General features: G+C 44.2%; 1 protein-coding gene and 1 pseudogene across 9 annotated transcripts; both read right to left on the bottom strand.

The window, feature by feature from the left end:
• Positions 1–24,825: 24,825 nt before the first annotated feature.
• On the bottom strand, positions 24,826–109,621 carry DDHD1 (DDHD domain containing 1). Of its 9 annotated transcripts, XM_051822194.2 has the most exons (15): positions 108,676–109,621; positions 76,943–77,116; positions 76,332–76,352; positions 70,018–70,119; positions 67,746–67,874; positions 66,927–67,074; positions 55,811–55,917; positions 51,255–51,361; positions 47,043–47,305; positions 44,506–44,581; positions 39,463–39,612; positions 36,777–37,029; positions 35,631–35,822; positions 32,732–32,815; positions 24,826–27,468 (listed from the first exon to the last, which is right to left on the bottom strand). In XM_051822194.2, the coding sequence occupies exons 1-15, from the start codon at positions 109,478–109,480 to the stop codon at positions 27,287–27,289; spliced, it is 2,793 nt and encodes a 930-aa protein (XP_051678154.2). In that variant the 5' UTR covers positions 109,481–109,621; the 3' UTR covers positions 24,826–27,286. The 9 variants fall into 9 exon arrangements, with proteins under 9 accessions (XP_051678154.2, XP_051678155.2, XP_008267888.2 ...); XM_051822195.2 differs by lacking the exon at positions 32,732–32,815; XM_008269666.4 differs by lacking the exon at positions 70,018–70,119.
• Positions 59,408–60,095, bottom strand: LOC103351291 (trafficking protein particle complex subunit 2-like; annotated as a pseudogene).
• Positions 109,622–144,179: the final 34,558 nt, after the last annotated feature.

Genomic DNA, 144,179 nt, shown 5'->3' with positions numbered 1-144,179 from the left:
CGCCCTAACTCTGCCCACTCGTGTGCTGATTCACGCACTATCCCATGATGCACTTGAGTCTGTCACCTGAAGACACCATGACAAACGCGTATAGCGGGCTCCATGTGGAGATGACATTAAAACCTCCCCGGAGGACAACATGGGCACTGAACCCCTTGCAAACTCATGGCCACAATAGCCAGGACTGGGCCAGACTGAAGCCAGGAGCCAGGAGCCTCCTCCAGGTCTCCCATATGGGTGCAGGGGCCCAAGAACCCGAGTCATCCTCTGCTGCCCTCCCAAGTGTAAGAGCAGGGAGCTGGATTGGAAGTGGAACAGCCAGGACTTGAACCCGTGCCCATGTGGGATATGGAGTTGCAGGTGGCAGCCCAACCTGGTATTCCACAGCACTGGACACAGTATCCCTACTTTTAATTTGTATCTCACATGTGGGCAAGAACCTGGAATCTGACAGCCAGGAGCCATATTCCCACAATAGCACCAGAATGGAATGGAATGATCAGACACCCAGCTGAGTCAGAGACTCAGAGAACTGGTTGTTGATGTAGAAAACACCCCTAGTCTATCATCTAGTTTGACTTCCACAGTTTCCTGCACAAAAAAATGCAAACTCAGACTGGGAATACTACCGATGCACATATAGGCACCTCCTCCATTGACAAGGGTCTGTAATGACTTATAAATTATTAAACTTTTTTGTTATTATTTGAAAAGCAGACACATATACATGCATGGAGAGAGAGTGAGAGTGAGCGAGCTAGCTCTCATTGGCCAGTTCACTCCCCCAAATGCTGCAGCTCCTCAGCCAGCCCAAGCTGGGAGCCAGGAGCTTAAGCCAGGACCCCCGGAGGGTGGCAGGGGCCTAACTACTTGAGCCACTACCTGCTGCTCCCAGGCCATGCACTGGCAGGAATCTGGGCTGGAAGTGGAACCAGGACTCAGACTCCGGCACTCTGAATTAGGACGCGGGCATCCCAAGAAGGGCTTTAACTGCTAGGCAAACACTCGCCCCTGCTGCTGATTTGGACCTGAAGGCACTTGAGAAAGAGGAGATGCAGAACAGGTTCTCTGACCCCTCCCCCATCTATCTAAAAACAGGCCATAGGACAGCCCTGAGGTGGAGCCTGCCTTGCACCAGGAAGGGAAGAATATATTTACCACCAGAGACCTGGACTCAACAGTGAAATGTGCCTGTGCAAGCCCAGAGCCACCCTGCCCTCCACCACGCTGACCCTCACCCCACGGACCTCCGAGTCGCTTCCGCACAGTGCACCGCCTCAGCCCAGAGCCTTTTGTCATTTTTCAAATTCGTCATTTCTTTGTCTGAAATGTGTAAAAAGCTTTCTTAGTTCTCTTGTGAAGGCTCCCGGGCATACGGAACAATCTGATAAACCGGTACGCTCTTCTGCTGTCGAGTCAATTCTTAGGCCCCCGCTGGAGACCCTAAGCGGGGAGAGGAGAGCCCCTCTGTCCGACAGCGCTGGCTCGCAGGGCAGTTTATCTTAGTAAGATGGTTCAGTTCACGCGGAGCATCTGTTATCTCAGCCTTCAATGTCTCCTTGCCACTGGGAACCCCTAGCCTAGACCTGCCCACCCAGAGACACAGACTAGTGGGTCTATGGCTGGAGGCCTCTCCAGTTTTGTGAGACTGAAGATGTCATTTCTATAAACACCGGTCTCACAGCCCATGGCAACCAAGGTTGCATCTTTTGCACTTGTTTTAGGGGTGCCTCTTGCATGTGTGATGGATATCCGTTCTAAGCCTGGAAGTTTGCCCGCTGGTTTTTCCATAGAAAACTTTCTGGTTGGAAAAATAACACCCTGGGAGATGTGACTCACCAACGACCAATGATGGATGCTTGGAATGGGACAAGCTACGATATGTGACAAAGTTTCAGAAAATTCTCATCCAAAACAGATGTCCTCTTGGTGCCAGTGCGAAGATCAACTTGAAAAGGACTCAGAGAATTTAACATCGAGCCTTAGGGACTCCTTGAACAAGGTTAAAACACAGTAGTCAGACTTGGGACACAAGTCAAAATCCACGCCCGTTACAGATCCTCCTTCTCCACCCCTCCCCCTGTCCTTGTCCCTGACCTTCCAGAAGATCTATTCAATCTCTAGGCTTCAACTCCACTCCCCCAAATCAGCCCCATCTCTGTAGCAAAGTCCTGTGCCTCCCAAACCTCCTCCAACTTCCTCAGAAACTCAGACTCCCAGCTCCCTGCTCTAACTTCCGCTCCCCTGCAAGAGGTACAGAGAGCTCCAGGCCTCAGGTACGGGGGCGGGGCTTGGGTGCCGGCTGGCAGCCAGGGACCGAGTCAGGCCCGGGGCCCCAGGAACAACAGCCAGGCTCGCTCTGCTCTCGGCCTTACGACTGGCCCTTCTTTCTGGGCTCTGTCACCAGCTCCACGCTCTCCCGGGCAGTGCCCCCTGGATCCTCCCCTGGGTCCCCACTTCCAGGAACGCCTGTCCCCTGGGCAGCAGCAGATCTTTCCCAAGCCCTTTGGTCCCCACTTTCAGAAGATCCTAGCAGACAGAGAGGTGCTCAGCGGCACCAGCCTGTGCCCAGAGCATCATTTCTATTCGAAGACCCTACAAGCCCCTGACGGCCTCCGAGGCTGTTTTTCAGGTTTGCAGTCACCTTCCAGGGACAGCCACCCAGCACAGGTCCAGAGCCTGCTGCAAGGCCCACGCCTGGGCAGAGGGGTCAGCAAGTACCCAGAGGTCCCCCTTGGCTTCATGGTAACGCTTACATCTCTGCCCCAACACACAACCTGTGATGGAGCCTCTTTCCGAACTGCACCTGCGCGAACTTGTACCCACCCCTGCATGTGCTGTGTAGAACCTCCCTGCTCACTTTCATCTTGCCCTAACATACAACACTCCCATTCCCCCTGCTCACGGGCTCGGCGAGGCTCTGGCAATTGTTCCCCGTGGTCTCCTGCCTTGCTGTACATCAGTTCCTTCGCCTGACAGCTTCCGGTGCCCTGGTTAGGACTTGCCAGGAAGTAGGTCTACAGTTTCGGGTGGGTCACACTGGAGACCTGCACTGGCTCCCAAGGTGTGGTCTTCCCACCCATGAGTGCACTGTCGTGATGGGGCCAGGTGGCTCCTGGGGGTGCTGGGGGCTTGCTGCCCTGAAGTATGGCGCGGTGGCAAGCTGAGCGGGGAAAGCAGCCAGCACAGGAAGTGGCTCTCTGTGAAGTTCCCGGATCTGACCAAGGGGAGTTCTCCCAGAAGGAGTGCAGCCGCCCTGAGCTCCTCTCCATCATCGCATCCAACGGAGGAGAACGAGTGCCCGCCTATGTCACTGAGCCTTCCGCCCCCTCTGAGGACTGCCAGCCCAGAGATATTTGCACAGCAAGACAGACCCTGTTCCCTGTGTTCCCTGTGCAGCTCTCCTCACGCTCCTAGGGCCTAGACCCCGCCCCACCAAGAGATCCCAGGCCCCTATTTTTTTCTGTCACCAACTCCTTCCAGAAACCTCAAGCCTTGACTCTAAAGGCTATTTTCAGCTTCAACCACTTAGCCCTTCTTTGAGACTCATTTTTTTTTTTAAAAGATATACTTATTTAGTTGAAAGGGAGAGGGAGATGAGAGAGAGAGAGAGAGAGAGAGACTCATTCCAACTGCTGGTTCTCCCCAAATAGCTACAATGGCCAGGACTGGGCCAGGCTGAAGCCAGGAACCTTGAACACCATCCAGGTCTCCCACATGGGTAGCAGGGGCCCAGGTACGCGAGCCATCCTCTGCCGCCCTCCCTGGGGCACTGGCGGGGGGAGTCGGATCAGAAGCAAGGCAGCTGGCACTGGAATCAGTGCTGCAGGGTGAGGGGCCAGTGTTGCGGGTGACAGCTTCCCCCGCGATGCCACCACGCCAGCCTGGGAGTCTCAGGTTTTGAGGGGCTCCTGGGCACGCCCCTCTAAATAACTTTGTTGGCCTCTTTTTCCTATTTATCTATTCCCGGCTTCTTTCTTTCTGCAGCCTTAACTGTTGAACTTTCCCAGACCAGAGGGAAGATTCTTTTGGCCCTGTGTGGGAAAATATGCCCCCCTGCAACAGGTGGCCAGAATTCCTAGACTCTCCTGCAAATGACCAGGAAACAGCTCAGCTAGAGGCCAATCCACAGAGCTGGATGGGGCAATAACACAGGCCTTTGCCCTACAATGAATTCGCCCAAGGTTGAGTCAGAAAAAGAGAGCATCCTGCGCCTTGAACTTCTACCTTCAGGAGGATGCTGCACACAAACCTTTCAGAGGCACCCTGCGTTCAACCTTGACGCCCTGCGACACGGAACTTGCTTCGTTCCTGCCCTGCGACATGGAACTTGCTTCGTTCCTGCCCCGGCTGGACATCTCCCTGAGATGGAGAGGCAACTCCAGGATCGTGTGGCTGGCTCATGAGTCAGGGTTGCAGCACATTTCTAGAAGCAGCCGTGAAGTTCTCTGCCAATAACTTGCAGAGAGTAAGAGGAAAAAGGACTGAAAGCCAATAGCCCTCGCCTAGCAAATCGAGTCTTCATAGGACCAAAGGCAAGACGCTAAGAGGCAATCAAATCCCCCCACTTATCTCACCCACTACGGAGCCTGCCCTGCGTGCCTCCATGTGTTTGCAGATGTAAAATATCCAGGACACTGGAGAAGAGCTGTCTTGTACTTAAGCTTAAAAAGCAGTCCCCCTAGCCCCGACAGCCTCTCCCCAGCCCCGGCAATACCCCGTTCACGGATGGCATCGGCTGATCCTCTGTTGTGGCTCAGATCCCAACACTGCACTTGAAGTAGAAGACGCGGACTGAATTTCTTAACTGAGCCTGGTACAACTTTCTGTATCATCCGCTTGGCGGATTTGTCCCCACCTGTCACCTCTGGTTCTATTCAAGTTCTCAGGCTCTCTGGGCAACAGAGCTCCCCGCCTTGTCTCTCAGGCCACCCCAGTACCCCTAGTCCTCCTGTCATCCTTCACAGCTTTCTCGCTTCTGACCACTCCCCAGCAAATCCTGCCCACAGAGACTTCCCTGTGACTTTAATGCCAGCAACCTTTGTGACGAGACAGCCCTTTGTTCACAATGTATGTATGTATCACCCGCATGTATCACCGGGAAAAGGAACAAACCTTGTCCACCAGGAGCCTGGGAGCCTCTGCTCCAAAGCGGCCCAGTGGGGAACTGAACATATGATAAACTCTCTCTCCCAGCAGGCTGTCCTTGCCTTTACTTCATCCTACAACCTCCCCCACCCTGCCAGGAAGGAAGAGAGAGTGGGTTCAGATCGGCACCAAATCTGATTTGCACCAGGTATCAGAGCTATGAACCCCGTGGTATCTCAGGCATCCCTAATCCAGCAACAGTTCCTGCGGACGGCCTGGTTTTCAGGAACTGACCTCAACGCAGCTGTCTTTCTGCTTTCAATTCCCTTGAGCTGCCGTGTCTCTCTGCAGTCACACTACGAGGGAGGCTATTTCCCCGGACTCACCTCCCACACCTCAGGGATATCGCCAGTGCCCCTTGGGTTTGGGCCGAGTCCTCAGAGCCAGCTTGGACCCTGCAGCCTCCCCCGGAGCTCCGTTCTCCCTCGTGCCGATGACTCTCACTTCCTAACCAAAACCACAAGTGCTCTTAGAGACGCCTTTGTTTACCTAAATAGGCACCAGCTGAAGAGAGCCGCCCTTTTCTAAATCTACAGGGATACAAACACCTGTTACCTGTTTGGGACAAGTGCTATCTCAGGGCGTTCAGAGGCTCTCCCAAAATGTCTTGTGTCAATTTGACTGATCTCTCTCCCTAAAACGAAAACAACTACATCAGTTGCTAGGGGCAGCTGGTTGTTGTCACAAATGGATTCCTCATTTTGCAGACTTTGCTATACTTCTATGTGGCCTCCTCCCAAGTCCCATCTCGGAGGCCCTCAGGGCCATGAACCTCTTCTTTTCTCCTTTCTTTTCTTTTTTAAGGTCTATTTATTTATTTGACAGGCAAAGTTACAGAAAGAGAGAGAGACAGAGAGAGAGAGGCCTTCTATCGCTGGTTCACTCCCAAAATGGCCACAACTGTAGGAGCTGTGCTGATCTAAAGCCAGGAACCAGGAGCCAGGAGCTTCTTCCAGGCCTCCCATGTGGGTGCAGGGGCCCAAGCATGTGAGCCATCTTCCACTGCTCTCCAGGCCATAAGCAGGGAACTGGATGGGAAGTGGAGCAGCTGGAACTCGAACTGGCACCCATAGGGGATGTTGGTGTTGCAGAGAGAGGCTTAACCTACTATGCCACAGCGCCAACCCCATGATCTTCTTTTAAAGCCTTAAAATTAGCATTGTCCACACCCCTTTGTGGGGAGCAACTCGGACTAGACTAAGTTACTGGAATTAAGACTTATTCTATGCATCTGCTTTCCCACAATATGGCGCTGGGAGAGGAGAAAACAGCTTCTACGCAGCTGCCTCCAGTTCAACCAATAAACTGTAGGACCTGCTCCTGATTGGAGGAGAGCAGCGTACTCGGCGTGTGGGCAGCCGAGTTAGGATTGGCGGAGGAGGACTATAAAGGAGGAGAGAGACGGCATGCACCAGGAACATCTACGAGGAACATCTAAGGGGAACACCTGTGCAGCCCCCGAGAGAGCCGGCCGGCGGTGTGCCGCTCCCCTGCGGAAGTGGGGAAAGTGGCCAGGGGGAACCGCCCTTCCACGGAGGTGGAAGGGATGGCAGCCAACCCGGGAAGAACCAGCAGCAAACCCGGGGAGGGCCGAGCAGACGAAAGAACAGCACAGGGTCCTGTGTCGTTCCTCCACGAAGAGGGGGAGCGACATAATGGTGCCGTGACTTGGATATGAAGCCTAGGCAGGGTTTAGTGTTGCTCCTCCATGAAGAGGGGGAGCGACATAATGGTGCCGTGACTCGGATAGGAAACTTGTGTCGTTCCTCCACGAAGAGGGGGAGCGACATAATGGTGCCGTGACTCGGATAGGAAGCTTAGGAGGGAAGAAACGGGAAGAAGTGGAAAAATATCGGAGAGAGAGACTAGCAAACAGCCTAGGGGAAAGCCGGACGAAAAAGGTGCCGGAAGAAGCTATTGAAAGCCTAGGCATAGACTCGGATACGGACTACGGGGGGAAGCTGGGAGAAATCTCTAAGGTCGAAAGCGAAAGTGAAAGCTAGAACAAACAGACTTGGATACGGACTGTGGGGAGAAGCCAGGAGAAATGAGGGAGGAATATTGTTGGAAGAAAACTTAGGGAATCATACCGGATAGAGAAAAATGTTAGGGAAATTGAAGCCACGAGTGCAGGCCGAGGCGGAGATGAAAGCTACTTTGGGATTCTCAAGTTAGCCCGGGAATAAGGGGCGAAAAGTTAAAACCAGAAGCGGAAACGTAAGCCAGGATGGAATCCGTCTGATTAGCCCGGGGAGCAAAGGACGGGAAGCCAAATCGTGGGGCAGAGACGTGAGCTGGGTTGAATTTGCCAGGTTAGCCCGGGGAACTTAGATTGAATGCTAGTGGCGGAGACGTAAGCTACGCTGTGTGACTCGCGGAGGCTGCCGCGCGCAGAGAGAGCATGCGGGGCACAAGTAGATAGGGAACGCTGGGCTAGTGCGAGACCGCGGAGCGCGCGAAGCCAAGCCGCGCAAAGCTGGGAAGCCGCGCAGATGGGAGAAGCGCGGGCTGAAGCGGCTCAGAGCCGGGAAGCCGCCGCGGGGCGGGTGCTGAGAAGCAGCCTCGGGGCGGGCGCCGGGAAGCCGCAGGGATAAGAGAAACAGAAGTTTAGAAGTAAAATGAGAGAAATAGGAATGCTGGTAGATAGAAGTAAAATAGGAGAAATAGGAATGCCCGGAGATAGAGAAATAGAGAAAGGCCTCCCCACAACACAGCAATGAGAGAGCTTGGATTCGGTCTGCCTGATTAGGAAGGCGGTGAGCACCTGCGGGCGGCTAGCAGCTTATGCGCCGCAGGTCACCGAAGACAGGCACGAATTAACATCAATAAGGCCTCCCCACAATACCGCAATGAGAAGGCTTGGATTCAGTCTGCCTGATTAGTAAGGCGGTAAGCACCAGTAGGCAGCTCGACCAGAGTATGAGCTGCAGGTCACCGAAGATAGGCACGAGTCAACACCAATAAGCCTCCCCACAATATGGCAATGAGAAGGCTTGGGTTCGGTTTGCCTGATAGGGCTTGTAAGCCCCTGCAGGCAGAGCACAGCATGCGCTGCAGGGCACCAAACACAGGCACGCATCAGCGCCTAAAAACCTCCTCACAACATGGCGAAGAGAGGACCCGGATTCGGTTTGCCTGATTGATAGGACTTGTAAGAACCTGTGGGCAACTCTAGCAAGTAGAGCAGAGTGTGTGCCGCGGGGCACCGAAGACAGGTGCGTATCAACGCCAAAAAATAAAAAGAAAGGGGGATCTGTGGGGAGCAACTCGGACTAGACTAAGTTACTGGAATTAAGACTTATTCAATGCATCTGCTTTCCCACAATATGGCGCTGGGAGAGGAGAAAACAGCTTCTACGCAGCTGCCTCCAGTTCAACCAATAAACTGTAGGACCTACTCCTGATTGGAGGAGAGCAGCGTACTCGGCGTGTGGGCAGCCGAGTTAGGATTGGCGGAAGAGGACTATAAAGGAGGAGAGAGACGGCATGCACCAGGAACATCTACGAGGAACATCTAAGGGGAACACCTGTGCAGCCCCCGAGAGAGCCGGCCGGCGGTGTGCCACTCCCCTGCAGAAGTGGGGAAAGTGGCCAGGGGGAACCGCCCTTCCACGGAGGTGGAAGGGACGGCAGCCAACCTGGGAAGAACCAGCAGCAAACCCGGGGAGGGCCGAGCAGACGAAAGAACAGCGCAGGGTCCTGTGTCGTTCCTCCACGAAGAGGGGGAGCGACATAATGGTGCCGTGACTTGGATATGAAGCCTAGGCAGGGTTTAGTGTTGCTCCTCCATGAAGAGGGGGAGCGACACCCCTTGCTCTCGGTCTACCTAATTTTGACAAAACCTTTTCATCCCTATTGCTTAAATATGAATAATGGGATTACTGCGGGGCTGCCAGACGGCCTTCCTCATCTGTTCTGTCCTGCAGCATCTTTCTCATGTCAGTTGTGCCCTGTGGTGGCAGGCATGTACCATGTCTGTGTGTAGTGGCCACAGCTGCCACCTAACTGACAGAGGAGGATTCTTAACACTAGATTCCTCCTTTCACCTCTGCGTTCCCCACACTGGGTGTGTTCCGCACACGTCCATGACACAGCACCTCTCCACTCGGTGCCGGTTCATCTGTGAACACAGCCTACCGACCGATCCCACCGCCGTCTTACCTCCCGGTGACACCTGCTACCTCTGCTACCTCTGCTACCTCTCTCTGATGATGGGGGTGCGCGCTGCGTTCCATGTGTTTGCCCTGTGACAACAGCACTGGCTTCAAAGCTGTGACAATGACCTCCAGAGACCCCTTTAGACAATCCAGGCTTTCTTCTGCTTGGGATGGCTCCTGGAGATGGAATTCCCAGGGAAACAGAATCCCTGGGTTATCTGCCCACAGGAAGCATTTGAGGCCCAAGCTGCTGAACTTGGAGCTCTTCCTGGAGCCTGCACCCTGGTGGGAAGAAGTTTCACTATTTACACGGATTCCTGATATACCTTTGGAGTCTGCCTTGCTACTGGCGCAATCTGGGCATCTCAGATCCCTAACTTCCGCTGGTACTCCCATTGCCAGTGAGCATACAACTACTACCTTATTACAAGCCCATCCCCTCCCTACTCCAATTGCTATCGTTCATTGGTCAGCCTGTACTAAGGAGGTTCAGACCACATATTTAGGGAACAATAGGGCTGACAAGGCTGCTAAACACACAGACAAAACTAGACCCCTCTCTATCCTTTCTTCCACCAGATTGATAAGCCTGCCTGCTGTGGTTTGCGCGTGGCTTGTTGCTGAAGGCTTCTTGTGTTGGAGGTTTAGTCCCTAGGGTGGCGGTGTTGCATTGGGACCCATCGGAGGGAGAGCCTTGATGGAAGGTGGGCGGGTCACTGGAGCATCACCCTCAGAGAAGAGAGAGGCTGGGTTGTTCTCAGTGCCTGGTGGGAGTGGGGGAGAGTCTCCCAGAGGGGGATGGTACTCTGGACCCCAGTCCCACAGTGGGAGGGCTCCTAGCTGCTTTTGCAACCACATCTGCAGACAAGTGACGATTCACTGGTCTGTCCATCCAACTGCTTGCTGTTTGTTCACTGTGAACAGAAGAGACTGGGGCAAACCTGTGAGCTTGGCATGGAGTGAACCTGCTACAGGAAAGGAGGGTGAACCTGCTACAGCAAAGGCCATTCCAAGGAGTGACAGAGGGCGTAAGTCAGCGCACACATTCTCAAAAAGTCTACGTTGCATTATTTTAGGATGTAACGAGTCATAAAAGCTCTTTTAATGTATCTGCTACTATTGTGGATTATTAAAACATTATCGAATTGGCAAAAAAGGCCATTAGGTTCCCATCCACAATATCTTCTCTCTACTTAACTGTAGCTAGTTTCTGATGTACAATCAAGAACCTTGACAAGTACCTTTCTGAGTTGTGGACACAAAAATCATTTAGGAGCCCTGGATGCTTGGCAAGCCATGTGAGAGACGTCGGAATCTCAGTGCCCTCGATGTAGCAGGTGTCAGTGAGGGGACACGGTGGCCAGGGGCCTACAAAGCAGGACCAACGCGGAAGCGGCCTATTCTTCCTTCCGCTCTTCTCTAACGGCAAGGAGAGTCTACTCTCCTGTTCAAAGTGTCTCATTTTAAAGCAAACGGGGACAGACTGAAGTGTGACCTGGGAGGCGCAGAGTCTCTGAATGAGGAGCTGGAGGAATTTAACTCGGACAAGCTGCAGGAAAGACCGCCTAAGAATCTTTTGTGACCACTGAGATAATTTTATAAAAATATAATAGAACACACACGGATGTAAGATGTCCTTCAAAGCAAAACATTATCTCACATACGAATACGGAACTCTGTGTGCACATCATAAAAAGTGAGAGAAAGAGGGGGGTGAGACCTTCCAGATGGGACTAGCAGATGAACAAGCGCTATGTGGGCTCCGATTCCCAATCCCAGTAGAAAGAGATTAACGGGGCCACTTCTGGACTCAGCCAGACTAACACACACTGTCCCCCGGAGCCCCTGACGCTTGGGGTGCATTTTGCTCCCTATCAGTGTTCACAACATGAACTACCAGGCTCTCCCAGGAGACCCTGCGCGCCCCAGCTACTCCATCAGAGAAGAAACACAAAGTCTAAATGGGCTGCAACAGCCCAACAGTCTACCACTGTGTGCTATCATTTCCTTACTCCCACTGTGACTTCAGCGTGAGTTCAAGGCTGTTAAAAGAAACACTTTGGCTTCCGATTTCTCATGGGTTCACATGAATGGTAAACCAAGATCTCTGTTCCTTCCTTGCAACTTCATAATAAAGGCACTTCTATCAACAGTGTAGCCTTGGAGGATGACACATTGTTACTGGGAATGAACTTGAAAGTAAGAAACAATCAACCTAGATAGACCCATAGATTACTTGCACAGGTTCCACCCTGCCACCCACCAGCTTCAGTGTGGAAATTGGAACACAGGGTAAAAACTGAAAAAATCGAGGCTATTTTTCCCCTCTGGAGGAACAAGCATCTCTGAAGGTAATGAACCCTTTTGCTGGCGCACTTGAAACTGGTGCTCCAGCACCTGGATCCACTGGCACCCAGAACTCAGAGAAGCAGTGGGGAAACCGAAGCCTCCCACTGCTAACCTGCTTGGCGGAGCGCAGAGGACCAAGGCTCCTCCTTGGGAAACCTGATCTCCAGAGTCCGGGTGGCAGTCACACAAGGGCTCCATTCAGGCGAGCGAGCGCTGGGACAAGTACTGCCTGCTGGAAGGGTCTCTCTGACCACTGAGCTTGCATATCAATCAGCTTAACTTTTGTTCCTCGCTGTTGCAGTGATGGCAAATGATCTGGGTTCAGCCAGCCTCATTGCTCCCTGTCCTGTCTGTGACACTTCTCTGCAGTCTGGATGAGGCTTAGAAGAACCGTCTACAGAGAGCAGGAAGGGAGGTGGACAGAGGGAGGGAGGGAAGGAGGGACTGCTGACTGACTTGAATGAGAAGGAATGAAGGACAGGCACTTGGCCCAGAGGTTAAGCTGCGTTAGGACACTGTGTCTGATACTGGGTTTGATACCTGGTTCTGGGTTCTGTCTTCTGACTCCAGTTTATGGCTAATGCAGACCCTGGGAGGCAACGCTGATGGCTCAAGTGGTTGAATTCCTGCCACCTATGTGGGAGACTTGAATTGAGTTCCTGGTTCCCACTTTCTGCACTGGCCCACCCGTTCATTAGGGATATTTGGGAGGTGGGGGCAAAAAACAAAACAAAACAAACAAACAAAAAACCCACAAAAACCAAAACCAGAAAAGGAATGGAACTAAACTAACTGACCTAAATATCAAAACTTCTTCCAAATAAGGAATACTTGCTAGATATCTAAACAATTAAGTTAATAAATAAAGTAACTTTTTGGCAGGGAGAGAAGTGGGGGTGTATTTTTCCTTGATACTGAAATTACAGCTTGAACCATTGTAGAATAATTTATTAGGAGTCAAGGGAACAGAGGAGGACCAGCTTAAACAAAGTCAACAAAAAGGACATTAAAAAAACTATTATTATACAAGGTTGTTGTTTGGGAAAAATGAACTGTTACCAATTCTAAAATCAAAGAGTACAAAACAGTTAAATTTATAATTATACTTATAAAGAGAAAGAAAAATAATTAAGGACTTCATTCAACTTCTCAAAAAAATTTAATTTTTTGTTTTTAAAAAAATTCTTAAGAAGGCTGGTGCTGTGGTATAGTGGGTAAAGCCACCATCTGCAGTGCCAGCATTTCATATGGGTGCTGGTTCGAGTCCTGGCTGCTCCACTTCCGATCCAGCTCCTTGCTATGACCTGGGAAAGCAGTAGATGGCCCAAGTCCTTGGGCTCCTGCACCCACCTGGGAGACCTGGAAGAGGCTCCTGGCCTTGGATTGGTAGAGCTCCGGCCGTTGCAGTCATTTGGGGAATGAAACAGCAGATGGACGACCTTTCTCTCTCTCTCTCTCTCTCTCTCTCTCTCTCTCTCTCTCTCTCTGCCTCTCCCTCTGTGACTCTGCCTTTCAAATAAAAATAATAAATCTTTAAAAAAATTCTTCAATGGGTGATAGAAAAGGTCTATTAATTTTTATTTAAACAGTTTCTACACTACTACATCAGGCATTAACTGAAATTATTGCCCCTAATACGCAAAAGCAAGAAATACACAAAGATAAAAATAGGAATTAGAAAAAGAGGGACCAGCGCTGTGGTGCAGTGGGTTAACTGCCCCTTGTGATGCTGGCTTCCCATGGTGAGGTGTCAGAGTGGCTGCTCTGCTTCTGACCCAGTTCCCTTCCAAAGCGCTTCGGAAGGCAACAGATGACGGTCCAAGTGCTTGGACCCCTGCCACCTACATGGGAGTCCCAGATGGAATTCCTAGTTCCTGGCTTTGGCCTGGCCCAGCCCTGGCTGTTGTGGCTATTTGGGAAGTCAACCAGTGGATGGAATCTCTGTCTCTCTGCCTTTCAAATAAAGAAATATACACACCATCTTTAACAAAGAATGGTAGTAGTCATAAATAAAGCCAAATCCAGAGCTCCCTAGTTCTTGGAATAGGAGAGGGGGGACAACTCCACAGGAGAAACTCATGCCACTTTTAAAAAAATATTTATTTGAAAGTTCAAGTTACAGAGAGGCAGAGGCAGAGAAAGAGAGAGAGAGTGAGTGTCTTCCATCTGGTGGTTCATTCCCCAAATGGCCACAATAAGCAGAGCTGGGCTGATACAAAGCCAGGAACCAGGAGCTTCTACCAGGTCTCCCAACTTGATTCAGGAGCCCAAGCACTTGGGCCATCTTCCACTGCTTTCCCAGGCCACAGCAGAGAGCTAGATCGGAAGAGGAGCAGCTGGGACTCAAACTGGTGCCTATATGGGATGCCAGCACTGCAGGCGGGGACTTTACCTACTACACCACAGCACTGGCCCCTCATATCACCTTTACAAAGAGAAATTTATATCCTGCTTTTAGGCAAAAATGATTAAATGAGTAACAATCTTTTAAAAAAAATAAGTTGAATCTGCCTAGTTTACTCTATATACCAGAAAAAAATTTGACATAGATCAACAAAAATTTAAATGTAAGCAAACTCATGAAAATACTAGAGCTGGGGGTGGTTAGCCTATGTGTTAAGACACAGGAAGCCTGTGCCCCACATCAGAGCACCTGCGTTTCACTCCTGGCTCCATTTTCCTGCTGATGCAGACCCCGAGAGGCAGTGGTGATGGATCAAGTAATTGGGTTCCTGCCACCCACATGAGAGACCTGGATTGAGCCCTCGCTGTTGTGGGCATGTGGGCAGTGAACAGCAGATGAGAGTTCTTTCTCTGGTCTATCTCACTGCCTCTCAGATAAGTAAATGAAATTAAAAGTCCTGGACAAAAACATGGGAAGTGAGTATATATCCAGGAAGTTCTTTAGAGGAAGCAGATATTCAAAGAACTCTTAGGAGAAATTAGAGATATTAAGAAGCCTAATTTCCTGGCCTACTGTTGGAGATTGGGGTAGCTTAACCCTCTGCAAAGTTACTCTTAGCGCAAGGAGTGGGTCATGCCGAACACCTCACTCACTCCTGGTAAGCAGTGCACCTCTTTAATGTTGTTGATATACAGAGGGGTCGCTTTGTACTGTCCACGGTGCAGGTCTCGTGTGCAGGAAGGTAGAACCCAGATGGCTTCTACATTATCTTCTTCTTTGACATTCAAAGGAAACTAGTTAGAATTCTGTGTCCCTCCCCAGGGACATCTGGATAATTGATGCATTTTACTGTCACTCCAGCATGCAGAGAATTCAATTTATTTTTACCCATACAGTCTAAAAACTCAACACTCGACATTCTGTACACACTAGGGTGCATTTGGGTCTTCACCTAACCATATAGCTTGAAGGTTGTTTCTTTTCTGTTATATACAGGACTTTGATTAAAAAAAAAAAACACTAAGTTGTACATCATTGCACTTTATGTAGATAAAGTCATTTACTTCATTCATCTCCATCAATGGGCACTTACACTGCTTTTAATCTTTTGCTGTCACCAAGGGTTCTGCAATGAGTTCCATTATGTGGAGGTCATTTGGCATGGGTCATGGGTGGGATATCTGTACGAGAATTGCTGGGTTCCCGGGTAGATGTTGGGCACATATTGCCAAATTGCCTTCCACAAAGGCTGTACCTGTTCAGGTTTTCGTAAGTTTGGGGGTCACCTTTTCCTCACATTCCTGCCAGCAGAGAATGTTATTAAGTCTTTGAACTTTGTCAGTCTTATGGGTGAAAGTGGACTTTTACTGTACTTTATAGATTTTTCTTATGCGATGACTTCTAAAGTTATTTTTCATATATTAAATGGACTATGCATTTAATATATTTCTGGACTTTGTAGTGCATTCCACTGGTCTCTTTGTCTCTTCATATGCTATTACTATAGTGATTTTTTTTTTAATCACATGAGCACTATACTCTTACTCTGTGGCAGGGCTAACTTCCCTCTTGGTTTTTATTTCTCCCATAGGAATTAACTGAACATTCTTAATTTCTATAGGAATTTGAGAAACAGCTTGCTGTTTTTTTAAAAAATCCATTGCATTCTAAAATTTGTCACTCAAGAAATACTTTGTTTTTTCACATATGGATGTTATAAGATTTGAGTAGTAAAAAGTAACAATATTTTCTATAATCTTTATTAACTCTGGCTTTTTGCTCTGCTTTCTTGGAAATCTCCTTATTTGACCTTTCAATTCTTCTACTAAATTCTTCGGTTGCTAACAGCTTCTTAATTTCCAAAAGGTATCGTTATGTTCTTGAATGTTCCTATTTTATATCATTCTGTTCTTGCTTTCTGAATATATCTCTTCTTGGTTTCTTGAGGCTATTGGTGAAGTTTTTAATATATTCTTTATTTACAGGTTTTTATTTACTGTAGTTGCTTCTGCCACCTGCTTATTTTGTTGTCTCTAGAGTTCTTGGCTATCCATGTTTAAGACAAAAAAAAATTGACTTGTCTGTGTAGGCAGTGGGAGGAATTGTCAGCTGACCACATATTCAAGATCTAACTGGGCAGTTTGAAGCCCTCCAACCTCATAACCTGCAGGTCTTCCATCGTGCGTTCATCAGATGCCTTAAGAAAGACTTTCAAACTTTCTCCTGGAGTCTTTGATGGTCCGAGTCAGGTTGCCTCTCTTCCTTCCTATCCTCCCAATGTCACAGACATGGTGACGTCACCCGTCAGGCCTTTAGGAATGCCTCAATGTCGTGCCCTGGAAATGCGTGCAGAGCCTCGTCCACCAGCTTTTCCGTGGGCTCTGCAGACACCGAGCACACACCGCCCACTCGTTGTAGGCGTAGACGCAGCCTCTGCCTCCATTCCGCACGTGGGTGCCCGCTGGGCACCAGAGGCAGAGGCATTTTTTTGCAGTTACATCACATTAATAGATCATTTAGAGAAACAATTACTCACTTGTTAAAGCTTATCACTGAAGCCTTACCATTTCTCTTCCATATCTTTTGAATCATATCTTCCTTGAGCATTTAACAAGGATGCCTTAATTAAAATATTACTTATGAATTCTTCACAGCAACCTTGGCAAACAGGCAGGTCAGACAGGAGACAGGCAATTAGCCCAAGATTAGATTCAATAGAAAGGCCAAGTCAAGTTTCACGTCTATCATTTGGCAATGCCTTATCAGATCTATGCAAATTAAAAACCCACTTTCACGCCAAGGGTTAAGTTTTCCCATGCACAAAGCTAGCCATATGAGAGAACAATCCCGCAGTGTATTTCTTGTGTGGGGATCTGTGGCCAGGCACTGTGGATTGCATTCCAATCATGAAGCAACAATCTCAGAAGAATTTTGAAACCAGAGTTGGCTTGACCGTCGTACAATGACACCCAGGATCTTGGCCCATTTCCCAGGTTTTCCCATTTTGGTTTTGTAGCAAGTTTAGTCATGCCTGGGAATTTGCTGAATATGGACCTTGGATCCGTGACTTCCAATTGGGAATCAGTGGCTTCTGTCTGACCAAAGGTTTGCGGATCAAGATTTACAGACCTACTGCAGTTGTAAAGAGTTCTCTATAGGAATCCTTGGCACAGGGGTGCAGCCAGGAAGAGGGGCTGTGGACTACAGAAGGCAATGACCTTGAGAGAGTGCTCCTTTATGAACACTGGAGCTGCATGTGGAGAATCTTCCAGACTTTTAATAAAGATCTATCGGATTTAAAGCTATTTTTAATGCCTCCCCTTGACAAATGGCAGCTCATGAAGGGTCAGCCAAAACTTGATAAATTGGGTGTCTTCCTACCATCATTCTAGTGAATATGGACAAACTGAGAGGGCCCAATCAGTGGCTGAATTATTTAGGGCACAAGCACGTGTTGACATACAGCTGAGTATTTTTGGATTCCATTTCCCAAACAAATATCGTATTCATCATTGTAGTCAACACTTCTCTCCTCAGTGCCTGGTGTAATTAACAGCTCACTTATTTAGAATATTCCTTAAAGGGCCTAATAGTGGGATGATACACGTAGCCAGGCCATATTCTGAGTTTTTTGCTGCCATAAAAATCAGAACGTTCGTTAGCTCCTCCTGCCCCAACAGAAAGACCACTGTGTTCCGAGCTAGAATGTGATGCAAGAATCCCACCAGCGTGCCGCTCAATGAATGCCGAGCTTGTTCGGTGACGGCCAGAAAGTAGGACAAAGGCTAAAAGCAGAGACCTGGGGGCAAGTTTGAAGCCATGAACTGAGAGGCAAATGCATGTTGAAACAGGCAATGATCGAGGCAGAGACCAGGTTGTAAAATTTGACGAGGAAAAGGAGAAAGAGGAGCTGGTGAGGCAGATAGCTGTTCCAGTCAGTGACCTCAGTGGGTTTGCTGGGCGCGGAGGTTGCCAAACATATGAAATTCGACCTCCCAGAACACAGCACAGAGCTGGCGAGACCGTGCTGGATAACAAGCGCCTTTGACTCCCACCGTAATGGCAACACCTTAGGCTGTAGACACGAAACCATTTATACACGGGGAATGAACGACAGGCGAGGCAAAGTGGGCATAAGATGAAATTGTTTCCCTAAACGAAGCAAACGGCACGTCAGGTTGGGAGCAGCATTTCCAAGTGTAGGAAAGAGACACAACACAAGTTTCATGCTTCCCTACATGCTGAATGCCTCAAACAACATGCGTGAGGAATATTTGACCCAAACAACACTGTGCTCCTGAGTCTTGAACTCTGAGTATTATTTAATGCTGTGGTTCTGCTCTTCTTCCAATCCAGCTCTCTGCTGTGGCCTGGGAAAGCAGTGGAAGATGGCCCAAGCGCTTCCACCCCTGTGGAAGACCTGGAAGAAGCTCCTGGTTCCGGGCTTAAGATCAGCTCGGCTCCAGCTGCTGTGCCATTTGGGGAGTGAGCCAATGGATGAAAGATGTTTCTGTCTCTCCCTCTAATTCTGCCTCTCAAATAAATAAAAAGAATCTAAAATAAAGATATGCCGTGGTTAGAGGATTCAGAAAATCTCACGTGAATGGAAATCCGAATCTGATGAACCTCTCGCTGAAATGTAAAACAGGATTTAAGCTAACGGGAACTCCAGTTGATTTGGATGACAATTTTTTATTAAAGATTTATGGACTTAGAGATGTATGGACAGTTGAGGATCCGAGTGCGCCTTTGTTATGTTTCAACAAAGTTCATGGAAAATGGAATTCAAAGATGTTTGTGTTGGTGCAAAAATTTTTGAAGTCCATGTATTTAGGGGTCTTTGAAAAGTTCATGGGAAAACGCTTATTATGCAAACAACACTCAACGGGAGGCGGCCGAAACACCAGCCACTCTGCACAGGGCCCCAAGGCAGGCCAAGAGGATGTGATCAATTCGGTTTCTCTCCCGTGTGAACTACATTGCTTTCCAGCCCACTGGCGAGCACGGTGGCTATTTTTACCAGCAATCCAGACCACAGCAAGGGAAAGGCTAGAATTTTGCTGGCGTCGTCATTTTCATACAGATTTCCACGTGGAGTCTGGCTGGATTGAAGGCCCATGGGGAGGCTGTCCCCGCAGGGGAGACTGGGAGAGGCAGCAGAGCACAGGGGTAAGCAGGGGCCCAGCTCAGCCCCACCATCATGGCGTGGCTGTGTGTCTGGCCTGCCTGGCTCAGCTTTCTGAGCCTTGGTGAACAGCGCTGGGCAACAGCTATTTCCCTTGCAGGGGTATCGGGAACACGGAGCGAGGGAGTCGATCTGAAGCTCCTGCAACAGAGCCACGGAGACAGCAGCCCTTCGGTGAAGTTTAACAGAGCTCTTCGCATTCAGCAAGCTGCTAAGGTGCCAGCCCTATGGATACGGCTGTATCCTGACGTCTTTGTAGCTGACGGAGAGACGGGGAGAAGGTGAGTTGTCTGACACAAGTGTCAGGAGCAGACTTTTACAATCACAGGTGTAGAGGGGCCAAGAGTCCACGCTTTGCTGCAGCAAAAATTAGTGTTCTCCAACTTAGCACTACCAGAGGGGCCCAGTGCCTCTCCCTGCCCAAGTCTTTCCCCGCCCCATGCTGTGGTACCCTCTCTCTTCAGTGTGGCATGCAGTCAGCCAGGAGTTGTGTGAGGAGTGACCCTGGGAGGGAACTGGATATGGGTAGAAGCTGGTGTTTCCCAGCTTCCAAAAGAGCTGTGTTCCTAAAGTTAAAATTTTAGTTTAAACTTGGGACAAAGCACAACTAACTGGTGTGTGCTTTAAAAAAGCAAACTCACTCACCAACCTGCAGTGGTCACCGACGCCCCAGTTGCCTCCCGTGCTTCCATTCCCTTCTATAGGGTCCCAGCTGCAGAGGCTGAACCGGCAGCAACGAGTACCTGGCATTCAGAGACGAGGCTGCAGCTGGAAAGCTCCCCCCCTTCTCTTAATTGCCAACAGAGATTACTGATTTCAGAACAAGTAAGAGTTCTACAAGCAGGGGTGAGGAGGTGGGGGGAAACACATCCCAGGCCGAGGGGAGACCTAGTACAAAGGCAGAGACGGGCGCCCACGCACTGTAAGTTGAAGGATCCCACAGGGCAAGAGGGGCGTTTGGGCCTCTGTAGGAGATCACCTGCAAGATACTAAGGGGCACAGGTGAGGACCATCTGTAATGAGAAACACCGTCTAAGGCATTTTGCTTTGGCACAGGTTAACGCAACCACCAGTCTTCTATCGCGCACTGCAGCTCTGCCTTCAAGCTCTTCCCAGCAGACCTCCCACTCCTGTCCAAGACTGTCGGCTTTGCCTTCTTTGGTTGTGGAAAAAGCAAGGTCCCTGTCATCTGATTCTCTTGGGTCCAGGCAGGGTCTGCCTTTCCTTCTCCCAACTCAGCCAATCCCACGAATTTTGATCACAGAATTTCCCTGCTAGAATGCAAACTCCAGGAAGCAAGGAATTTTTGTTTTTCTAGAAAGTTCCTGGCGAGGCTGGCGCTGTGGCATAGTGAGTAAAGCCACCACTTGCCGTGTTGGCATCTCATATGGGCGCCAGTTTGAGTCCCGGCTGCTCCATTGCCGATCCAGCTCCCTGCTAATGTACCTGGGAAAGCAGCGAAGGATGGCCCACAGGTTTGGTTCCCTGCCACCCACGTGGGGGACCTGGATGAAGACCTTGGCTTCTGGCTTTTACCTGGCTCAGCCCTAGTGTTTGCTCCCATCTGGGGGTGAACCAGCAGATGAAGATCTTTAACTCTGCCTTTCAAATAAATAAATAAATGTTTAAAAAAAAAACATGCCTTAGAGCCTCACCATGGCTCACACGGAGAGAACCATGGCCCAAGGACCCCCACAAAGAAAAAGCACTTCCACCCAGGGGTTGAAAAGGCTTCAGGGAGGCCCCTAACTACAGGGCGTGGGCGGGGCTACAAGTAAAATGCGGTCATTTCTAGTCAAATGGTATGGGGCTTGCTGGTGGAAGACGAGGCACGAGTCAGGCAGGCAGTGCGTGGGCAGCCTGGAATGACAGCTGGCGCCTGGGGCTGGGGCCGATGACCATGGGGAGCAGGCCCATGGGGCCCTGCCCCCTTGTCCAGCACGCTGTCTCTGCGGTTCCTTTCTTGGGACGCCCGTGCTGCCAGGCCATGGTGACCACACAACGACCTCTCTCCTTCCCTGTTACCCCTCCTCTCTGACGGCCCACACACACTGTCCCATCTCAGTTCTGGATGTGGTCCCTTCATCCTGGCCACTTCCTTCCCAACCCAAGGTCAATGCCACCTCAGGGAATTCCTTCTGTCCAGCACTGAAACTCCTGGACTGTTAAAACATCTGGTATCTCAAATGCCACGTTTTAGTCATTCTGGTGCAAATGGGAAGGTGAGTGCAAACGGAGGGGCACTGGTCCCAGTCTCCATGGTTACCTCCCAAACCCTGCACTGAGGAGTCCTGAAATTATACTGAAATTACTCACTATCCTTCCTGGGACAGGGTTTGGTGGCCATGGCTTCTTACAGATTTTAGTGTCATATAGCCTTCCTAGGGTTTTTGGGAGGGTTACTGTAAACTGTAGGATCAGAATTCCCTAGAATGTGTAGAACAACTTGGTTTTGGGGATTGTGCACTCGGTGGCAAAAGAATAAACGAATTCAGCCAGAGACACGGTGTCATCCAGGAAAACACGTCTCCCGCTCACTGCTTTAAGTGATTAAAGGTGCACGCACCAGTGCCAGCTGAGAAAAAGCAGAACTGGACAATGCTAGAATCAAAGTTTTACGTTTTCTGCCATCCGAGCTGACCACTGCAGAGATAAGACAAACAATGCACACTCCAGGGAAACAGAATGCCTTCACCCCTGACAATGAGAAAAAGGCCAAGTTCCAGGGGCCGTCCCTGCAGTCAGCCACAACATTCAGCAGTGTCAGGGGGTGAGCACAGAGGGCCTGCTAGTGGAAGGCAAGCGCCGAGGGTCTCAGGAGAGTCCGAGGGCTCACGGCGTCTGGGGAACGCGTCTGCGAGCAAGAGGCAGCCGTCTCCCTGGACTCTTGGGCAGTTTGGGTTCTGACAGCCTTAGAACCAGACAACGGCTACACTTTCTAATACAGAGGTCACAGGGAGTCAGTGAAATAGTTTTAGACATAAGCAGAGTGGGCATGGTCAAGGAGAGGGAGTGATGCGTGAATTCTTCCTGAAGAAAATATCAAAGGTCAAGTGTTAACACACAACCTCCTGGTCTTGTGGGTTCAGCCAACTGTGAACCAAAAATATTTGGAAAAAAAACTGCTGAATCTGTGAAGACTTTTCCATCATCATTCCCAAACACTGCAGTGTAACTACTCCTCACCTAGCATTTACAGTGTGCTAGGTATTACAATCCAAAGAGGATTCAAAGCACAGGTTATACGCAAATACCACACCATTTAACAAACATGAGGGACGCAGCCTCTGTGGATTCTGGTGCCCTTAGGGGGCGGGGTGCCTGGAACCAATTCCCATGGATGATGAAGGACAACCATCCTGTTTCTCATCTTACTCCAACACAAGACCAGACGTAATCTTCCCAAAGAGTACTTCCCGACATATCCTGACAACTGTGGGTGGGGAGGAAGCAAGCTGTCCCTTGCTACACATAAGTGAAAAACCATAAGGTAGCAGACAATACTAAGCACACACACGCCCATGTTCAAACACAAAGGCCAAGGGAAAGTTCACGCCAGCAATCTGCTAAGGACTATTTTTGGGGGAAACACGGGCACACACACATGCACATATGTGTGCACACGCACACACATGCAAAAACGCTTCTAGTCTACAAAAAGTATGGTACTTAAATTTCTATGCATTAACTGATGATGGCAAAATTGTGGAAACAGCCCACTTGTCATGAGTGGATCAAAGGACAACAATAGACACCACGCAAGGGAACATTACACACTATTCAACAGCGTGCAACCTGTGTCCTGACAAAGTCTGCATCTGTCACCATATGGAAAACGAATAAAATCCTTCCTGGGTATTTGCTTCCCCCTTATTTTTGCTTTTCATTGGTTTGCGCCTGGTAGGATGCTCTTGCAGGAGGGGCTGGGAGACCAACGGGGGCGGTGAGTCTTTACACACTGTCAATAGCTTGCTGCAAGGCGAGTGTGAGCGCGCGCAAGGTGTGAGGGTGAGGGTGAGGGACAACAAGCAAGAGAGGCAGCTTCTCGGCCGGCGCCGTGGCTCACTAGGCTAATCCTCCACCTAGCGGCGCCGGCACACCGGGTTCTAGTCCCGGTCGGGGCGCCGGATTCTGTCCCGGTTGCCCCTCTTCCAGGCCAGCCCTCTGCTGTGGCCAGGGAGTGCAGTGGAGGACGGCCCAGGTGCTTGGGCCCTGCACCCCATGGGAGACCAGGAAAAGCACCTGGCTCCTGGCTCCTGCCATCGGATCAGCGCGGTGCGCCGGCCGCAGCGCGCTGGCCGCGGCAGCCATTGGAGGGTGAACCAACGGCAAAGGAAGACCTTTCTCTCTGTCTCTCTCTCTCACTGTCCACTCTGCCTGTCAAAAAAAAAAAAAAAAAAAAAAAAAAAGAGAGGCAGCTTCTGCCCTTTAGGGGGCGGGTGCTAACCATGACTCTGTCACTGGCTGGCCGTGTCCTCACAGGGGGTGGGAGCAGTCGCTTGTGGAATGACACTCTGTAAAGCGAAGGCATTAAATGTGACCTAAGCGTATTTCAGACTCGATGGTGACAGGTTAAGTTCCACAACTGACAGTTCTTTTCCTGGGAGACTCTGCCACCTCCGTTCCCAGTCACCGTGTCATTCTGCATCCAATCAGCAGCTCCTTGTGACCTTTGTTGCTTTTTAAATGCTTACGTAAAACTAAAACAGGATCAGACTAGAGGACCTCTAACATCCGTAGACATCCTGAGATCTTAGGGCTTTTGAAAATGGTCATCAGCAATTCCTAAAGACCAAAATGGGCCGTGCAGAGCCCAGGCTGCCCCCGCACGGCACTCAGTTATGAGAGCAGATGTCTGAGGCGAGACTGGAGCTGCAGATTCAGCGGGGCACCACCAGAGCGCAGGGCCCAGACGCAGCAGCAGGTCATGGGTAAGAGACAGAAAACTTGAGGCAGCCACAGGAGGCAGCCACCTGACCTGGTCTGGTGAAACTCTCGTCGTCTTCCAGCGAATGATCACTGCCTTCTCTTTGCAGCGCTTCTTTAGCACCACTTCCACAACACGACGACTAACAGGAAGTTTCAGACACACACCTAAGGTGAGTTTAACCTCGGGTCATATTCTGCCGCCACACTTACCTCTCTTCCTTCCATCGACTCTCTGGGGGTGCAGAGCTGGGGCTCGCATGCTTCAGGTCCCACCAAGGAAACACAGAGGCTGACGCCTGTTTACAGGTCTCTGCCCGAGGCCCTCAGCATATTTCAACAAGCTAACAGGCACGGTTTAATACAAAGAAGTAGAATGCAGGATTCCTAAGCCTAGCTTCATTTGTAAAGGAGCAGTTACTGGAAAACTCAATATATCCTGCAATTATGTTCTATAATACAGTAACACTGGGGTTATAATATAAGCAAAATCACTGCTGAAAATAAAGTTATAAATTGTCAAAGAGCCCTAGCAAGGCAATTTTAAAGGAAAAAAAAAGCAAGATTCAATCTAAAATATTCTTAACTCCTTATTCTAACCTTAGTTGAATGACCTGATTAGTATTTAACAGAATCATCATACCATGTACACAAAATAGAGAATAAAATTTTAATGGTATCAAAAACAGAACTTTTTTGGGCCAATTTAGTACTTGCTGGAATAGAGTTGCAAAATGTTACTCAGTAACTGACTTAGCTTCTAAATCAAGCCAGAATTACACATATTCTGTATATTCCTTGAGTATATACAAGAACATCTCATGATAACATGCAGAGACATGGAAACAAGAATACCACAAAACCCCAAATCGTCATCTCCACTGATGAAATACTGAATGGAAAAGAGAATACCTCTCCAGGAGTCTGGAACATCTACTTTGAAAAGGGGGTTTTGGATGTTGCTCTTTCCAAAAATTCAAATAAACTCCATGTGTTTAAATTTGATTTTTTTCAGTATGAACAAAGGAAGAAGACATTCCAATGGGTATAGGAACACATAAAAAAAAAAAAAAAAGGTACCGAACTCAAAGCTCTGACAGTTTTCACTCTTCTCGGGTGGAAAGGGTCCTTTACGTTCCAGTGGAAAAGAATGAATCCCGTGAGGCTTCAGCATCTGTGTCTGATACCACCGCCAGCAACCAACACTCAGGACCTTTTAAAGAGTCGTGACAGGAGTTTAATTTTCCTGAGAACCAAATTAGAGCTACAAAACAACGGGCTACGAAAATGACCTGAGTTCATAGGAATCTCAAAGTCTGAGAAAGATTGCTTCAGCTTTGCTCACCAAAGGCCTTTTATAGCAAACGTCTCCTCGTGACTCATGCACACGCTCATGGAGCCTTGGGATTATCTTTTTTTTAACACTAAGAAGTGGTTTCTGTTGTGCAAATGCAATGGGAGGCCCAAAGAGCTGACAGTACTGATGGGGCTGGGGAAAGCCTACGTGCGCCCGGGCCACGGCTTATCTTACAGGGAAAGGAGTGGGTGAGGCGCACAGCTGACAATGCGGCCCCGCTCTGACAGGGGTCACCTGGGAGCCAAGACGTTCCCTGCAAGGTAGGTAAGGGCAGCACCTTTCGGGGAACCCAGAGGGTGTCACAGAAGCAATCCTCTCCAGAGGGTGAGAGCCTCAGAGAACACAGATGGGAACACGTCGGCTTGTCGGCCGCTTCTTCCAAACAGAAACTGCGACGTGCTATTACTGCCTGCCAATCACTAAGGGGGTCACACACGAACTATTAGTCACCGCATAGCGTGTCAAAGAACACAACCTGGCCTCAGCCTGAGCACACGTGGACTTGCCCTGTGAGCGAATGCAAGGCACTTGGAGGGTCTGGGTGCCTTGGTGTGCTAGCGTGGACTACAAGAATCCACTCACTCACCTCGAGGAGCCACCACACAGAACTGAGTGCACACCTCTTAAAGGCTCTGAGCTCCTCAGATGAAAAGCACTGTGCAAGCCTTTGAGGAAAACCCTGCTGGCGCCCAGAGTCCTGAGGTGCTGTGCCTTGTGCCTGTTTTCTTAAACACATCAAAAATAAAATGTTACTGGCACTCCGATCTTTCGTACGTGCTGAATGTTTGGCACACGGATGTTTAGAATTTGAAATAGTGTCACAGTCTCTACTCCAAAAGGATTTATTAATTTTCTAACAAAGTTAATGAGATGTACCCAATATGGAGTACTCTGTGTCAAGTTGAGAAACGCTTTAGCATCCTCTGAGGTACATGTGAAAAACTAATATTTAAAGGAAAGGTAATTGAACTAGTATTATTTATGTGAAACTACAACTTTTTAATGGAAAAAAAATCCTGAAAGTATGCCACAGTGCCTATATATTCATCTGAAGAGTACAAGGATGGAGTTCTGAGAAGAAAGGATCTTAAACATTATAGAAAATAAATGTGGCTCTTAATTTATGCTCAAAGGAAACATTAAAAAATGTAATGTTTCATATATTTAAATCAAGCAGTTAGTCAGAGGTAATAAATTATAAATACAGTAGTTCAAATATTGTTTCTTTTTAAGTATTAGTCTTCTTTAAACAAGTTAAATTGAAAACATTTTAAATCTGTTATTTTTTTTTTAAGGAATTGTGGAAATGCAAGCTTTCATAGAAATCTAAACAATGATACCACTTGTAATCTTTACATAGAATACACTAGACCTTGGCCATTTTAGATTTCTAGCAGATTTTGGTTAGGACATTAGATTCAATCCATCAATATGCCTTCGTGTTTGGGCAAAGTCAGATTGTGATTTGTGACGTTCACATGCAGTTGACCCAAGCTTTCTTCTTTTCCAGGTTTTGTGTGATCACTCTGCAGGAGGTTCTGTCAGATTCATAATCGAAATGATGCAAACTATAAATAACTTCTTCAGGACGGGAAACATTTTTTTAAAAAAATAAAATAAAGTGCTTTTAAACTCAAATATTTCTTGCCCCTAAATAAAACTGAAACAACTCAGTCCTGAAATCTCCTTATCTTGACACATACCAGTTGAACAGAAAAAAAAAAAAAATCAGTTTTGGGCCATGAATGTCCTTCAAGAGTTCAGATTGGATCTAAACTGGGTTTTGCATCATTGTCGTGCTCATGTTTGTACATGAAGGTTAAGAGAAAGAGAGCGACATCCAGGGATGACCAGTAGGCAGTATGCGACGTGACAGCTGACCAGTAGCGGCTCTCGACGAGGCCTTCTCGGAGCTCAAAATCAATCCTGTGATCCAACTCCACTAGAAAGAAAAGAAGTTAACCAATGAGTAAAGATTACAATGAGATAAGTTCTATACACTTATTAGAGTTGAGAGTAATAATTTAGCTAATAGATGATTCTGTAACTGCCTTGCCTTGCCTTTCCTTTCCTTTTCTTTTTTTTTTTTTTTTAAGAAACTCTCCACTGTGATTTTATGGAAAAACATTCAAAGGAGCCTCCTCTGCACAGCATTCTGCATGTTCAAGCCAATATGGGACAGAAAAATTCACTTGTATCACTGAATATTTTTGGAGCAAAACAAACAAAAAAACCAAAAAAACCCCCAAAAAACCAAACTGGGCTCAAGTCTTGGCATGACCATTTCTCTTTGTGGCTAGTCTGTTAAATAAGGAAAATGCCTCCCCTGAAGAATTAGGGGCAGGCTTGCATGCAACAGTGCCCATGGGAGCAGAGCAGACCCCTCGATGGCTCCTTACAGAGGAAAGCCCTGTTTGTCACAGGGTTCTGTGGGGGAACATGCTCATTTTTACAGTCCTAGAACGCCTTCTTCCACACTAAGCTCAATTCCTTATGGGCAGCTACCACATACCTAGTCCAGTGAGCACAGTCTAGCATGCCTGGAATGCCCAAGTTCGCATTCAACGTTTGCTCAACAAAAGAACCCACGGAGGGGCTGGAGACCTAACCTGGGAGAGTGGTAGGGATTCCTGGAGGGAAGGACTTTGTTCCAACAGTGCTTTCTTCACCAATTCAGTTAACTCTACGGTCTTCTGTAAAATGCTCAGAAAGTTCCTACGATATATGTATGAGAAAAATCACCTAAAAAATCAAGGCTGAGGCAGGGGTGGGGAATGTCCAGGCTGCGGGGAGTACAAAGCCTGTGAAATCATTCGATCTGGCTGTGCCAAGCCAACTGGTGGCGGGACTTGAAATTCAATACATCCACAGCAGGCTCATGTTTAAGTTGGTAATTTTGAGAGGCCTGTGAATGATGTTCCAAATATCCAAATGGCCTCTGGCAGAAGAAAGGTTCCCTAATTCTGCTGTAAGTGAATTTTAATGGACTAACAAATCCTTAGAGAGGAGCACTTAGAAAAATGGCACTTTGATCTTCAGGAGCTCCTTTAACACGGTCAGTGGTCCACACAGCATTCTGAAGGAGCCTCTCCCACAAACTAAATAAGGGCACCCCGCTCACCACCCATCAGACACCGAGAGTCTGCTCTGCTGAGAGCACCAAAGGGTGTGAAACGTAAAAGCCGACAAGAACTAACAAGGCTGGGGCAGGGGCGGCTTTTGCTGTACACTAGGGATCTGGTGATCACACATGGGAATCTTGTGACTCTGGGGGTGGCACTTTTTTTTTTTTTTTTTATTTTGATAGGCAGAGTGGACAGTGAGAGAGAGAGACAGAGAGAAAGGTCTTCCTTTTGCTGTTGGTTCACCCTCCAATGGCCGCCACAGCCTGCGCACCGCGCTGATCCAATGGCAGGAGCCAGGTACTTATCCTGGTCTCCCATGGGGTGCAGGGCCCAAGGACTTGGGCCATCCTCCACTGCACTCCCTGGCCATAGCAGAGAGCTGGCCTGGAAGAGGGGCAACCAGGACAGAATCCGGCGCCCCGAGCAGGACTAGAACCCGGTGTGCCAGTGCCGCAAGGCGGAGGATTAGCTTAGTGAGCCGCGGCGCCGGGGCGCAAGTATTTTTATTCACTTATGCTTTCCTGACAAGGAATGGTCGTTGATCCACCACACGCCTTTAGAGGCAGTTTATACACTTAGGAGTCTGAATACTAATGAGGCTGTAAAATGCTTGTAAAGTACATTAGACTTTTTATCAAGTCTTACAGTTGCAATTTTTCTCATTTAGGTTATAATAAACTAATCCACAGTGAGACAGAAGCAGCCAAAAATCCTATGTAGACCTGCAGGTGGAAACACCCTCATCTTTTATCTTTTGTACTTCACAGGGCATTTGTGTCAGATCTGCAAGTTCATCCTGGCACATGGATGGGAAGATGAAAATAGAAGAGGAAACTGGAATTCCCAAGCTTGATGAAGAAGTCAAATGAGACATTAGTCACAAAGGAAAGCGAGGGAAGCAGAAGGGCTAGGAAACGCGTCTATTGATATTGGTGAGGACCGTCAAGTGATATTCTAAGGACTCACTTCCCAGTGCCACTGCATAGCGTCTTCCTAGGCCAACAGAGTTAGACAGTGAGACAGACAGACAGACAGACAGGTCTTCCTTCTTCACCCCCCAAATGGCCGGTATGACCGGCGCTGCACTGATCTGAAGCCAGGAGCCAGGTGTTTCCTCTTGGTCTCCCATGCGGGTGCAGAGGCCCCAGCACTTGGGCCATCCTCCACTGCCTTCCAGGGCCACAGCAGAGAGCTGGACTGGAAGAGGAGCAACCGGGACTAGAATCCACGCCCATATGGGATGCCGGTGCCGCAGGCGGAGGATTAGCCAAGTGAGCCACGATGCCGGCCCCCTGAAATTTTTCTTTTTTAAGGTTTATTTTTATTTGAAAGGTACAGTTACAGAGAAAGAGAGCGGGAAAGACGAGAGGTCTTCTACCCACTGGTGTACTCCCCAAATGGCTAACAGTTGGGGCTGTGCCTCGCCAAAGCCAGGAGCTTCCTCCAGGTCTCCCACATGAGTGCAGGGGCCCAAGGACTTGGACCATCTTCCACTGCTTTCCCAGGTGATAGCAGAGAGCTGGGTCAGACACGGAGCAGCCGGGTCTCGAACTTGTGCTCGTTTGGAATGCTGGCAGGCAGAGGCTTAACCTTCTATGCCACAGCACCGATCCAGAAACATTATGTTTATAGAGTTCTTGTTGGCAACTATACAGTTCACATGCTTAAGTGTTAGACATGCAGGGATATTTATAATTTGTGAATTGCTGTAATTGCAATTATATTTAACAATAGCCTCCAACTATCCTTTACTCTAAAAAGGATAAGGTGTTGGCACATGGCACAGCTGGTTAAGCCACTGTGTACAGTGCCGGAATCCCTTACTGGAGTGCCAGTTTGAGTCCTGGCTGTTTGTGCTTCTATTCCAGTCCTAAGCTGGTGTGCCTGGGAAAGTGGCAGAAGATGGCTCAGGTACTGGGTTCCTGCCAGCTATGTGTGAGACCCAGATGAAGTTCCTCACTCCTTGCTTTGGTCTGGCCCACATCTGGCTGTTTTGGCCATTTGGGGAGTGAACCATTGGATGGAAGATCTCTGTCTTTCAAATAAACAAATCTTCCTTTTTTTTCTTTTTTTTTTTTAATAACAAAACCACTGAATTCCATTTTATGATCAATTATCATGTGAAAAAAATTTTTCCAAAATTTATTCTGAAATACGCTCCAGTTCTCAACATCTGACAATACAAAGAGCTCCATGAAATGGCCAGATCTGCTGGAATGTGTATTCAGAACTACTCCCTCTCCCCCATCCTGTTTTTCTCAGGGGAACTAACTTAGAGCTCTCCACGTGGCACGCATTTTACACCTCGCAGTTTGGCTCGTGGAGCTGCTCCTCCCTGCGTGTCCAGACACCGGCTCTCCCACAAAGCCTTCTACGGCGCCTCCAGGTGGGAGCAATTTCTCATTCCGCAGAGCAGGGGCCCGAGGCCTTGCACCTGCACCTCCACGTGTGGCTCATCCGTGCTACCACATCCTACACTGATTTACGCAGCCCTCTGCCTTCCCTGCCAGGATGGAAGCCTCTGCAAGAGTTTCCATTCCAGCTCTCAGCATCTTTATGGGCAGAACTATGGCGCGCGTCATCCTGGTATCTTGGCTCATGGTAAACATTTATAAATATCTGCCGAATGAAGACAGAAGCCACACAAATACCCCCAGCAAATCTGCTGTACTTATGAGGAACGGTTTAATTGCATAGGTGAATTGGGTTGGCGCTAAGATTATCAGGGCCACTTGATTGCTGGACAAATGTGTGAGTGATTAATTTTCCTTCCCTAAACTCAAAATGGAAAAAGCTTAAATCAAGTTATTTTTTATAGAAGTGACTGCTATTCCCTTGCGGAAGTTGACTGTAGAACTGATCGGCTGTTACATGGGCAGAGTCCAGAGAGAGTACTTATATTAAGACCATTTTGTGGGGAGAATTCATGGAATTAGATCAACATCAACTGATGCTATGAAGCCAAAAGCCAGCTCGTTAAATAAAAAAACATGGTTTTAGAACATAAATCAAGTAATACAAGAAAATTTTTGAAAACTGAAAATATATAAACCAGCAACAAAAATATAAATTTAAGTGTGGTTAAAATAGCCAAAGGAGGGGGGAACACCACGCTTTTTACCAAAGACAGAATCCACAAATCCAGTATTTTTTTTAAAAAGACAAGAAAAGCTGTGAATGAGAAGTTAGTCATAAAAATAACTTAAAAATGCTAAGATTAATTCTTAGTAATACATTTAGAATATGCTGAAAATTGGGGCCAGCACTGTGGTATAGAGGGTAAAGCCGCCACCTACAGTGCCAGCATCCCGTATGGGTGCCAGTTTAAGACCCGGCTGCTCCACTTCTGATCCAGCTCTCTGCTATGACCTGGGAAAGCAGTGGAAGATGGCCCAAGTCCTTGGGTCCCTGCACCTATGTTGGAGACCAGAAGAAACTCCTGGCTTCTGGCTTTGGATCGGCTCAGGTTTGGCCACTGCGGTCATTTGGGGAGTGAACCAGTGGATGGAAGATCTCTCTTTCTCTCTCTGCCTCTACCTGTCTGTAACTCTGCCTTTCAAATAAGTAAATAATTAAAAAAAAATGCTGAAAATGAAGAGAATGACAACATCACTTGCATTCAGTAATACTATTTTCAAAGTGAATCTGCCCCCTAAATTACATGGCATGGCTACGCTGAGCTAGGTTTTGGCTAAGGCACAGGTGTCTTCAGTAACGGTGAATGATCAAGCTCTCTGCACCATGAACTTCCTTGTATCAAAGGGATTACATGAAAACAAGAGTGATCCTCTCTGAAATCTGTGAAGGAGGAAAATGGCCCTGATGCTTTTCTCCCCTCTCTGAAAGGGTCCTACTTTGAAGGCGGGTACAGGAATATTTTAGCATATTAAGTAGCTAAGCAACACTTAGGTTTCAGGAACACTGTAATCTAAGACTGGAAAATACACATAAAATAGTCTGCAGTGGTGATACTGAAGCTGATCTCATCAAAGAACCAATGCAACGTTTCAATGAGCAGAAGAAGGCTAAGTAAACCATTTTCATGGTGTTCTGAGTGGCTATTCCTGACATATACCATACCGAGGGTATTATCTTTATTCTGCATTACATTTTCCGGAAAAAGAAGTTGTGGGAGATAAAAGAACGATTCTTGAAGTCTGAAATCTGTGGAAAGAAAACACGATATGCTGTAAAGGGTTGGCTCATGGTGAGAAACGGCCTTCAATGAGTGACACAGCGGCCGAAAGAACACTATTTCCAATTAAGCTGATTCAGCCCAGCACACACAAAGAAACACACATTGGTTTCTGCCACGAGCTCTTCCACGGGAAATGGAAGCATAGTTAACTTTGAAATATAACATATGCTTTGTTAACACCCAAATATCCCTCAAATTTATAGCTCATTTAGGTTGTAACCAATAGGCAAAACAGTGCTCAAAGAAAGCTTTTTTTTTCTTTTCATTAATGTTACAAACACAGGAGGACACAGAAATGAAACAGGAAATCCCTGAAAAGAAGTCTAGCTGTTTCAAAAGAAACGGAGTATAGCTCTGCGAGGTGCTTCAGATGTCTGAACAGACAACACCTGCTCTGGAAAGAAACTCGGACTGCTCATGAACTCAAAGGCCATGTCCATCTCATCTCAGCAAGATTCAAAGACACAGCTTCAACGTGCAGGCTGACCCAAGAACAGAGGCAATCAATGTGAGTAGGAAGAAGAAAGACAGCCAGGATGACCTCAGCACAATGACCAAATTCCAGAAGATTGCAGGAGGGAAAGTTTGAATAATCTGCAAGATATAGCCAAGACAGCAATTATAAGAAACTTGTCTAAGTCAGGATTACACAGAAGAGCATATTACTTAGCAAGTTAAAGAATCTGTATGGCAAGTCCTGGGGATTTGATTTAAAAGGAAGAAATCTATTTGAGCAGTAGTACAATTTTAGTCGTTAGTATTTATATCTAGAGATGAGTATATGTAACTAAGGCTAACAAGGAACTCAGATTTGGTTGAGCATATATTGACAAGGAATCTACCATTAGGACTAGAAAGAATTTATATGCAAGAATGACAGAATATGTATGCATTTTGTTAAAACCACCAAAACATCCTGCTGTGATACAACTAAGCACTGCGGTCCACTGACCTCTGTGAGGTTTCTCTGGATAGCCGCCTCCCCTCAGACTCTAGGGGCATGTTCTCACCACTCCTTTTCTGGGGCTCATCTCCTATTCTGATCCTCTTGCTCCCTCACTCATCCTAATGTTTCCTAGTATCACTTCATTACAAAGAACTCTGCTTTTTACCTGTCATCCTACAAAATTCTGTGAACTTAATTTTTCTCTGATTTTATAGTTTTGACATTGACATGTCACAAATTTTTGTATTTTCACAATTTCACGTTTGATACTAAGTAATAGAGAAAAGTTAGTGGTAGTACAGGAGGTCTTACAGAAAAACTAAAATATACATTTAACATGAATACCAAAGTCTAAAAAGAATTCTCCGGGCAATGTTCAAAAGACATGTAATTATAAAATTTTCAGTACAAGAGTGTGGCAGACTAAATTACATTAAAAGTGCTATTGACCCAAACAGGAATGTCCAACTCCAGAGGTAATTCACCCTGGAATGGGGGGCGGGTACTGTGGAGGTCTTGAGCACTGCACTTACTTGCACTCACCTTCCTACCTCCTAGGAGAGCACGTTTTAAGGATGACAACGGGCGCTGGTCATTTTAAAATTCAGGGCAGCAGACACAGAGAACCATGCGAGGTATAATGGCAATGAAACTTTACATTTTTTTAGAGAAAGAAAGCAAAGTTCTCTTTTTGCAGTAGCTAGTTTCAGAATCTATACTTCCTTATAGACATTAATGGAAAAGTAAGACATCACTTATTTTTCTAACTCTTTTGTAAAATAAAATAATGTCTAAATGTGGATCTCTGGAAGTATATATTAAGCATCTTAGTGTTTCACAACTATTCAACTTTTACCCCTTTTATGTTCACTGAGAAAACTTAAAGCTCCACTCTAATGCTAAGGCCAACATAACCATTCATTTTTCATTCACTCATTTCTTGAATACTGCCTTCACACTCGACAGCCGTGATGGGGCTGGAACCCACATAGTGACTTCAGTACAAAGGCTAAGCTCTGACAGTCCTATAATTAGATTGGATGAAGGGAACTATGGAATTAGCAACAGAATGGTTTTGGCACAGCAGTCTTAAAAAAGTCTCAAGACCAGACACAGCGTAGATCTGAAGCAGTTACAGGAATCTTAAAAAAGTCAGAGAAGATCACACGAACAGAGATCTACTTTATAAGAAACAGGGGACACTTACTCCAGAGCCTTGTTTCACGCTTGGTATTCAAGACTCTGGTGTCACAAGGCCCTGATATTAGTGTTCTGAATATTAACTTCTCAGTGCAGAAAATAAAGCTGTATTTACCTGGACACCATTCTTAAAAATGTAAAAAAACATGCTTTTTCTTTAAAAGGTGATTTAGATTTGATTTAGACCTCAGAGTTGATGGCTAGTGTTTTTTTTTGGACAGGCAGAGTTAGACAGAGAGAGAGAGAGAGAGAGAGAGAGAGAGAGAAAGGTCTTCCTTTTCTGTTGGTTCACTCCCAAATGGCCACTACGGCTGGCACGCTGCGCCGACCCGAAGCCAGGAGCCAGGTGCTTCCTCCTGGTCTCCCATGCGGGTGCAGAGCCCAAGCACTTAGGCCATCTTCTACTGCCTTCCCGGGCCACAGCAGAGAGCTGGACTGGAAGAGGAGCAACCGGGACAGAATCCAGTGCCCCGACCGGGACTAGAACCCAGAGTGCCGGCGCCTGCAGGCACTGCAGGCAGAGGATTAGCCTAGTGAGCCGCGGCGCCGGCCTATGGCTAGTGTTAAAATTTTAAACATTTCTGCTCAACTCAAGTTGTAAAAAGACACAATATAAACTTAAGGAAAAAACTAACATGCAGAATCCAGAAAGCCAGAGCTGCTCTGTGGCAGGGTCTGTGTTGCCACAGTGGTTGTAGATGGTGAGGCAGCTGACTTCTTCTCGTCTTCTACGGAGTCCTTTGAGGTCTCGGAGGCTTGCGATGTAGATGAACGTCCAAATCTTGAGAAGAGCATTCCGCCAAGTCCCTTTCCAATGCTAGCAGCCCCTGTATTCCACACAACAGGCCAGTCATTGTGTTGGCACACCACACACCACACTGAAGAGCACCACCCACCATTACAGCCAGCTGGCAGAGGGACCAGGCCCTGGTCATGTTTTTCCAGGGTGGGAATCTAAGAAAACTATAATTCATACTGTAGGTTTCTAAATAAAAATGGTAAAATTTGTGAAAACTTCATGAGTATAGCTTATAGGAATACACAACAAAGGGAAACAAAATTCCATTTCACTCATGAGATCAGTCATTGCCCATTGAACCATGCCATTGACATGGGTATATTTATTATTATGGGTATGCTTACTACTGAAATGAAGTGGTTATGTTATAAAAGGCTACCAATAAACTGAGTATGACAAAGTGAAGTATCAAGTAAGCACAGTAGATAAAGCTTCTGTAGAGTGCCATCTTGTGGCATTTCATATTAAAGCAATTTGTAACAGCAACAAATTCAACTGGCATAAAATTGGGTTTCAGGACTAAAGCAAACACTGGGCAAACGCTGTAGCTCATTCAAAGGGAAATTAAATATACATGCTTCCCCCGAGAAGCTTGCACTCTGAGAGACTTCTAGACCAGATCAGAGAACACGACGGTGCACACCCAGAGAGGGGGAAGCACAGCGTCAACCCCCACGCGATCTGCTCAGCTCTCCCCGTAAGCGCCAGGTCCGAGAGGAAAGCGACTGGGAACTTAGAAGGATGCTTTTCTGGTCCACCCAACTATCTCATAGGCTGAAACTACAGGATCCGATAAGATCAGAGTGCTGTAGAGGCTACAGTCCTCAAATACGAACAGTGAGAGTAGTGGTTAATACAGACATGGGGATTATGTAAGTGTTGCAAGTTTTGTAACACAGTGATTATTTCTAGGTCCCCCAGATTGAATGTCTGCATAAAAAATGATTATATTCACAGATAAGGAATATTTGTAATAAGTTACCTAATATGCTTGCTTTGCCTATGTTCGTTATAGATTCTCCATAGTGTCGGCGGGACAAGACTGGTGAGGTCACAGGGCTTGGGATGGCAGAAATGCCTTCAGTCTCTGAAACTGAGGTAGATTCTTTGGCTGGGTTGAGAAAGCTTGGCTTCATGTGCTCGTAAGGTAGAGGGTTTGAAGTATTGTACCAGTGGATCTGGACAGGTGAAATGTTGCTGTAGTGTTTTAGTATTAATGGTTCTAATCGATAAGCCTTTATTAAAAAAATTTGAAGAAACACAACAGTAAACAAGAATGCTTGAATTTTAGTAAACGGTTCTTATTCTACTGTATGATAAATAGACCCTAAGGAATTAAAAAATACAATGAATCAATGAATATTTCAAACATGTATTTCTGCTTGTTCAGTGTTAATATGTGGTTGGTCTAATCCCAAATCCCAAATCAGCAATGAGACTATGACAAAAAAAAAAAAAAAAAAAAGAGAGAGAGAAAAACAAGAGGAGTTAATTTAGGCTAATAGTGTCCATTAACCAGTTTTGCATAGAAATGGAGTAATTCTTACTATGTTTTCATATCATCTAATAATTAGATTAATGTTAGTCTCAACAAAATACCGGATGGTAATCTGGAACACCAGTAAGTAAGTATTTTAAGTATTCTAGGAGTTCTTCTTAAACTATTTCTAATAGGTTTTCAAGCAGATTAATGTAACAGCACAACTTCAGTGCCACCTAAGATCGTTCACCTAGTGTGAGGCACGGAGGATACAGAAACAAGGCCACGTTGCATCAGAATCCCCCAAGTCCATACTCTGGCCTCTGTCACTTACTAAGTGCATAATGCCTGTAGGACACAAGGTTTCAGGGCCTCGGCTCCCTGAGCTGTAGGAAGGAGGTAACCCTTCCTCCCTTACAGGGATATGAAGAATAATGTTTGTGAAAACCGTGTAGCACAGTTTTGACATACATTATTTAAAGAAAATCCTAGAGGCAGGTGTGTGGTGTAGCTGTTTAGATGCTGCTTGGGTTGCCTGCATTGACTGGAGGCTGTGGGTCAAGTCCTGCCTCTGCTCCTGATTCCGACTTCCTAATGTGAAACCTGGGAGGCAGCAGGTGACGGCTCAAGTACTTGGATTCTTGCAGCCCGCACAGGAGACCAGGATTGAATTCCTAGCTCCTGGCTTCCGTCTGGCCCAGCATAGGCTGTTGGGCCATCTGGGAAGTGAATCAGAAGATGGGAGACTTCTGTCTTCTAATTTTTTTTTAAAAAGTCACAGAAAAACAATAAAATGAATAAAAATGTACATCTTTATAATATTACAAAGTTTCATGTATACAAAGAATAGGGTTCAGAGTTCATTTATAAACTCAAGTTTGCTTGCAAGTTAGAAGAGAATGAGTAAAATGAATGTACATTAATGAAATGCTTTGAGTGTTTTCATACATATTTTACTTAACCCTACAACTCTATGAAGCAAAATACTACTTTCTACATCACAGAGTTTCAGAAGTAACTTGGTCAAGATTGCTTATTCTGTATTTGAATTTAACAGCATACTGCCAGTTCAGTTTATTTCTTAAATAAGGAAGATTTCCAAGAATTCTAGTGATGAGTCAATGTTGTATTTGCTTGCTAGTACTAAAGATCTTTTAAAAGACTTTATACAATTATGAAAACCTATCTTACAGAGACGAATGCTGTCTAACGTAGCTTGTATTAATATCTGTCATACCTCACTTTGTTCCCAAAAGGATTTAAGGAAGCATTTTTCTTGTCTAAAAATCTTTCTTAGCATTACACTGTTCACCTGGATGCAAGATCCCTGGAGTGCTTACGCAAAAAATTAAATAAAGCAATCCTTGCAGCACAAGCCTAATAGAGAATGGAAACAAGCCAAACTTTTTTTTTTTTAAACAATTCTACTGTGCTAAAATAAATGCTTTACCTTTTCATGTTTAATATTTAGCATTTGAATATTTTCACTTTAAGAGGTTTTAACAAACACATTTCATTACTGCAGTATGCTTTAGAGAAAAGTACTAAAAGCAGGATTTTAAAGATCTATGCTGCTAGGTTAATGGACAATTGGTTAAGAAGCCCAGTAGACTACTCTCTGTGTTGCATTAATTGTCTAGAAGTAATATTTTATATTATGTTCTTATATTACAAGTATAACATAGACAGATTTTCTCCCAACGTATTTTGTTTTTTAAAAAAGACTTATTTTACTTATTTTGAAAGGCAGAGTACCAGACAGAGTAAAGAGACAGACAGACACAGATATCTTCAATCTGCTGGTTTACCCCCAAAATGGCTGTAACAGCCAGGGGCTAAGTCAGGAGTCAGGAATTCATCTGGGTCTCCCATGTGGGTGGCAGAAACTCAAGTACTTGAACCACCATCTGCTGCCTCCCAGGTGTATTAGCAAGGAGCTGGATCAGAAGCAGAGCAGCATGGGTTTGAACCAGCATTTTGATTTGAGAAGCAGGTGTCACAGGTGGCAGCTTAATCTGCCATACCACAATGCTGGCCCATGGTATTTTATTTTGTGAGTGTTTTAAATATACAAACTTCACAGACATAATCAGATAAAAGAACTCTTTTCATGGTACCTTGCAAGGTTTCTCATATATTCCTTTAGGAACAATTGATTGAGGTAAATAAAGTCTCCATTGCAACTCACCACTGGATCTGTAGGATGAAAGATATTTAGTAACCGGTTACAAATCTCTCTAGGCAGAATATGGTCTTGACTTCCAGTGTTTCCTGGGCGGATGCCACGCAATGCCAAAAAAACTGCTAGTGGGGATCCCATGCAGAAGAAATTCTCAACCTAAAATGATGAAGTTAAAAATGGTTAAGTGTTATTGTTTTAAATTTTTAAACAGAATTACTTCAAATAACCTTAAAATACCAGTTATTTATTTGAAAGGCAGAGACAGAGACAAAAGATCTTCCTTCTACTGGTTCTTTGTCTGAATGCCTGCAGCAGCCAGGGCTAGGCCAGGCCAAAGCCAGGAGGCTGAGATTCAGTCTGGGACTCCCAGCCCTTGAGCCATCACCTGCTACTTCCCTGGCTGCGCATTAGCAGGAAACTGGATTGGAAGCACAGTAACTGGGCTTTGAACCAGGCACTTCGACAAGGCGTGTGGGCATCCCAAGCGGCGTCTGAATTGCTATGCCAATGCCTTCCTGAGTTGTTATTTTTCAATGGGATTTGGCCATAACTTATTAGATGATAAAATATAAACAACATCAACTTCAAGTGTGTTTGTCTTTTTTAAATGAGCTTTGTCAAGATGTTATCTGAATCACTTGGTAACTATATGCCTACTGTGAATTGTTTTAGAGATAAAAGACTAAGTTCCAGGAGAACATGAGTATCTTCACATTTAATGAAAGTTGAAAATGAAAAGAGAAAGAAGGGGGAAGGAAGTCATTTCCTTGCCTAAGGGATCCTGAACACTAATCAAAGATTTATATAACCATTTGTCCGTGTGAAGTGACAGCCTAGCTGCTGTGATGGACAGTGCGGGCCAGCAGGGACACTAAGGGAGAGCGTCCATGCACAGTTTACCACCCTGTGGGGCAGACAGAATAAAGCAAGTGCACAACAAAGAGAAAGACAGTGACGGAAGGAATAATCCGTTCCGGCTCTGAGGCGATTCCAGAGGGGACAGCATTCACCCAGAAAAGAAGAAAAGCATTTCCACAGCTGAGGCTGGGGCCGCGGGCTGGGAAGGAGGGCATTCCAGGCTGACTGCACCGTGTACACTGATGTACACACAGGAAAGACTACGGCAGGTTTCTGACAACAGAAAGAGTCTGAGATGGCGGAAAACCTGGGTGTGGGGAAAATGCAGCTAGGAATAGTGATATTCAGAATCTTAAGGTTTTGAATAAGAAAGTTACACTTAAATGAATCAAGAGACAATTCACAAGATTTCGGTCTGGCTGACTGGTCCATTAGCTGTCATAAGAAACTCTATGTAGGGCCGGTGCCGCGGCTCACTAGGCTAATCCTCCGCCTTGCAGCACCGGCACACCGGGTTCTAGTCCCGGTCGGGGCACCGGATTCTGTCCTGGTTGCCCCTCTTCCAGGCCAGCTCTCTGCTGTGGCCCGGGAGTGCAGTGGAGGATGGCCCAAGTCCTTGGGCCCTGCACCCCATGGGAGACCAGGAGAAGTACCTGGCTCCTGCCATCGGATCGGCGCGGTGCGCTGGTTGCAGCGTGCCAGCTGCGGCGGCCATTGGAGGGTGAACCAACGGCAAAGGAAGACCTTTCTCTCTCTCTCTCTCTCACTGTCCACTCCTGCCTGTCAAAAAAATAAAAATAAAAATAAAAATAAAAAATAAAAAAAAGAAACTATGTAAATCCTGTTTTGTTCATAGTAAGATTGAAGTATCTGTAACATGTAGGGGAAAATTTAGGGTATGAGACAGAAATGTCATCATCCAAATGTATGTGTTGTCATCATGGAAGTGACACACAGAACCAAAAGAATGAGTAAGCTTGCCTAACAGGTGTATGGAATGACAGGAGGGCTTCATATAAAACCCGGAGGAATGGCTGCACTTAATCAGCAAGTGGAGGAGGCAGGGCTACGAGAGGGAGCATGGAGAGAGAAAAAGAACCTGGATAACGTGCTGTCATAGAAGCTGAGGGAGGAGAGGGCTCCAGAGAAAATAGGGCGGCCAACAGACTGTGCACAGAATTTAACAACTTTCTCGTCTAGATCCATCCTGCCTCACTTGTCCCGTTCTGGTGAGTGGGATCCAAACTCACCCTTCTCTTTTACCCCCGACATCAGAAAGTCACTGTTTAACAGAGTCTGACACTTCACCTCATCACCTGTTACTTGGACTGTATTCTAACACCATCCTCGCATCCAATTTTATAGACTTTTACCACTGTCCCACCAAACTCTAGAAAGTTTCTTTTTTCTCAAAATAAAAAAAATATGTATTTTGAAATAGTACCTCTATGTTAAAGGTTTGAGAAAAGCACATTTTTAAAGGATTGTGTGACTTCAACATGCTTGATGGCTGAAGACTATTAAATTATGATGAAAACACTGAGGAAAGCAGAAAGGTTAGAAATGGGGGAAAGTTATGCAAATTCTTTCTGCTTGATTAAAGTGTGCACACACACACACACACTCCTAGTAAAATGCTTTATGTACTGATCAGGCACTTTGTTAATATTTGCTAAATTATTTTATTCTTGGAATAAACTTTATCCATGATGAGATTACAGCTTGACAGAAAAAAACCACAAAGGACTTAATAGTTGTCCAGTAAGAGTGATGCCTGCTTTAGTGATATTTATATCTAACTATTTTAAAGGTGAAACAGAGCTTGAGACATCTAGTTTAACCCTGTCATTCAGATGTGTAAATAAACAGGTGAATTCAGAAACATTAAATGATTTGGTTCATGTTACATAACAAGTTGCTGGCAAAGCCTCATGATCAGAATAAAAGTTTCCTATTCCCCTATTCTCCATACCAATGTTTGTCAATATACTTTTTTTTTTTTTTTTTTTTTGAGAGAGAGAGAAACAAAGGGAGAAGAGGAGAGGGAAAGAGAGAGACATACACAAATTTTCCTTCTGTTGGACCATTCTCTAAATAATGAAAACAGCCAGGGCAGGGCCAGGCCAAAGCCAGGAGCCTGGAACTCAATCTGGGTCTCCCACATAGGTGGCAGGCACCCAAGAAGTTGAGCTGTCAGCGGCTGCCTCTCAGGGTGTGCATGAGCTGGAACTGGGAGCACAGTGTGGATCTGAGTTCAGCCACTTCAGTACCAGATGTGGGCATCTTAATGGCTAGGCTAATGCCCACCACTAACACCTGCAGTCTGACAGTAAATCCATCTCCTGGTCAACAAGCACGAAGACTTCCACTCCCTTTAGAACCTTGGATTCCTAGGTATTAAACCCTGCATTCCTAAGCTTTAATTTAACAGTTCTATCAGGTATTCCTTTCTAAATTTCAGATGTTTACGTTTTTTTCTGAACAATTAAATGACAATTAACCCACCTATTAGATTATATGACTATGCATCAGAAGGCTACCTACTCATATTGTGTAAGTTCTAGTAATGAGATACTGAATTTCAAGACCCTTAATATACTTAGCGTATAACACTCAAGTCTCCAGTAGCAAATCCATAACAGAAAATAAAACTTTTTTTTTCTACCATATCAATTCTATAAATTTAGCATTGATTATACATAATAATGATGGTAGAGAGGATGCCAAGAACTATACTCCATTCGGCATCTTAAAATCTGTGGTAAATTCTTATGATGAAACAAACACATTTCAAGAAGGTGTAATAAAGTAGACTAGACAGGAGCATGCACTCAACAGGAAGTGAGTGCAGGGAACCTGGGGCATCCCCCACTTCCTGCTGAGAAGTCCCCTGGCTGGTCCTTTCCAGTCGCGGACACCGCGCTGCCCTCCTATGGCTTCCTGAACTCCAGCTCTGCTGCCAGCTGGTCCAGCTGGCACTCAAAACCCCTGACAGGCTTCCCATCGCCCATTTCCAACTATTCCTGCTCTCCCTCAGCCCCCCTGCCCCAAGTCCTGTGTATTTCAGCCGAATGGCTTTGCTCATCCTGCTCAAGACTAGCCCTGTCCACCTCCTGGGCTCTGCCACACACTTTCCATGGATTGAAATGGCAGCTCTCCAGCCCTGAGATCATCACTGATATTCTTCAACTTCTTTTTTCTCAGCACTGACAAAACACTTGATCACTAGGGTTTGTTAACTCCCAGCACTAAATATCTGTCTCTGTTTTTCTTCCTTGGTGCTTTCGGAGGCCCCATGAAGTTACTGTCCCTTCAGACCTGTGTTTATGCTGTTCTTTGACATGGAAAAGGATTTCTCCTTTCTGTCACTCAATGGCATCTAATTGACTAAGACCAGGTATGAATGTCCTTCCTTTGTAAACCTGTACAGACAAAATTACAGTCTCCCTCTTCTGTGAAGACGCCACTCTGCATGCTGCTAGTGGCATCAGCAGTCTGTGCATTAATATCCCCAGGGCTGGGGAACTGTCTTGTCCATTTTTTTTTCCCCTTGAAAAACCTAGAAACCAGCCATGCCTAACACACAATATATGTAATTAATATTCATTTAAAAGAACAATAATTAAACTTGAATTTGTCGCTCCCCGTCTTCGTGGGGGAACGACACAGGACCCTGCGCTGTTCTTTCGTCTGCTCGGCCCTCCCCGGGTTTGCTGCTGGTTCTTCCCGGGTTGGCTACTGTCCCTTCCACCTCCGTGGAAGGGCGGTTCCCCCTGGCCGCTTTCCCCACTTCCGCAGGGGAGCGGCACACCGCCGGCCGGCTCTCTCGGGGGCTGCACAGGTGTTCCCCTTAGATGTTCCCCTTAGATGTTCCCGGTGCATGCCGTCTCTCTCCTCCTTTATAGTCCTCCTCCACCAATCCCAACTCGGCTGCCCACACGCCGAGTACGCTGCTCTCCAATCAGGAGCAAGTCCTACAGTTTATTGGTTGAACTGGAGGCAGCTGTGCGGAAGCTGTTTACTTCTCTCCCAGCGCCATATTGTGGGAGAGCAGATGCATAGAGTAAGTCTTAATTCCAGTAACTCAGTCCAGTCCGGGCTGCTCCCCACAGAATTGAATTCTAAAGACATGCTTCAAATGATATTTAAAAAAACAGATAAATAACAGAAAGCTGATCCCTCCTTCCTTACCTTAAATCTTAAGGCAGGTGTTTGTGATACAGATGATGCCTTCAGTCCATGTAGCCGTTCTTCTATTTCCCTCAGCCTAGGAAGTGGTAGGAGATTACACACACACATCTTTATACATTTATATACACACACCTTTGTAGTTTGTATATACACACTTACTTATAGTTCCACAAATTAGACATTTACTAAAGTATAAAAAAAGCACACGATGACCCATTATGAATCCCTCACTCACTCCCTACCGGCAGTATTAATCAAATGTACCCGCCATTCCACAGGATGTCTGTAAAAACTTATAAAGCAATTTAAAAATCATCTGCACCCCTCACAAGTTCTGCTGTTAACAGCTTTTACTAACAAAAAAAAAAATCATTTATTTGAGAAGCAAAGAGAGCTCCCATCCGCTGGATTAATTCTGAAAGCTGGGAGCTGGGAACTTGAGGTCTCCTACGTGGGTTGGGAAAATCCTTGCAGCAGGAATCAAATCACTTGAGCCATCACTACTGCCTCACAGGGTCTGTGATAGCAGGAAGCTGGAGTCAGGAGCCGGGGATAGGAGTGGATCTCAGGCACTGGGAGGTGGAGCACAGGCTTATTAACTAAATGCCTACTTCTCTGTAAACAGCTTCTTTAAAAGAAAAAAAAAATCCCTTAGTAAAACGTGAAGCATATACCTTAAACATATATACAAACACAACAAATGCTTAATACAGTCTTGTCTGCTTTCTTTTCTTCTTAAAAATGTTTTTCTCTTTTCCATATTTAATAATGAATCATTGGGGCAGGCGCTGTGGTGTAGCAGGTAAAGCTGCTGCCTGCATTGCCGTGCCAGTTCGAGTCCCGGCTGCACCACTTCTGATCCTGCTCTCTGCGTGGCCTGGGAAAACAGTGGAGGATGGCCCAAGTCCTTGGGCCCCTGCACCCACATAGGAGACCCGGAGGAGGCTCCTAGCTCCTGGCTTTGGATCAGCACAGCTCTGGCTGTTGTGGCCTACTGGGGAGTGAACCAGCAGATGGAAGACCTCTCTCTCTGCCTCTCCTTCTCTCTCTGTATTATTCTGACTTTCAAAGAAATAAATAAATCTATTAAAAATGAATCATTTTATTGTTTCCTGATCAATTTTGACTTTTATAACAACTGTGTAACCATCCATCATACAAGGAACCAGTTTAACCCTTCTCTGTTGATGGACATTTGGGTTATTTCATATATTTCTCCTTACCATGTTCCATGTCTACTTACATCTAATAAACAATGGAAATAATTTTTTTTAATGCTACCATTCACTTTCTAAGAGTGTTTCTAAAAAAAAGTTTTACTGGGACATAGTGGGTAAATCCGTTGCTTGTAGCACCAGCATTCCATATGGGTGCCAGCTTGCATTCCGGCTGTTCCTCTTCCGATCTAGCTGTCTGCCATGGCCTGGGAAAGCAGAGGAAGATAGCCCAAGTACTGGGGCCCCTGCACCCACGTGGGAGACCCAGAGGAAGCTCCTGTTCCTGGCTTCAGATTGGCCCAACTTTGGCCATTACAGCCATTTGGGGAGTCAATGAGCAGATGGAAGATCTCTCTCTCTCCCTCGTTCTTTGCCCCCTACCCCTATAACTCTGCCTATCAAATAAATAAATAGATATATAAATATTAAAGAGCTGCTCTTAAAAACAAAGTTTTACTGGACTTACATGTGCTGCTCTACAGCTTACCAAACATGACATTTTTCCTTTAAAACTGTCAATTATCTTGATACTATATTTATTTATCTAGCCTATGGTTACTTAAGATTGTAAATGAAGTCCCTATATAACTTCTACAAGACTAAAACAAAACCAAGACTTCCTAATATTTAGTCAATTACTTTGGCTGTTTTTATATAACACAGTTATACTATCAAAAATAATGATTTTTTTCAGTGTTCTATCAGAACTGAGCAGATTAATTTATGTCATTAAAGGTCAAAGATAGGGCATGTTACAACTACAGATGAAGATGGGAATGTAGCAAAGAATTAAAAGATAGATTAGGAGGGTAAAAAATTATCAAATAATTATAAAAACTATTATTAAAATCTATGTTTATATTTGTGAACATACATATTTAAAATATGTTAAAGCTATGTGTTAAGAAAAACAAAGAGTTTTAAAATTATTTTCAGAAGAATAAAAGTAATAAAGAAGAGAACCACATCTAAAGATCAGTAAAGTAAAAACGATTACAAACTGGCAAGCATTTTCAATAAGGATTCTATGTAGTGACTCAGTTTGGAATAAGAGTTAGATTTCATTCCTAACAAATTGTGAAGAAAAGGTAAAGGAAAAAAAGGAGGATAACAAAGCGATTTATTTTATGTTTTAGGAAAACTCACATAATTAGCATGAAAATTAAGTCTCTAGCTTGATTGGGCATGTAATTTACTAATCTTCCTATCCTAAACAATGTGCTTTTTAGCATGAAAAGCTTTAAGGTTTTCATCTCCTCAGAGTTCCAGTCATTCAATTCCAAACACTTTAAACTCTTGGAGATGGTCAGGATATTTTACCGTCGTTTTGTTATGTACAGTTCATCAAGAAGATTTCTCTCTTCATAGCTCATCCATCGCTCATCAGGCAGCTCTTCTTCCTTCTGCAGCAACTGTTCATAAAGCCGAACTGGATTCCAGCCAGTCATTATATCGTAAGTGATTACACAGCCCAAGGAATGTGACACTATTGAGACTTTACCCCCTTTTTCTTCAAAGTCTGGATTCCGAGAACAGAAAAGGGAATATAATCGATTCAGCTCTTGCTGAAGGCCTTTAACTAGCTGTTTGAAATGAGAAAATATTATCATATTAGAGTTATCCTGAGTGCTGTAACTTTATTTCTATACTCAGATATATTAAGAAAGAAAAATGTTTATTATTTATCAAATATACCTACTTTATACCAAGATAAACTGAGATGTTTTAAAACCTTGTGCAAATGAAGTAAGGTATATATATGTATATACATATATATATATATATATTCTAGTTCATATCACTAAAAAATATAGGTTGGTATACCCACATGGATATTTCATATCCTTAAACCATGTAAATGAGCTAGCAATTTCACAGATTAAAAAATTTATATTCAGATTCCAGTAAGATTTCCAAAGATCCCTGGAAATTTCTTCATTACAACTTACTCATATACAATTCTAAATATTTGTACACAATGGCTTTCAGTCATAGTAAATTTTAGAAAAATATTATGAGTTCATGATAATATGTGTACTGTTATATATTATTACGCATTTAGATAGAGTAATGTAATGAAATTGCATAATGGGAGAAAAAGCCAATATTGATCTGACATTTCAAAATTGCCATTAAGTTAGTGACAAAGGTATGAATAAGCTGATTTCCATGGCTGTAAAGCAGGGATTCTTTTAAGTTCAGAGGTTGATAATGTGACTGGTATTAGTAACTTTTCTCTGTAAAACTGCCTTTTTTAACATCAAGCCTTGAGAAATACTTCTAAAATATGCCACAAAGTTCTCCTGCTGTCCAAGTCCATAGTGGGCCCTCAGTTTTTAAGGAAATCCTGTCTCTTTTCCTACTTTGCTTACTCTATTTATAAATTTCCTGCTTGATACTCCATTTCTCATATTAGTACTTCTATTTTTTTCTTCTTTTTTTTTTAACAGATGTATTTTATTTATTTGAAAGGCAGAGTAAAAGAAAGAGAGACAGAGAGATAGCATGCTCCATCTGCTGATTCAGTCCTCAAATAACCACAGTGGCTGGGGCTGGGCCAGGAGCTTCCTCCAGGTCTCCCACATTGGTGGCAGGGGCTCACAGACTTGGCCCATCCTCCGCTGCTTTCCCAGGTGCATTAGCAGGGAGCTGGATTGGAAGAGGAACAGCCGGGACTCAAACCAGCACCCACATGGGATGCCGGTGTCACAGGAGGTGGCTTAACCTGATGCACCATGACACTGGCCCCTCAGTTTGGTACTTTTTAACATGCCAGAGCTACTCTGTCAGGCAAGTATTGCCTTCTCTGTTGCTTCCACTTTCAATTTTGGTAACTTGACAACAACTAGCCTCCATTAACTTGTCTTGAGCATTCTTTGCCTGCTGACAACCTGAAAGCAGTTTGAGCACTTTGTGACTGGGCTGGGTTAGTCAGCAGAACACAGATTATGGGGTGATGTTCTTTCTGTGGGCACCTCAGGGCTCTATGCAGTAACACCGGGGTCTAGTTCACGTCCACGGCTGAGGAAAGAGTCATCCAGGAAAAGAGGAAGATAAGATGAGCTGTAGCGTGAGGAAGGACGAGAAGCCCCCTCTCCTTCAGGGAGGGAAATCAAGGTTACACTTCACCTGTTCAACTATTTCCCTCAGCACATGAAAAAAAAAAAAATCCGACGCTCTAGGGTGAGGCTTCTCCAACCTAGAGCACACACAGCAGAACCCCCTTCGGGGCACATGAAGCAGACTGCTGGGCCCCAGAACTTCTGAGGTGGGGCCTGGGATGTGCATTTCTCTAAGTTCCCAGGAGAGGAGGATGCTGCTGGCCCGCAGAAGGTACTTTGGTAACTACTGATTTAGCGACAAATGCACATCAATGCACATTTTAGAAATGTGAGCTCACACTGATAACCCCCTGCCTTCCTCGGGTTCTTTTTTGCCTGTATTTCTGACAAGCACTCAAAGTGATAGCTCAGTAATGTTTGGGAAACACCGCTAAAGATCACTGATGAATCTCAGTCACATGCGTGACTTCTGTAAAATCATCTAGGTCAAAAGACGAACCGAAAGCGCTGGCTGTTCTCTTTCCATCTCCTTTAGCCAGCCATCAGTTCTCTGCCTACTGCATACTTGTTTCAAGCAGTTCCATTCTGAGGATAATTATCTCTGCAGATCCGAGAGCAAAGCAGAAAGCGATGGCTTCCTCAGTCATTGTTAGCCAATGGTCGGAGCTCTGACCTGAAACTCTGCTCTTGGTAGTTTGTCTTGCTATTAATGTCACTTTCAAAAAAGCCCTTCCTATTACTCTTAGGGACATGGCTCAGCACAAGTTAGCCTAGAACGTATCAGGATATCCTCTCAGAGGTATGGGTGTAGGTATGACGGTACTTCCAACAGTTCATGGAGAAAGGGATTAAAAGTACGCGCTCCTCTCTTTCTCTGCACATGGATCTGCTGCCAGCCATCCTCGTCCCAGTTTTCTCCCTCCCTGGCTTACTGGCAGTATTGCGGTTGAGTTTTCTAGCCTTTAGGACATATCTACAATGCCCACTGTACAGTGTACAGAACTGGGAAGTATTCCACTTCACCAAGCAGGCTGTCCTTGCTGGTTAGAATCAGGCTCTCTCTGTAGCTGCTCTTAGAAGGCAAGGGAAGAAGGCACTGAGGCTGGTGCTCACCTCCAGCACGGGTGGCTATTTCATGCCTCCCCAGATTCTGTGACCAGCATGAACCCAGCAGGTACTTCCTCCATGTGGATGTGCCAGGGCCTGGCTTCTGCTCCCTTCATATTCCTGATCTCAGGCTGTCTTCCACTTAGAGGCTAACACAAACCCACGCAGGTGCACCGTTCCTCTACATCCAGTGCTACTTCACTTTTCTTGTCCACTCAATTTATAGAACCAGGGTGTAGAACAGAACCCGTTTTTCCCTGTTTCCCTTCTTCAAATCAAAGGCTATAATTGAAAAGGAAAAACAACAAATGCTGGTGAGGATGCAGAGACAGGGGAACTATTACCATTACTGGTGAGAATGCAGTTACTCAGCCATTCTGGACAACAGTATGGCAGTCCCTCAGAAAACTAAGACTAGAACTGTCTGATGTTCCTGTTATTGCACTACTGGGTAAATACCCAAATAAAATAAAACCAGCTTATCAAAGCGATTCCTGCACACACTGTACTACTTACAATACTCAAAGTATGGAACAACTGAGGTGTCCACTGACTGATGAATAAAATGTAATAACTGTACATGGTGGAATATTATTCAGTTGTAAAAAAGAAGCAATCCTAAGAATAAACTCTATAATAAGGTATGGTGATGATAATGACTAACATTTATTACATATTTTTAAAAAGAGCTAGAAGTTGTGGTATAGCAGGTTAAACTACTGCCTGCAATGCCAGCATTCCAATACTAGCAACAGCTCAAGTCCTGGCTCCACTTCTAATATAGCTCATTGCAAACGCTCCTGGGAAAGCAGTGGATGATGGCTCAACTGCTTGGGCCCCTGCCACCCACATGGGAGACGCTGATACACTTTTGAGCTCTTGGCTTTGGCCTTGCCCAGCTCTGGCCATTGCGACCATGTGGGAAGTGAAACAACAGGTGGAAGATAAGTCTGTCTCTCCCCTCTGTAACTCTGCATTTCAAATAATAAATCTTAAAACGATAATAAAAGAGCTAGGAGAGAGGAGTCTTAAAGTTCCTAACACAAAGAAGCAATCATGTTTAAGGAAGTAGAAATGCTAGATACCCTGATTTGATCATTATACAATGATTGCATATATATATAATTATCACACTATCCCATAAATCTGCATCAATCAGTTGAAATAAATAAATACTACCAGTTATTGCCTTTGTCAGATCTAAGTCATTTTATTAGCTTATACAAATGAAAATGTGTCAAAGGTGCTTGATAGAATTTGACAAATTAACTTTACAAGTTAAAAATTTTATTAAAAGTCCTAATGCTTAGTTTGAAAATGATCAGCTGCACTACTAAGGACACAAGATCATCACGGCACTTACTTCATCTCTATAAAGCGGGCTGGTGTAATACATTATGTCCATGGCACTGCTGTTCAGCATGTCCCTCAACCCTCGTACTTTGTCAGGGGTAATGGAATCAACAGTGTCTATAAAAAGAACAAAATTAAACTTACAGAATATCCTTCTAAATTACAGAACAAAAATTATACCACATAAAATAAGCCAAAACTAATTTTGGCTGTAGCAGACCTTTCCTTCCTGCAAAATACTGTAAGAAAAGTTAGTAAAAAAATAAAACATAGAATGAAGGCCATTATCAATAAAACCTGGCTTTGGCATGGCATTCAGGGGTCCCTGACCAAAAACACGCCATCTATTCTGGAATAAGGGTCAAAAGACACAATCCCAACTCTGACTTCCTTTTCAGTTTTCTTTTCATCTTGTTTCTTCTTTTGAGCTGTGCACACTGGGCCTTGCGATATCCATGTGGATGCCTGGAGTCACTGGTGCACATGGTGAGTTTTCTTAGTGTGTGTATCATAGGAGTGTTACTGCAGTGTCACAGGGCAGGCACCCATACACTTAACTTTACAAAGTGATATCAACTCCTCTTCCAAAGTGTTGTATTTATTTATATTCCCATCAGTAGTTAATGTGAATCCTCACTGCTACCAATCACCAACATATGGTTTTATTACTTTCTTAAATTTCTGCCTGATAGTTGAACATGATATTTCACTGTAGTTTTCATTTGCATGTCTTGTGATATACATTTCGTGTGTGTGTGTCCTTTCCCATTAAAGTTTCCTGCTCTTTATTCTGGATGTCAAACCTGTGGAAGTTATATCTGTTGCTGTTTCAACATCTTTTCCCAGTTTGTGGCTTCTTTTGTTCTTGATGGTCTATACAGTCAACTGACAAAGAAGCTCTTCACTTTAATTATCCCTGTTACTTTATAGCTATATTTTTTTTAAAAAAAGATTTATTTATTTGAAATTAAGAGTTACAAGGAGAGAGAGGGAGAGACAGAGAGATCTCCCATCTGCTGGTGTACTCCTCAAATGACTGTGGCTACCAGGGTCTGGCTAAGCTGAAGCCAAGAGCTAAGAGCTTCAGCTGGATCTCCCACGTGAGTGAATGGCAGGACCCAACAGTTGGGCCATCTTGGGCTGCTTTTCCAAGCTGGATTGGATGTGGAGCATCTGAGACATGAACCGGTACCCATATGGGATGCAGGTGCCGAGGGCAGCAGCTTACCCGCTATGCCACATCAACCCCATATAGTTGTATTTTTGTGTTAAGAATTCTTTGCTTGTAATGAGATCATAAAAATATTCTTGTATTTTTTTCCTAAAATTTTTGAACTTGACTTTCATATAGCATGTCTTTGATACATGTAGAAGCAGATAGCATTTTTCACCAACCACTATTTACAGAATAGGCCATCCTGTCACCAATGAGAAGTTACATCAAGCTGTGACATATCAGGTTTCCAAATTAAGCACAAATTTGTTTAGGGTCTTTAATCTGGTATACAATTCCATTTGTTCATCCTTGTGCCAACATTAAACTGCCTTAACTGCAGAAGTTAAGTAATAGGTGTGGCTATCTGGAAGAACATGTCTCCCACCCTTGAATCACTTGTTCTGTGTCTTGGCTACTTTAGGTGATTTGCTTTTCTATAACTTTAGAATTAACTCGTCAAGTTTCATTAAAAATCTATGGAGATTTTGATTGGAATGTATAAATCAATTTGGAAGCATCAATATCCAAAATGTTAAATCATTCAATCTATGAAAACTATCTTTTAAGTTAAATTTACTTTCTTAATAGTTTTACTCTAAATATAAAAAAATCTTATTAGATTTATTGGAATCTTAGTTTTGATGCCAATTCTGTTACCTGTTAGTATACAGAAATGCTATTATTTTAATATACAAATCTTCTATTTCATAAATAATAAATTTTCTGTATATTCTTTAAGTAAATAATCATATGACTTGCAAATCTAAATAGATGTTTTTGATTCTTTATAACTATTATTTCTTTTTCTAATTACACTACTAAGACTTTAAGTAGAATGGTTAAGTTGACACCTGTGACACTGGCATCCCCTACTGGAGTGACAATTCAAGTCAACACTGCTCTCCTTCCAATCCAGCTCCCTGCTCAAGTGCCTGGGAATTTAGGACCCAAGTACTTGTGTCCCTGCCACTCACGCTGGAGACCTGGATGGAGTCCGTGGCTCTTGGGTTCAGCCTAGTCCGGCCCTGGCTCTTGCAGTCATTTGGGGGGTAAACCAGTAGCTGAAGATCTGAATCTCTCTCTCTCTCTCTGTCACTCTGCCTTTGGAATAAATTTAAAACAAAATCTAGGCCGGTGCCGCGGCTCACTAGGCTAATCCCCCGCCTAGCGGCACCGGCACACCGGGTTCTAGTCCCGGTTGGGGAGCCGGATTCTGTCCCGGTTGCCCCTCTTCCAGGCCAGCTCTCTGCTGTGGCCAGGGAGTGCAGTGGAGGATGGCCCAAGTGCTTGGGCCCTGCACCCCATGGGAGACCAGGATAAGTACCTGGCTCCTGCCATTGGAGGGTGAACCAACGGCAAAAGGAGGACCTTTCTCTCTGTCTCTCTGTCTACTCTGCCTGTCAAAAAAAAAAAAAAAAAAAAAAAAATCTATCTTAAGAGTAGAAATCTTTAATTTGCTCCTGATTTAAAGGAAATGTTTTCTGGTTTTTACTACCAATGAGCACTACTGCTATTTGCTATAGGCAGACATCCTTTCATTATTTTAAAGTTTAAACACAGCAGTGCCCCACCATGACAGGACTTGGCACTGTTCCAGCACATCTAGCCCCTTTGAATGAAGCCCTCTTCTCCTCCCTTAAGACCTGGCAACTACTAATCTGTTCTTTGTCTCTGTGGTTTTGCCTTTTCCAGAATGTCACATAAATGGAAATGTAAGTTATGTAACCTTTCAAGACGGTCTTCTTTCACTCACTATAATGCCCCTGAAACTACCATAATAGTTTAAGCCTAACAGAAATCATAAAGTCAGAGTTTTACTAAATGTTAATAATAATGTTGATATTCCTAGGCATCCTGAAATTTATTTGTATAAACAGGGAAAGCCCAAAGGACAGTGCTATTATTACACCAGAACTTTACGCATGCACTGTTGCTACTGAAATCTTTCTTGTCCTTAGCATCCTTGAGGACTCTCTACAACTTCTGACCCATTTTAGTTTGATGAACTGTAACTGACATTCCCCAATGACCAGGAGACAGGGTCACAGACCTGGAAGAATCTTTCGGGCATCACTCAGGGAGGCAGCTCTGTCACCATTCAGGCCTAGAGTCTGTCTGCCTCTCTTAGTTAAATTCACCTTTTACAGAGTTCCAGTTTCCTTATCAGTAAAATGAAATAGGTATTTCAAGGAGTTTTGGGAAAATGAGGTGAGATTCTCTGGGTAAAGGGCAGAGCAGAGTGTCAGGTATGTGGTTAAGGGCTCCACGCATGGCACTGGTTTTACAACTCTCATTTTCCAGGTTATACAAATAATCATCCTGAACATTCTACCTTATTTTTTTTTTTTTTAAAGATTTTATTTATTTGAAAGACAGAGCTACAGAGAGAGGTAAAGCCAGAGAGAGAGAGGGAGGCACGCAGGGAGGCGGGGGGGGGGAGGGAGAGAGAGAGAGGGAGAGAGGGGAGGAGGAAGAGAAACAGGGGGAGGGAGAGAGAGGTCTTTCATCCGCTAGTTCACTCCCCAGATGACCACAATGGTCAGAGCTGAGCTGATCCGAAGCTAGGAGCCAGGAACTTCTTCTAGGACTCCCATATGGGTGTAGGGGCCCAAGCACTTGGGTCATTTATTGCTTGCCCAGGCCATAACAGAGAGCTGGACCGGAAGTGGAGCAGCCAGGACTTGAACTAGTGCCCAAATGGGATCCTGGCACTGCAGGCTGGGACTTTAACCCACCGTGCCACAATGCTGGCCCCTACCTTATGGTTTTAATATTCAGTGTATACAACTTTGTGCAAAGAAAGATACCTATTTTGGCTAATAGCTCTTTAAGGAAAGGAACTAAAATGATTTTGACAAGTATATTGCACAAATTCTATGCAAGAGTCTAATTCACCAGCTCAGGGAATGCATGGACAACAACAAAAGAAAATAAAAACCCTGAAATTTTATTTTCCAAATATAGGGGATGAAAGCTACTAAGGAGAAAACGGAAGCTAATATGGAACTGTGGACAACTAATGTTTTTAATGCACTAGCAAATGACTTTAAAGTAAAAAGGTTTAGAAAACATTTTGTTCCTTCCACATACACCTCACTCCCCTCCAGTGAGGACATGCATGGAAATGGTGCCACCTGTGAAGTCTACATCGTGGTCTAAATGATATGTCAGTAACTGTTTTAACAATAAATGGATTTTATTTTCTTAAATAATCTAGAACAAAGAGTAAGTATACCTCACAACAATTAAATTGAAAACACTTTGTCCCCAGGGAGCACAAGTGTTTTTCTACATTTACTTCGGTTGTTTGCCAATGACTATGTATCATTCAATTTTTAAACAAAATATACCTCCATCAAGAGTAAGTTTTGACCGCCACTCAACAGGCAGAAATTCCACATGTGTTGCATGATTGGAAAAATGCCTTTCTTCTATTTTTCTTGCAGCCTCTCTCATCCTATCAAAAAACCACAAAACAGAAAAAACAGAAAACAAAATAACAAAACTTTGAGTAACTTCACATATATATTTATATGGTCTAAAACATCTTTAATCACAATATTTCCATCTGTTCATAACTTTATCCAATTATATTTCAATTAGTGCCACACTAAGCAAGTTTGCAATACAAGGACACCTTCATCACAAAATTATTTTTTTCTCGATTTGCTGCCTATAATAATTTCAAATATTCTAGGCTTTCATATTATATTCTAAATAATTATAAGTAACCAGTTTTAGTACACAGAATAGTATCACTGTCATCACAAGCTCCAAACATTAGCAGTCATAGTCTAACTTACTTATTCTTCCACTCACTTTCCCTATGAGATTTTAAAACTATTTTTAAAACTAGGTACCATAAAATTTTTTCCCTCTTTTAGTGTCAGTTACATGAATTTTCACACATGTATAGGTTTGTGGTTACCACTACACAGTCAAGATACAGAACAGTTTATTTCCCAAATCCACCTTGTGCTTTCCCTTCAACAGTCACATCCTTCCCTCTTCTTTTATAGCAAATTGCAGATACCACATCATTTCAATTGCCAATAGTTTAGCTTAGACTTCTAAAATATAAGGATATAACCTATCAGTATCATCATGCCAAAAAATAATTATTTTTTAAGATTTATTTATTTGAAAGTCAAAGTCAGAAGGAGAGAGAGGGAGGGAGACAAAGAAGTGAGAGAGAGAAGCCCTGCATCCAATGGTTCACTCTCCAAGTGGCTGCAAGGGCCAGGGCTGAGCCAGGCTGAAGCCAGGAGACAGAAGCTTCAACCAGGTCTCCATCACAGGGGTCCAAGCACTTGGGCCATCTTCAACTGCCTTCCAGGCCATTAACAAGGAACTGGAGTGAAAGTGGAGCAGCCAGAATATAACGGGAGACCACAGACGATGCCAGTGTCACAGGAGGAGGCTTTACTGGCTACCCCACAATGCTGTCCTCCTAAATAATTTTTTAATTTAGTAAATATATGGTTTAGTAGTCATTTCCCCAGTTACAATAGCATTAGACATTTTCTTCACACTTCTTTGAGTACCAAATACAATCCATGCACTGTAATCTCTTGTGTCTTTTTAAGGTATAGGTTCCTTTCTTGTCTCCTTTATTTGTAAGTTTTTGCTGTTGTTATTCTATAGTTTCCCAGAGTCTGACTTTTTCACTCACTGCACGCTGTGGTGCTATTTCACATGCTTGCTCCTTAGTTCCTGTACTTAGGTAGTGAGATAAAGGGGCTTTGAAGACACTCGAGTTGTGTTTTGGCAAGACTACAACTCCACAGGTACACAGTCGGTTTTCTCTGTGCTGATGCTAGCAGTAATTGATAACTGCTTAAGTCCATTAATTTATCACGGCTACACAAAGTATTTTCTAAATGTTATCACTACTTATTTGGTTGTTTATAAGCTTATATTTCTAGAAAGAGACTGTCTCTCATATTAGGTAATTGGCTGCCTTGGGGTATGACCAAACTGCTTCTGTAAGAATTGAGGATTGGTTAATCTAGAACAGGCAGTACAAAGAGTTCTTCCCATTTGTTAAAAAAGTTTTCAAAATGAGTTTTTATGTTTTATATGTTTTGATGTTATTACTCACAGATTTAAACATACATAAAGTGTTTCACAACATACTCCAATTATGCTTACTAACACTCAAACTGTCTCCCTTACTTGGTCTGTCAGTCTCTTCAAGCTGGCTTCAGAGAATGTGACATAACCTTACTAGTTCTGTTTTTCTTCAAAACAATTCAGTGGCTTTTAGTATGTTCACTGAATTGTGTTACTATCACCACCATTTAATCTCAGAGCACCACAGCCATTCATCACCACAGCCATGAGCACTCATTCCTCATACCCACAGTGTGCTTTCTATCTGAGGACTGCCTACTCTGGACATTTCATATAAAAAGCATCACATGTGTTATCTTTTGTGTCCGGTCTTTTATTTAGCATGACATTGACTTCTGATTTATGTATATGAAAGGCAGAGTTAGAGAGAGAGACAGAGAGATAGAGACAGAGATCTTCCATCTGCTTGTTCATTCCCAAATGCCACCATGGCCGGGGCTGGGCCAGGTTGAAGCCAGGAGCCAGGAACTCCACCCAGGTCTCCCATGTGGGTGGCAAGGATCTCAAGCACTCAGGCCATCTTTTCCTTTCCCAGGTACATGAACAGGGCACGGGGCCCAGAGTGGAACAGTGGGACTCTGATATGGAATGTGGGCACCGCAGGCAGTGGCTTATCCCATGCACTTCAATAATGGCTCAGCAAGTTTTCAAGGTTTACCCATGTTGCATTATGAATCAGTACTTCATTGTTTATCATTGAATACTATTACGCTGTACGTACATACCACTTGTTTATCCTTTCATCAGCTGATGAACATTTGGGTTGTTTCATCTAGAGGTTATTCTGAATAATGCAGTGAACACTGGTGTGTGGACGTATTTTCAGTTCTCTTGAGAATACACCTAGGAGTGGGAGTGCTGGCTCACTTGTCACCTCTGTTTTTGAGGAACACCAAACTGTTTTGCAAAGCAGCTGCCCACGTTACACTCCCGCAGCAACACCCCAGGGTATTTTCCACCTTTTAGATATTCTACAGCCATCCTATGAGTGTGCGGTGCTGTTTGTTGCTCTGAATTGCATCTCTACTAGATGATGGTGCTGAGCACCTTTCCATGCGCTTACTGGCTCTTTGGAACATCCTATCTGGACAAACGTCTGTGCAAATTCTTCACCCATTTAAACATGTGGGTTCTTTTCTTTTTTTGTAAGTTGTAAGAGGACTTACATATCTTATCAGACACATGACTTGCAAATATTCTCTCCCCTCCTGAGGACTGTCTTCATTTTCTTGATAGTGTTCTTTGGCAAACAAGGCTTTTTTTTTTTTTTTTTTTTTTTTGGTTAGGAGTGATTTCTATTGTAGTTAATTTTTTGTTTAGTTATTAGTCACATGATTCAAAATCATAAAGCCCAAGGAACAAATAAATCCACCCTTGTCATTCAGTTCTTATCTCTGGAGGCACCTATGTATCAATTTCCTGGGAAGGAAAGCATACTCTATCAGTTTTCTAGGGCAGCCACAACAAAACACAGACTGGGTAGCTTCAACACCAGATCTCTCAGAGTTCTGGAGCCTGGAAGTCCAGCCAAGGTTCAGTGGCTTTGGTTTCTCTGGAAAGCTCTCCATGGCTTGCAGGTAGCCACCTTCTGTGTCCTCACATGGTTTCCCCCATGCACACACACAGCTGTGTCCCTTATACCAAATCTCCTTATAAGGACATCAAACTGAATCAGGGCCTATGCTGATGACTTTGTTTAACTTAGTCACTTCTTTAAGGTCCTGTGTCCAAATACAGTCACATTGTGAAGGCTGTAACATGAATCTTAGGGGAACACAATTCAGCTTATTTTATGTGTGTGTGTGTGTGTGCATAGTCTTTGCATAATGTTTAATTTTTGGTGCTTGTATAGATTTGAATAAAGGGCTATAGTAAATGAAGGTGCTTGGATTGGCTTGTGCTACCAAGGTACACATTTCCGAGTATACCCCACTGCAGCTACGCTGTTTTGGAGTTTTTCTGTGTTCAGCTTAAAAGGAGTTTCTTCCCAAGAAACTGAAGTTTTTTGTCAAACGCACTTGACTGAATAGGAGAACGGAGTTCATAAAATGGATCACAAACCTTATAAATCAGACATCAGTAAAGAAGTTTTTTATTCCATCTTTTTGCCTTTATCATGGGACATCATAAATCTCATACGTTCTGCGTGACAAATGCTGACACAAACTGCTCGTTGAACTAGTCCACAGTCCTCAAGTACTTGCTGCTGTTGTTCGGGAGCCACCTGTTCTCATCTACCAGATCAGGGGCTGCGAGGGCTATGAACTTGTTCAGATGACGATGCTCAGCTTTGCATTCTGCTTTCCCAGCGGGCAAAAACTCCATTTCAAAAACTGGATTATCATGGTGGCCAACAATTACAAAGTAGGAGCTTCCAGATGGTGTCTTCAGTATAAGGCTCCTGTAGCGAGATGCAGACAACGCAGACGCCCAGCCAGTTTCCACAGTGAGACTCGGGGCCCTGCATTCACAAGTTTTTAATTTTGACAAAATATGATGCCTTTATTTTGTGGCTCCTGCTTTAATGTCATATCTCAGAAACCAATGCCTAATACAAGGCACTGATGATTTTCTCCTATTTTTTCTTTTAGAACGTTTTATAGCTTTAGCTCTGAGGTATAATTCTTACATTCATTTTTATATACATTCTGATACTTTTGCATGTGGATATGAGGTTGTCCCAGCTTCATTTGTTGACAAGATGTTCTTTCCCTCATTAAATTGTCTCGGCATTTTTGTTGAAATTAGTTGAACTCTCAAACAGGTTCATGGAGCTATGTCTACCTCTGTGTCAGCCAGTAACACAATGTCCCAATGACTGCAGTTTAACATGAAGGTAAAAATAAGGAAGTGTGATGCCTCCAGCTTTGTTCCATGTCAAGACTATTTTGACTTTTCTGGGTCCCTTGCATTTCCATGCAAATTTTAGCATCAGCCTGTCAATTTCTGCAAGAGAGGTGGGATTTTAACAGAAATTGCACTGAATGTACAGAACAGAAATTGCACTGAATGTACAGATCAGTTTGGGAGTAATGCCATCTTACCAAGATTAAGTTTTGCAGTAGCTAAATCTAAGTCTAATTTCTTCCACTTATATGTTCTAGTTTTCAGTGTATCAAATCACACATCTGATGTTAAACTTATGATTTTCTTCTTGATGTTATAGTAAACAGAATTACTTTCTTAATTTCATTTGAGATCATCCACTCCAGATTTTACATAAATCAACTTTTAAAAATTTTTTTTTTATTTTTTGACAGGCAGAGTGGATAGTGAGAGAGAGAGAGAGAGAGAAAGGTCTTCCTTTGCCGTTGGTTCACCCTCCAATGGCCGCCACGGCTAGAGCGCTGCGGCCGGCACACCGCGCTGATCCGATGGCAGGAGCCAGGCACTTCTCCTGGTCTCCCATGGGGTGCAGGGCCCAAGCACCTCCACTGCACTCCCTGGCCACAGCAGAGAGCTGGCTTGGAAGAGGGGCAACCGGGACAGAATCCGGCACCCTGACTGGGACTAGAACCCGGTGTACCGGTGCCGCAAGGTGGAGGATTAGCCTAGTGAGCTGCGACGCCAGCCTAAATCAACTTATGTATACTGATCACCTACCATGCAACTTTGCTGATGTCTTTTCCTTTCCTTAAAAGTCAGAGTTACACATAGAGAGAGAGAGGTGTCCCATCCGCTGGTTCACTCCTCAATTGGCTCCAATGGCTGCGGCTACGCTGATCCAAAGCCAGAAGCTTCTTCTGGGTCTACCACATGGGTGAAGGGGCCCAATGACTTGGACCATCTACTGCTTTCCCAGGCCACAGCAGAGAGCTGGATTGGAAGCAGAGCAACCAGGAATTGAACCAGCGCCCAGGAGATGCCAGCACTGCAGACAGTGGCTTCTCGTTACGCCACAGTGTCAGCCCACAATGTCTTTTCCATGTAAAAACCATGTAAAAAATGATATTTTCCTCTTCCTTTCATTTTTTAAAAGACTTTACTTACTTACTTCAGAGGTAGAGTTACACAGAGAGAGAGAGAAAGGTCTTCCATCAGCTGGTTCACCCCCCAAATGGCTACAACAACTGGAGCTGGGCTGATTCGAAGTCAGGAGCCAAGAGCTTGCTTTGGATCTCCCACACAGGTATTTGAGAACCAGTGGATAAAGATCTGTCTACTTCTGCTTTTTTTTTTTTTTTAAAGAGTTATTTTTCACTTATTTGAAGGCAGAGTTTAGAGAGGCAAGGGCAAGAGAGAGAGAGAGAACAAAAGATAGAGGTCTTCCACCCACTGGTTCACTTCCCATATTGCCCCCAATGGCCAGGGCTGCACCGATCTGAAGCCAGGAGCTTCCTCCAGGTCTCCCACATGGGTGCAAGGGGTCAAGCACTTGGGCCATCTTCCACTGCTTTCCCAGGCCATGGTAGAGAGCCGGATTGGAAGAGGAGCAGCCGGGACACAAACCAGCACTCACATGGGATGCTGGAGCCGCAGGTGGATGCTTAGCTTACTATGCACAGAGCCAGCCCCTCTTCTATTATTAACACATACTTCTTTTTTGCAAGGCAAATCTGGAGACATAGACACAAAATGTCCATCATTTTCTTCCTTTCTCTTCTCCTTCTCTCATTATGTTCTTTCACCTTTACTACATTCTCACCCAATATCTCTCTGCCTCTCAAATAAAAGAAATTTTAAAAATTTTAAAAATTCATGATTTTAGGGGCTGGCGCCGTGGCACACTAGGTTAATCCTCCGCCTGCAGCACCGGCATCCCATATAGGCGCCAGTTCTAGTCCCAGCTGCTCTTCCTCCAATCCAGCTCTCTGCTACGGCCTGGGAAAGCAGAAGATGGCTCAAATGCTCGGGCCCCTGCACCCACATGGGAGACCAGGAAGAAGGCTTCTGGCTTCGGATCAGCGCAGCTCTGGCCGTTGCGACCACTTGGAATGTGAACCAGCGGAAGGAAGACCTTTCTCTCTGTCTCTCCCTCTCACTGTCTGTAACTCTACCTGTCAAATAAATAAATAGAATCTTTAAAAAGAAAATCATGATTTTAGTCCTGTTATGAGCTTGTTTCATTTGTACTTCAAAAGGGGAAGGAAGAGATTAAACATATCTGACAGTTATGATCCAATTAAGGCATAAAGAAAAACTAAAAAGTATAATACTTATAATCTCTTTCAACTAGAAAAAAAATCAACTGATAAACTAATTGGCTTTAAAAAGATATGTGTGATATCTATTTTATATATATTATACACATATAGGTAAATATGCATACACATCCTACAAGAAGTTCATGGAAAATGGAATTATAAGATTTATTTTGGTGTAAACAATCTTTTGAAATCCATGCACAGGAAGGGCTTTCAAAAGTTAATAAAAGGGGTCAGCGCAGTGCTATAGCAGGTAAAGCCACTGTCTGTAGCACTGGCATCGTATATGGGCGCTGGTTTGACTCTCGGCCGATCTACTTCCGATCTGGCTCTCTGCTATGGCCTGGGAAAGCAGTAGAAGATGAGCCAAGTCCTTGGGACCCTGCCCCCACATAGGAGACCCGGAGGAAGCTCCTGGCTTCGGGTTGGCCCAGCCTTGGGTATTATGGCCACTTGGGGGAGTGAACCAGCAGACAGAAAAACCCTGCTCTTTCTCCGCCTCTGCCTGTCTATAACTCTGCCTTTCAAATAACTTTTATAAAAAAATTTATTTAATAGAAAATGCTCATTATGAAATACTCATGTAGAGAGTACAAAAATATTCTACATTTCCAATAATTTTGAAGGAAACTTTAAAGGAAAGGAGTGGAAATAAAAATTATAAACAATAATCTCCAAGACAGATATTTTAAATTCTAAAAAAAAAAAAAAAGGGGGGGGGCCATGGGCAGCATTTGGTGGAGAGTTAACACGTCAGTTGATAAGCCTGCACCCCGTGTCAGTGAGCCCAGGCTCCACTTCCAATTCCAGCCTCCTGCTAACGCACACCCTGGGAGGCAGTAATCATGGCTCACCCCCTTGGGTCCCTGCCACACAGTCAGGAGACACAGATGGAGCTGCAACTCCTGGTTTTGGTTTGGATTGGCCCAAGATTCTGTGGGCATTTAGTGAGTGAACCAGTGGATGAAAGATACTTCTCTCTCTCTGAATTATAAATCAATGCAAATAAACAAAGCATTTTTTTTAAAAGCAGAAGTACCTGGTATGGCACCTTTTATGTGGAACAAAATGTGTATTTACCTAAACAAAATCTGGAAGAATATAAACTGAGACATAAAGACAAAGGATAATGGAGGAAGATGTAGATAGGAATAAAAATCAGGCTTCTAGCCTATTCATTTTTATATATTGATTTGTACATCAGGCAAATGTATTTCCTATTCAGAATTTAAAATGTGTTTTCTAAGATTTATTTTGTATTTACTTGAAAGGCAGAGCTCCAGACAGAGGAAAGACAGAGAAGGATGGTTCACTCCCCACATGGCCGCAATGGCTGGGGCTGGGCAAGGCTGAAGCCAGGAGCCCAGAGCTTTCTCCTGGTCTCCCATGTGGGTGCAGGGGCGTGAGCACTTGAGCCATTCTCTGCCGCTTTCCTAGGAGCACTTGCGGGGAGCTGGACCTGAATCCGAGCAGCTGGGTCCCGCATGGGATGCTGGTGAGGCAGGCAGAGGCCCAGCCTGCTGTGCCACAATGAGGGCCCCTGTGTTGACACTCTTGTCTACTATGGGTTCTCCTCTCAAGCTGTCTACACTTACGGGTTTATGTCTTTTTTTCCCCTAGTTTTGAATGTATGCCTTTCTTTTTTTAAAATCCTTTTGCCATCATTTTTAGTGAGGTTTCTGGAGGGAATAAGATAAGCTTATGTGTTTAACCCATCATGACTAAATTTCTTTATTCTCTTCTAAAATTATAGCTTTAAATTGCTAATTTAGGCCACTAGGTACTTAGCTTCAATGAAAATTTTCCTTGTGATAAAACTTCACAGAAAAGTAAATACAGTTTTATTTGAAATATATTCATCCCATATAGTAAGCCAATTCTGGTGGTCTGTAGACCACGTCAATAGTGTAATAATATAAGCTATGTTAATAACAAACATATTTCGCTGGAACAAAGTGAGTACAACTAATGTAATTCATTAGCAAGTTCAGTAACACAAGGTAAGAGGGAAAACCTCTATTTCTAGGTATGTGAGATGCGATTTCAAGAGAAGCTTAGGGAATCAGTGGTTGCCAGTTGAACAGAGTGTGTATCCCCTTCATCTACCTTGTTCATTTCAACTCTGCTCTCCCAAATCCAATCACAAGGACAAGTAAGCTTCAGACTGGCACTGTTATAGGAAGAACTGATTGGACTTCCTTTACAAAGCTGGACAACTAACTGAGGATTGGAGAAAGCAGGAAAAGAATAAGTCATTCTCCTTTGGTTTTCGCATCCACTTATAAGCAGAATTCCTTTCTATGAACATTCCTTATCAATTACTAATTTATGTGGAGAACTGTCCATCAAATTAACCTGAAGAAATTACAGCAATCAATATGTAACGTACACTTGGTGCTCTGGACCACCTTGCATTTATCATCCTGTGTCCAGTAGTAGATCCTGATTTTTATCGGTGGCTCTACCACTCCCTACAGTTAATGACAAAGCCAATTTCCATCCCATTCTAGGGTGGGACTATGACAAGGCTGGCCAGTGAGACCCTGTCTGGCCACATGAAGAGATTTAGGATGTCTGGATGCAACACATCAACCACTGAAGTGCAAAGACTCGTGGGGAATGTCGGGGAAAAAAGACTTTTAATGAACACAGGATGGCATACACCACATCAGATACAAACCAAAGGAGAAGTCAGACACTGCTCCACGCTGAAGAAGGGGAGGACAGAGAAACCGCAGTGTGGACCTGATGAGCTGTTTACAACATCACTCCTGCACCCTTCCCTTTTATGGTTGACTGTGGGCTAGGTTTTCGCCTACTTGTTCCCAAAGAAATCAAATTGATAATTTCTCATTTACCAACTGCTCCAGAGAGAATATACCAATGACCTACATCAGGCTCCTAGATGGCAGAAGAAAAGATTTGCAACCTCGCGTAAGAACATAAAAACCACGAGAAGTAATGCAGAGTCAGCAGAAAGTAGAAGTCGGATCACAGGGAAGAGACTGAAAGGATCAGGTTGGCCTAACGGTGTCTGACAGTTGCTTTTTTTTTGTTTAAGTGAACTGCACTTCCTCTTTAACCCATTGGCTGGCGTTGTGCAATGAGCTACGCTGCTGCCTGAAATGCCAGAATCTCACATCGGAGTGCTGGTTCTAGTTCTGGCTGCTCTGCTTCCGATCTAGCACTCTGCTAATGTGCCTGGGAAGGCAGCAGAAATGCCCTGAGCACTTGGATCCCTGCTACCCACACCTGGGTGACCAAGCGGAGCTTGGTCAATAACCCTCCCTTTTAATACACCCGGATCTGTCAGATTAGTGTCCATGTAACAAACACCTGAGGCAGACTAAGTTCACCAAGAAGAGGTTTATGGAGCTCCAGTTTCCTGCATGGGCTCAGTTCTGGTGGGAACACAGGCAGAGCAAACATGTGAGGCAGGAAGCCCAAGATGCCGGGTGGCGCCCACTCAGCCTTTTGTAACAATCCCCTCTCCAGGACTAACCAGTGTCCTCTGAGAAACAGCTTTTTTCCCATTTACTGCAACTGACCTCAGGACCTCCCTCTAGGCCCCGCCTCTTAAAGGTTCCATCAACCCCCTGACAATCCCACACAGGGATTCAAGCCTCCAAGCTATGGACCTTGTTTGGGGGACAACATATCACATTCACACCAAAGCAACAGTCTTTAACGCTTTTGAAACACACGAATGTAACACATACCTTAATATCACCTTACAGAGCTTTTAGAATCAAGCTGAGCATAAATTAATGTAAATAACTTTCTGGTGTATTACTAAGGCATGTGCATTCCACATAACATTCAGAGTTCAGTTTTCTCTGGACAGTCTGAGCTAACTGGCAGTTCAGAGTCAAGCAAACTCTGTAGTCGTCTTATTTCCTGAAGTTCAAGAAGATATAAATTTCACAGATTTTTCTTCCTTTCAAACCCACATAACAATGTATTAGGCTAAAAAGGGCCTTCCTACTCCCCTCCTCTATACCGTGCGGATTGAACACCAATCATCATCAGTTATCTACTTATAAAATGTGAACCAGATCCTGAAGCTTGGTCTGTAACTTGGTACCAGACTAGCTGGCAGTGGGGTGAGTGCATTTTGTTAATCTTCATGCACTGGGACACAAGTCTGGATTCTAGACACCATGTAGAACGTATTCATCCAAGCACTCACATGGCTGTATTTTTGATGATTCTTCCTTGGTCCATTTTCTGCCCAATGCCATGTACAACAAACACAATATGGGTGGTCTGCGATGGCTTATCTTCCAACGTGGCTTCTTCTACGTAACCTCTATGAAGTCTGGTCCCGCTACTTGATGCTGCAGAAAAAAATATGATTCTATGTTTACTAGTTATTCTGAAAAACAAACAAAACACCCCAGCATTTTTATAATATGCTTACATAAAAAAAGAAATAAAAGGAGTATTAAGAAAAATCCTCACTGGGAGTAGAGAAAATTTGTAAGATAATGTGTATTAATTGTCTCTGACATAAACTGAACTGGACAGGACACCAAAACTTGAAACCAAAAGGATTAAGAAAGGACAAAGTGGACAAAGTAAACACTGAAAAATTCCAAACTTCTATATCTAAAAAGGAAGTGGGGAACAAAGATAAAAGAGATAGCAAATTTAGAAAAATTATGCAAAATATACCTACAAATTTAGATATTAAAAAACTTACTAACCAAAAAATAAAAATACAACCATTCAAATAGCAATATGGGTAAAGACATGAAAAGGTAACTTAGAAAATAAGTACACCTAATATACATAGAAAATAAGATATGAATCTTATAACATTAATATCTAATTATTGATGAATACATGTTAACCCAGTAACTTTAATACAAGGTTAATTTAACAGGATACTCATCACCAAATTTAGTACGTATCTAAAAAAACAACAAATAGAATTTGAATCATCTATTTGGATATAAAAGTCAGATTCCTGAAATTTTCACATGCTATAGTGATATTAAACTATTACCTTTAGAAAATCCCAGTTTTTGGGTAACTGTTCTTGCTATTTTAGATGTTGTTGCATCACTGTAAAGATACACTTCATCCACACTGTGCCAGTCCACATGGTTTCGACTCAGTTTAAAACTATGAATAGCTGTGGTAAAAAGAAAAAAAAACTAATTTGAAGGTCTCTAAAACAAATTTCATTTGTGTGAGAAAAGGCTTTAATACTTAGATTTTAAAAATCAATATTATCTAACAACTCTGATGGTAACTTAGTTCAATAAAAAAACTGTTATATTAAAAAAAGTTAGGGGAGGGCATTTGGCCTAATGATTCAGCCACCATCTGGGACACCTGCATCCTACACTGGAGTGCCTGGGACTGAGTCCTGACTCTGCTCCTGGTAACAGCTTCCTGCTAGTGCAGGAAGGACGTGAGCTGTCTCTCTCACTGCATTTCAAATAAGTAAATAAATAAAAAACCTGCATGATGCAAGCAATGGATGGGGACTTAATCCTATAAATGATTAAACATGCTACAGGAACAGCAGTTAGTGAAAACAACATGGACTAACTGGCTTCCTACCATAATTTAATCACCAACATGTAGTTATTTTGATTTTTACTGAGCTGCTTTCCCAGGTTATTTGACAATTCCTGAGGTCTAAGAGTTACCTATTTGAAAGTCTTCAATAATTTGGACCCAGAAAATAAAGTTCCTTGTTTTCTGTTGATTTTACTAAATACCAAAACATCTGTAAAACTTTTACTCAGTGCAAGACAGAACAAAACTCAGAAGAAAAAAAAAATTACCTCCAAAATGGAAAGAGAATAATATATTAGAATATTAGGTACTTTTAGAATGGATACTGGGGCCAGCGCTGTGGCATAGCAGGTAAAGCCGCCGCCTGCAGTGCCAGCATCCCATATGGGCACCAGTTCATGTCCTGGCTGTTCCACTTGCAAGCCAGCTCTCTGCTATGGCCTGGGAAAGCAGTAGAAGATGGCCCAAGTCCTTGGACCCCTGCACCCATGTGGGAGACCTGGAGAAAGCTCCTGGCTCCTGGCTTCAGATCGGCTCAGCTCCAGCCGTTGTGGCCAACTGGGGAGTGAACCAGCGGATAGAAGTCCTTTTTCTCCTTTTCACTGTAACTCTACCTCTCAAATGAATAAACAAAATCTTAAAAAAAAAAAAGTGAGGGATATATCTTTTTACCTTCATGTTCAAATCAGTATGGTTATTGCCTTTCTGTAACTGGGAGTAGGCTTGGAAAAATTAAGTCTAAAACCAGAAATCTAAACCTGTGTTCCTTCAGGAGTTTACATGCTCTCGTGACACAGGGACTGTATCTTCATCATTTTGCATCCCAAGCCTAAATACTGTGCCCTAGCATAGTGCCTGGAACATATCACAGATTCAGTAATGTTTGTGAAAGCAATGCATTGAGAAAATGGACATTAACTTATCTACCTATTCATACATGCTATTTTATGTAAAAAGAGGGGTACAAAGAGATTAAGTGACTTGCCACCTAGCTAACAGGCAGAGTCTAACTTGAAGATGACTAAAATTACCTCAAGCTCAATATAAAGATTTAGCTCTTTAAGATCAAAGATCATAAAACATTTTTAAGAAAATCTGTTCATACTAGAATACAAAGTACATTATAAGAACATTATTTCTTAATTATGTTACAAACAAATTTCAGAAATTTATGAAGTGAGAATTTATATGTACTTACCTGCCAGGACACATTACTAATACTGAATATAAAATCAAAATTCAATTAACACAGTAAACATTAATAGTACCTTCACAGTTTCAAAGAAAATAATGTATAAGGCCATTTTTTAAATAAAAGAGTATTTCATAAAATAAAAATATTTTGAAAGTTTAATATTTATTTATTTTCTAAATCTAAGAATTATCTGATCCAAGTCACTACTTTAAGCCATTTTATCTAATGCTTCTAAACCACATTTTTATTAAAATAATTTAAAACAGCATACACTAGCAACATTAAAACTATATGACCAAACTATTTACAGAAAAATGTTAAGCCAGCAAATTTCGTTTCTCTTTAAATTATCCACACATTGTCTTAATATGGGTGAACACCCTCTTACAGGAATATACATATAGTTTACAAAGGTCTACATACACTTAAAATAGCACTAAGCAAAATAGCATTATGGGCACATTTTAAAAAAAACCATTTCTATGCTTTAAACACAACTGAATGCTATAAGGCAGGAATAGAACTACAGGGAGAAATAAAACTACAATTACTGTACCTTGGGAACGCTTTCTTTTAAGACCTGCCGCATCTGTATTCTCCTTATATCCTCTCCATTTGAACAGAGAAGGGAGGGAGAAGGGAGGGAGGTGGTAGACGACTGAGAAAGCAAAAACACTGAGCTTCAAAGTAAATTTTAGATGAGGTTTGTCATGTTGCCTTTTCTTTTGTATTTGTGAAAAATAAATTCCATTTGATAAACATTATTCTAAATATTTATGTAATCTCTAAAATCAATAAAGCACATTAGTTTAATGTTTATCAAATATATGCTCTATTTTTAGAAAAAAGGCAAATGATAGCTAAATTGATAAATCAAAGACATCTAAGTGATCATCATCAGTTTTTGCATAGATAGAGTAAAAGAGAACATAGCATTTTTGAATGTTCGAGAGATTATGAACTACATTTTTACAAAGCTAAGGTTATTTACTCTCACCATCTTTGTACTCTGACATAGCCAAAGCCTCAGTACACTGACAGTGCAACACATAGGATTTCAAGCATCTAAGGCGGCTTTCCTGGAGAAGACACCACAGCACACACTCCACTAAGTGCTTCCCACTGCTGAAGGTTAATGGCTCAAGCTTGCCCTCAGAAATATTTTTACAACTCTGCTCAAGGTGTTAAACGATTTTTTTTGAATGAAATTTCTACTAAAAAACAAAAATCAAAATCTACAAAAACTGTCCCTTTTGGAAAGATTTACTAGTGACAAAATTATTTAGAAATCGCCATTAGTAAAAATGTATGCTGTGACATCCTGTAAGCACAGAGCAGAAAACACAAATCCAGGCACATATCTCCTATCTGGCAAATCAGTAGATAACCTTAAAGTCAGCATTTTTACTGTCAAATTTTGCTAATTATGTAAATTTCTCAATTTTAAGTAAGCAATTATTTAAGCCCAATTGAAATTGAACCTTACAAATCAGCTTATCAGCTGTGTTAAATTACAGAATTTTATGAATGAGTTAAATTTATTTTCTAATACATTTGATCTTCATCCTCACTCCCTTCTATATTAATGTGACATTCAAAGGTTAAATACTGCTCAAATACAAAATATTTAGTTCTTGTTGTAGGTACTAGAAATAGGTCAAATCTGTTGTATATACAGATGAAGTATATTCAGATTTGTGCAATAAAAGAGATTGAGAAATGTTTACATGGCACTTTCGTAACTACAACTACACATCATGAGATGGCTGTAAATACTACAGACTAGGACTAGAAGCTAGGGAGCTACATCAGGATTCTAAGAATATTTCAGTATCGCAGAGTGGCGGAAAATGACAATGGAGGCAGTTTCCTGGGAAAATGTTTCTTCTTTCATGCGCCCTCTGGTCAGTTACTCAGGAGGAGATGAGCCACTCAGACCACGAGACACTTTTCAACCAAAAATTTGTTAGGAAAAGGCTGCCAAGGCTTCATAGAGACATCAACCTGAGACTTTACTACACAAAAAAATAAACATTGGGCTGTGTAAATCTAGTAGTAAAAGAAATACAAAGCAATTCCATGTCTACTAAAAGAAATCCAACAGAAGACCTTATAAGGACCATGTGGCCACAGTAAAAACATACAAACACTTTCAGAAAGTACATAAGTACAAAGACTTTCCCTTCTACACAAACAGTATGTTTTAAGGATTAAAAAAAGAGAAACATTCCGATACACAGCAAAAAAATAATTTCAAAACAGAAAAACATGTTCACACAGCAAACATGGTTCTTCACCTTCTCCTCCCATTTCTTCTTTTCCCTTGAAAGTCACTTGCTTTATCTGTTACACATCCTGAAGCAGAGCTTAGTTTTCTCCAAAGCACAGCCCAGAATGAGGGGCACTGCTGTGCGCAGAGGAAAAGCAGGACTCGCGGTCAGCAGTCGGGGGCCACAACGCAACGCTCAGTGTTCTCTTTTCACAAAAAAGGATTTCAGGAAATCTTATGCAGCATTAGCTAAAGTATGCATAAACTCAAGATCCACCTGAAAATGCTAATTTGTTAAACAGGAACATTTAATAAAAGTGTTCTTTTTATCTATTACAGTCTAATACAACAAGGCAGGACATTTAAAATACTAAAAATATGTGCAATAAATCTCTCAACCAACTTTTCTTCTTCATTAACAATTGAGAAAGCAACAGAATACTCAAAACCGGGTTGCCAAAGACACACTAATCCCTAGGAGAGAAAAACTCAGTTACTTTCTATAAAAGCTGGCAATCTGGGAAGTTCCAGCCCCAGGGAAATAGCACTGCACATTTCAAAACTGTAACAAGGAAACTGGCCATCTTTCTTAGATCTCAGAGAAATTAAGTTAGGTAAATTTGCAAAATCACAAAACTAAAGGCTAGAAGGTAGGTTCTTCTTAGAAAGAAAGCTGACTAAAAAGGTTCCCACCCCCCTACCCCATCTTTTTTTTTTTTTTTTTTTTTTTTTTTTTTGACAGAGTTAGACAGTGAGAGAGAGAGAGAGAGAGAGAGAGAGACAGAGAGAAAGGTCTTCCTTTCATTGGTTCACCCCCAAATGGCCGCTACGGCTGGTGCTGCACCAATCCGAAGCCAGGAGCCAGGTGCTTCCTCCTGGTCTCCCATGCGGGTGCAGGGTCCAAACACTTGGGCCATCCTCCACTGCCTTCCCGCCTGCCCCATCCTTATTGAAATCTGAAGTGCTATTTTCACAGTATGGGATTATCCTTATCCAGTAACAATGACAGAATACACACTTTCCCCGCCACATTGCTAAATGTTGTAAACCCGTGGGAGCCATCCATACCTGTGCTGCCATAATGTCCTATATTAGCCAGTAATGCCCTTCTTTTACCTTCAACCTATATGTGAATTTACACTACAACATGACTCTAGTAGACGGCATAAAGTCAGGGCTGGCATTCTTATCAGATCTGTTAGTCTCTGCCTTTAATAGGAGTATTAGCTCGCTTATATTTCCTGCAGTGTTGGAGGCGGTGGTGAGTTTATAGGTCAACCATTCTTTCATCCATTTTTCCCTTTTGCCCATTGTTTCTTTTTTCTTCTTTTCTTGGTTTCTTTGGATTAATTGGGTATTTTTCAATATTTCATTTTAATTCCTCTGCTGGCCTTTATTGTTTTGGTGTGAATTTGAGACTTAACAGAAAATAGCAAAAATAATACATGGAGTTACCACATACTCTTCACCAGCTTTCCCTCACATTAGCATTTTACTTAAACTATGACATAATTACCAAAACTAAGAAATTAACATTGGTACGATACTATCAACCAACATGTACACTTTATTCAGATTTCTCCAGTGCTTCTGATGTCTTCCTGTTCAAGGGTCCGATTCAGAGTATCATATTGCATTCTGCAGTCCTGTCTTCTCAGTCTCCTCTACCCTGTGACATATTCTAAGTCTTGCCTTGTCTTTCATGACATTGATAGTTTTTAAAGAGTACTCATCAGTTATCTTGTAGAATAGCTCTTAATTTGAGTCTGATGATTTCTCAACCATTCAATTGAGATTATTTATTTTTGGGCCAGAGATGTGCAGCACTAACCCATCTGCTTGAACCAGGAGCTGGGATAAACTGTAAGTAAATGAAACACTAATCTAGTACTAGATTTAAGTATTTAGCAAATCACTTATTTGAAGACCTCATTTCATCTGTCTGATTCTCTCCTTATGAAACAAAAGATTTTCATAGGTTAGGCTGCTAGAGAAAATTTTTCCAGCCTAGGGAGAGGAGTGGGAAAGAATCAATTTTTCATTTTAATTTGCATAGAACTAAATTTAGAATAAAGCATCTACATCACAAATAGTGATTATCTTTTTGTGGGCTATCACAAAACCAAACCTTCAATAATCTCTTTAATCAATGCTCATTTTGAGATTACTAGGAAAACACTAAACACACCCAAATCAATTTGTGAAAATAGCTACCGTATCCACACAGCAAGGCCAGAAAAACAAAAACAAAACAAAACAAAACAAAAAATTCTTATGTTAATGTCCCTGAAGGCAAGGACTCTAGTTGTTTTTAATCTCCCAGGGTGCTTAATAATAATCTCTATGATATTTTGAAATTATTTAAAATTATTAAGTGGGATTTTTCTACAAATTCTTATCTGAACAACTCCACTGCACGCTGATCACTGCTTTTCCTTATGCCAATTCGCTTCTCTGTAATGTGTACTACTGTCTGTCTACTGTGTACCTCATATCGTACTTACTCTTTCATATCTCTTTTCCTCTGTCGGCTTTGCTTCTCTAACAGGTTTGAAAATCCTTGAGAGCAGCTACCCTGTCTACTTCCTTTACAACAGTAACTAAGCACAATGCTATGTGCATAGGGGCATTCAAAAGTTGCTAACCACCTGCAGTCAAGGCTTTATCCCCCATACATGAGAAAATTTAGGTGGAGAAGGTATTTTCTCCCCTCAAACTGAGAAAGTACAATATTTCAGAACAAACAAAAGTTTCTTTTTTAACCTTTATAGATTTGTGTGTGGTATTTTCCTGCAGCCAGTGTCTTTTTAGACAAAATCTTCCAAGTTAAATGTCACATATTAACCTAGAAATGTGTTTAATATAAAACTGAATAAATGAGTGAAAATTATATACACTGAATTGAACTTACAATCTGTTAATAACAAAATATTGAATATTTAGATATCAGAGTATATTTAAGAAAAGCAATTTTTTCTTCTACTGAAACTCAAAGAATCACTTTTAAAAGACTATAAGGCAAGAGTTTAAACAGCTTAACCATTTTGTTACTATCACTCAAAAATGTACAACATATATCCTAAAAGATAGCAGCAACAACAACAAAAGAAACCATTATTTCCTAGACTGACACCCTGGAATCAACACAATCACATATTCTCAAATCAAACTGAAACAATCTACTCACACAAATCATTCTATGTGTTAACAGTAAGGAATCTAGGTGGATAAACTGGATTTGTTAAGGTGAACTGCCACGTTCAAGGCAGAAAACTTAAGAAGAATTAATAGAAGTGAAAATGAATCCAGAACTCAGCCTTCTCTAAAAGCAATGAAATTATTTATGGTAAACAGTGGCTCATTCAAACACTATGAAGTAGGCCTAAGACATTATTCTGGTACCAGTGATAGGAGGTTACAAAGTATTTCAGTAACTAATATAGTGTCACAGATATAGAAAACATGCTATTCTTCCTAGAACCAGAGCAAATTATTATTTCTACGGCAATTGGCATGAATGGTGTTACAGCACTTAGACTGAACTGCTCTTTAGATATTGATATGTAAGAATCTTTAGCTTTATTTTTTTTTTTATTTATTTATTTTTTTTTTGACAGGCAGAGTGGACAGTGAGAGAGAGACAGAGAGAGAAAGGTCTTCCTTTGCCGTTGGTTCACCCTCCAATGGCCGCCGCTGCAGCCGGCTCACCGCGCTGATCCTGGCAGGAGCCAGGATCCAGGTGCTTTTCCTGGTCTCCCATGGGGTGCAGGGCCCAAGCACCTGGGCCATCCTCCACTGCACTCCCTGGCCATAGCAGAGAGCTGGCCTGGAAGAGGGGCAACCGGGACAGAATCCGGCGCCCTAACCGGGACTAGAACCCGGTGTGCCGGCGCCGCAAGGTGGAGGATTAGCCTATTGAGCCACGGCGCCGGCCAATCTTTAGCTTTATTTTAACAGTGAAATATGAAATACTCATATCTGATTCTGCAGATTAGGAAAGTGAGATTATTTAGAATTCCTAGAGTACAGCATCTATACATAATAGAAACTTTTATTATATAAATATTACATTTAATTGCCAGTCCATTCACAAGTCACACTTCCCTAAATTACGCAGACTTTTAATCAATTAGATACAAAAGTCATTTTACTTTGGTCTAGGCTAACTATGCAATTTCCTTGTTTATGACACATGTGCATACATGTATGGCCAGAATAAGATAACAGAGAGCAAAGAGTAGAAGAGAAAAACATGGGATGTTAGTAACAAAAGCAGACAAAAAAATTTCCAGCTAATTTAATGCTTACTGTTTTCCCATTGGTTACATTATAATAAACAATTACTTCCAACCACATGACATGTTTTCTCAAGCTGCCTCTGTAAACTACCTTATCAATATTGAGCTTTTCTGCTTTATAGATGTTTCACGAGGGAAAGGAAAATAAATCATTCAATTCACTTTTTTAATTCCCAAGATTCAGTAGGGCTTGCCAAGAAACCTCCCAAATAAAGGCAAGCATGGATGAAGAAACGCTTTAAGAAAAAAAAAAAAAGGTAAAGAAATCTACAAATTCTAATCTACCTGTACAGTTATACTCACCAGAATAGTTGATCCCACTGCCTGCAGTAAATGGAATAATAGAATTTTTAACTTTACCACATATATTGAAGTTTGCTCAAGACTCAGACATAAAACAAAAACATGGCAATCTTGGCTATTACATGATATTTTAAACTACTGCAAACATAGCCAAATGCTAGGGAAATGTAATGAGCAGGTTGTTTCAAATTAAAAACAGATATGGTTATCAATAGGATTCAACTAAGAGATCCAAAAAGTAATTATATTTTTAGCTTCAGAAACAGAAACATTAAAATATTAACAAAACTGTTCTTTATTATCAGGACTAGAACTTATTTGGCAAGTTTAACTTTGATTATTAAAAAGTACTCATTTAGAGAGTATATTATAATAATTTGTACATTTATAGTAAATTGTGCTAGCATCAGGCCACTGAGCATTAAGTAAAATAAAAGTTGAGATAGTTCAGAAATTCATAATTTTTAATTCTAGATTAATAATCAGGTATTTTGAAGAATCCAAATTTTATAAACTCCCAAACTTCCTGAACTACCATATCAAACATATGAACTATTCCAAAAGCTGCAAAAATTCACATGATTTACAGAACAGGTACTGACTGGTCTTACCATCTTTTCCGTCTATGGATTTTGACACTTCAATATCAAAATTTTCCTCCATCTGCCGACCCTTAAAACAACTGAGATGCTCCTGCTCAATTAAGTTACTTTCTTCTTCTTCTAGAGGCTGCCAAGTACCATCAATAAACCACTGTCCACGCATTACTGGTATTTTATCAGCCTCTGAAAAGAGAAAACGTAGAATTATACATTTTACAATCCAACATTCCAAAAAAAGACACATAGTAGCCACAATCACATTTGGCTACTACTCTCACAAAAAAACCTACTTTTAAGACTCAATACATGATGGCATTGTGGCATAGCAGGTAAAGCCACCGCCTGCAGTGCTGGCATTCCATATGGACACTGGTTTGAGTCCCAGCTGCTCCACTTTCCATCTATCTCTCTGCTATGGCCAGGGAAACAGTACAAGATGGCCCAAGTCCTTGGGCCCCTACACCCTCACAGGAGACCTGGAAGAAGCTCCTGGCTCCTGGCTTCAGAGCGGCTCAGCTCTGGCCGCAGCGGCCATTTGGGGAGTGAACCAGCGGATGGAAGACCTCTCTTTCTCTTTCTCTTCCTCTCCCTCTCACTGTCTGTAACTCAAATAAATATTTTTTTTAAAAAAGACCCAATACAATCATTAAAGTTTTAAAATACAAATTTGCAGAGTTTATAATTTTTACAACAGTTTATTTACATTAAATAAATAAACTTCTGTTATGTGAATATTAGCATCAGAAAGTCAGAGGAATAGTTATCTATACAATTGAGATCCTGAGCAACCAAAACTAGTAAGCTAAAGGGTTAAGACACGTTTCACACAAGGCTTTGGGGATGGCTTCAGTGTCTCAGAAAATCTTGATAAAAAAAACCCCAACGTATTTATTTATTTATTTGAAAGTCAGAGTTACATGGAGAAAGAGAGGCATAGAGAGAGAGACAGAAAGAGAGGCAGAGAGAGAGAGAGAGAGGCATACAGGCAGAGAGAGGCATAGAGGCATAGAGAGAGAGAGAGAGGCATAGAGGCATAGAGGGAGAGAGGGGGAGAGAGAGAGAGGGGCATAGAGGCAGAGAGAGGGAGAGAGAGAGAGGCAGAGAGAGAGAGAGAGAGAGATGTTCCATCCCCAGTTGTCCGCAACAGAGCTGCACTGATCCGAAGCCAGGAACCAAGAGCTTCTTCTGGGTCACCCACGTGGGTGCAGGGGCCCAAGCACTTGGACCACCTTCTCCTGCTTTTCCGGGCCATAGCAGAGAGCTGAATCAGAAGTGTAACAGCCGGGACTCGAACCGGCGCCCATATGGGATGCTGGCACTGCAGGCAGTGGTTTTACCCAGTATGCCACAGTGCCGGCCCCGCAAAAGTAGTATTTAGAACTAATATATGTGGTAGTAGTGTGCTGTACTTCTTAGGGCTGTTTGGATATTTTAGGCTCCCAGTTAGTATATAAGAATAAATGGAATTGTTAATTATAGTAACTTCTTTACCTATTTTAAAAAAATTAATCAAGAAAAAATTTTTTGAATAACATTTCTTTGACTACACAATTCCTAAAGGCCTATAACTTTTAGATGTTACTTTAAAAAACCGTCAGTTTTTTAAAATTTATTTATTTATATGCCCACCCCAGTTAAGTCACCTTGATTCTTTAAAAATGTATTTTTAAAAGAAAAGCAAAATTAAATCAAAGCAGAAATAACAAAACCCTAAAAGGAAAAGGAAATGAAACAAATGAACCCAACTATGTAGGAGGGCTGACAATTTAATCATATAAACAGTAATGATTTCAAGTGAATTTTAAAACAAGTAACTTGTACATAAATATCAGGAAATAGCTATGGACAAAAAGAACTGCAGTAAATATGTAATTAGCAATAATACTGATATTGTGACTTTGACACTGTAGGTTAAATGTGTCAATTTCATTAATATTAGGAATTCAGATTTGTAGCACTGGATGAGAAATAAATATAAAAATAAAAGAAATAAGTCCCTTAAAATTACAAATTTCAATTAGTTATGTCAGTATGAGCTAATAATGATGTACTTTCTCTTTAAAAAATGACCTAGCTGCAAAAGACATTGAAACAAAGATAAACCCAGTGAAGGTGAGAACTTCTAATATAAAAACTGTGATCTCCAGTATCATTTTCCACAAAAAGGAAACCAAGAGTCCTTGAAGAAACAGCTAATTTCAGCTCTGGGCCAGGAAATGTACTTCATGGATAGGGAAACCGTTTTTCTCCCAAGGGTGGTACGAATATTTCTAACATAATTCGTGGGCCACACAAAATTATCAACTTAAATATCAGCCTGGTACAGATCTGTCGAATTCTGTGTCTCACCTGTGGTTGCCTGGCAGACCCAGGCCTTAGCCTGCCACGGGGCCAGACCTTCCCCACCCCTGTAACCAGATGATCTAGAAACATCTGGCCATACAAGACTTATACTGTCACCTGCAAAGATTTCCTGTATGTGTTTGTTGCTTCCTGCATTCAGTTGTATTCTGCTATCCCAATCCTGGGATATCTACAGTTTTCTGTGCTATCTTGCACAGAGATACTAAAACATATTATATCTCCATTATAAATTATGGCTCTTAAAATTCTAAGTATACTCCGTCATGGTACTGCACTCTCAAAAAAGTTTTTTGCTTAGATTGTACACTTTCGAGACTGCGATTCCTGATCTCAACATTTCCATCTGCCTTGATATTTTAACCTTTTAAATCACCATGTTTTATTTTAAAATTTATTTGAGAGGCAGAAACAGAGATAGAGTGAGAGCACGCTCACCCATTTGCTGGTTCACTCCCCAAACACTCACAATGGCTCCAGGCTGAGTCAGGCTGGGCTAGGGTCCTGTGTCGTTCCTCCACGAAGAAGGGGAGCGACACTAGGCCAGCGGCTGAAGCTGGGAGCTCAGTCCGGGTCCCCCACAGAGATGGCAGCACTCACTCACTCAAGCCATTGCCTGCTTCCTCTCTGGGTCTGCATTAGCAGGAAACTGGAGTCAGGAGCTGAAATGGGTTTTAAATCCACACACACTCAGATGGGAAAATGCATCTTATACCCTAGGGCAAAATGCCTGCCCTCTCACTGTGTTTTAGATAGGTCTCTTGTATGCAGCACAGAATTGGGTTTTGCTTTATGAAGCCATGTACTTTTTTTTTTTTTTTCATTTAATAGGTAGATCAAGTCCATTTATGTTTACTGATATGACTGGTTTGTCTGAACTCAACTTTGTATTCTTTTATATCACCACATGTACTATCCATATGTAGTATTTTTGCTCTTTGTGATACAGGTTGAGCATCCCTAATCCTAAAATCCTAAATGCTCCCAAACTGAAACATTTTCAGTAAAATTTCCTTTCTGATGTAAAATGCTGCTTTACTGTAGCTTTCTTTTGAATATTGTTCCTATTTACTTTATTTGAGAGGCAAAGAGAGTGTGAGTGAGTGTATGTGTGTTCTACCCCCAGTTCCCACAGTGGCTGGGCCTGGGCCTGGGCCAAAGCCAAGAGCTGGGAATGCAACCCAGATCTCGATGTGTATGGCAGGAACCCAATTATCTTTGCCATCAGCACTGCCTCCCAGAGCTTGCATTAGCAGGAATCTGGGATCAGGAGCTGAAGAGGAGAATGGAACCCTGGTACTCTGGTGTGGGATGTGGGCATTTTAAATGGTATCCTAACAGCCAGGGTAAGTGCCTGCCCCTAAGTATCAATTTTAAAAGAATTATTTATTTATTTTGAAAGAGAGTTACAGAGAGGCAGAGGAAGCAGAGGTCTTCCACCAGCTGGTTCGCTCCTCAGATGGCCACAATGGTTGGAGCTGCGCTGATCCAAAGCCAGGAGCCAGGAGCCTTCTCTGGGTCTCCCATGTGGGTTCAGGGGCCCAAAGACTTGGGCCATCCTCCACTGCTTTCCCAGGCCATAGCAGAGAGCTGGATTGTAGAACAGCCGGGTTTTGTACTGGCACTCATATGGGATGCCGGCACTGCAGGTGGTGGCTTTTCCTGCTACGCCACAGCAGCAGCCCCCCTAAGTATCATTTAAAAAAAATGTATTTTACTTATTTGAAAGACAGAGAGATAGAGAGATGGGGGGGAAGAGACAGAAAGGAAAAAAGATAGATTTTCCATCTCCATCAAATGGCTTCAACAGCCAGGGCCTGACCAGGCTGAAGACGGGAGTCCAGACCACCATCTGGGTCTTCTCTGTGGGTGTCAGAGACCCAAATTCTTGAACCATCTTCTGCTGCTTTTCTAGGCACATTAGCAGAGAGAAGAAGCAGAAGTGGAGGGGCTGGGGCTTGAACTGGTGCTCCGATAAGGGATAGTAACATCATGGGAGGATGCTTAGTCCACTGCACCACAATGCCAGCCTCTACATATTGTTTTTAAGGACTCTAATGAAAAAGTCTAATTTTCTGTTATTAGTAATGTGATCTTCCCCCAGAAGAACCAGGGGGAAAAAAAGGTTTATCTTTAATATCCAGCAGTTTCAGGATAGTGATTTGGCTCACCGGAGTCTCCCAAAGACTTATCTGGGACACCAGCATCTGTCATCAGGGTGCCTGGGTTTGAGTCCCAGCTCCACTCCTGATTCCAGCTTCCTGCTAATTAATTCACTGGGAGGCAGCAGGTGATGGCTCAAGTACTTGGGTCCCTGCCACCCACATGGGAGACCGAGACTGACTTCCTGGCTCCTAGCTTTTGTTTCTGGGCTTGGCCCAGTAACACCTGTTGCGGCTCGCCATTTTGGGGGGGTGAACCAACAGATGGGAAATCTCTCTATTGTTCAAATAAACAAATATGGAAAAAATTTAAAATCTAGTCATTTTCCTAGGCTATGTGTAAATTATTATGGATCAATCAGTTCAAGGTGGGACATTTTAATATGATTATTTCCATTTTCTTATTGTTTCTGCAAGGTTTCCAGGCATTATGATTTAATTAGTTTTCTTCTACCAATTTGTTTTTCATCTTTAGGGACTCCAATTGTAAGTACTGTTTTCTTTTGTCTGTATTAAATTTCAACACATTTCTTTGAAGGTATTTACTTTTGCATCTCCCTTTCATTCTCTTGGTTGTTCTTCCTTGCATCAGTGGCCTTATTAGACTCTTATTTGATCCTGTTCTCCCTTGGTACCTTGTAATTAATGTATACTTTATTTCTGGGATGGCACTGCCTTTCTCTTTGCCTTCTTTCTGGAGTTCCACCTTCCTGGGCTTTTTTCTTTTGTTGTTATACTCAATTTTCTGCTCCTAAATCTGCTTCTTCTAGTATGTCCACAAATTTGAGGATATTTTCACTGGAGTGTTGAGACAGAGCTCACTTTGGTTCATATTTGCTTTTTGGACAAGAACTGTTTATTACCTGGAATGCTTTTACTCACATTTTCTGTACTCCTCTTCAAGCAGTTTTGTACAGCATTTGATACATTTGTATTCCTGGGCATTTGTGGATATGGGTCTTAGTTAAGGGATATTTCCTTCTGTAGATTAGCAAACAGGAGCTCCTCCAATGGATGAAGCTGTGGTGGAGCTGGTAGGTGGGGCATGGGTCGCTGCTGTGCTGTGTGTCTCCCTCACCTCTCCAGGACCTTCACTATTCTTCTCCCCTCCTTGCCCAGCTGCCGAGCCTCCCAGAGGGGCTGCCTTTTCCGGGTCTGCTCTTCCAAGGAGCAATGCTTTCTGATTGCTCCTACTTCTAGGCCCTGTTACTTTCACAAACCTCCCCTGGAAACACATCTCTCTCTGCTTCTAAGATCTGTTTATCTATCTGAAAGGCAGAGTTACAGAGGGAGAGTGAGATCTTCTATCCACTGGTTCACTCCCCAAATAGCTGCAAGGGACAGACCTGGGCCAGGCCAAAGCCCAGAGCTTCTTCCGGGTCTCCCACATGGATGCACGGACCCAAGCTCTTTGCCATCTTTGCTGCTTTTCCAGGCAAATTACCAGGGAGCTGGATCTGAAGTGGAGCAGCCAGGACTCGAGCCGGTGCCCATACGAGATGACAGCATCACAGGCAGTAGTTTAACTCACTATGCCACAATGCGAGCCCCTAAACACATCTTTAATTACCAAGTCCTAGGTCTGTGTTTATATTGTAGCAGCTAGTGTTGGGAATTTCCTCCTCCTGAGGGTGATCTTCTCTGTGCTATATTTTAACCTCTGCTCCTTTCTTCTCTTTTTTTTCTTTCCTCTCACAGTTGCTTAATCTTCTCCCTGTCCCACTCTCCACACTCATAGGTTTGAAGCAGTAACTGGAGTTGTTGTAATTTGATGTATTTTTTTTTTTTTTTGACAGGCAGAGTTAGAGAGAGAGAGAGAGAGAGAGACACACACACAAAGCACTTCCTTTTCCATTGGTTCACCCCCCAAGTGGCCACAATGGCCCGGCGGGCTGCGCTGATGTGAAGCCAAGAACCAGGTGCCTCTCCCTGGTCTCCCATGCAGGTGCAGGGCCCAAGCACTTGGGCCATCCTCCACTGCACTCCCGGGCCACAGCAGAGAGCTGGACTGGAAGAGGAGGAACTGGGACAGAATCCGGCGCCCCAACCGGGACTAGAACCTGGGGAACTGGCACCGCAGGCAGAGGATTAGCCAAGTGAGCCGCGGTGCCGGCCATAATTTGATGTTTCTTAAGTGAAGACAATTGAAAGTGTGTGGCATCATCCACCTGTAATGTCAAAGGTGCGAGTTATGTATGGTTTGTGTGTATGTGACTGTGTGAGGAATCTTTTTTTTTTTTTTTTTTTTTTTGACAGGCAGAGTGGACAGTGAGAGAGAGAGACAGAGAGAAAGGTCTTCTTTTGCCGTTGGTTCACCCTCCAATGGCCACCGCGGTCAGCACGCTGCGGCCGGCGCACCATGCTGATCCGATGGCAGGAGCCAGGTACTTCTCCTGGTCTCCCATGCGGGTGCAGGGCCCAAGCACTTGGGCCATCCTCCACTGCACTCCCAGGCCACAGCAGAGAGCTGGCCTGGAAGAGGGGCAACTGGGACAGAATCCGGCGCCCCAACCGGGACTAGAACCCGGTGTGCCGGCGCCGCAAGGCGGAGGATTAGCCTAGTGAGCTGTGGCGCCGGCCCCTTTTTGGTTTTATGGCTTATACGAGAATTAGATTTCAACAGTTGCTATTTATTACCTTCCAGAACCAGAAACTCATTTCATTGAATCTCAACAATAATCTTAAAAGACAGGTATTATTTTCCCGGTTTTACAAATAGTAAGCTGAGTCTGAAACTAAGTAACTTTCTCAAAGGCATACAGCTAGTATGGCAAGAAGACTGCAACCAATGTGTGACTACAGAGTTCATTCAAGCTCTCTATTACACAATGCAACCTATGTTCTCGAACAGGAAGGACACCTTTATAGCAGTCCCCCCTGGAAATACAGGCTTTTTAGCTGAACCACAAATAGCCATGGAACACATTAGCTTCTAGAGGAAAACAAAGCAGAAAACAAACTTGTTCCTCCACACGTGCTACCTAAGTAGTGAATGGCACACCCACAGTGTTCAGCCAGTCACACAAGGTAAAACCTGGAAATCATCCCAAACGCCTCCTTCTCAAACACTTCTTACAACTGTAACTGGACACTAGGTATTGACTGTGAAATCTAAATCATCCTGAAATCCATCTCTTACTCGACAGGCCTACAGTTATAACTGAAGTTCAAGCTCTCATCATTTCCTGCTTGCTTTATTTCAATGTCTAAATGCAGCATCTCTAGTTTAAATTCCACAACATTCTTTTACCACCACCAGACGATGCTTATGTACAAATGTGTATGAGGCAGCAGAAAAACACACAGGTATATAAAAACCCTTCACTAACTTGCAGAAGGAACAGGCCATCAAGGAGAGACGCACCTTTCTCTGAAGGGAGGAAGGAACCTCCACTGTGATACGGCCTTGACTAAACAAGTTCAGAGTCGCTGAACTCAAGGGGCTTCCATAGCCTAGACAGCTCATAGCAAGAGTCTCAGGTGATTGCTGACGTCATAAATAAGAGTGCCAATTGTTAAATCAACAACCGGAGTCACTGGGTACATGCTCCCCATGTAGGATCTCTGTGCTTAATGTGTTCTACTATGAAACTTAAAAAACAACACTACTAGTCGAACAATACCCTATACCTTGTGCGGCTGAGTACAGCCTGTTGAAATCCTTGCTTAGTATATACTAAGTTGATTCTCAGTATATGAAGGTAATTGAAAATGAAACTCGATGAAGGGCGGGATGGGAGAGGGAAGGCCACGGGAGGGAGGGAGGTGGGGGGGGGAGCCACAACAATACAAAAGTTGCACTTTGTAAATTCATATTAAATAAAAAAAAAAAACTATATAACAAACAAAAAAAAAAAAGAAAAAGAAAAAAAAAGAACTTAATACTTTACCCTTTACCCTTTTAGTATTTTTTATGTTCTACTTAAAACTATTGGTTAAACTCTGTAATTAATACACAATTACTCTTAGGTGTTTAATTAATGCTATAACTAGTACTGAAATAGTATTTTACACTTTGTGTTTCTGTGTGGGTGCAAACTGTGGAAATCTTTACTTAATATATGCTAAATTGATCTTTTGTATATAAAGATAATTGAAAATTAATCTTGATGTGAATAGAAGGGGAGAGGGAGTGGGAGAGGGGAGCATTGTGGGTGGGAGGGAAGTTATGGGGGGGGAAGCTATTGTAATCCATAAGCTGTACTTTGGAAATTTATGTTCATTAAATTAAAAAAAAAAAAAAGAACCCAATCCATCTTTCTAAGTATTGCCAAAGAATCATTCTAAAATACAAAGGCATGTTATTCCAATACTAAAACTGTTTTATGACCCTTTACTGATTTCCAGATAAACTCCAAGCTTCTTAAGATGGTACTTAAGGGGCTGGCACTGTGGCATAGTGGGTAAATTTAAGCCACCGCCTGCAGTGCTGGCATCCCTTACGGGCACAGGTTCGAGACCTGGCTGCTTCACTTCCACTCCAGCTCTCTACTGATGGCCTGGGAAAGCAATGGAAAGATAGCCCAAGTGCTTGGGACCCATGTGGGAGACCCAGAAGCAGCTCCTGACTCCTTGCTTTGGATCAGCTCCAGACACTGCAGCCATTTGGGGAGTGAAAGAGTGGACTGAAGATCTCTATCTGCCTCTCTGTAACTCTGCCCTTCAGATAAATCAATCTTTTTTTTTTTTTTTTTTTTTTTTAAAGAGATGGTACTTAAGTTCCTCATGTTTTTCCTGTGACTGCCTCCTTCAGCACTCCCCTGCAACTTCAGTATGTAATCATCTACCAAACATCTGAGCACCTGTCACGAACTAGGCATAAAGATGGTTTGCAAAATGCACTGTGCTGGATCTTTCTTTTTTAAAAAAATTAATTTATTTGAAAGGCAGAAGGACAGAGATGGATAGATCAATCTCCCATCTGCTGATTCACTCCCCAAATTCCCTCGGCATTTGGGGCTTGGCCAAGCTGAAGCCAGGAGTTGGGAACTCAATTCTGGTCTCCCACATGGGTGGTAGGGACTCAAATACTTAAGCCATCACCTGCTGCCTCCCTGCACACACACCAGTGGGACGCTAAAATCCAGCGGAGGCCATGGCTTGACTCTAGGTACTCTTGGGTGCAGGCATCCCTACTGGCATCTTAACACCTGCACCAAAAGCTCATACTTGCTTTCTAAAAATTTATACAGTGAGATCACAACACAGGATATACTCTTTTATTCGGTTTCTTGAGTCAGTTATAAATGTGGGATTATTTTGACAGTTAAAGTACTTGCCAAATGTGAGTGAGAGCTATGAGCGATGTTCTTGGCCTAGCTACATCTACCATTATTCTAAATACTGTGGAATAATATACATCACCAATAATCTGCCAGTTATATCCTGTAATAGACACTGAATCCCCAAGCTGGGAATCTGTCCTCCATGGGACTCAGTCACATACAGGTAGCACTCTCCTTTTAGGAAAGGGCTCCCCATTTACACTGGCTCAGACCACACACCAGGCTGCCCCCATCCTTGGGTCCCCTCCTAAACCAGTGTGACCTTAGAGTCCCACACTAACCATCACCCCTCAAGGTCATTCTCACCCTAGTTGGCCTCCTGCTGGCTGTGCAAAAACTTCTCATCAGCCTGGACTCTGAGGTTCCAGATCAGGCTGTCTCTGCCTAATGAGGGGCAGTGGGGTAGAAGGAAAAGAAGGGAGAGCTAAAGTATTGGTTCTCAGTTACCTGGTTTTGGTCCCCAAAGGACCCTTGGTAAGATGGTAAGATTTTTCATAGTCACAACTGAGAATGGAAGCAGTGCTACCAACCCTAATAGGTATAAGCCAGGGATGCAGCTGAATAGCCTATAATGCAAAAGACACAACCTCTCTCTCCGACTCACAACAAAGAATTATCGGGTCCAAAATGTCAACAGCGCTGTGGCTGGGCAACCTTGGACTAAGAGTACCTTTTAAAACAAACACTTATCTTTTCAGAGCTATCCATACTTCCAATTATCAAATTCCAGAAGGTATTTTACAAAAACTAAAAAGTCCAGAGATGTTATGTTTATACAGTACTGTTGTAACAGAAGACAAAACAAATTTATATATAAACAGTGTAATCCTGTTTTTGTACAACCCACACATTCAGTAAGTAGTTAAAAGAAATGGAAGAATGGAAACTAGCTGTTACTAATGAGTATCTCAGTGAGGTGGGAATATAAAACTTTGTTTTTACCTTATATATTTCTGCAATGTTTGGTATTTTATAATGCACATGGGTTAGTTTTACATTAAGGAAAAGGAAATTTCAGAAGGACTGCTGGGTGACCATCCTCTATTGCTCTCCCCTGTTCCTTTTAGCAGAATATCAATTTAAACAGCTAAAGGATTATTTTATTTTTTAAATATTTTTATTTATTTATTTGAGAGGTAGAGCTACAGACAGAGGGAGAGACAGAGAGAAAGGTCTTCCATCTGATGGTTCACTCCCCAAATGGCTGCAACCAGAGCTGGACTGATCCAAAGCCAGGAGCTAGATCGGAAGAGCAGCCCGGGACATGAGTCAGTGCCCTTAAGGGGTGCCGGTGCCACAGGTGGAGGCATAGCCTACTACGCCACGGCACTGGCTCCTAAAGGGCTACTTCTAACCTCCTTCCAGTCTCCTGTGCAGCTAGGGTTGGCCATGTGACCCAGTAGAAACTGCCAGGTAGAATAGCTTTTCCAGCTGCTCCTCCTCCTTTTCTGCCACCTGTACACCTTGAACTCCTGAAAAGACTAAGTCACCTACACAGATGGTTACTCTTTCTGTGAATAACAGAAGGAGGTTCTGCTCCTGACTACGGGACTCTAGGTACCCACACTTCTCTTATGTGGACAGAAATACACCCATTTGTGTCCCAGCCACTAGTATTTTAGATTTTTTATTACGTGTAGCAGAATCTAATAATAACTGATGTATACCTGTACATATATAGTTTTTAAACCTCACCTCATTTTGTAGAAATAGAATGGCAATGGCCGGCCCCACAGCTCAATAGGCTAATCCTCCGTCTGTGGCGCCGGCACACCGCATTCTAGGCCCGGTCGCTCCTCTTCCTGTCCAGCTCTCTGCTGTAGCCTGGGAAGGCAGTGGAGGATGGCCCAAGCACTTGGGCCCTGCACCCGCACGGGAGACCAGGAGAAGCACCTGGCTCCTGGCTACGGATCAGCGCGGTGCGCTGGCCACAGCGCGCCAGCTGAAGTGGCCATTGGGGGGTGAACCAACGGCAAAGGAAGACCTTTCTCTCTGTCTCTACCTCTCTCACTGTCCACTCTGTCAAAAAAAAAAAAAAAAAAAAAAAGAATGGGCAAAATCTGGAGACATTTGTCACATGATGGACCACGGAGAAAGGCACCAAGGAGAAACCTTTCACAAAGCTAATGTATATAAAGAATATGTTGGGATCACAGAAGCACAGTATTACTTTTTTATTTGTAACAATATTCATTGGAAATCAATTTATGCCTTCTTCCTGGAAAATGAATACCAGGTCAAGCCATTGAACACAGCAGTGGCCTCTAACTGCCACGGAACACGGAGAGAGTGAGTCCTGGGTAATGGTGACATCATGAAGCTCTGCCAGCTCTGTCACAACGGTGTCTATCACAGGGTCTGGAGGGCCCAGGTTCAGCCTCCTTAACTCCCTGAATAATTAAAAATGGCTAAACAAAGCTGATGTAAATTTAATGTAAAGACAAGCCTAATCACTGTCACCTATGTACCAGAAAATGTTCTCTTAATTATAACTTGAAAAAATTTGATTAACACATCTGTACAATTTTATGGGGCACAGTGCAATGTTCCAGCATATATACACAATGTAAACCAATGCTAGACAAGTCATGATTAAAGAAAGGCCTTTACTGTAATCAAAAGGAAAACAGATTCTTCCTGACTGGAAAATAATCCTGACATCCATTCCCACTATGAACATTTCACTTATGCAAGTACTTCAGTGGATCTGATGTGTAGGGAGGGAAAAATTCATAATGATGATATTTATGTATAAAAGTCCATTCTTACACATGAGTTAAAGGAAACAACTATGAGTTCTAAAGGCCTATTTTGAGCACTTTTTATATTCATACTGGGTTTTGCAATATGCTATGTTGAGAGAGGAAGGATTGAGGACCTGTTCTTCAGGCTTAGCCATGCCCCTTTAGCTTGACCCACTGGGGTCACTGGTCACTGCTGCAGAAAACCTACAGCCTAACTCTGACCATACTAGACCTCAAGAGGAAGAAAGTCACAGATCTGGGGAAAGTAAGAATTGGTGGAGCACTGGTATTCACAGGAAGAAAAAAACCAGCAAGCATTAAGAAATAAGCAAAGTAGGGACTAGTGTTACAGTGAAGTGGGTTAAGCCACAGCATGCAATGCAGCATCCCATATCAGACTGATGGTGAGTCCCAACTATTCCACTTCCCATCCAGCTTCCTGCTATAATGCACCTGCGTCCCTGCCACCCACATGCGAAACCCAGATGGAGTTCTAAGCTCCTGGCTACAGCCTGCCCCAGCCCCAGTTGTTGAGGGCATTTGGGGGTGAATCAGCAGATAGAAATCTTTATCTCTGTGTCACTCTGCCTTCTAAATAAATAAATAAATCTTTTAAAAAATGAGATAAGACGATACAAGAAAAGGAGAAGGAGATATGCAAGCAAGAAAGGGAATTTAGAAAACAAAAAGGCTGAAAATTAAGGAAAAGGCTATCACTCATTCTTAAGATTTGTGGTAAATTTATAACCTGGAAACTCTGAATATAATTCTTAAAGAATTAATGCTATGAATAGTGTATAAGAAGCCTACTCAAACCATTTCCACCAAATCACCCTTTTATAATGTTTTCTTGTAGAAAAATGCCTTGAGTTATAATGTAGGCCATCCGGCATATTTTTCTGTATTAGGACAGAACCTATATCCCATAAACATTTGCATTTTTTTAAAGAGTAGTGAGGATGGCAGGCAATGGTAATACCACTCTCCCTTCTTCCTTGCAGCCTGTGCAACACCAGAGGCAGCAGGACTCTGAACTGGAAACCCAAATTGGCAGTGATTCCTGGCACATATGAAGACATGACTTAAAAAAAAAAGCTGTTCAGTATTATTAAGAAAGGACTAGGTAACTTGGTATTTGTGAAAGTATATTTAAATTTGTGTATCAAAATAAGTACATTTAACCAGCCAAACTAAGAATTTTTTACTTCAATGCTTGACACGTAATACATACTAAATTCATATTTAAAAATAATTCATGTTTTTAAAATATGTATATATATAATTTTTATATATAGTTTCAGTTACTCAGATATAATTTCTTTGCCTGAATTCTCATAAAGACTAGTCTAATGCCCTAGTTATCAAGATGATGTAATATTCCAAATGATCAAGTGTCCCAAAAGCTAACAGTCCAACCCTTACTACACAGACTCCTTTCTAAAGTATGTAGCACTTTCTTTATTAAACAAATTATTCTGACTATAACTTCAGGTTTTTTACCAACTGCTTTAGTTTATTGTGAAAGGGAGCCTTGTTGCAGAAACTCCAGATGCTGCAGTGAGAGCACTGGATTGAATGGATTTTGACCATGGGAGATATCTACCCCCACCACCAACTGTGCTCACTGGCAATGTTTCACTCCCAGATGAGTTTAAGAAGTTACACTGATTAGTTCAACATGGATGGAGCTATGTTAAATTAATGGCTGTATCAAAGTCTTTTGAGACAGCTCTTTCCACCTCCATTCCTAGGTATAAAATATAGAGGAGTTTTTGCATATTTGCACAAGGAGACATATAGAAAAATGTTTATTAAAACAATGTTTATAACAGCAAAAAACTGCATACAATCTAAATTTCCAAAGAAGAAAATAAAGATTCATGCAATGTAATACCACTATGCAGAGAAAAAAAAACCAAACAGCTACAGTTATATGTGTCAGCATAAATTTCAAAATCTTAAATGTCAACAAAAACACAGGTTGGATGGAGCTGTTTATATACAGTTACAACAAGTGAATAACACCAGTGGCATAAAAACCCAAAAAACATGCAGCTAACACGTCTTGGCCAGTGGTTCAGAGGGAAGTGCTCTATACTGGAGTGCCTGAGTTCGAGTCCTGGCTCCAGCTTCTTGTTTAACGTAGGTCCTGGGGAGTAGTGGTGATGGCTCAAGTAATTCTGTACTTGGCACTCACGTGGGAGATCAAGACTGAGTTCCCACCTCCTGGCTTTGCCTGGCACAGACACAGCCAATGTGGACATTTCAGAAGTTAAGCAATAGAACTCTCCATCTTCAATAATAAAAATAAATAACCACTCATGGGACTAAACATCAAATTTAAGATGGTTACTTTAGAAAGAAGAGAGGAATGGGAGGAGCCAGAGAAAATTTCATTTTATTTTTTAAGATTTATTTTAGGGGCCAGCGCTGTGGCGCAGTGGGTTAAAGCCCTGGCCTGAAGTGCCAGCATCCCATGTGGACACCAGTTCTAGTCCTGGCTGCTCCTCTTCCAATCCAGCTCTCTGCCATGGCCTGGGAAAACAGTAGAAGATGGCCCAAGTCCTTGAGCCCCTGCACTCAAGTGGGAGACCTGGAAGAAGCTCCTGGCTTCAGATTGGCGCAGCTCCGGCCGTTGCAGCCATCTGGGGAGTGAACCAGCAGATGGAAGACCTCTCTGTCTGTATCTCTGTAACTCTTTCAAATAAAAATATTTAAAAAAAATTTTATTTTATTTATTTGAAAGAATTACAGAGAAAGGTAGAGACTGAGACAAAGCAAGAGGGAGAGAGAGACAGAGACATCTTCCACCTGCTGGTTCACTCTACATATGACCTTGATGGCCGGAGCTGAGCCAATCCGAAGCCAGGAGCTAGGAGCTTCTTCTGGGTCTCCCAAGTAGTACAGGGGTCTAAGCACTTAGGCTATCTTCCACTGCTTTCCCAGACCACAGCAGAGAGCTGGAGTGGAAGAGGAGCAGCTGAGACTTGAACTGGTGCCGGTGCTACAGTCGGGGCTTTAACATGTTATGCCACAGCATCGGCCCCGAAAATTTTATCTTTTAAAAAAGATTTACTTTTTTATTTGAAGGGCAGATTGACAGAGAGAACTGGTTCAAAGCTGTCTTCAAAGACTTTGATACAGCCATTAATTTAACCAGTTGGTTCACCCACAAAACGGCCCTCAATAGCCAGGTCTGGGCCAGGCCAAAGTCAGGAGCCAGGAACTCCATCTGGGTCTCCCACATGTGTAGCAGGGGCCCAGATACATGGGCCATTCTCCAATGCCTTCCCAGATGCATCAGCAGGGAGTCAGATTAGAAACCGGTGCTCAGCTTAACCTGCTACGCCACAAAGCCAGTCCAGTAAATTCTGATTTTATTTGCAATGTTTAATTTCTTAAGCTAGGTGAAGGTGTACTGATTACTGGTTATGTTATTTATAATTTCATATGTTTGAAATGTTCTGCAATAAAATTAGTAATTAAAAAAATGATGGTACTCAGGTGGGTGATAAAAACTGTATTAATGTTTAATAAGAAAAAAGAATGGAAGATAATAAATTAGGAACTAGATATCAAAATGGTAATTTACACTTGAATGCCTGAATAGTTACTTGCTCATTCATTAGACAGGATCTGTAATCTGAAGTAATAATGTGGGGCAAAAGTAATTAAATAATCATCATCCTACTCCTCATTTAGCTTGGTGGCAAATGTAAAGGTGTAAGGGTAGAGTGTAGCCAGTGATGACACAGAATTCTATCTTAGAAAGAAAAACCTACACTTCAGAATACGCCTGGGATCACACCTGAAAGTAACCAGCACACCAGGAACACCAGGATGCTGGGGAGTGAACCAGAAGATGGAAGACCTCTCTGTATCTCTCTCTGTAAGAGCTAACGTCAGTGCGTGCCAAATGTGAGCCAATTTCCCAAATGTGAGCAGGCTTGGACAGTGAAACCATGCCCTCAGCACTGCTAGCTCTTCTGATTTGAGAAGCAAAGACTGTTAGGGCTTTGGGACACAGGCGTCTTAGTTCTTCAGCAGTGTAACTGTAAAATTAGCTGAATGCTTTACGTCGTGCGTCGGTTCGCTGGTGCTGCCGTAACAAAAGACTGCGTGGCCTCAACAACAGAAATTCGTTTTCTCACAGTTCTGGAGGCTGCAGGCCCAAGCTCAAGGTGTTGGCAGGTTTGGTTTCCTCTGAGGCCTCTTTGCTTAGCTAGCAGAGGTCACCAGGGGCTGTGTCCTCATAGGGTCTCCTTTGTGCATTCCTGCTCCTGGTGTCTGCACGTGCATCCCAACTTCTTATAAATATTAGATTAGGGCAGAATATAAGGAGTTTTCATACTTTATCAGAAAAAGTCTATTATGAAAAAACGAATTAAAAATTTTAATTTTATTTTCCCACAAATTTTCTCAAGTACACTCATATTAACATAGTTGGACTTTTCAAATCAGCAGAGTACCGTTCAAACTTGTCTACCTTCTCTTTATATTCTACATGATATGTTTTTCTACCTTTGTAACATTCATTTATTTATTTGACGTCAGAGTTAGAGAAAGATAGAGAAAGCCAGATAGAGATATCTTCCAACCAGTGATTCATTCTCTAAATGGTCACAATGGCCAGGGCTGGGCCAGGCCAGGCCAGAAGCCAGGAGCTTCATCCAGGTCCACTATGTGGGTGCAGGGGCCCAAGTACTTAGGCCATCTTTTGCTGCTTTCTCAGGCACATCAGCAGGGAGCTAGGCTGGGAGTAGAGCAGCTGGTATTGGAGGTGGTGGCTTATCCCCTGTGCTGGCCTCTCTACGTGTTTTCTGTGGTGGTTTACATACCTGGATGATTATCAGAATACTTGGGTTTTTCCCATTCCTTTCTATACAACTTAATAAATCAGTCTCTACAGACAGGGTCCAGAATACATACTTTTTAAACAGCTTTCCAGCTTTTATTCTGTAAAGCAAAATGCTCATAAATGAGCATTCCCACTCCGTTCAAATCAATTATTTCCAATGTTGGCGTAACACATACTGGATTTACTGCCTCATCTTAAACACACAGAAAACCAGACACTCTTGCTGACTTGTCAAACAGTTCAGAGATCAGAGGATCCAAGGTAGCTAGAATTCGTGGGGAAATACCAGAAAGGGGAGGGAGACACAGAAAGAAAGCGCCTTAGATTTCTCTAGAGTCCCGTTGAGTTTCGGCTCATCTGTGCACATGAAGGAGAAAACCCACCTCAGTTAGGGAAAAGAACCACTGGAAACAGACTGTGGAATTATCTCCAAAGTTGACATAGAGTTGGGAATAGCTCAAGTTGCAGGCTACAGAGACCTAAGCAAGCCATGGGGCATTAACACCCTGGGAGAGGTATTCCCTCAGTAGTGGGGATACTAGAGCTGCTCTGAGGACCCCAGCACAGCTTAAAGGCCTTGATAGGATTCAACTAATTTGAATTGCATGAGAACAAAGCCCCACCGTATGAAAGGAATCTAAGGAATACCCATTAGTACTCAAAGAGGCACGAAAACAAAACTGACACCCAGGAGGAAACGTGATCCATAGAAACAGTTCCAGGGTACTGGTGGCACAGTGGGTTAAACTGCCGCCTGTAGCACTGCCAGCATCCCCGGCATCCCATGTAGGCAGCAGTTCAAGTCCTGGCTGCTCCACTTCCAATCCAGCTTACTACTAACGGACCGGGAAAAAGTAGCAGAAGATGGCCCAAATCCCTGGCCCCTACCACTCAACGGGAGACCCAGAACAAGCTTCTGGTTCCCTGTTTCAGCTTGGCCCAGCTCTGGTCATTGTGAACGACCATTTAGAGTGAACCACTGGATGGAAGCTCTCTCTCCTCTCTGTAACTGACTTTCAAACACAGATGGTAAAATTAGTGGAATAAGATGTTAGAACAATCATTAAACCATTACACTTCCTATATTCAAGAAAGCAGAGGAAAGCATGAACATAAGGAAGGGAAAAGATAAATGAAATACCTAAATGATACTTCTGGACATGGAAAACACAGTATTAGAAATGAAAAGTATACCAAATGAGACCAATAGTAGATCATAAGTCACAGAAGAAGTGGTCAGTGAAATTCTTCAAGTTCATGAAAAACCAACAGGACAAACTCATTCAGGAATACAGCAATAAACACATAACAGCAACACTTCTAAAACAAAACACAAGCAAAAAAATGGAAGAAGTTCGGAGCTGTGGGGCAACATCAGAATGCATGGGCTGCCATCAAGCAGACTAACTCACATGTAGTAGGAATCTGAGACAGGTGGCAGGGTGAACGGAGACTGATCTGGAGATCGCGCTAAGCATTTCACAAATCTGAAGAACACTGTAAACTCACAGTTCCCAGATCCCTAACTCATCCTGTAGAGATGAAACATGGAGAAACCACACTATGACACATGCTAACCAAATTGCTGAAGGTCAGTAACAAAGGGAGAAGGTTACTGGGAAAAAGAAGAGATGACATCTAGAAGAACAAAGGTAAAATAACAGCAACTTTTCATCAGAAACCATACAAGTTAAAGACAATGGAGTGACATGTCTGAAGTTCTGAAGAAAACAAAAATGCCAATCTGATTTACATTCAGTGCAAACTTTTCAAAAGTGAGGGAAAAAATGAAGTTTGGGGGATCTTTTCTCTTTCTTGCTCTATTTTTTTAAAGCAACTGCTTAAAGTAAAAAACCCCAAGAATGTGTTTTGGGCTTTCTAACATAAGAATAGAATAAAATGTATGGTAACAATAGCAGAAAGGCTGAGAGGACTAATAAGTACCTTCTACACTACATCTAATGAAACAAGAATTTCTGCAATTAACTAATAAACTCAAGATGAATATGGAAAATCCTAGGGTAATCCTCACAAAAACAAACAAATCCTAGCATTTGTTTAGGTTATCAAAAGGTTAAAGAACTTTGCTCTTCCCTTAAAACACACCTCCCCAAAACCCACATTTAATTCATAAAACTTTAATTTCTCTGGGATGCTCAGACAGCTTAAGTTCACAGGACAACTAATACAGTATCTAAGGCAGACAGGGAGAGACAATATGCTTAATGAGAGAAGACACCAGGTGCCACACAAGTCAGTAAAAAGACTTCAGGTAAAATTCTAAACATATGGCGAGAAGTCAAGTGTGGGCTACAATGAGAATATACAACTCTGGGGCTTCTGACACAAAAGGAAATCATACCTCCCTACAGGTTCTTCCCAGATCTTCCCAGGAGTCTCCACGAAAGAGCGGGGAAGGGTGGGAAACCTGAAAATATAGGCCCTCCTAGGTGCAAGCTTGGAAAAGGCTGGAGGAGGTCTGAAGCCTTCCTGAATCTTCCCTCTCTATCTCACCTAAGCAATGACAATGCAGTGATAGGTAGACCACAGGTGAGACAAGCATACCATGGGTTGAAGGCTAAGTTCCTCTAGAAACTCTTGAAATGCAATCTTAGACTGGCCTCTGAACTGGTTACCTCTGGTATAGATGGGGCTAGGGTTTTCAGAACTAAAAGTTAATAAGTGAGACTGACAAAACTCCTGCAATCAGAATTCCTGGGCATATCTATTAAAAAAGGATGCCTCTAAGGCCCCAGGTTTTATCTCTTGAATCAAAACTCCAGGAATGAAATCTGAGAATCTACAATTCTAACAATCTTCCCAGCGACAGCTGGACCATGAAACCTGCAAACTAATGGTCTAATAAAGGAGGCTGCTCCACAGGCAATTCAGAGGCTGAGGGCATTCCCCTGCCTTCATCTCATCTGAAAAAGGCATCTTTTTGTTCAAACTTGGAGTCTAGAGGAGGAATTAAGGATCCTGCAATAGGACACTTCATTGTGGTTCCCAGAACTCTCTGGGTGATTAAGCAGGTTTAAGATGAGCACATGGAAATGGACAGGAGGTCTTCAAAAGCTTTGTGGAAAATCTGCACTAAGAAAAACAATGCACAGATTTCAACATTTTTTGTGTGTCAAAAAACTCACACTGACTTGTTATATTTTAATAGGATCTAGGATGAGACACTAAAAAGGGAAAGACATCAGTTTGAAAAAAACTACTATCAAAGAAACATGAATTCTGCTAAAATTGAAGTCAGAACAAACACCAGACAATGGTGAAGATTGGGTGAGGATGGTGAAATCATGATTCTTTTGGAAAAGTTGGGGGGGGGGGCTATTTCCCAAGAAAATCAGCAGTTTACAAAGGAAAGAGGAGACCATGTCTAAGATACAATGTGCAGGGATGGATTGCTCACATCAATTTGCAAGGAAAAATTAAACTTGCTTGTGCCTAATTGAAGAGGATCTATGATTAACAGCAGAAACAATATTCAACACCACTTACCTCTCAGTTGGTTCAGCTTACATATTCTGATATAATAATCAAAGCTGAATAAAACTCCCTGCTTCATAGATGGGTGCCAAGATGCTCATGCTTAGGTAACTTGTAGACAACAGCAAAGCTTTCAATTAAAATTTTAAACAGTTGAGATCAAAATTCTAAAGCATTTCTTGAAAAAATTATAAAAGATGAAATACGGCTTTATGAGTATGATCCTGAAGACAACACATAATCAAAACAATGGCTACCAAAAGGTGGGAACGGTTCATTCAAAGCATAAGCAGACTGGTCAAGAGCAAAGATCACAGGGGCCAGTGTTGTGGTGCAGGTGCTACCTGCAATGCCAGGATCCCATATGACTGCTGGTTCAAGTCCCAGCTGCTAATGCACCAGGGGAATCAATGACGGATGGTCCAAGTGCTTGGGCTCCTGCACCCGCATGGGAGACCCAGATGGAGTTCTAGGCTCCTAGCTTTGACCTGGTCCAGCCTGTTACAGCCATCTGAGTATTTGTGAACCAGTGGATGGAAGATCCCTGTCTATCCCTCTGTCTACCGCCGCCTTCTTCTTTTTTTTTTTTTTTACATTTATTTTTTATTTATTTGAAGGCAGAGTTATAGAGAGGCAGAGGCAGAGAGAGGGGACTTCCATCTGTTGGTTCACTCCCCAGTTGGCCACAATGGCCGGAGCTGTGCCAATCAGAAGCCAGGAGCCAGCAGCCTCTTCAGGGTCTTCCCATGCAGGTACAGGGGCCCAAGGACTCGGGCCATCTTCTACTGTTTTCCCAGGCCAGAGCAGAGAGCTGGATGAGAAATGGAGCAGCCAGGACTCGAACAGGCATTCATATAGGATGCTGGTACTGTAGGTGGTAGCTTTACCTGCTATACCAAGGCGGCCCCCCCCCACCCCTTCTGCCTTTCTAATAAATAAATTTTAGAAAAAAATAAAAGAGCAAGAGTTATAGCAATTGTGTGTGTGTGTTTTTTTTTTTTTTTTTTAATGTTCAAGGTATTTTGTTTGTCCATTTTCTGGAGAGCTAAACAAGAATAACATTTGTTAATTATGAGAGTGTACAGAGAAAATTAGCCAACGCTTCAGCAAAAACCAAAAACCAAAACATACCCGGAAAAGCTTCACAATACTCCTGTTCATTCCTCTCATCAAACAAGGGCAACTGTGCTATAGCTTTGATGGGAAATCATCATGGTCCTGATTTGTCTCCTTCTGACTCCTTTTTGTTTTCTGATCTTGAAAAGGCCCCAGTTTACTTTGGTTAATAATACACATAAGACTGCACTGACATGGTTTCATTCCTAGGACTCTTAATTCTTTAGGGATGGACTAAAAGGCTGGTATCATCACTGAGAAAAGTATCTTGAACTTGATGGAGCTTAGGCTAAGAAATAAAGCTTATTTTATCTTTTGATTCTATGTTCCCTTAAATCTACGAAAATCCCCTCAACAGTGTATGTGAGAATGTATGTGTATCTATGGCCATCAGTTTAGGCTACAGTAACTTTAGTGGCACCATCACTTTCCACTCTCTTTACAAATTAAAACAGGACTACCATATACTTCATTTTTTTTAAAGATTTTATTTATTTGAGAGGTAGAGTTATAGACAGAGGGAGAGACAAGAGAAAGGTCTTCCATCCGCTGGTTTACTTCCCAAATGGCTGCAATGGCTGGAGCTGGGCCAATTTGAAGCCAGGAGCCAGGAGCTTCTTCCACATCTTCCATGTAGGTGCAGGGGCCCAAGCACTTGGGCCATCTTCTACTGCTTTAGCGGACAGCTGGATCAGAAGAGGAGCAGCTGAGCCTCAAACTGGTGCCCAAATTGCACAGGTGGAAGCTTAGTCCACTATGCCACAGCGCAGGTCCCTACCATACAATTCTTAACTTCCAGGCTTGTAGTTCCAAAGCAAGTATGTCATCCCGGTTTCAACATAATAGGTAATACTTATTGAACTAAGTACTGCACTTAGCATTCCATATATACGAATTTCAATACAATCTTTATAATAATCATCATCTTAATAATAACACTGAGGCAGGAATGATCCCTATTTACATTGGAGAAACTGTGTCATACAGATTATGTAGTTCCAAAGTCACATAGCTACACTAAGTCAAGGATTCAAACTAAGGGAATTTAACAACAAAGATCTGTTCTCTTGAGCCCATGTGGCTTTTACTGCTAATTCTGGGTAAGAGAAGGTTGCCTCAAACTCCCCACTAAGGTTAGATTCAAGATTATTTAGTCAGGTTTTATACTAGGGGCCAGAACCCTGCTGCCATCGCTACTGCTGGTTTAAACACAGGTCAATTCAGAGGAATCTCTCAAAGTTCTCATGCTGAGGTCTCCTTCAGCACAATAGGAATTGTGGGCCATTTTTCTTGCCAACATGGCAGAAAACCAAGAACACTACTGGCTCTGCCTCAACTGAAAACTGAGCAGCCTTTTAGAAAACTGTAAAGTTCTCTATTGTATCACAAACGTTGGTAGCTGGTAGAGATGATCTAAATGAGCTCTGAGGGTAGAGTCAGTACCGCCTACATTTGCTAACAGGATCTGCATACCAAAAGCAAGTAGATGTTCAAGAACTCAGAATGCATCTATGGGAAAGATATAAGAGAATAACCCGTGTACCTCTCTGAGGTCTGCACCATGAAGACGCAAGACAGCAAAGACAGCACAGATCTTTCCAGAACCAAAGAGACAAGAATAAAATCACAGCTCCCCACAAAGGCAGGCAACAGTTATAGAAACTCTAGGGTTGTGAATATTTGAGAGTTGATGACCAAGATAGCAGGCCAAGAAAATGCCATGTCAGGAAACAGACTGCAAATTCAAATGGGAGAGCCAAGAATGTTAAGTGGGTTGTAATGCAGGAAAACGGTGAAGTCGTTAACAGTGAGCAGTTATACAGAACTTACTATTCATCAAGGGATATTTCAAGATCTTTCAATATTTTAACTCATTCACTAAACAACCCTAAGAGGCAGACAGAGTAACCCACGTTTTACAGGAGAAACTAAGGCATGGAAAACTGAAGTTGTGCAACGTCACCTAGACGGTCAATGGCAGAGCTGGAATGTGGGCCCAGGTAGTCCGGTTCCAGTGCTCCTTCACATTCTTAAACTCTTGTCAACTCTGCCTCTCTAGAAAAACCAGCAAGAACGGAAATGGAGGTGGCAGAGATAAGACTGATGAGCAGTGGTAGGGTGAGAGGTGACTTGAAAACAAATGTTGTAAACCAGGCCCGCCCTTTACATGTAGCCTATCATCTTCTTTGATGGTTGTAGCTCTTTCCACAAGAGGCAGAGTCCTGCCAGGCAATCAGAATTCCAAACACGTCAATCCAGCATTTCAGGATTCAGGCCATTCTCTATATAGGAGATATAGTTATACCCTTCCACACCATGTCAACAACAAAGAAAAAGAGTGCAATAGGTAATGTTACCTTACACAAATAGCGTAACATGCTAACATGTAAATCAGTTAAAGAATAAACTGCAACTATATCCCAAAAGATACCCTAAGATATGAGGTATCAATGTTTTCTACGTAAAGGCAAAGAGCAGAACTATGGGTAAGTTGTGCTAATCTAAATTAGGACACGTGAACAGTGATTGGTTGTACAAAGACAATGTTGAGAAATCCATGCATCTGTTGATCAGCCTTATAGACACGGGCATTCATCTCAGTGGTAGCCATATAATAAGAGTTGATCTCAGCAGCAGACAGCCATGCTGGGAGACTGCCATTGAGCATGCCTGGGCCGCCACAAGGAGCTAGCCTCGGTTTGAGTGGTGCTCAACAATCTCTTCGGTTTTCTTTGAAGTAGACTTCCCTTTCTGATGACTCTCCTTTGATTCAAAGTAAAGACTGTTTCCAAATTATAAACAGACTTGGGGATACCTAACAATAAAATGCACATCAGATGTTAAAATGCAATTTTTACTGAAGGTCGAAGTGGGTGAATCAGGTAGACAAGGGGAACTGTGGGCCTTGCCAGAAGCAGTTCTACAGAGTGAGATGAAAATAATGAATTCAGTCAACAAGATGTGAACTAAAAGTTGATCGTCTGTAATAAGTAATATATTACAAGGCTGGGACTGCACTTAACTATGTCTACGGCTAAGGCTCAGAAGTAATTCCAACTCTGCTCCCTGTTCAGCGACCAATGGTGTAAAATTAGAAATCTTAAGTTGTAGCACAGCACTTGTTTCAAGGGCTATTCTGCATCAATGTTCACAATGATGACCCACTGAGTAGCAGCCAAAGGCAGAACCACTAACACCAGAGATTTGTTTTTAAAGATTTATCTTATTTATTTGAAAGGCAGAGTTAGAGAGAGACAAAAGAGAGAGAAAGAATCTTCCATCCACTGGTTCACTCTCCCAAAAGGCTGAACTGGCTAGGGCCGGGCCAAGCTGAAGCCAGGAGTTAGGAGCTGCATCTGGGTCTCCCACATAGGTGCAGGGGCCCAAGCACTTGGGCCATTGGACCATCTTCTGCTGCTTTTCCCAGGCCATCAGCAGACTACTGGATCAGAAGTGGAGCAGCCAGCACTCAAACAAATGCCTGTACAGGATGCTGACATGGTAGGCGGCAGCTTTACCCGCTATACCACAATACCAGTGCCACACTACAGATGTCTACCCATATGGTTAAAATTATATCCTAGCTCATAAAAGCTTAACCCCCAACTATTTGAAAAAGCTATCCTTTCAGTTGAAATTTATATTTCTCTAAGATTCCCAGATAGCTGATGCCTTCGGATACAGAAATATCAATAACAACATACTTTCTGAAGGCTGACCTGGCCCTGAGCAATTATTTAAAAGAATTGACCTTAACATACAAGAACAATGATTATAAAGATTATCCACATGTAGCTTAATGTAATTGTAGATTATAATACATATGAATGAGTGTATAATTTGTTCTCGTTGGCAACCTGATAAAAATGGAAAGCGCTATATAAAACAATTACTTTTACATGATCATGTCCAATTTTCTTTGGTTTTCTTCAGTTCTCTGGCACATGCAATTGCTACTTTTCATTTTCACTTGTCCCCTAATTTAGGGGTAATCAAAAGCATCTGTATTATGCTCTTCATTCCACTAATCCACTCATTTGTTAGTGATTCAACATCTTTTGAGGACATAATTTCCTTTTGCCAGTGCAGCCTCAAACTAGAATTTGGTTTATATTTTAGATACAAAATGCTCTTCTTTTTTGTTTTTTAAAGATTTATTTATTTGAAAGGAAGAGTTACAGAGGCAGAGAGAGAGAGAGAGAGACAGGGAGAGGTCTTCCATCAGCAGGTTCACTCCCCAAACGGCCACAACAACCATAGCTGGGCCAATCCAAAGCCAGGAGCTTCTTCTGGGTCCTCCATGTGGGTACAGGGGGCCAAGGACCTGGACCATCTTCTACTGTTTTCCGAGACCACAGCAGAGAGCTGGATCCGAAGTGGAGCAGCCGGGAATCAAACCGGTGCGCATATAGGATGCCAGCACTGCAGGAGGTGGCTTTACCCTTTATGCCAGTTCCGGCCTCCAAAATGCTCTTCTTCAGTCTACCTTTTAAATGAGCTTTTAGGAATGTACTGTGAAGCCGGCGCCGTGGCTCACTAGGCTAATCCTCCGCCTTGCGGCGCCGGCACACCGGGATCTAGTCCCAGTCGGGGCACCGGATTCTGTCCTGGTTGCCCCTCTTCCAGGCCAGCTTGCTGCTGTGGCCCGGGAGTGCAGTGGAGGATGGCCCAAGTGCTTGGGCCCTGCACCCCATGGGAGACCAGGAGAAGTACCTGGCTCCTGCTTTTGGATCAACGCGGTGCGCCAGCCTTGGCGGCCATTGGAGGGTGAACCAACGGCAAAAAGGAAGACCTTTCTCTCTGTCTCTCTCTCACTGTCCACTCTGCCTATCCAAAAAAGAAAAAGGAATGTACTGTGGCAAAAAAGAAGGGACTGTCTGCATCTATATCAGTGTTGACAACTGTCCTCGATAACACGTACAGTTTATATTCAATCATATCCATGAAAAGTTAGACTTAGATCAGATTCCCCAGTTTCCAGGGACTTCAGACCTACCTCCAGGCTCTTCTGCCAATAACCTTCACCTGAGGCCTTCTGTGAACAGCGCACCTATTCCCTCTTCTCCTTGTGCCCCCTTCATTCTCCCCCTAGTGTTCACAAGTCAGCGAATTCCTTGGCCACATCCAGCTTTTCCTTTGGTCTCTACGAAAAAGGATCAGCTGCAGGGTTCCAGACATGAAAGATCACAGCAAAACACAAACTATCGGGAGTGATGTGGTGATAAAAAAAACCCCAGGAAACAAAATCTGGAAGAGGGAAGACTACACAGGATCTCTTTTATAACAAAATAATAAAGGAAGAAAGAGGAAAAATTTGCCAGAAACAGGAAAGAAAAGCACACTAATTAAACATTTGTATAAAGCTCTTGCTTAACATGTGTTATTACACAGGAGCCATCCACAAACAAGATGGGTGGATAATTGGTATTTGATCAGTCTGTAAACTAATGGCACAGGGCAAAGGGAGAAGAAGCCCTGAATGTCTGGGCCAGGTAGTGTGCTCCCACTGTCTCAGTTGCTTACTGAAAAATGCACTGTGAAGCCCACTTGGTCAGGGAGGTGGTACATTCTCAGGAGACTTCTGTCAAAGTTCTGTGACCCCGAGCAGTCAGGGTTCCAATGCAACCCAAGGCAGCTTTCCAGGCTGGGTTAGCGGAGGATAATGCAGATAAAAAGAGTTGCAGCTTCCAAAACATTTTTGGGATCAAGTGTGTCAATGATGCCTGGTTTCTATAGAGTCCTGCTTTACTGGAGGCAGAAACTAACCAAGAAAGAATGCCTTCTACTGCCCAGGACTCCATTATTTTCCCATAATGCCCTATGCCACATAAAGCATTGTTACTCACTCTTGAATGAGTAACACAGTTACATCTATGGCAAGTTAGTAAACATCATGTACTTGAAGGAAAAAATTGAATTTTTCCAACTCATCATGCGAATATGTTTCATTTCAGTATCTTGAAGACAAATGGTAAATTTCTCAAATATTTAGAACTGAAAATGGTTTAAAATTACACTAATGCAAGTAGGCCGTATAAGTATACCAGAAATGTAGGGTTAGAGATGGAGGGAGAAGAAAAATGTGGTCTGTAGTTAATGATTGCTTCTGGAGACTACACACTCATAGAAAAGTTGTCAATTAATGGACTTTACTAAGTCAGTCTTTGGATGGAAATTACATACTGCCCAGTGCATACTGCACACATCACTGCCATCAGCACCGCTTTAAAGACTTGTCAGCTCACGAAAAAGCCTTCCCATCGGCTACTGGCCACTTCCTTGCCCATATTCTGTATAAGCATTCTTTCACCTTTGAGGTACAGGATAATAAAAGCTAAGCACTCAACAATTTTACTTTGGCTAACCTTATTAATCTTTACGTGAGCTTCTACCAATAAGAGGTATGGTTTTATGAGATCCACACAGAATTAACACCTACCTAGTACTGTGTGGCAACTACTTTTCTAAGTGTGTTACAGGTAACAATCCTCAGAACAAGCCTACCAAGTGAGCATGCGCAGCTCAGAAAGAACACCGGAGACATGAGAGTTCACGTAGCCATTACTCAGCAAGGATCCGTATTTATCTAAAATGTCCACATGCAGTCAGAAGAGGATCTCAACATACAAAACAAAAATAAATTTCCTACAACTAGTTTTTTTGAAGTATGTAATAATGTTGGCTTCATATCTGTAGAAGACAAATTCAGTTCCTCTTCTGACTCATGTGCCCTAACTTCAAATTTTATCTGCTAAAGTTCAAAAAGAAGAGTAAATTATTACTACTATTTTTTTAAGAGAGGCACAGCTTAACTTGTTGGTCTTGACACCCAGACGCAGAGGGCTAAAGCAGGTGACAAAAATCTAAATGGCTAATGGAACCCTATCACCATCCTCCAAGAAACACAGTGGACTTTTCTGGTACAAATCTGTCATTATCACTATTCAGAAAGTTTCCAAAAAGATCAAAAAGGAAAAGTAAAATGGGGCTGTGAGGGAGGTCAAAGGCTGCAGACCATTCTTCCACTTGAAGAAAAGCCAAAGAGACCACACTGGGACTGAACGCTCCCAAAAAGCCATGAAAACTTAGAAAATACAGAGACAAAAAGAGACAGAACAAAGTCGACTGGCATTTTGTGAGAAATGGTACATTACAGGACACCACAGACAGCAGGCTGTCTCCACCGTAGACCAGGTAAGACGGCCTTGGGCACTCACAGGTTCATCTCCAGGAAACTATTTAGGAAATGCTAAAATGGCGCTAAAATAGGTGCTGCTGGTGTTATGCTAGTTAACAAATAATAATTTAAGGGTTATTTGCTTTAGGAAAGAGTTGAGGTAACTACCTTCAGGTTAACTTTCGCATGCTGCACCATTTCCGGGCTGGTTTACAACAGTGGCATTCTAACGATATTCTGTGTCTAATCCTCCAATCCAACCTTGACCCAGTCACTCCTCATGCCTAGGGAAGAGAGAACCTTCAGTTATCTGGTTCTCAGTGACTCACAAGATGAAGTCCAAACTCCACATGCACCCTATTCCTTTTCCAGCTGTTCTCCCAAATGCATCTATCATGTCCAGGTGCTCCCTACACAATCTCCATCCTGCCCAGGACCAAACACCAGTGCTCACATACACCTCCCTCTGTGGAGGTCGAACCCTAAACTCGTCCCACTGTCTCGGTCCCTGCAGCGGCAGCCCCTATTTCCTCAAAATGCCGCGCGGTCTCATGCACCTGTGTCCTTGCGTTTCGCTCTCCACCTGGCTGTAATGCTCCCTCCCTCCCTGTGTGGAACCAATTCGCCCTTCTTCAACCTTTCAGGAAAGTTCTTCTCACACCCTCACCCTAGAAGGGGAGAAAACCCTTAGATACTGCCCTGGATTCCCCCATTAGTCTAAAGAACCGCTTCATCACTTTCTAGCTGAGTGACCTTGACCGAGTTCATTAATTTCACTGACTCCACGTCCTCATACACAGAATGCTAACATCAACTTCTTATCACTGTGAAAGAACCAGTGTCCAAAAATCACTCTGTAAACAGTGACGGACAATGCACGTAGTTACAATTTTATCATAAATCAAAAAAACACCATTACTCTATGTGAATATACTTTATTTAACCTAAGGTAAGATTTATCTCTTGTTTTCTTGTCCTTGCTTCAAAGATGGCATGCATTTTTATTCAAATTTGTGGCTAAACCAAGTCCTTGTGCTTCTATGATCATGGAAAAAAGGAAAAAAAAACACACACACACACACACAAAAACCCTTACAGTGATGCTTAGTTCATTTGAAGAAAACACATAAGTGGAAACCCTGGCTGGGTAAGGATTTTTCCTTATGCCACCTTTCCTAGAGCCTTCCCAAGCTTCTGTTATGCACACACAATTAACTTAAACAGAATCGGAGGATTCCATGAATGGATACAAGTGTATCTTGTCCTTAGTGAGTGTATAATCAAAAGGAAGGAGTCATGGAACAGATCCCACATGAACCTGACCTTAAAACATAGCAGCAAATGCCTTTAGTGGCATCTTCAAGTGCCCTAAGTGGTTGAATGTCCTCCTATGCCTATTTGATCCCACGGCACAGGTTGCCACTGCTACCTGAGTAACTGGTGCTTCACATATGAATGTTTTAACACGATCAGAATCACTGATGCAATCCAATCCCCAGTTGTTGAGTATCTACTGCTCCAGGCCCTACAAGAAGTCCAAGATAAGGGTGATGGACTCCAACCGTAAGCTGCCAAACATACAAAAGGGAAAATAAGCCGTCACTACGTCTCATTAACAGAAAGCAGAATCCTGTAAGACACATGTTGGGCCCAAGAGTAGTGACAATCGACGAAGATATTTGAGTTGGGGCGCCAGGCTCACAAAAATTAAAACTGTACATTACAAGTTACTGGTGGCCGACAGCTTTTGTTAACATGTTGCTTCTGCAGTATTTGCTGCGGGCAATCAGACGCACTTCTGCCCTTCTTCATTACTCTGAATTATAAACCTAGCGACCGCTGTCTGAGGAATAACGTTAACACTCACGTCGCACACAGGCGCCAGGCAGGGCTGCAAACCCTCACGTTGTATTTTTCTCACTTTCCACAACAACCCCCTGGGGTAGGTACATATCTCCCCATTTTACAGATGAGGAGGTCGAGGCAAAAACAAAAATATGCAACGGGGCCCAAATCAAGTATTCCCCAGGGCGAACGAACCCACTCGCCAGAACCGCTTCCCGCGGCGCTGCCCGCCTCTCCCGCACGCCCGGGGCGCGAAAACCCATCGCCTTTCCTTTCCCGCCAGGGATCAATCTTCCCTTCCCTCAACAGCACTGCAGGTTCTCGCAGATCCTCTCACCGGCGCCCTCTCCCTAACGCCGGAGCACCGGCTGCTGCTGAATCCCAGGCAGTGCGGGCTCCACGAGACCGAAGCAGATCGCCAGGTGGGGATCAAGAAACGCAACCTTCCGGGCCGGGGATCCGTTCCTGCATCGCCCCCCAGGGAAGCGCACGCAGGAGGCGCTACCCGCCAGCCCACCACCACACACGCACCAGCGGGATCCTCATCTCCCGACCCCCCACCCCCACCCCGGCGGCCTGGGTCCTGCCACCTGCTCCTCGACCCATCACCAGCCGTCTCCCTCGCCAGGCCTCCCGCGCCTCGCTCCCCGCGGCGGCCAGGCCCCCCAGCCCACCCCTCCGCAGGGTCCCGCTACTCACGGTTCCAATACACGGGGTAGCACTCTCCTTGGACCACGTCCACCTCGTAGAGGCCGCCCCGCACGCACACCGGCTCGATGGGCACCAGCTCCTGCATCGCGGGCTCGTGCCTCGCCGCGCGCGGGCAGAAGCCGCCGCAGGCGCGGTCCTCGTCGTCTTCCTCTCCGGAGCTGGAGGCCGGGCCGCACACATGGTCGCCGTCCGGGGCCTTGGCCCGGGGCCCGGCCCCGGTGGCTTGCAGCAGGGTCCGGAAGGCGAGCTCGATGCGGAGCGAGTCGTAGCCGATGAATGGCTTCCAGGTCTTTTTGTCCTCCCTGTAGAACCAGCGCACCTCCTCCGGGCCCAGCTCCGTCACCACCTCGTAGCGATGCCGGGCGGCAGGGCCGCCGGGCCGCGCGCGCTTCCTCTCCCCGGACCCGCCGCCCCCCGAGTTCGCCGGGCCCAGCGGCGGCGGCGGAGGCGACGGGTGCAGCGATGAGGCGCCGCCGCTCTCGCCCTCGCTGAAGTAGCGCAGCGACGAGCCCGACTCGGCCGAGCTGAAGTCATAGGTCTCGTCACTGAGGCAGGGGTCCAGCGCCAGGTGGGGGTCGTGGTCGTCGGCGCTCGGCGGCAAGTGCAGCCCGGGCTCCCCGCGCAGCAGGGTCAGGGGCACGCTGCCGTCTCCCGGGTCCCCGCTGGGCAGGTGCTCCAAGCAGCAGACGCTGCCGCCGAACGCCGGCCCCGCGTCGGAGCCCAGCTCCCAGGCGCTGCCGCCCCGGCCGTTATGCTCGGGGCTCCGCGGGGAGCCGCGGCCCGCGTAGTTCATGCTGTGGAGACGCCGCCGGCGGCCCGGCCGCGGCCCCCAGCGCTTCCGCCACACATCCAACGCCGCCGCCCTCTCCACCGGGAGTTTTTAATCTTTCAAATCCCGAACAGGGCTGCGGCGCGCGGCGGCGGGCGGCGGCGGCGGCGGCTCCGCCCCCTGCGAGGCGCGCGGCCGCCGCAGCCGCGTTCGGCGGCCCGCCCCTTTGTCACGCAGCCTGACGTGGGCGGGCCTGAGGCCCAGGCCCCGCCCCACTGGCCGCGCGCCCCGCCCCGGAAGCTCCGGCTCCCTCTCCCAGCACCGCACCTCCGCTCCGGGCCCCTCACGCTGAGAATGCGGGGTCGGCTGAGGTCACCCGCCGCCCCTGGGCCTCCGCAGCTCAGACCCCGCCCCCGCCCTCACCCTGTGGGCTTCAGGCTTTCCCTCGCTCGTCCTTATAATGAGGGTCGTGAGCCCACGGGGTCCTCGGGTGGATTCTGTCGACATTGCTTCTGTGACCTTGAGCTCGGCTTGGGCCTCAGCTGGACTTTGTAGCCAGCCACCTGCTTCTGGTGGCTCCAGAATGGTCAGCCTACACGAGGGCACTCCACCCCACGCCTACACTCACCTCGGAGTCACGGCTCCCGCGAGCAGCTGGAGTCTGGACTTTGCTTATATGCCATCTCCTATTATTACTTATCGTTGAGTACATGAGTTTCCTGTGTTCTCGACCTCATTGTAATGCCCTTGATGGACACTAGGTCTTTATGTCTCAGCCTCTCCCACACAGTGGGTGGGCGTCGGTGTTGACGATGGTGACGACCCCGGCTCTGGCGGGAAGAATTGTTGAAAGTCAGAAAACAGCTCGAGTCTGGACCTAGCTTTGCACTCTGGCAAATCTCTTAATTAAGAGAATTATTCAACCAGGTGAACTCTACCAACAACGCAATTCTGTGACCTCTAAGGTTTCTTCCAGTTCTTTTAGGCATTTTCTGACTTCATAACGCACTTTCTGGGGTCATTTTTTTAAAAACATTAAAAATAAGTTTTTAAAAGTCCATCATCACCCTACATTGAGAATCCAGAGAAAAATAATCTCCTATCTCAGTGTTCTCAAGAATAGATGGGCTTCACTCAAAAAAAAAAAAAAAAAAAGATTTATTTATTTATCTGAAAGAGTTACACAGAGAGAAGGAGAGGCAGAGAGAGGTTTTGCATCTGCTGGTTTACTCCCCAATTGGCCGCAACAGCCAGAGCCGCACCGATCCGAAGCTAGGAGCTTCTTCCAGGTCTCCCACGTGAGTGCAGGGTCCCAAGGACTTGGGCCATCTTCTACTGCTTTCTCAGGCCATAGCAGAGAGCTGGATTGGAAGTGGAGCAGCTGGGACTAGAACCGGCACCCATATGGGATGCTGGCACTGCAGGTAGTGGCTTTACCCGCTAGGCCACAGCACGGGGCCCAGGCTTCACTTTCCTTTACCACTTTTTGTGGTGCTGATTGGGTAGGGCAATTTTTCTTGTCCCTGGGGATGTAATCAGAGCTTACTCATTATTTAAACCAGGGCCACATCTAGTTTGTAGGAATTTGGAAGTAGGCCTGTTTCCTATGGGCAGATACAGAGCAATGTTGGGGTTCGTGGCTTGGTAAGTGAAGCCCGGACTGGACTTTTGGCCCCGGTTTGTGTCCGTGGCTGGACGGTCTTGTGCTCAGTGGTGCACTGCAGCTCTGATGCAGAGCATCTAAGATCAGAGCTGTCTTTCCCATTCACGCTGCTGAGTCCCTGCCGCCCAGTCTCTCCTCCAGGTTTCCATTAACGACCTGCAGATGGGAATTTGGTATAAACTTCGATCTATTTACTTTCCACGGAGGCACTCGTTCTAAACAGTGCTTTGATGACCTCCTATGTCCCAGGTACCTTTAATACCAAAGAGTATGGGAGAGACCAAGGTCCCTCTTCAGGAACCTATGGCCTAGTGGGAGATACAGACAAGTACACAGCTCTGTTATAGTACAACGTGAAAAGTATCATAAAGTGGATTAAAAATAAGGGATGTCACGTGTAAAGTATCTCTTTTCCTTTATGTTTCTTGATGGATCGTAGCCTAATTATATAGCTGTCTGGTTAGATTACTTTAGCTAAATATTAACACTACATGATGATGTAAGTCCAATTAATGAATATTATCCTCTGCAAAAAGATTACTTCCTGCCTTGTATTGAATGAATTTTCCTGTTGTTTAAGGGTTGTGCTATCTGGTTATTTTCATATTACCTTCTTGTGGTCTACCGGGTAAGGCCACACTGCTTTAAGCTGCAGGATCCTTCTTAGAGATGTTGATTATCAACATACTGGCGGTGTCAGTCAGGAGGAGGGAGTCCTGGACTCTCTCCTGACCTCACTCTCTTGGTGTAGCCCTTGTTGAAGGGAGATTACTTCTGCTCCCTGGAAATGAGCTGGAGCTAGGACAGACTCAGGTCGTCAGAGAATATTATCTGGATTCATGTGACTGCCTATATCCATTTCCTCATTCCCTAGCTACATCAAGGCAAAGGTTAGGAAGCTGCATTTCTCAACTTTCTTTTCTGCTTTAAAAGGTCAGCCTTCATCTGATGCTTCCCACTGCCTTCATTCATTTTTTTTCTTTCTAGAATATCTTTTTGGGTCATGTGCTCCCAACAAGGTGAGGCAGGGTTGGGGCCTTCATTCCAGTGCCCACGTGCTGGAACGGTGTCGGGGGCTCCTCATCACTGTGTGTCATCACAGTCTGTGTTCAGTGGATACTCAGTGGCTCTGTGGAAAGCATTCTATTGTATTTATATAATGACCCAAGACCAAGCTTCCTTTGCATAAGGCAAATACGTGCAGTTGATTCAGATTTCTGGCATCTATGGGCCCGCGCTGCTGCAAGAACTAGGTAGATGTGGAACTAAGCCTGAAGGAATTCTTGGTATGGGAGACAGAAAGAGAGAAATCCCCCTTGGCTATCCACCCAGAGACTGGAACAGTGCATGTGCCGGTCCTAGCACATATGGTAGGGGCTACCTGGCAACAGTGGCCGTGTCCCTTTCTCCATTCCAGAAGTTACGTGGTTCAATTTGTGCTGTCTTTTCCTTTTCGTCTCCCATAAAGAGTGTCCCTGTTGTTCATTTCAGCCCATTTTCACTTGTGTAAAGACATTAAGGACAGCCTCATGCTGTATAGTTTATTTTGAACCAGTGCCCCACACCCACACTTGAAATGGCTCCATCCCCAGGGCCTGGTGGAACACATATATTTAGAAGGAAGATGGAGAGCAGGCTTATAAGCATACCTCCATCTGCTGTATCTCCTTTGATAAGCCACCCACCCCTCTCGATTTCATTTTATTTTTTATTTTTAGGAAGACTGTTTATCCAGTTTCTTAAAGGAAGAATGTGTTCTGTGGTGCCCTGACTGAAAGGGACGATGAGGTAGACTACAGCAGAGAACAGTCATTGAATATATATTATGTGTCTGTGAAGTTTCAGGCACTAGGCTAGGTTCTGTGGAGAAGCATTTAAATCTAACTGTATCTTTAAATAAGACCATAATGCCAACTTTTAAATTCCTATGGGAAATGCAATTGTTATGCCAGTAGGGCTGCATTACCACTGCAGAGGCCATTCTCTTCCTGAAGACACAGAAGCCGAGTACCAGATTACAATCCAAGGGAGCTGATGAGCAGAAAGAACATAGGAACACATAAGGGACAAAGTCACTCACCCATCCACTTACTCATTCAACAAATACTTACTGTCTAGTGCCCTTCACACGTCACATTTAGAATTGTCAAATACATTTACTTAAATATTTGTAAAAGTCCTATCCACAAAGTAGTACTTTCCCAAACTCTACAAGAAATGTGTATTCTTTTGGAACTAAAGGTAAATGGCATTGAAGGCATATATTCGAATGAAAGAATGTAAATCAATATAATATTGATGCCAGTTGTATGGAGGCAACCACAAAATTCTCATCAGCATCTTTATATGAGAAAGGGAATGTTGGCTATATTCCTGCCCTTTCATTATAGAAAGGCAAGGTGGGCCTTGGCTATAGATTGCTGGGAGGTCCACATTATGCATCCCCTGGAAACATACTTGATGACTTCTGCACTCTAGAATTGTTTCCTACCTCACCCCTGGCTAGACTGATAGGACTTATTTGTGGACAAAGAACAGAGCATATAATTCCTGTGAGCCGCCAATTAAAAAGTAATCGATAATCATAACATGCTGAAGATATTTGGAAGTGACATCTTGGATGTGTATTTTATTCTGATCTTCATATAACAAGAAGGAGAAAAAAGAGAAGGTACTTCTAATAGGGAATTCTGCCAGTGCAACTCTGAGTGACTGGCTCATTGGCTGAGTTATTAAAGAACTGAATGGCAGGATTGATTTCCAGTTTTTGCAATTGCTGCTTAAGAGTTTGTTCATCCTTACATCATAAGTCAGCATCTCAAATTTAAGGTTTCAGCTTAAACAAAATATGATTCTAGACTTGCAGGCCCACAAATCCTATCCATAATTCTCCTATTGGGTTTTTGAACCATAGTAGATAGACATCGGGGTTTTTGAACCATAGTAGATAGACATCAGGATATTTTTGAAAAGATTTTTTATTTATTTGAGAGACAGAGCTATAGACAGATAAAGGGAGAGAAAGTAAGGTCTTCCTTCTGCTGGTTCACTCGACAAATGGCCACAATGGCTGGAGCTGGGCCAATCTGAAGCCAAGAGTCAGGAGCCTCTCCCAGGCCTCCCATGTGGGTACAGGGGCTCAAGCACTTGGGCCATCTTCCAGTGCTTTCCCAGTTCATAAGCAAAGAGCTGGATCAGAAGAGGAGCAGCCGGGACTCAAACCGTTGCCCATATGGGATGCCTGCACTGTAGGTAGAGGCCTAGCCTACCATGCCACAGTGCTGGCCCCAGCCATCAGGAGACTATCATTAATAAATTAAAATGGGATCTCAGGGAAGCAACATTCTTCAAAACTTTAATCTTTAAGATTAAATAACCTGCATTTTATGGGCAGGAATTGTGGCACAGCTGCTGGAACTCCCCTGAGGATAACTGCATTCCGTATTTGAGAGCCTTATTCAAATCCTGGCTACTCCGCTTCTGGCTAAGCATCCTGCTAATGTGCACCCTGGGAGGCAGCAGGTGATGGCTTAACTGCTTGGGTTTCTGCTACTGATGTAGGATACCTGAATGGAGTTCCTAGCTCCTGGTGTTGGACTGGCTGAGCCCAGTCTATGGGGCATGTGGGGAGTGAACCAGTGGATGGAAGATTTCTCTCTCTCTCTCTCTCTCTCTCTCTCTCTTTCTCTGTGTCACTCTGCCTTTCAAATAAATGAAAATAAGTAAAATTTTTAAAAGCATATTTTTAAAAAGATTTATTTATTTGAGAGGCAGAGTTATAGACAGAGAGAGGCAGAGGCAGAGGCAGAGGCAGAGAGGTCTTCTATCTGCTAGTTCACTTCCTAAATGGCTGCAATAGCCAGAGCTGGACGGATCTGAAGCCAGGCACCAGGAGCTTCTTCCAGGTGTCCCACATGGGTTCAGGGACCCAAGCAACCGGGCCATCTTCCACTGATTTTCCAGGCCATTATCAGGGAACTAGATCAGAAATGAAGCAGCCAGGACTCAAACTGGTGCCCATATGGGATACTGGCCCCACAGGTGGAGGCTTAACCTATTACGCCACAGTGCCAGCCCCTAAAAAACCCATATTTTAAATATAAGAAATCATTGGCCGGCGCTGCGGCTCAATAGGATAATCCTCTGCCTGTGGCGCTAGCACCCCGAGTTCTAGTCCCAGTTGGGGGGCCGGTTTCTGTCCCGGTTGCTCCTCTTCCAGGCCAGCTCTCTGCTGTGGCCCAGGAGTGCAGTGGAGGATGGCCCAGGTCCTTGGGCCCTACACCTGCATGGAAGACCAGGAGGAAGCACCTGGCTTCTGGCTTCGGATCAGCGCAGTGCACCAGCCGCAGCAGCCATTGAGGGGTGAACCAACGGAAAAGGAAGACCTTTCTCTCTGTCTCTCTCTCTCACTGTCCACTCTGCCTGTCAAAAAATAAAAAATAAAAAAAAAATCATTAACAATGCTCTGCCCTTGGAGATCATTCTTTTTCTAAAGTTTAGAACTTGAGATTCAAATGACTTCTTAGTCATCAATGAGAGGTGATACTTTTTTTTTAAGATTTATTTATTTATTCGAAAGGCAGAGTTACAGATAGAGATGGAGAGAGAGAGATAAGTGTTCGATCTGCTGCTTCACTCCCCAAATGGCTGTATTGCTGGCCCCAAGACAAATATTTCTTTCTCTAAATGACTCCTGTTGTTCTTCTCAGGTTAGAAGTGGTAAACTTGGATCCCTCCTATTCCTACTTGGGTGTCTGTTTTTTGTTGCCGTAATAGAATACCGGATACTGGGCAGGTTGTAAAGAGAAGAGAGTAATTTTGGCTCACAGTTCTGGAGACGGGGCCGCCCAGGAGCGGAGCACCAGGATCTGCTTGGTTCCCGGAGAGGGCCTTGTGCCACATCCTGTACATGGTAGAGAAGTGGAACGAGGAGGGAGCACAAAAGGAAGGACCTGATGTTTCAGATAATAGAATCCAAAATGTACTCTCCGTGTTTTGAAAGTGAAACAACAGCCAGCGCCTTGGCTCACTAGGCTAATCCTCCGCCTTGCGGCGCTGGCACACCAGGTTCTAGTCCGGGTCGGGGCACCGGATTTTGTCCCGGTTGCCCCTATTCCAGGCCAGCTCTCTGCTGTGGCCAGGAGTGCAGTGGAGGATGGCCCAGGTACTTGGGCCCTTCACCCCATGGGAGACCAGGAGAAGCACCTGGCTCCTGTCATTGGATCAGCGTGGTGCGCTGGCCGCAGCGGCCATTGAACCTACAGCAAAAAGGAAGACCTTTCTCTCTGTCTCTCTCTCTCACTGTCCACTCTGCCTGTCAAAAAAAAAAAAAAAGTGAAACAACAAAAACGAAAAAAGCACTCTATAGTCAGAAATATATTAAGAATTAAAATAGCAGAGGCCAGCGCTGTGACAGAGCAGGTTAAGCCACCCTTTGCAGTGGCAGCATTCCATATAGGCATCAGTTTGGGTCCTGGCTGTTCTACTTCCGATCCAGCTCCCTGCTAATGTGCCTGGGGAAGCAGTGGAAGGTGGCCCAAGTACTTGGGCCCCTGTACCCGCATGGAAGGCCCAGAAGAAGCTCCTGGGTCCTGGCTTCGGCCTGGCCCAGCCCTGGCCGTTGCAGCCATTTGGGGAGTGAACCAGCAGATTGTAGATCTCTCTCTCCTTGTCTCTTCCTCGCTCTGACTTTCAAAAAAAGAAAATAACAATGGATAAATCAATTCTTGTAGATATATGACTACGGGGTGCAGAAAAGCAGTGCAAGATAATATAATAAATCAGAAATCTCCAAGACATTATTGTTGAGTAAAAATGGCAAGTTACAGAACAATGATTTTTTTATTTTTATTTTTTTGACAGGCAGAGTGGACAGTGAGAGAGAGAGAGAGAGACAGAGAGAAAGGTCTTCCTTTTGCCATTGGTTCACCCTCCAATGGCCGCCGCAGCCGGCGCACCGCGCTGATCTGTTGGCAGGAGCCAGGTACTTATTCTGGTCTCCCATGCAGGAGCAGGGCCCAAGCACTTGGGCCATCCTCCACTGCACTCCCTGGCCACAGCAGAGAGCTGGCCTAGAAGATGGGCAACCGGGACAGAATCCGGCGCCCCAACCGGGACTAGAACCCGTTGTGCCAGCGCCGCTAGGCGGAGGATTAGCCTAGTGAGCCGCAGCGCCGGCCAATGATTTGTTTTGATCTTATTTTTATATTCAAAACACAAACACACTACTCATGTGTACATATACATACATATTTCTATATTTTTATAAATGTATGTCTGCATATATGTAACTTACTGGTAAAAGTCTAAAAGAATAAGCTCCAAACTATCCACATAGTTACTTCTGATGGTAGTGAATATAAAGGGAGTTGTTAACTTCTGTACTATATAAATTTTATGGGATTGTATCTTACTTCCATAATTAAAAAACAGCTTTTAAAATAAGCAAAATAAAATGGAAAATAACATTATTTAATATCGACCATGCCTACCTGTTTAAGAAGTTTTTCTTCTCCAACCAGCTTTCTCCTGGTGTGGCCATGTCAAGCTAGTTAATCAGCATTCTCAAATAAAATATCCATAGGCGTCACAGAAATCACACTTAGACTGCAGACAGAGGTAGGTTCAGTTCCTGACCCTGTCAGAAATCCCCGGTGTGAGTTCTGAGCCTCGGACTTTTTTTGTGGTGACAATTATTTAACTCAAAATTAGATAATGCATATGGAAGGCCTCACGGTGCCACCCCCGACTGGCACCTGACATATAGCTGGCAGCAAATACATTACACAACAGAAGACATTCCTGTATTTCAGAAAGCTACCCCTATCCTTTTTCTTTTTGGCTCTTTTTTTTTTTTTCTTTTTATCTTACAGAGTAAAGTCTGTGGTAATGGGCCTCTAAGCTACCTTGCTTATTTGCATTTCTCTCTAGCCCTGGGATTCCTTAGTTACTTAACCTCGCTCTTAGAACTCTTGGCCAATTCACAAAGAGGTCAGGGAAAGGGACTCAACCTCTCTGTCCTCAAAAACTCTGTAATGATGCATGCTCCCTTCTCTGGAGCTGTTCAGTGGGGCCCTTTTTTTTGACTCCTGCATCCTTTTTTTTTTTTTTTTTTTTTTTTGACAGGCAGAGTGGACAGTGAGAGAGAGAGACAGAGAGAAAGGTCTTCCTTTTGCCGTTGGCTCACCCTCCAATGGCCGCCAGTGGCCGGCGCACCGCGCTGATCCAATGGCAGGAGCCAGGTGCTTCTCCTGGTCTCCCATGCAGGTGCAGGGCCCAAGCACTTGGGCCATCCTCCACTGCACTCCCTGGCCACAGCAGAGAGCTGGCCTAGAAGATGGGCAACCGGGACAGAATCCGGTGCCCCAACCGGGACTAGAACCCGGTGTGCCGGCGCCGCAAGGCGGAGGATTAGCCTAATTAGCCAAGGCGCCGGCCGACTCTTACATCTTAATGCAACTTCTTGAAGAGGCCTTTAGACCTGAATCCTGGGTCACATGGTGTCCTTGCTGCAACTCTGCTCTCTTCCCTACTTACACTGCTGGCCTTCTTTACACCAGTGGTGCCATCCATGTGTTTTTTCAGAACCAAAATTGACGTCTTCAATGCATTTTGAGATATTTCCAGGAGTCCAATGCCCCTGATATTTTGTAGTGCCTACGAACTTCTGATCTCCTTCAAAGATTGTAAAACCTATGAGAACACCGTTAGAGCTAAATGAATTTTTGAGGTGAGTGAAACTTTCTTGGAGTTTTCTGATTTGAGGACTTAGTGATCTAAGTCACAGGTGAAAACATGGAATTTATCATTATAATTCTTAGGGAGGAAAATGATGCAAATAGAATTTTATTCCCAGTGGCATTTTTCAACTACCACGAATAATGGTCATGTAATATGTTGCTACTAGTAAAATGAGAGACCACTGAAATGACTTCTCTCCTTAGAGTTATGAGTTACCAGAGCTAAATAATTAAAGACCAACTTGGGCCCGCACTGTGGTATAGTAGGTTATGCCTCCACCTGTGGCGTGGGTATCCTGTATGTGTGCGGTTTGAATCCTGGCTGCTCCTTTTCCAATCCACCTCCTGCAGATGGCCTGAGAAAGCAGTGGAAGATGGCCCAAGTGCTTGGGCCCCTGCACCCATGTAGGACACCCAAAAGAAGCTCCTAGTTCCTGGCTTCAGATGGCCCCGCTCCAACCAATGTGCCATTTGGGGAATGAACCAGGAGACAAAAGAACTCTCTCTCTGTTTTTCCCTCTCTCTGTCTGTAGCTCTGCCTCTCAAATAAATAAATCTTTTTTTTTTTTTAAAAGATCAACTCAAATGAACAAATATGTACTGAGTTACTACTCTGTATGAGCCAAGTATTCTATTAGGGACAACGATAGACTGACCCTTACAGAGCTTACAGGCAAGTGGGAAATGTGGCTAATCAAATACACAGCTGATAAGTGTGGAAGGAGCAATGAGAGAGGCCTTGAAGGGGGCTATCACAGAGGGATGCCTAAGCCATCCACAGGGGATACAATTGGGGACATTCATCACATCCTTTCCAGAAAATTACATAGCTAGGCCAGGACTTGAAACAGCTCGCTGGGAAGAGAGGTGAGGTGGAGTGCAGGTGCAGGAAAGATCATGTACCTACTGACCTAGCACAGTGAAAAAGTTTGAAAAACTCGAACATAGGGGCTGGCACAGTGGTGCAGTAGGTTAATCCTCCGCCTGTGGTGCCAGCATCCCAAAGGGGTGCCGGTTCTAGTCCTGGCTGCTCCTCTTTGAATCCAGCTCTCTGCTGTGACCTGGGAAAGCAGTGGAAGATAGCCCAAGTCCTTGGGCCCCTGCACCCACGTGGGAGACCTGGAAGAAGCTCCTGGCTCCTGGCTTCAGATCGGCGCAGCTCCGGCCATTGTAGCCATTTGGAGAGTGAACAGATGACAGATGGAAGACCTTTCTCTCTGTCTCTCCCTCTCACTGTCTGTAACTCTACCTCTCAAATAAATATTAAAAAAAAAAAACCAAAAAAAAACAAAAAACTGGAACATAGAAGATGAAATGGGATGGGCCCAGCACTGTGGCATAGTAGACTAAGCTTCCACCTGCAGTGCTCGCATCCCATATGGGTGCTGGTTCTAGTCCTGTGTGCTCCTCTTCTGACCCAGCTCTCTGCTCTAGCCTGAGAAAGCAATAGAAGACGGCCCAAGTGTTTGGGCCTCTGCACCTACTTGAGAGATAAGGAAGAAGCTGCTGGCTCCTGGCTTCGGATCAGTACAGCTCCAGCCGTTGTGGCCATTTAGGGAGTGAACCAGTGAAAGGAAGACCATTTGGTCTCTTTGTCTGTAACTCTACCTCTCATATAAATTAAAAAAAAGAGATGAGATGGGGATAATGAGTAAATATAGAAAATCCAGACAATATAAAGCAGTAGTCATCTAGAAACTGCAGGTGCCTAATGTATTTAGATAAAAATGGACAGTTATTTTATGTGAGCTTCTTTGAGAAAAATCCCACCACAGTGTGTTGGAACAGTGGGCTGCGTTCCCTGGCAATGATCAGAGATAAGACCTCCCTTAAATCAGTTCAACCGTAAGCATTCTGATAATGCCCCAGCACCTAGCACTGGACCTTGTGCACAATTACCACCCAGTCCATACTGTGAATCCAGGACAACTCTGAGTATTGGTTTCATTCCATGACCTGTCTTGATGTTCTCATTTTCAAATAGTGCCCTTAGAGGCTCATATTCTGCCATGTCCAACTTTTTAAAGATTTATTTATTTATTTATTTATTTGAGAGGTAGAGTTACAAACAGAGAGAGGGAGAGACAGAGAAAGGTCTTTCATCTGCTGGTTCACTCCTGAACTGGCTGCAATGGCCAGAGCTGGGCCGATCCAAAGCCAGGAGCCAGGAGCTTCTTCCAGGTCTTCCACACGGGTGCAGGGGCCCAAGGGCTTGCGCCATCTTCCATTGCTTCTCCAGGCCATCAGCAGAGAACTGGATAAGAAGAGGAGGAGCCGGGACATGAACCAGCACCCATATGGGATGTGGGCACCACAGCAGAAGGCTTAGCCTACTATGCCACAGTTCCAGTCCTGGGCAAGTCCAGTTTTTATGGGAAGGGAATGACAGAGTTCAACAACCTTCACAATGTTTCCTCAAATAGAGAACTTCCTTCCTACCTGGTTTGATAGATACCCATAACAAAGGTGGGGGCATTGTCCTTGTATTCATAATCTTTTTTTTATTTATTTTTTATTTTTTTTAAATTTTTTTTTGACAGGCAGAGTGGACAGTGAGAGAGAGACAGAGAGAAAGGTCTTCCTTTGCCGTTGGTTCACCCTCCAATGGCCGCCGCGGCCGGCGCGCTGCGGCCAGCGCACCGCGCTGATCCGATGGCAGGAGCCAGGAGCCAGGAGCCAGGTGCTTCTCCTGGTCTCCCATGGGGTGCAGGGCCCAAGCACCTGGGCCATCCTCCACTGCACTCCCTGGCCACAGCAGAGAGCTGGCCTGGAAGAGGGGCAACCGGGACAGAATCCGGCGCCCCGACCGGGATTAGAACCTGGTGTGCCAGCGCCGCTAGGCGGAGGATTAGCCTAGTGAGCCGCGGCGCCGGCCTGTATTCATAATCTTAAAAGATGCGCAACTGGAGTGGTCAGGATTTTTACTAAGTGTAAACGAGGTCATGCTAATTTTTTAATGTTCCAGTTATAACTTGAGTCCTAACTGACTTGATTGCTCATCAGCTATTTCCCCAATATTTCCTGTTGTCTCCCAAAGAATTCACAATATGGCCCACTCAGTACACTAACCATCTGGGTCCACCAAGTTCCTTTTTATCCCCCACCAAGTTCCTTTTCTTATGTCCACCTGTATACCCTTCCTGGCCTCCCAGTAGCTTGAAGAAACCTCACTGCTGCCTTTCAGATGGTGCTGTCCCCTCCTAATTTTGGTGGTGGCCTTCCAAGAGTGCTGTCTGCTGATTCCTATTAAGTTCTTACTGTCCAGGTGTCAAGGGAGTACTAAGTTGAGTGGGGAGGAGAGGAGATAAGTCTGGTTCCAATCTTCGGGACAAATCTTGTACCTGGAACCTAGAATATCACTGCTCTGCCTACTGTCAAAAGCTTCCTCTTCAACCTCTCACTTCAATTTCTATTTCCCAGGAGCAACTTTCTTTTCTGAGTATCTTTTGTCCTTCTCCAAATAAAACCACAGAAGGCCTCAGAGATAAAGTCCAGAGTCAACCAACCCAGAGCACTTCATCATCAGATTGGAACATCTAACATCTGTGATCCAGTGAACACTCTACCAAGGTCAAGCACTTTAACAGTTTTTCCCGAGACAAAGGAATGGTCTCCTCCACAGGTGATGAAAGAAAGGTCTACTTTTGGGTATGAAAAAAAAAAAAAAAACTACAGCTGTTAAATGACAATTTCCTCACTTCCACTCAGATTTCAAAAGTGTTAAGGCCCAGGTCCAGCTAAGGCACCTTGGGCACAAAGGGAGTTCTGCCATCCAGAAGAGAAAGGACAGTTGTTTTCTCATTAACCCAGTGAATTGCCAATAGTTGTCATGAAGGGTCTAAACTCTTATTTTTTAATTTGAGAGGGGGAGGGAAAAGGGGGGAGGAGGGGGAGGGAGAACCACCGTCTGCCAGTTTGCTTCCTAAATACCCTAATGCAGTCAGAAACTCAATCATGTGGGCAGAAGAGTCCCAACTACTGGGGTCTCCCTCACTGGGAGAGGGAGAGGGAGAGGGAGAGGGAGAGGGAGAGGGAGAGGGAGAGGGAGAGGGAGAGGGAGAGGGAGAGGGAGAGCATTATATAGCATTTGTACTGTATTGGGCATTATAAGTAGCCAAAAGATGACTTAAAATCTATGGGATGACATCCACAGGTGACATGCAAACACAATGATCCCTCAGTGTCTGTGGGAGGATTGATTCCATGACCCTTCAGACCCCAAATCCATGGATGCTAAAGCCCTTTGTGTAAAATGTGGTAATATTTAAATTATCTATGTTGCTTATAATACATGATATAATAGAGATGTTATGTAAATAACATAAATAATGTATATAATAAATATAAATAATGTATATGATTGTTATATTATTTATGACAAGGAAAATATAAATAAATTGTATAGTGCAATCTTCACCCCCCACACACAGATTTAGTTCCAGGGATGGTGGAATCCATGATACAGAGGGTTGGCTGTGCTGTGTCATATGAAACTTGAGCATCACAGATTTTGGTGTTTGTGGGGGTGGGAGTGGTATCATGGAACCAGTCTTCCATGGATACTGAGGATGCCAGCACTTGGAACTGGGAAACTCTATATAGTTTCATGTGAAACAGGTCAGAAACAGAAATGACATAGGGTGAGAAGGAAGATTTGCTGAAGGATTCTAGACATGAATTTTCTGGAAGACAGATGGTGGCCCTATCAATTAAGCTGTGAGCGTTTTGACTTTCTAAGACCCCCATAATGTAAAATCAGCAAACTGAAAATAGTGTTAGAAATATGACTGATACAAGATTATAAATCTTAGAAATGAAGAGTTCCTAGTCACACACTGGTGATAGTGACAAGTTCCCATCAGAAACGTGGCAGAGGTTATGAACTGAAAATTATGGAAAGAGGAAGGGAAAGTTAAAGGGGATAGAATTGAAAGTTCATCTGGTACATCAGCAAAAACCTGTGAAGTTCAAGAACAGTCGCACGCTACATTTTGCCAAGTAAAGTAGGTTTCCAATCATGGAAGACACCAGATGAGACCAGAAGTTATTCTGTAGGTAATATGAAGAGGTTGAAAAACATCTTAGCAGGAGGGTAAAATTATTTCAGGGAAGATTAATTAATCAGTGAATTATGGGATGGATTACGGAAGATGAGATTGCTTAGCGTACTTGTATGGGTGAGACAGCATTTCAAGAAGTGGTCAGAGTTGGAGATAAGAGTTTGGAAAGACCCATGAGAAAGGACTGAATCACTCACTGTCTCCTCTCATCCATAAACCCTCACCGGACCTTGCTCCTGATAAGGGCTGCTAATGCACTATGAAACTCTATAAAACGCTATCTCACAAGAACTGCAAACAACTTGTTTTCCTATTGAATAAAGTGTCTTTTTGAAGAAAGTGTGTCTTTCCACAACTCTTCAGAGGCATTGGCCTCAAGAATTAGGGGGTTCCCGTTGTAAAAAGGGATCTGTTCTTCTCTCACTGTCCATGATGTATGAGGAAGCATTTGCTCAACCTCCTTAAGGTGGTTACGCCATCCATTTTCGATGGCCCCGCTTCATTGCACGACTGGCAACCCAAGCCTTACGTTTCACTTTACCTCAAGGACAAACACTCCTGATGTTCATTTAAAAAATATTGCAATATTCTTAGAATAAACCTTTCCCTAAGAGAACATAAATATAGCTTCCTTCTTTCAAAGAACTAACTGAACAGCAATTCTGTTTAACTGGCAATGTCATTGAGCAAGAGCCTACTTTCTTGCCCAGATTTCTTCTGTTTACTTCCCTTGTTTTAACCATGTTCTCCAGGGCTCACTGGGCTATGATGACGCAACGATGGTTCACCTTTCCCCCAAGAAAGGCGGTCACAGTGCTCACAGAAATAATTAAATGCTCTTCTACTCAGTACTACCGCGCGTGGAAGCATTTTTCAGAACCTTTCCAGGCAGAGCTCTTGGTACCAAGAAAAGGACTATTTGGGTTATAATAACTTTCTCACTGTGTCTAAGTGTTTTGGCCTTGCTGAGACCAGCTGCCATTAGCAGGGTTCTTCATAGCAAAGGAAGGAAAACACATTGGTACTTTTTAAAAAAAAAGATTGTATTTATTCGGAAGGCAGAGACAGAGATCTTCTACCCACTAATTTGCTCCCCAAATGCCCACAACTAGGGCTGGGTCAGGCAGAAGCCAGGAGCCTGGAATTCAATCAAGGTCTCCCATGTGAGTGGCAGCGAATCCAAGTACTTGAGCCATTACCTGTTGCCTCCCAGGACGTGCATTAGTAAGAAGCAGGAATTGATGTGGGGGATCCAGGCCTCAAATAAAGACACTCCAGCACGGGACACAGGTGTCCCAGGTGGCACCTTAACCACTGGGCCAAATACCCACCCCCACATCTGTACTCTTGACAGACACAGTGGAAGTGTGTGTTTCAAGAGAAGTGTGGAATGAAGGAAGAAGCCTGGGACAGGAAATTAAGAGATCTGGATTCCAGACTCAGTTCTACCATTAATTAGACATGTGGCCTCTGGTAACCCTCAGTGTCTGACTTTTTTGACTGTAACATGAGGAAATTAAACTAAAGTCATTTTCAGCTAATTTTTTTAAAAAAAATTTTCCCACCCATAAATTCATCATCCATGAATGCATAAGCTTTTTGTCCCTTTTGCCAGATAGGAGCATCCAGCATAGCACCATTAGGACTAGAGATGTGAGTAATTGGGCTTTGCTGTGCCATGTTAACCCAGAAGAAACAAAATCTATTGGAGGTGTAACTAAAGAAACTAAATCTATAGGGGGTGTCCTTGGGGATGGGATGGCAGAGGGTGGGTGTGCCTTCAAGGCTGCTTATGTGACCTTATCTTTTAGCTCTTCCCTTATACCTCTCCAGTTTTTCACTATCACCTCACTTATTTCTGTGTGTTTTCTTTCCAGGGAGATTCCTCTTTAAACCCTGACTCCTTTCTTCCCCATACAGTATTCAGACTCCAAATCTAACAAAAGAATTTTCAGAATCTGTGGTCTGAAAGAAACGTATTGTAACTCTTGCTAAGTGACATACAATCTCAGCCAACTTCATTCATCCGCTCACGCTGGGCAAAGCTTTGGGAGTGGAAAGTGGGCGGTGCTGCCCCCACATGAGTTCCTGGCACTGGGTGCCCGGGAGAGGCTCCTTGCACATGCCACCCCAGCACAAGTGCTATGGGACCCATGTGGCACGAGGCAGAGGCTCTCAGTTTGAGTCTGTGTCCAGCTTGTGCCCCGTCTTCTTCTTCTTCTGTTTTTCTCTCTATTTGGCCAAACTGTAGCTTGTTCTACTGATCAGTGTAGTGTGTACACATTTCAGGTTATGCCTTCAAGTATACAAGAAATGTATGCTGTTTTTCTCAAATAGCAATGTCAGTCTGTGTTCTGGGGCGCTTACCTGTGCCTGGGAGTCAGAGTGGAGGTGGAAAGCTAGGTGCTATCATCATCCAGCTGGCTAATATTGTCAGCATTCCTGTCTGACTGTCCATGGTTGGTCAACAGGTTGCTGTTGTGTCTTCCTTGTCCCAACCTCGAGGCTTCTTCAGGCCTGGTAGCCTTCTCTCATCTATATTTGTAGCATGGTTTGAGTGCCACGGTGGCACAGAGAAAACTAGGACGCTGTCTCAGCCCGCTGAGCAAGAGGAACCAGCACGCAGGTGTTTGTACTTCCTCACACCTGGCTGAGTGGGGCGACCTGAAGGCCCAAACAGGTTCCCTACGTTCTGCCTTGACACAGTGAGTGTAGAATGATTTGGTTACCTGGGCCCAGGGAAGGGCCAAGACATACTCAGAACTACTTAGTGGAGTAGGAGAAGGGAAAGGAGGTGACAGGGAGAAGGGAGTAGATCTAGGATAGTATCTCAAAATATAAGCCCATTACACCTTATCAATGGGTCTATATTGAGTCCCCAATTTTGGGCATAAACATGTAAATTTTTTGACTTTTTCACTCTAAAGATTTAGCTAGCTGGGCCGGCACTGTGGCTCACTTGGTTAAACCTCCACCTGCGGCGCCGGCATCCCATATGGGTGCTGGGTTCTAGTCCTGGCTGCTCCTCTTCCAGTCCAGCTCTCTGCTGTGGCCTGGGAAGGCAGTGGAGGATGGCCTAGGTGCTTGGGTCCCTGCACCCGCATGGGAGACCAGGAGGAAGCACCTGGCTCCTGGCTTCGGATAGGCATAGTGCCGGCCGTGACGGCCATTTTGGGGTGAACCAATGGAAGGAAGACCTTTCTCTCTGTCTCTCTCTCTCTCTCTCACTGTCTGTAGCTCTACCTGTCAAAAAAAAAAAAAAAAGATTTAGCTAGCTAAGATAGAATATTATTAAGACTCAATGCTGTCTACAATAGAAGAACTGGAAAGGGATGATAGTGCCTGTTGTTTCTATTTTCTGCTTCTCCATCTCTTTATCTTTTATTGCTTTTTCCTCTCAACATGTTTCTGTTATCTTAGTCTCCTTCTCCCCCCAGAGAGATAAATTCTTTCATACTAAAACTTTTGGTCTTATAGGAGTATTTACATTTCAAAAGAGGACAGCAGGGATAAGTCAACATGTTAAGACTTCTGTTGTAGGGGAGTGGAATTTTTTCTTTTTCTTTCTTTTTTTTTTTTTAACTTTTTCTCATTATTGGAGGAGCCACCATGTGGTTGAGGGTGGAGCAATGGGTACTATATTTGTCTGTTTTCCATTGCTCTAACAAAATACCTGAAGCTGAGTAATTTATAAAGAGGAGAGGTTTACTTAGCTCACGGGTTTGGAAGCTGATCATTCAAACAGCAGGGTGCTGGCTCTGTTGAGGCTCCCTTGGCTGTGTCACAAGGCAGGTGGCTTCATGATGGGAGTGTGTGCAAGAGGGAGAGACACAGGGAGGCAGAGTCACGAGGGAGGTGTTCAGTTTGCTCTTTTGTAATAACCTTCTCAGGACTATTAACCAGGGTCTAATGAGAACTACAGATTCCTTCCAAGGAAGGGTTAGTGGCTCATGACATGAGGAGCAAAGTGGTCCTTTGAGTGTCCTTGGAAAATTCTACCATGCAAGTGTGCTGTTTATTGCTTTTTGAAATATGGTGAGAATTTATTTTAAAGAGTAGTTATTTGGAAATTCCATAATATACTAAGCAAAATGTATCTTAAAATAATACCTTTCAGATGTACCTCTTATCACCTATATTTTCAGTTAAAAGATTATAAATAGCCTTGCTTTTAAAGGCTTTCAACATGGTTGGTACCTTGTCATCCCACCTTTGATACACAAAAGTGGAGCAGGTTCAGTGTCCAAGGAATATCAGGCTCCTGCAGTTCTCCCTGACCTGCCCACATCCAGTTCAGTGTCTTCTTATTGGACTAAGTCTCGTTGTGTCTGCATCTACTCATCAAATCTTCCATCTGATTGTCTGCTTAGGATTCTCGACTTCAGCATCATTCTCTTGCTTTCCCAATCACTGGTCTTCTCTCTTGGTCTAATCCTGGATGCATGAACTGTGCCTTAGAACTTCCCCTGGATATGTTGTTACCTAGATATGGGGCCCTTGGTTAAGGCTAATTAAAATGATAACAGTTGGGTGTGGACATAGAACCCAAATAGACATTTCATCTATGTTCAAATTCCCCCTACCTCTTTTTTGCTGAAAATGATGCTGCATTTTGGATACCAAATGTAACTCTACAGACACTTCATTTCATTAAGCTTATTTGCAGTCCTGCCATCACTGATGGCTACTGAAATGAAACAAAATACTCTTCTGTGCTTCCATTTTCCCAGGCGGCAAACCAGGAGGGCACAACGTGGAATCAGGCACTTCCTAAGTGTCTCTAACCAAGGGGATTATTGGCCAATCATTAACACAGCCTGCTCTGGGGGATTTTCGGAGGGGAGGGGAGGGGAAGATTAAACTGAGCCTGCTTGGGACCAAGGGGAAATGGATGCACTGAAACAAACGCACATATTTTGCTTAGCTTCGTGTTTTGGAAAAAACCAACCAGCCAAATTCTTAAGAATCCCTGAGGAGTGGTCCTTTCTGCGTAACACTTTAGGACAAAGGTTAATCAGAAAGATGCTTTTACAAACACAGCCCAGTCTCGCAGAGAGCAGTCTTACCTAGTATGCAGCAAGGAGCAGACTGGCACGGTGGCCAGAGCCTGGGCTTGGAATCCTGGCCCCTATGCTTAGCAGCTCTGTGCTCTTCTACAAACCATCTGACGTTTCTCAGTTTCAGTTTTCTTCCCTCATAAAATCGAGCTCAACTCTGAGGTTAAAGCAATAATTAAAGACAATGCACATAAGTCTCCTGGTCAACAAATGATGCTGCTGTCTCAGGGAAGGAAGGTCACATTCTAGCGGTTGCCATGGTTGACAGGCTGCTTCTCTGGTTCTGGCAGACAACAAACATGGTCTTGTATTAGAAAGCCCAGCTCAGGGTGGCTGGTAATTACCAACATGTTCCACAGGGGCCTGTCCCAGACCACCCTAATTGTGGCCAAGTACAGATACATGTGGATGGAAACTGTCACTTGTCACATTCCTAACATTTTCCTAATCTCTCCGTCTCCCTCCAAGCAGGGGTGTCAGGGTAGTTGATTAAGAGCTCAGACAACAAGAGCCTGCAGCTTTGGCATCACTTCTCTGCTCCTTCAATGGGCTGTACTGGACACGCAGAGCCAGTGTGGAGGAACAGGCTAGCGGGGCCCGGAGAACTTCTTTGCCTCTTCTCCTTTTTAAACATTGAGTGTCTTTTTTATCTTACTATTTTTTAAAATCTCTATTTTCTGTTTATTTGAGAGGCAGAGAGACAGTCCCATCTGCTGGTTCATTAGCCAAATGCCTGTGATGGTGAGGGCTAGGCCATGCTGAAGCCAGGAACTAGGAACTCAGCCTAAGTCTCTAGGTCAAGTACTTGAGCAATCACCTGTTTATTAGCAGGAAGCTAGAATCCAGAGTGGAGCTGGGACTTGAATCCTGGCACTCCAAAATGGCATGCAGTCATCCCAAGCAGCTTCTTAATGCCTCCCTCTCCCTGACCCCTCCCCAGAGTTTACAAGGAAAAGACCCCTGCATGCATTAGCTGAAGCCAAAGTCTACGTATGCATGGGTGTGAGCAGGGGTGGGGTGGTGTCTTCAAAAAGCTCATGGAAAATGTGTATCATTAAGAAAATATGGGCCGGCGCCACGGCTCACTAGGCTAATCCTCTGCCTTGCGGCGCCAGCACACCAGGTTCTAGTCCTGCTCGGGGCGCCGGATTCTGTCCCGGTTGCCCCTCTTCCAGGCCAGCTCTCTGCTGTGGCCAGAGAGTGCAGTGGAGGATGGCCCAAGTGCTTGGGCTCTGCACCTGCATGGGAGACCAGGATAAGTACCTGGCTCCTGCCATCGGATCAGCACGGTGCGCCGGCTGCAGCGGCCATTGGAGGGTGAACCAATGGCAAAAGGAAGACCTTTCTCTCTGTCTCTCTCTCTCACTGTCCACTCTGCCTGTCAAAAAAAAAAATTAAAAAAAAAAAAAAGAAAATATGGAGGCCGGCGCTGTGGTGCACTAGGTTAATCCTCTGCCTGCAGCGCTGACATCCCATATGGGCGCCAGGTTCTAGTCCCAGTTGCTTCTCTTCCAGGCCAGCTCTCTGCTATGGCCCGGGAGGGCAGTGGAGGATGGCCCAAGTGCTTGGGCCCTGCACCTGCATGGGAGACCAGGAGGAAGCACCTGGATCCTGGCTTTGGATCAGCGCAGTGCACCGGCCAGAGCGGCCATTTGGGGAGTGAACCAACGGAAGGAAGACCTTTCTCTCTGTCTCTCTCTCACTGTCTGTAACTTTACCTCTCAAATAAATAAATAAATGAACTCTTTAAAGAAAATATTCTTTTTTTTAAAAGAAACTTTGCACCAAAATAAACTTGTCTTTTCCACAAACTTTTTGAAGTCCTCTCAAATGTTCCATTGATAAGACATTACCCCTTAAGCATGGACAAAATCACTTTTAATCCGCAATGCTGCTGAGTGATTGAGAAAGGGGTCTGGCAAAAATGCTCAGGACTTCCCAAATTCATCTCATGGAGTCTGTAGAACCGCTGGGTATCATTGCTGGCATGGCTTCCCACTCCCTCACCACCTGGGTTCTCATTGCCTTATCTAATCTCCAATTTATTTCAGCTCATGAGTTTGCCTTGCCTGGTGACCACTGGAGTGGCAGCATTTCCTCAGGTCAGGTTGGAGGTAGAAACTTGGTTCGTTTTCACCCAGGCTCTCCCGCTGCCTTGCAATCAGGCATGTGTGAGTAGCTCATTTGCTTGGTGCTTCCAAGACAAGGTCAAGAGACACAGAATGACAGAATTGCTGTCATCCTAGGCATTACCGTCATCAAGTCGTGTTTATCACGGTTTCACCACCACATGATACCAAGTCAAGGAAAGTAGGAAGAACACACAATTCCACTGACTCCAGGGCAAATCCCTTCATGGGACCTTGATAGTGTGTTCATTTGCAACAAAGGCAAATCACTTATATGATAAAATCATTTTATCCATTTATATGCATAAAAGGGCAGGCAGTTGGCAATATTCTAAAAGCTATTTAGTAACGAAAAATAGATATATTTCTATTGCCTTACCTTTAAGGTCTTTCAAAGAGGAAAGGGAGAGGGCACAGCTTGCAGAATCAGTTAAATTTGAAAATACAGATTGGAGGAACTAACATAAGGCTGCCAATTTTGTCTAGTGAAGAAATGAAAGAATAACCTACTATAAATTATTGATAACATTTCATAAAAAAGACACTCAAACACCATAATAAGGTGGATATAATTCCAGAATAAAGAATGGCCTTTCAAGTTGCATAACAGGGCTAATATTTACTGAATACACTATATGCAAGGAGCTGTTCCAAGTCATTTGAATGCACTTCATTACTCACACAGCCTTGTGACATGGATACCACGGTTGTCCCCATTTTAATGATGAGAACATTGAGGTAATTTGTTCAAAGTTAACACCAAAGTAATGTAAGAGCTTGGATTCATTTCTCCAGAGGCCATGGTTTTAAAAACATTATGGTGGGGCCGGCACTGTGGCACAGCGGGTTAACACCCTGGCCTGAAGCACCGGCATCCCATATAGGCGCTGGTTTGAGTCCCGGCTGCTCCACTTCCAATCCAGCTCTCTGCTATGGCCTGGGAAAGCAGTAGAAGATGGCCCAAGTCCTTGGGCCCCTGCACCCACGTGGGAGACCTGGAAGAAGCTCCTGGCTCCTGGCTTTGGATCGGCGCAGCTCCAGCCATTGCGGCCATCTGGGGAGTGAACCATCGGATGGAGGACCTATCTCTCTTTCTCTACCTCCCCTCTCTCTGTGTAACTCTGACTTTCAAATAAATAAATAAATCTTTAAAAAAACACATATGGTAAGCCTTAATAAGGCTTTACATACATTTAGCTTCATAAAACAATGTTTATTGCCTTAATCAATTCAGGCTGCAATGAACAAACTAGAATAGACTAAGTGGTTTGTAAACAATGGGAAATTTATTTCCTAAGGGTTTAGAGACTGGAAATACAAGACCAAGTTGCCAGAAGGTTTAGCTCCTGGGGAGCTGTCTCTCAGGTGTCCTCAGGAGGTGGGAGGGGCGAGGGCCCGATCACCTGTCACCTCTCAAAGGTCCCACCCCCTAACACCATCACCTTGGGTGTTAGGATTTCAACCTATGAATTTGGGAGGAGAAACAGACAGACAGATTTTAACCTTGACCTGCAAGGAACATGGTCTTTGACCATGATGCCCATCTGATAATCAGGCTCTCTCCTGCAGACAGGCAGGAGGCAGGCCGTGAGCGTGGCAGACCAGGCTGGGTTTGGATCTCAGCTTCGTGCGAGTCCGTGAATTTAGACTATCTGAATAGCTGTACCTCTAGACACCGAGGAGCACCGTCTGGTGTGAAAGACAAGGGAAACAAGTTGCTCCCCAAACTTCTTGCACACTAGCGCCAGATGTCCCATCCACAGGCACTATGGATTGATTTTCTCCAAGCCCACTTTGTAATTACCTTGTGGTAATCACCATTCACTGGAGTATTTCCCGCTGCTCCTGTTTGCATGGGGAAGGGCATCCTGAGGTCCCTCCTCCTGTCTGCCCCCTACTCTCCTCCAGGGAGGCAGAGTGAGTCCACTGGTGAAGTGGCCAGGACCATCGCCTTGTGGTTTTCTCTTGCAGAGCCCGTCTATCCCCAGGACGCCTTGATCTTCTGCTCATCGCACAGGTTCGCCTGCGGATGCAGCTCTGCCCACGAGGAGAAGCAAATTCGGTCTGGGAGGGGGTGCTCGTCAGCTCCCTGCTTTCCTATCTATAGTCACGTCAAAGCAGTCTCATCTGATGTAACGTTATCCTGACTTTTCTTTCCTTTTTAAAGATGTATTTCTTTATTTGAAAGACAGAGTTACAGAGAGAAAGGGGAGACAGACAGACAGACAGACACACACACACACACACACACAGACAGAGAGAGAGAGAGAGTCTTCTATCTGGTGGTTCACTCCCCAGATGACCGCAACAACTGGGGCTGGGCCAGGCCGAAGCCAGGAGCCAGGATCTTTATCCGGTTCTCCCACATGAGTGCGGGGGTCCAGGGTGTTGAGCCATCTGCTGCTGCTTTCCCAGGCATGTTAGCCAGGAGCTGGATTGGAAGTGAAGCAGCTAGGACTTGAACCAGCGCCGATGTGGAGTGCTGGCATCACAGGCCGTGGCTTTACCTGCTGCATCACAATGCCCGACACCCTGATATTTATTTTTTGTCTTCTGTGTTTTCTTTCTGATTTTGTTGCAAATTTTGGAATGGAAGATAGGTGGTGTTAGTTCCAGGCATACCTGGTATTTTTGTAATTTGTTTAATTGTATGTCATTTCACAGTGCTGCACGGATACTGGGTTTTGTACAAACTGCAGATTTGTGGCAGCCCTGCATGGAGCCAGTCAATTGATGTCATTTTTCCAACAGCTCAGATCATCATTCAGATTTTTTTAAGCAGTAAAGCATTTTAAAAATTCAATTATGTACTCTTTAAAGTTCTAATGCTATTGCACGTTTAATAGACTACAGTATGGTATAAGCATAACAAATACATGCAGTAGGAGAGCAGACCAGTCATGTGATTCACTTGATAGTGATATTCGGAATACTGCAGTGGCCTGCAACCACATTCCCAGTATCTCCAAATCACATAATTCTACATATAACGTACATGCATTTCATAAGTAAAATGATATAATTTATATATAATTACATAAAACTTACACTGTATATCTCCATACAATTTCCCTTTGTTTCATGGCTGTATTTGGTTCCTAAACTCCAAAAATATGTGGCTCTTACAACTGTAAGATGGCTTTTGAAAGGGACCTTAAGAGGCCATCTGGGGGCTGGCGCTGTGGGTAAAGCTGCCGCCTGCAGTGCCGGCACACCATATGGATGCCAGTTCTAGTCCCAGCCGCTCCACTTCCAATCCAGCTCTCTGCTGTGGCCTGGGAAAGCAGTGGAGGATGGCCCAACACCTTGAGCCCCTGCAACCACATGGGAGACCTGGAAGAAGCTCCTGGCTCCTGGCTTCGGATCGGCGCAGCTCCAGCCATTGTGGCATCTGGGGCGTGAGCCAGCAGATGGAAGACCTCTCTCTTTTTCTCTGCCTCTCCTTCTCGCTCTAACTCCGACTTTAAAATAAATAAATACATCTTTAAAAAAAAAGAAGAAGTCATCTGGAACCAAATGCCAGCTGAAGATCTCTTCATATCAATTCTCCTTATCATTTTTCCTAGCATTTCTATGTGAATGGTACTGGACCCCAGGCCTTCTGCATGGAGGGGTTCATTTAATTCCCACGCAATCCCATGCGACAGGTGCCTTTGATATCACTATTTGACTAATTAGAAATTTGAACCATGGAGAGGTTAAACCACACATGCACAGTTATGGAATGACTCAGCAGCAGAGCCCCGTTGAGAGGCGAACAAGATCAATCCAATCCAATTCCAGCCCTGTATGGAGAAGCTAGACATTCAATAACTAACCAGATAAATACATGATGACAGCTCTAATGACAAAGTGACTTTCAGTCGTGAACGTCTGCGGGGCATAGGGATCTGCAAGGCCAGGGGATGGCTGGGGTGGGAGGAAGGAGGAAGGGTGGGCAGAATTTCTGGGAGGGGGTTTGTGGATGTGGCAGAATTCCTCTAGAGGGGTGTGGCAGTCCCTGAGCCTGGCAGAGGCCAGCAAGTGGACTGCAAATAAGGTGAGGGCGGAGGTAGCACACGATGAGGGCAGTAAGGCAGGCTGGGGTCACGACAGTGCCTTGGTAGGCCATCAGAAGGCTTGTGGACCTCACCTACTGTAGATAGAAATTTCCTATGCAGGTTCTGACAGCTGTGGCTTTTTATGAAGTACTAACTACACGATAGTGCTCAGCCTAGGCTGTACCTTAGAATCACCTGAACAGCTGTTAAACACTTTTATGCAAGGCCACACCCAAGGCCAGGGAGAAGCTCCGGGCCTGGGGGTCGAGTATTAACATTGTTTTAGGCAGAGTAGCCTCTGCAGTTCACTGTAACACACACGTACTGGGCCGCGCTGGTCCTAAATCCAGGCGCTCTGGGAGGGGCTGTACAAAGACGCATGCGTGTGGACAGCTGTTAGCTGCTGACTACTCAGAAGTTGTAGCTGCTGCAGCTGACACAAAAGGCAAGTGGGACGGAGGCAGCCCCAGGAGTCTGGTGGCAGTAGAAAGAACCCTTGTAGTTGAGGTGGATGAAAATAAGAAATCACAGGGCTGAATGCACACAGCAAATAACCTGGGGTACTCACCGCATCACCCCAGAAACCAGGAAGTCCATGCCAGGAGAGGGGAATGCTCCTTCTCCCAGTGTCCCATGCGAGGACTCAGCCTGCGGCCTGCTGGGGGAAGGAGACGACACACCCATTTAGTCAGTTTTGTGAGCACCTATTTTGTGCCGCTGGGGCTACAAGGATGGTCCACATTTCCTGAACTCCACTTGTACACACAAGGCAAGGGCTCTCATCTGGTTTTGGCTTATTCGATCAGAACGGAAACACCTTCTGAGTGTATTTCAAAAGCCTGGGCTATGGATAAAATGAATCAGAAATATTCCAGTGCTTAAAGAGTCCCTGAGGGATCAAGAGAAAAATGCTATACCTTGAACCATAAAACTGGAGACCTTCACGGTCAGCTCTTAAGGCCACTGATGGTGAGATACACTTTCCATCATTTCCTTTTCACTTGTGTGTCTTCTAGCATTGGCTCAGGCCCAGAGGGCATTTAATGAATATTACTTTGACTAAGGTTAGATGAGAGTTGAAGCCAGAAAGGACTCTTTGGTTTGGTTTTGTTTTCTGAACGAAGTTTTTTCTTTTTTAAAGGAGACATTCCAGTGTTACATAGACCAGGTGTTGAGGCCAGTAAGTGTTGGGAAGTTTTAACAGAAGATGGAAAGTCTTATTTTTACAACTCTAGGAGTAGGGGCCGGCACTGTGATGTAGCAGCAACACCAGCATGCCCGTATGTGTGCTTGTTCAGGCCCTGGCAGCTCCACTTCCAATCCAGCTCATTGCTATTGTGCCTGGGAGAGCAGCAGCAGATGGCCCAGGTCCTTGGGCCCCTGCACCCCTGCAGGAGACCTCGATGGGGCTCCTGGCTCCTAGCTTCAGCCTGGCCCAGCCCTGGCCGTTGTGGCTATCTGGGGTGTGAATCTGCAAATGAAGGACCATTTTCCTTTTTACTTTTCATTTTTAAAGATCTATTTATTTGAAAGTCAGAATTACATACACACACACACAGAGAGAGAGAGAGACAGACAGACAGACAGACAGACAGAGAGATCTGTTGGCTTGCTCCCCAAAAGGCCCAATGGCTCTGGCCGAAGCCAGAGCTTTATCCAGATGTCCCACATGGGTGCAGGGCCCAAACACTGCTTGGGAAGTGGAGCAGCCAAGACAGGAACCAGCGCCTCTGTGGGATGCTGGCATTGCAGGCAGCGGCTTTACCTGCTACGCTACAGGGTGGGCTCCTCAATTTCCTTTTGATTCCAGATCGTAGAAGGCCTCGTCCGTGAACTCCCACCTTTGGTGGAAATGACTGAGGCACTGAATCCCTGGAGAGGGATTTTAGAGATGTACCTACAGGGCCTGTGGCGGGTGGTCTGAGAGGTGCAGGGGCTGGGCATCGGGGCTGGGCAGGAATGCTTTCTTTTTCCATTTTTTAAAAACTTTTATTTAATAAATATAAATTTCAAAAGTACAACTTTTGGATTATAGCGGCTTTTCCCCCCATAACCTCCCTCCCACCCACAACCATCCCATCCCCCACTCCCTCTCCCATCCCATTCTTCATCAAAATTCATTCTCAATTATCTTTATATACAGAAGATCAACTTGGTATATACTAAGTAAAGATTTCAACAGTTTGCACCCTCACAGATACACAAAGTATAAAGTACTGTTTGAGTAGTAGTTTTACCGTTAATTCGCATAGTACAACACATTAAGGACAGAGATCCTACATGGGGAGCACGTGTACAGTGACTCCCGTTGTTGACTGAACAACTGACTTCGGTCAAGGGTATACGAGTAGCTGTGCTCCCCTGCTAGAACCTCCAAACGAGCTCAGGAGGAATGCTTGTAAGAGGCCATCCTGGGGTCAGGTTGTGGCAAAGCGGGTTAAGCCACCACTGGCAATGCCGGCATCCCATTTGGGAGCACCAGGTTGAGTCCCGGCTGCTCCACTTCCAGTACAGCTCCCTGCTAATGCACTTGGGAAGGCAGTGGAAGGCGGCCCAAGTGCTCAGGCCCCTGTCACTTACGTGTGAGGCCTGGATGGAGTTCCTGGCTCCTAGCATTGGCCTGGCCCAGACCTGGCTTTTGTGGACAATTCGGGGAGTGAAACAGTGGATGGAAGATTTCTTGCTCCTTAACTCTGCCTTTCAAAGAAACACATGAAAATCTTAAAAGAAAAAAAAAAGAGCTTTCCTGGTTCTGATGACAGTTCTAGCTCAGAACCACTTACCTGGTCCAATCGCTCCATTTCACAGGTGAAGAAACTGAGACCCAAAGATCTGCGGCGAGCCACTCGGAATATCTCAGCGAGTTAGTGGCATGGCTTGACACTGTGCTTTCTCTTACACTGCTGGATTCCACATCCCTACTAACACTGCCGTAACGGCCACTCCGCTGGCCCAGCTGTGGCTTGATCAATAATGAAAGCACCTTTTTCCTGGTTGTCATATGAGAGGGAGGCTCGGCTCGGATGGTACCAGGCTAATCAGCAGCACCAGTTAGGAGGGTGGTCATGAGTGTCCCCAACAGTCATTTCATCAAAAGTTGGGGGAATTCAAGGGTGAGGCCTCCCATGATTTGGAATTAAAAGGAACTGGAAAAATCATTCATCTGGTTTATAAACCAAAGCCATATATGTCATATTGCAGTCTATGAATGAAATACACTTATAACAATTCAATAAAATTAAAAACTAGTCTTATGCATTGAGCCCACATTTAAATGTTTCTTTATAATTATTTGGTAAGAGTTTCTTTTTTCCTTCTATATCCTGCTAAAATTTTAAGACATTTTCCCCTCATTTCCATCTAAGTGTGATGAGAAGCTTATACCTAACTGAACTAAGGGCTTATAGAAAGTTGTGTCAGTTTGTAATAGAACTGTCAGCATTCTGAATATTCTCACTTCTGTTTTAAAATATTCAGGAGATTAGAATACATAATGCTATTTGTTTAAATGCTAAATATGAATTAAGTCCCACTAAAACCGGGTATGTTTGTTCAAACAGCTTTGATTTATAAGCTAAACACTTGTTTTTGTGCTCCTCCTCTATCTCCTGCCTTCCTTCCTCCCTTCCTTCTTAAAATTTACTTATGGGAGAGGGAGAGGGAGAGGGAGAGGGAGAGGGAGAGGGAGAGGGAGAGGGAGAGGGAGAGGGAGAGGGAGATGGAGGGGGAGGGGAGAGGGAGTGGGAGAGGGAGTGGGAGAGAGGGAGGGGGAGGGAGAAACACCTACCGACTCACCCAGATGCTTACCATGGCCAGGGCTAGGCCAGGCTGAAGCAGGAGCTGGGAACTCAGTCCAGGTCTTCCATGTGAGTCGCAGGAACCCAGCTGCTTGAGCCATCACTGCTGCCTCCCAGGGTCTGCATTAGCAGGAAGCTGAAACTGGAAGTGGAGCTGGGTGTGGAACCCAGGTGCTCTAACTTGAGACACAGGTGTCTGAACAGGGGACTTGACCTCTAGGCTAACCACTGCCCCTCTGCTCTTTGTAAAGTTGTAATTTCCCAGGTAGAGTAGCTCATGGGTATGCTGAAAAGGAGCAGTGTAGGTTGAAGGGGTGTGCATGATTGTGTGTGTGTGTGTGTGTGTGTGTGTGAGAGAGAGAGAGAGAGAGAGAGAGAGGACGGAAGAGAGACAAGGTTATAGAAGGGAAGTCTACAGAACGACTATGAGCAACCACTTATGTGATGCAGCTTGCAGGTTCATTGATAAGTAAGCCTTTACTTTCTTCTGTCCTGTGCAGCTATATCACTTTTTATATCTTAGAGAAACAATATTATAGGCTGATGTCAGATTAATCATTCCAAGTACCATAAAAGGCATAAAACACCAAGTAATACAGAACCAAATTTCCAGAATCTTAGAACTATGGGGAGAAAAACTCACACCATGGAGCTATCCATGAGTCCTTCCTCGAAGTATGACTTTTTCACTCATGACATCAGACTTCCACATGCCACCTTCTGCTTCGTCCCTAATTCTACAGTGAAATATAAATGCAGTGCAGCCAGGGAAGAAAGCTATCTGCCCCTAACCTGGTGCCTTGTACATAGTAGGCATTCATAAAGGAGTGTCAGAAGATGGTATTTTTGGGGCCAGTGGTGTGGCACAGTGGGTTAACGCCCTAGCCTAAAGCGCTGGCATCTCATATAGGTGCCGGTTCAAGACCTGGCTGCTCCACTTCCCATCTAGCTCTCTGCTATGGCCTGGGAAAGCAGTAGAAGATGGGCCAAGTCCTTGGGCCCCTGTACCCGCGTGGGAGACCTAGAGGAAGCTCCTGGCTCCTAGTTTCTGATCGGCGCAGCTCTGGCCGTTGCGGCCATCTGGGGAGTGAACCAGTGGATGGAAGACCTCTGTCTCTCTCTCTCTCTCTCTCTTCCTCTTCTCTCTCTGTGTAACTCTGTATTTCTTCTTATTTTTTTCTTTTCTTTTCTTTTTTATTTTTAAGGTCTTCCTTCCATTGGTTCACTCCCCAAATGGTTGCAATGTCCAGAGCTGTGCTGATCCAAAGCCAGGAGCCAGGTGCTTCCTCCTGGTCTCCTATGCGGGTGCAGGGGTCCAAGCACCTGGGTCATCCTCCACTGCCTCCCCAGGCCACAGCAGAGAGCTGGACTGGAAGAGGAGCAACGGGGACCAGAACTCGGTGCCCATATGGGATGCCGGTGCTGCAGGCAGAGGATTAACCAAGTGAGCCATGGCGCTGGCCCCTAAAATATGGTATTTCTAAGATTAATCTGAGCAGACAGTGCTTGCTATTGATAGGTGATGTGGGATGGGAGAAGGATAAGGAGGTGGGATGGGAGTAGGGATGGAAAGGTGAGTATGGGGGGAAGAACCCTATATTCCCAAAGCTGTATCTATGAAATTTGTATTCATTAAATAAAAGCTTTCTAAAAAAAAAAAAAAGAAAAGAAAAAAGAAATAGCCAAAGAACAACTGAGGAGCCTGCACTTAATGATCCTTCTTACTACTGTCTTCGGGAAACAAAAGGAAGCTTTTATTACCTTGTCTCAAATGACTCCAAAAAGCCCAACCAAAGACGCCCTGGCTGTAAGTATCAACTACGCCATCCGTCACGGGGAAAAGAAGAGAGACGAGATGACACTGTTCAGCAGGCTGAGCAGCAGGCCGGTGGTGAGGACCCTGCCCGGGGAGCAGGGGTTTGAACAGCTGATTGGTACTGTGTCCACTAAGTCAACCCGGCAACATGATCTCCCGCTACTTCCCTTGGTTGAAGTCATGGTAATTCGCTGTATTTATAGTGGGGTTTTGATCTAGCTGAAATGTAGTTCTATTTTTATTATGTGGCACCATCTAAGAAAAAAGCCTTCCACCTCCCTGTAATGTATTCATGAGAAATCTGTCACCGTGGAACATTACTCTAGACCTGTTGGAATATGTTATTTTTTTTTCCTACCTTTTCTGCTCTATGTCTTGTTTGCAGATAGAAGCAAAACAAAACTAAGGCAGCAAATATTTCTTCTATTCACCCCAAATGCATCATGGCTTATGAAAAAGATATCTTGCCTCTAGGAAGGTTGAACATACTAGGAACACTCTGTATTAACATTTGAAAAGAGAAAATAGGGTAGCCTAGTGGTTAATTACCTGTGTCCCACATCAAAACACCAGCTTCCTGTCAGCGCAGGTTGGGGGAGGCAGCAGAGATGGCTCAGTGACTGGGTTCCTGCTGCCCATATTGGGAGACCTGGATTGAGTTCCCAGCTCCTGGCTGTTGCCCCAGCCTCACCCTGGCTGCTGTGGGCATTTAAGGCGTGAACTAGTAGATATGAGCTGGCTGGCTGTCTCTCTCTGCTTCTCAAGTAAATGAATAGATACAATTTTAAAGAGAGAGAGAAAAAAAAATAATTCTGCCAGATCTTTTTCAACCCCATGAAATGACAGATCACACTTTTTAATTAAGACAATTCTTTGAATTAGCCCTTTATTTGTGAAAGAAAAAAATAGATAAGAAAAGTAAACCATCCCTTTACAAAACACTTGGAACTCTGTGACTTGAAATGTAGCTGCAGGGAGTCGTAAATCTCAGTTATCAAGACCAAGTTCTCCAATCAAGTTATCCCCTTTTGCTGGAGACAAACACAAAACAAATAAATAAACACGCTCTTGCAAAACAAACAAACAAACAAACAAAAAAAGACAAACAGAGGTGTCAGTATACTTCCAAAGCTTTTGGTGTGGGCAGTTAGAATGGTGACAGTGCCAAAAAAGCAGGTTTGTAATGCCAGGGGCTGACGTTTGGACCTGATCATTTGTTATCATTGCATATTCAGGTGGAGATGACACAAAGGCAATTGGATTTATTCTTATTTATATTAATTTGATTAATCCTCATAGGAAGCCTATTAATAAACACTATTACCCTAATTTTTTTTAATTAAAACATTTTTGTTTTCAAATTTTACTTGTGATGGAGAGAGAGAAAGAGAACTCTTCTCTCCCTGGTTCACTCAAATGTCTGCAATAGCTGGGGCTGGACCAGACTAGGGGCCAGGAAATCAATCCAGGTTCTCCTCATAGGTGACAAAAATCCAATCACTGGGGCCATCATTTCTGCTTCCTGGGGTCCCCATTATCAGGACACTGAAATCAAGAGCCGGAGCCGGGGATTAAACTCAGGTACTCTGATACAGAACACGGGCACCCTAAGTGGTATCTAAAAACTGGGTGAAAGTTTTAAAATGAGGAATCCGGGGCACAGAGAGACTAAGGAACAAGCTCAATGTCACACGACCTACAGGCGGGAGTGGGGACTGGGACCCGGTGGTCTGGCCGCAGGGATTGTTGACAGGCTGCATCTTCTTCTTGTCCTTTAAAAACTAGGAAGATCAGAGCAGGCTTCAAATTAGATGTTATGTTGCTCCGTAACTTTATATTTTGTTATCATTTCAAATTTATGAGAACATTGGAAAACAGCAGAATTCCACATAATTTTCACCTAGATTTCCCAATTATTTATTCATTGTGATACTTGCTTGATTATGCCTTACTCTTCATTTCTACATATTTCTACATGTATGTATGTGTGTGCATACATGCGTACTTTTTTTTTTCCTGTACCATTTAAGAGTTTCTAACAACCTCTAACCCTTACTTCAGATTGTCTTCTAGAAACACAATACAAGAATCAACATCAGGAAATTTTAGCATTCTGCCTCAGGATCTAGGTATTGTTCTCCCTCTACCATCACAAAAACAATGTATCCACCCCAGTAGTTATAACTTCACTTGCTTACCCACAACCATGCAGTGCTATACACAGACACTGTCTAGAAGAGTCAGTTTTAAGACAGACAAAGACATTTTGTTTTTAATAAAAAGTCACTGATAGCCATGAGGTCCCCTACTTTGAGCCATGTGGGAGTCACTGTAGGTGAACTTGCTGAGAACGGTATTTAACAAAGTGATTGTCATTCTTTTGATGCATGGCCACGTTTCTGTAACAAGCAAATCCAAGTGGTTGAACTGGAATAAGCTTGGATACTCCAGGTCCTCTTTTCACTGGGTTGTCAAGTGAAAGAGGTACAAACCAGGCCAGCCTGGGGTTGTCATTAGCAAAAGAAATAGGTATGCCTTGCCATTCAGATCTTAATCTCTGTTGTTCAAAATAGATTTATATGAGCCCTTTACTGCTTTGATGTTGATTGCGACCAAAGAAGCCACAAAGAGATGATGACCCCTTTCTGGGGACGGCTGAATTCAGTGACCAGATAAGGTGAAGAAAGTAGTCAGAAGTGTCAGCTGACTTTTTTGGGAAGTCGTCTTAATCAGTTTGTGCTGTGATAATAAAATACTTGATGCTGGGTGATCTATAAATAACAGAAACTGACGTCTCAGAGTCCTGGTTGCTGGGAAGTGTCCGTAGGAAGGCGCTGGCAGGTTCAGTGTCTGGGGTAGGCAAGGCCATCCCTTTCCACAATGGCACCTTGTGGCTGCATCCTCTGGAGGGCACAGATGCTGTGTCCTCACATGGCTGAAGGCACAAAGGCAGAAAGGGCCAAAGCCAGTTCCCTCCAACCCTCTCATGAGGCACTGACTCGTGCATGAATGACTTTCCGGAAGGCCTCACCTCTTAATGTCACCACAACGGGGACTAAGTTTCAAATGAATTCTTGGGGACATTAGGACCATGGCAAAAATTATTTCCAGGCTCAACTATGATCAGATTTCTGTGCATGGCAGGAAGTGTAGGAGGTCCACCAAACACTTTTGTTGAATGCCATTTGTGATACGAAGCCTGTCATGGTCCATAATGCCAGAAACATACAGATTGTTTCCAAGGGTTGTGGTAGTATGGGCAGGATCAGCTGATCTAACTGGTGGTTGTGCCTCAGTCTAGACAGAGGATCAGCTAACTTTTTCTGTAAAAGGTCAGCTACTAACCTGTGGTACAGACCTGTGGGCTGTATGGTCTCTGTGGTAATTACTCAGCTCCACCTGGGAAATCAACCATAGATCAT

This window comes from Oryctolagus cuniculus, chromosome 12 (assembly GCF_964237555.1).
Source record: "Oryctolagus cuniculus chromosome 12, mOryCun1.1, whole genome shotgun sequence".
Classification (NCBI taxonomy): Eukaryota; Metazoa; Chordata; class Mammalia; order Lagomorpha; family Leporidae; genus Oryctolagus; species Oryctolagus cuniculus.
Note: the sequence above shows the minus strand (reverse complement) of the source record. Positions and strands in the feature narration are given on the sequence as shown.

Bases quoted from the DNA above. Each gene is read 5' to 3' on its own strand.
- DDHD1 (XM_051822194.2), bottom strand. From the start codon at position 109,480: ATGAACTACGCGGGCCGCGGCTCCCCGCGGAGCCCCGAGCATAACGGC. The intron at 67,075-67,745 runs GTAATAGTTTAA...TTTTTTCTGCAG, and splicing joins AAAACTGGGATTTTCTAAAG to CATCAAGTAGCGGGACCAGA. The intron at 32,816-35,630 runs GTTAGTTTTTTC...TTCTTTCCACAG, and splicing joins TGGCTTTCTGGATTCTGCAT to ATTTCAGACTTCAAGAATCG.